Source organism: Eucalyptus grandis, chromosome 7 (genome assembly GCF_016545825.1).
Source record: "Eucalyptus grandis isolate ANBG69807.140 chromosome 7, ASM1654582v1, whole genome shotgun sequence".
NCBI lineage: Eukaryota > Viridiplantae > Streptophyta > Magnoliopsida > Myrtales > Myrtaceae > Eucalyptus > Eucalyptus grandis.
Window position 1 is genome coordinate 38,520,210 of NC_052618.1, and position 144,179 is coordinate 38,664,388.

The following is a 144,179-nucleotide window of genomic DNA, read 5'->3' on the forward strand; positions in this document are numbered from 1 at the left end:
TAGCCTATTGGGGTCGGCTAGAAACTAAGTGAGGCATGGGAGTGTGCCTCACTTCCTACGCAACCAGAGAATCTAGGATCGGGGACTTGATTACACTAATTAACCAATTAGTGCCCTTTCGGTACCTAATCTTGTTCGTTTTAACAAAATGATGTTTGACAAGCAGTTTATATTGATTTTATACCATGTGAGGTGATCATGCAGATACGTAATCATTAAAGTAACAATCATAACTACCAAAATCCTAATTGTAGTAAAATTAAACACGCACGATTAAACATAATTAGATACGTAAATCAAACATACAACATAATTAATATGCGAGCAAATAAATGCCTAATTATACTAACATGGCAAGATATAGCAATTCCTAACCAAATCCCATCATTTTTTTATTTTCGAAATTTTTAATTTTTTTAAATTTTTTTTTTAAATTTTTTAAAGAAAAATAATTATTTTTATTTTTAATCTTTTAATTTTTTAAAATTTTAAAATTTTTAATATTTTTTTGAATTTTCGAAATTGTTTTTTTTTTTTAAATGTTAAAATATATATATTTTTGAACCGCACCGGACCGGTCCAGTTCAACCCGACCCGCGTTCGGCCCGGTTGGCGCGGATCGGGTCCGGTTAGGAGCAGTTCGGCCCGAATCACGGGCCCAACCCAAGAGATGCCCCTCCTCCCTTTTTAAAAGAAAGCAGGCCCACAAGCCTATACTAAACCAGCCCAAGCCCAAAAGCCCACAAGCAAAAACAACAGCCCAAACCCAGCCCGATTCACCTAAAACCCTACCCATTTCTTTGACCCGGTTTGTACCTCCTCTTTAGGGTTCTGTGTTGACGGCGGCGGCGGCGACGCGGCGGGCAGCGGGCGGTGGCGGCGACGCGGTGAGCGGCAGCGGCGACGCGGCGTCTGCGAAGACGAGCGGCACTCGGGCTGAGGAGGGCGTCACGGACGTGTGGGCAACAGGCAAGGGCCGGTGTGGGGCTCGCTCGGTGGTGACTGGCGAGGCATCTCGGACGGCGTCGGGTTAAGGGCGGTGATGGGTGAGCGACGGCACCGGCCACGGCTGCAAAGGGGTTCGGACGGCGACTAGAGCGGGACGGCGGCGGCGGTCGGCCCGGTGGTGCGGCGGAGTTCGATCAACTCCCGGATCCGGTTCGTCTCCCGGCTAGTTCGGCGTCGGGAACGCCGTGTGGGCGGCGAACGCAGCGGCAGCAGCAGAGGAGGTGGTGTTTCGGCGAGGGGCGGTGACGATGTCAAGGTTGGCGAACAGGAGCTCGGCTGCTGCAGTGCGTGGCGAGGGGACGCAGCGATCGGCTTGGGTGAAGCGGCGGTGGCGCGAGGATCAGTGAGCAGGAGCAGAGGTAGTGTCGTGGGGGCTCGGGATCTGGTGTTCGGGCAGGAGGGGCGACCGGAGGCGTCAAGTTGCAAGGTCGACGGCAGCAATGGTGGCAAGCAGGGGCGGCAAATAGCAACAGCTCGTCAGGGCCGGCGGAAAAGCGTCCGTTGGTCGTCGTGGGTCACTGCGGGAGCGGTAGAGATCGGCGAGAGGGCGAGGTTGCTCGTGGAGACGCAACCCGCCGCCACCCTTCCTTCCAGTTTTCCCTCTCTTTTTCTCCTCTCTCTCTTTCTGCGTTTTTTTTTTGTTCCGGATCCTCTCCCTCTCCCTGTTTGGTCTCCCCTCTCTTTGTTTTCGAACCCCCCTCTCTCGCAGGTCTCCCCACCCCCCTTTTGGTTGCTAGGGTTTCGGCGAAGATGGAGGCGAAGCGGCATGGGCCTGGGCCAAGGCGAGATCCGGCCCAGCCCTTTCCATGTCTTCTTTTTTTCTTTTTCTTTTTGTTTTTTTTGTTTTCTTCTTTTTTTTTTGTTTGTTTGTTTCGTTGTTTTGTTTTTTTTTTTTTTTTAAAACGACTAATTCCTAATTTCGTAAACAATTAAATCCTAAATGAAAAATTGGAAAATTTAGGTGTCAACAACTAATAAATTAAAAATCTTAGTCATAAAATAGAAGTTTGGACTAATGATACACTCATTATCAAATATCATGGAATACTACATGATCGCACGAAGATATAGGCTAAGAAAAAAAAAAATCTTACTCATATTTTAGGACTCATCGAAACGAGTTTATTTATCTAGTTTGTTCTTCTCTTAGACCAACCGTGCCACTTCATATTTTTATTTGAAATAATATCTATGTTAAGCTATTTTTTGAGAAAAATAATATCAATTCAGGGTTAAGTATGAAATTTTTCTAAATGATAATGACTAAAATTCATTTGTGATTATTAAGGCACGTTGTATAAAAGGAATGGGAAGAGAGGAAGAAAAGTGGGGAAAGGTAAGGAAAAATCTAACCACGGCTCCTTGACCGCAAAAGAGGGGAAAGGTGAGAAAACAGGAAGCCCCGGACGAACAACGGGTCTCAGTTGATCTCTCTCTCAGAAAAAGCACGCCTCACAGAGAGAGAGAGAGAGAGAGAGAAAGGGCGAGAAGACAGTGGAAAGTAGAGAGGATTGTGGATCGCAGCCCGCCGAAAGGATCGAGCTACTAGGTAAGAGATTGTAGCTCTATTCCGCACGAATTTGGTAGTCTTGTTCAAAGTCAAATTTTCGGACCCATTTAGGGTTTTGCTTCGCCGGCAACGATTAGCCCAAAATGGCCACTAACACACCTCAGTGATGTTTTGATTCCCCAAATCTCTACATAGAATTTTACAGACGTCGAGTTGGAGTCACGGTTCGAGAGAAACGAGCCCTCGAAATCCGCTCTGGACTGCGGGTGAACAGTTCGCGCCGCCACACTTCTTGACCAGACATCGGCCACCTCCGGCCACTTTTTTGGCCGACGAACTGTCGACTGTTGTAATTCGATTCGAGATCTTTCCAATGATGTATACAGCTGTAGGCACTTGCTAGTATGATAAATAAGAAGTCATACATCTTCATTTGAGAAGGTACTCTGCAAATTCCAGGTTGTCTAATTCTCATATCATTCCGTGATTCATTCCCTTTTTAGATCCGTTTGAAAATCTCACCAAGTCATCTGATTCGTGTGGGTTCTTGAATATCAATCTGCCACTTGGCTTTCCCATCTTTGAACAGGTTTCGTACTTGTCAGAATAATGCAATGCTTGAGCTAATAGAATATACAAAAAATTTATATACTGTATAAGATGGATGGGATGTGCTCTGTTTACGTGTAGGTTGATAACCAAGACGACAGGATGCCACGAGATGAAGATAAAGCTTGGAAATTCGTGGACGAACTGAAGGGCGGAAGATGGCGTTGTCATCACTGTACGAAAGAAAGCAGTGGACAGGTTACAAGAGTGAAATGTCACTTGCTGGGAATCAAAGGCAAAGGGATTGGCATTTGCCCCAAAGTCCCTAATGATGTAAGAGATCAGTTGCTGTCCTTACTAAAGAATGAGGGAGATCCATTGCTGTCCTTACTCAAGGAGGAGGCGTCATGTAGCGGAGAAGCCAATCGTCACTCCACTGGCGGGCCGGCCGGAAGAGCAAACTTCACCGATGCGATTCAATTAACCTCTGGTCAACAATCACTGGGAGAGCAGCATCAGTTTCATCAGGGTTCGACTGTGCTGTCATTCACACAAGGTAACCGCTTCATTGCAAATGGTATGTCCATTTGATGTTTCTAGGCAATATGGGAAAACACATCTTTAATTTTTCAGAGCAAGGTCATCGTCCTTTTTCACCAAGGCCATCTAATTCAATAGTGAGCTAGGGAGAAAAATTACACTTAACTTGTCAATTTATCTCCAACACAAAGAACGAAGTCATGATCATTGTCATTTGTTGCCAAATTTCTCGCGATTCGCACAAAAACAAAAAGCAATTTTATTTTTGGTCGAGATTAATGTGGCTCATAGTGCACATCAATATGATGAGTCATGTTGGATGAAGCGTGGCATTTAATAGTAAGAATGGACAAAATTTGTAAAATGTGTCATTTTTTACTGCAACTGAAAGGTTGAGCTTTTTCCTGAAATGTTTGTGTTATTTTTGTCCCATCCAAAGTGCAAAAGGTAGACTTTCTATTTTTGGATTTGGCCTGCTTGGTGTGGTTGCAAAAAATTGATTTATCTTCAAGTTTGAGATTTATTCATTATACTGTTGATTGGTCCTAGTGTTAAGTCTGGCTTAGCTCTTATGTTGGAAATGGGAATGTCTAAACATCTGTTCAATTGATGTGCCAGAGCTACCAGCTTCAGTACACTCCCCATTTCCTTGATGTGTCTTCTGACAAATTACTTGCAGATTCCAACCCACAGGAAGCAAGTGCGGTCGACATGGCAAACCATCTATCACGGGGTGTATATACGTCCCATGGCATATTGCCACTGCAACAAGACACTTCAATGGCTCCTCAACTTCAGATAATTTCCCAGTCCAGCAACACTATATTTGATCAATCAATTAATTTCGAGACAGGGGACCAGCAACAGAATCAAAGAATGTCATCTTCATTACAAAACGATCAGTTCCTCGCCAACGGTGCATCAGATGGGTTGCAGGAGTCGAATCAACCTGGTGTTTTTGCAACAGATCCTCTACTCGACGACATGGCTATGACTGACATTTGGCAGGATTTCAATCGACCAAACCACACCTTCTGTGGACAAGATGGAGGTGAAAGCTTGTCATCTATACCGATATATTCAACAAGCTGTTTGTTTCTCGATGAGGATATCCAAACTCATGACAGGACGGATCCGGCAGAGATATCATCGCTAGGAAATGAAAAATCCCTTCAGACGGGTATGTCAAGTTTTTTGCAGGACTGCTGTGAGCCTTGTGCTTTGGAAGTGGTTAACACTGCCCAGCACTCTAATCAACCCCATCCAAGATGTGATGGAGAAAGTGGAATTGAAACCAATTTGTTTCCTTCGCAAGATTCGGTGGGAGTAGATCCCCGGAGTGCATTGCAGCATTCTAGTGATCCACACGTTTCTGAGAAATCAAATGTCAATTTGCAGGGCCCAACGGATGGAATAAATACGGCAGCCCAATCAATACCATCTCTGGGTATGGTTTGATCTATCTAACCGATGCTGTTGTACCAATTGAACCGCAAATAACCCCATTTGCCTTATTTGAGGGAGCACGATGCTTTTGTGTATGACTAACTCATGAATTTCTTGTTTTTTTTTTTTTTTTTTTTTTTATGTTAGATATGAACAGAGGCTCACCAATGTTGAACCAGATAAGCATTCGCACCAGCCATGAGAAGATGCAAAATCTAAAAAGAAAAATTGAACGACTTGAAGGCAGAGGAGCTGACATAAAGAAGAAGATGAAGCTAGAATCTGCCAAGTCATTGCCTCAGATGAAGCCGAAGACAATGGTTACGAAATGGTTGGAGAAAATAAAAACAGCAAAAAATAAATTCAAAAGCATTAACGAAGCGAGTGGGGAAAATATGCCATTGAAGGAACAGGTGGAGAGATTGACAAGAGAAGTGGAAGAGCTTAGAGGAAAAAAATTTCCACAAACGCTATTCACTCATGCAAAACCTGCCAAAAGACCAGCACTATTAGAACCGGCACTATCAGAACATAAGCTAATAGGTAAGGCAATTCAGAGGAACATAGAGTTGATCTGGGGCTGTCTAATGGAGAATCGTGCTTCAAATTTGGGTATTTCTGGCATGGGAGGGGTCGGGAAAACGACAATAGTGGAGCACATACGTGATAGACTCCTGGAAAATGGGAACTTTGACGCTGTAATTTTTTGCACTGTGTCCCAAAATTTTAGCATTCATAAGTTGCAGAGTGATATTTGGAAGGAACTAAAAGAAAGGGAAATGGAGGAGGAGTATGTGAAGAAACGAGCAGCGAAGTTGTCCAAAGACTTATCAATGAAGAAGAATTTTGTACTGATTCTTGATGACGTGTGGGAGCATTTCGAACTCCGGGATGTGGGAATTCCCAATAGAGCTGATGGATACAAGCTGGTCTTAACAACTCGATCTTCTACAGTATGTGCTCGAATGGGTTGTAAAGAAATTGAAATTAGACCTTTATGTGAAAAAGATGCATGGAACTTATTTGTGGAGTATGATGGGTATAAAGGGGTACTTGGTATGGAGAAAATTGAAAAGGTTGCAAAGGCAATCGTGGAGAAATGTGCAGGTTTGCCACTTGCTATCATCACAATGGCAAGAAGCATGAGGGGGGAGGAGAGAGGACACGTCTGGGAGGACACTTTGGAAAAACTGAATGACCCCAAAAAGGATCATACAGAGATGGGAGACAGGGTTTTGCCGGTACTTAGACATAGTTACACACGCCTGTCCCCTCAACTTCAACAATGTTTCTTACGCTGTGCACTTTATCCTGAAGATGCATCAATTGGGAAAATGGAGTTGATTGAATTTTTTATTGATGAGGGATTGATTGATGAACTGCATACTAGGGAGAAACAACATAACAGGGGTCTTACCATAATAAGCAGACTTCAAGATGCTTTCTTGTTGGAATATTCTTATAGGGGGATCAAGATGCATGATTTGCTCAGAGATATGGCGCTACACATAATGAGTACAACGTCTATTGTAAAAGTACGCATGCCCGATGAGGAATGTTGGACAAGTGATTTAGAGAGAGTTTCTTTGATGAGTAGAATCGAAGAAGTTCCTCCAGATTTGTCACCAAATTGTCCTAAACTGTCGACTTTGTTATTAAAAGTTAGCCTTTTGGAGCATATCCCGGATTCTTTCTTCAAGCAACTGCAGGGGCTGAAGGTTCTAAACCTAAGTGGAAGTAAAATCACAGAACTTCCTAGTTCCATGTCGGACTTGGTAAACTTGAGAGCTTTAGTTCTTTGTAAGTGTTATCGATTGTGCCACATTCCTTATTTAGGAAAGTTGAAATCATTAAGGAAGTTGGATGCCTCGGGATGTATGATGCTGGAAGCAGTTGAAGGTTTGCAAATGTTGGTGAACTTGAGATACCTTGACCTATTTGGCACGCGTGTAAAAAAATTACGGGAAGGAACATTAAGGAGATTGGTAAAATTGCAACATCTTAAGATTCAGGGAAGGGTGAATGCAGAAGAGATGACTGAGTTGAAGGCACTTGAATTATTTGAATGCTATTTTGATACAGTGGACGAGCTCAGCTTGTCTGTGAAAATCCTTGGGGAGATTGGCTACAATGATTTTCAAATCAGAGTGGACCAAGTAAGTTCGTTGGTTTATGTAAAAATGGCTCATTATGATCCCGAAAATCGTATTCGTGAACATTCACGTACTGTAGATGTCCATTACTGCAATGATCCTATTGTGAATGCGGGAAGAAATGATCCTAACTTGAGTGTGGGTAGGCAAAGCAGTTCTATTTTGATTCCAGGAGATGTGCAGCAGTTGAGGGGGAGTAACTGCGGTGGCATGAAAAATCTAATGGATTTGAGCCCACTTCTAAAACTCGAGCGTCTAGAGATTATTGAATGGGAGAACTTGCAGGTGCTCTGTGGAGCAGCAAATGAACAAGAAGTAATCAATGGGCATTCCTACTCTCTCTCCTTCCCCCGTCTTAAGGAGCTAAATATCCAGAGATGTCTGAAACTTAAGTATCTGTTCGGCCACGGGTGTAAAGTCTCCCTTCCAGACCTAACGGCGATTGTCATCGAGGGTTGTGAGGAAATAGAAGGGATAACTGCAGCGGCAGCTGGTTCACTGCTTCCTGCTTTCCCCAGTCTAGAAGAGATCAATGTGAAGTCTTGTGGCAACATGAAGAGGGTAGTTGAATATGAGTGGCTTCTCCATTTCCCTAATCTGGAGAAGATTAAAGTACAGGGATGCAAGAAGATGGTCGAGATAATAGGACGGCCACCTCCATGCATGCCAGTGGATACGGCCGTTTTGGATGTGAGCCCACTTCTAAAACTCGAGCTTCTAGAGATTATTGAAGGGGAGAACTTGCAGGTGCTCTGTGGAGCAGCAGATGAACAAGAAGTAATCAATGGGCATTCGTACTCTCTCCTCTTCCCCTTTCTTAAGAAGATAAATATCCAGAGATGTCTGAAACTTAAGTATCTGTTCGGCCACAGGTGTAAAGTCTCCCTTCCAGACCTACCGGCGATTGTCATCGAGGGTTGTGAGGAATTAGAAGGGATAACTGCAGCGGCAGCTGGTTCACTGCTTCCTGCTTTCCTCAGTCTAGAAAAGATCGATGTGAAGTCTTGTGGCAACATGAAGAGGGTAGTTGAATATGAGTGGCTTCTCCATTTCCCTAATCTGAAGAAGATTAAAGTACAGGGATGCAAGAAGATGGTCGAGATAATAGGACGGCCACCTCCATGCATGCCAGTGGATACGGCCGTTTTGGATGTGAACCCACTTCTAAAACTCGAGCTTCTAGAGATTATGGAAGGGGAGAACTTGCAGGTGCTCTGTGGAGCAGCAGATGAACAAGAAGTAATCAACGGGCATTCCTACTCTCTCCTTTTCCCCTGTCTTAAGAAGATAAATATCCAGAGATGTCTGAAACTTAAGTATCTGTTCGGCCACGGGTGTAAAGTCTTCCTTCCAGGCCTACGGGCGATTGTCATCGAGGGTTGTGAGGAATTAGAAGGGATAACTGCAGCGGCAGCTGGTTCACTGCTTCCTGCTTTCCCCAGTCTAGAAGAGGGTTGTGAGGAAATAGAAGGGATAACTGCAGTGGCAGCTGGTTCACTGCTTCCTGCTTTCCCCATTCTAGAATATATTGATGTGAAGTTTTGTGGCAACATGAAGAGGGTAGTTGAATCTGAGTGGCTTCTCCATTTCCCTAATCTGAAGGAGATTAAAGTACGGGAATGCAAGAATATGGTCGAGATAATAGGACAGCCACCTCCATGCATGCCAGTGGATACGGCCCTTTTGGTAGCGCATCTTCAAGTGGATTGTTGCAACATACAGAAGTTGCTTCCGCTGGAATTGTTGCCACATCTTCGGAATCTTCAATGCATCCATGTAAATGACTGCACAGGAATGGAGGAAATTGTAAGCAGAGGAAGTGCAAGCACTCCTGAGCACATCCCCTCCTCCTCTCCATGTCCATTTCATTCTCTCCCACAGTTAAAGCACTTGCTTCTAGAGAACCTACCTGACCTGAAGAGTGTATGTGAAAGCACCATAAGTTGCCTTTCAATAAGATTGCTTAGTGTTTTGGGTTGTCCAAAACTGGAGAGAATTTCTCTGCAACTGAAACCAGTTTGTCATGGCTTGTACATTCCAAATATTGATTTGGATCGTAAGAAACTGTGGGATACACTGGAGTGGGATGGTCCTGATCAGGATCAATTGGTTCTCAAATATTTAAGAGCTTATAATGCGTGTAAGAATCGTGATCTGAGCCGGCTACATACAAAAAATATGAGATTTTTCTGTGTATACCACAAATAGGGTCTGATGGATCAGACCTTCCACCATTTGAAGATCTTTGCTGCGTGCCTTCTTTTTCTTGCACTGCTGACCATCTTTAGGTTCAGTATCTTCAGCTCTTTTCTTGTTTTCTTCTTCTACTTGCACTGCTGGCCATCTTTAAATTCAGTGTAGGAGAGGAAAGAAAATTATCTGTTGTGGAAGTAATGAGTGAAGTCAAGGGACATAGCCTTCAATTGTTCCAATGAAGTGTTGAACTTGGAAAGATGATGATAAAATTAGACATTTTGTATACGATACTGACTTTATGTGGGTGATTGAGTAATTTTATATGTTAATATGCTTAAGCACGAGTTCATCCTGCGGATCTAGTAAAAATGTGTCGTTCCAAAAGTAGTTCTTTAACATTTGACTCGACTCATAGAACACATAATCAAGCATGGTTAGTGATGCTTACAGGAGTCCCTGAATCTTGAGATGATTGTGCGTTCCTTTGATAAAGTGGTTCAGTTCATCTGAGAACTGGTTTTTGCAGGTAGTTGATTTGAGTTTCATTGGAGTGTGTTCCTCTTGTTCATCACAACTATTTTTACCAACATGGCTAACTTGGAAGTCCACTCTGCATAAGAGTAGTCTCACGAAGAGTTCCATAGACAAGATTTGGCAGATGCTTTTGCAGGACAAGTATCTCAAAAAGTTGTCAAATGTAGTTCTCTCGCATCCGAAAACTGGAGTATGTTGAGGAGGTTGGTCTCCCTTTTCCCCTCTGAACTGGAGTATGGTGATTACTTCGGTGATGTTACAGGTCGCTGGATGAGATCTAGCGGATGAGCTTACACAGGTTTTGAGGCAAGGTCTCTTGTTTCTACAAGTTATGTTAAAGTGAGTGCACACTAATTGGTTGTTCAAATACTCGGTAGAAAGCTGTCTGAGATTTGTGGCTTTGGCGGTGAGGAGTAAGTCTGTTTCTGTGGGTAGTGGATAAGGGGGGCTGGCAAATCTATGCCCCATCGTTGCAATAAATATTATAGCCTCAAACTGTTGAGGCATTGTAGGAAACTCCACAGTGAGAGTTGACGGCTAATTGCTGTTTCTGTGACCCGGATATTGTATTTCTATCAAGACAAAATGTGATATTAGTTGGATAGAGACTCTTACAAGACGTAAATTCCTATGGATAATACACCAGGAGGATTAGCCGTCATTTGGAAAGATCCTGTGGTCTTATCCATTTCCTTTGCGGGGAAAAACCAAATTCATGGAGAGGTCTCTTAATAGTGAAAATCCTGAACAACTGTGGTGGCTTTCTTTGGTGTACTCACCTACTTATTTTAGTCTTAAGCAAGCATTTTATGATGATTGCAATAGGCGGGTGGGTACAGGACTTGGGAGAGGGCTGGGTTGGAATTGGAGATTTCAATGAGACCATCTTTGACTCGGAGGCATCCAGAGGAGGCCCGGGCTCTTCTCGTCACTTCCTAGGACTTTGTGGATCTAGTGGGCTGTGTTGATCTTGGGTTTAGAGGCAAACCTTACACTTGGACAAATGGCAGAGGGGGCTCTGCAAGCGTTCGAAAAAGACTGGATCGAGCAATCTGTTCGACTTCGTGGTGTGAGGAATTCCCTCGGGAAGGGGTTGTCCACTTACCGATCGTCAATTCAGATCATTCTTCTATTTGGCTGAATTCTTCTTCTATTGAGGATAAGTTGCAACACCCTTTTAAATTTGAAGCAATTTGGCTGCGGGACTCGGCTTGTATTAATGTAGTGGAAAAGGCTTGAAAAAATGAGGTGGCAGACAGTTCGAGGGCCTCATGTCATAGGAAACTAAAATTGACAGCCATAGCTCTAAAAAAGTGGAATAAGGAACATTTTGGCTTTGCCAACAACGCCTTAAGGATTTGATTTCATCACTTGATTCCATTTAAAGGGATGATCCCTTGGAAGAGAATAACAGGATAGAAAAGGAAATCAATGAGGCTATTAATGAGCAACATGAGAGATTGAAATGATCTTGAAGCAAAAATCAAGACAATTATTGCTACAAGAGAGTAATCAAAATACCAAATATTTTCATCTCTACTATTATTAGAGGGCGCAAAAATTATATCCTAGCAGTGCAGGATGATGGAGGCCGATGGCTCACGAATATGGATGAGATTAGAGTTTTTCTTTTTTCCTAACAAAGTATATAGAGCTTTTCTGGACACATACTTGATCCACACCCTCTCATAGGGGAGTTATTTCCTAAGGCTATTTCTGAAGAGGAGAACTCTGAACTTTTGGCGATTCCAACGGAGGATGAAATCTATAACATTCTAAAAGCGATGGCCCCTTTAAAATCACCAAGCCTAGATGGATTTCATGCCATCTTCTATGTGAAATGCTGGAAAGTGGTGAAGGCCCAGGTCAATCAATTTGTGAAGCACTTATTCCACACAGGTCAATTGCCCCACCTCCCCAATCAGACTTTCCTTGTACTTATCCCCAAAACACATAATGCACATGCTTTTACCCAGTTTTGCCCCATAAGTCTGTGTAATGCAAGCTATAAACTTATTTCTAAATTGTTAGCTAATACATTGAAGGGGTCTCTCAACCGTATAATTTCACCTCAATAATCCACTTTTGTTTAGGATAAAAGTATACTGGAGAACTCAGTAATGGCACAAGAAATCACAAACTCCATGAGAAAGAAACAAAATGGGAGGGCCTTTGTGGGAATCAAGTTGGATATGTCCAAAGCTTATGATAGAGTTGATTGAAATATTTTCGACACAATACTTCGCAGCATGGGATTTTCATATCACTTTTGTGAATTCATAAACTAGTGTATTTCGACAGGTTGCTATACTCTACTCATCAATTGTGGAGCAGCTAAAGGTTTTACACCTCAAAAGGGTCTTAGACAAGGAGATTCTATCTCACCATACTTGTTTGTAGTCTATGGTGAACTTCTTTCTCGGATACTCAAGTATGTAGTCTATGGTGAACTTCTTTCTCGGATACTCATTGAAGCAGAGGATTTGAAGATGATCATAGGGATAAGAGCAGGACGGGATGGTCCATCTTTAACTTACCTTATGTATGCTGATGACTTGCTGTTATTTCTTTAAGCCACAAAGAAACATTTGAGAGCTCATGCCATAATACCATGTTAAAATGTTCAACTCAAAATCTTTTATGTTGGGCCTTCTAACGTAGTATTAAGGCTAGTTCAGCCTTGATTTATTTCGCCAATGCGATCTACCATTCGGCAAATTCTCCATGTCATTTCTAGTCTAGCTTACATATGATAGGGGTGTCAAAATATTTCATGTCGCTTGTCTGTGAGGCTTGTCTGCAAGTCCCCTAACAAAGCCTTCATTTGGTTTCACTAAAGTTGTTGCTCAAAAGACTAGCAAATAAAGCATTTATTTGCATTTTCTCCGGGGCAACTAGTTTATAATCTCAAGAGCCAGTTCACATATTAACAACGTCAAAGCTCAATGTCTATTTGTTATGTCTTTCATATTACATCACACAATAAACTGAACTAACCGAACGAAGAATGAACACATTTTATATCTAAGTATATTGGTATAACTAATTTTTCGACTATAAGTTACATTATATGATGTAATCATTTAAGTATTTTTGCTGGGCTCATTTTCCTTCTTTAGTCACGGTACTATCATAAATCGAAATCAAAGTGGTTTAAAATAACTGATACAATATCTTCTTTTAAGTCTATTACTTCGTTTAGCCAAACTATCTTAAGTTATTTTCATGTTTAATATCTAAAAATACAACCAGCTTTGAATGGAAAAAAGAAAAAGAAAAAAAAAACCATTTGCCGTGCGAAGAATGACGAGCACTAGGACGACTTCCCAAAATAAAGCAAAAAAGAGTCATTTAAAGCATAACTGAAACACATTTAGAGCTCACTTCTTGGATATTAGTGAGTACACAGCCAAATAGAAAGAAAAAAAAAAAGCACAATCTTTTGCACCTAATGTACCACAACCTTAAAAAAAAAAATGCTAAAAAGCAGCCCAATCTTCTGAATGTGAGATGAAAATAACACAACCCTTCAAACTTCCTATATAAAAGCCTAATGTTTAACTCGTGTGACAAAAGTGACATCCGATGCAAATTATGCCTAATCTCCTATTATATCACCACGAGTCGTACATGACTTCAAACGACTATTTCTAACAAAATGCTAGAAATTTGGTGAGAAAGATTATATAATAAGTTTGGTGACAAAGACTGTAAACATAAAACAACGCCATATTTGTGTCGGTTGACATGGCTAGCTATGTATGTCAACCAGGGAGCCACGTTGGGTAACCGTCATAATTTAGCAATGATAATGGATGGAATTTGTAATGGGTGTCAGTGTTTTATCCCACATTTAAAAAGCGGGGGGTTTTTAACATTTGAAAGATCGTGTTATTTTTGTCCCAAGTACAAAACGTTGGACTTGTTTTTGGGACTTGGCCATAAGTATACTCAAATTCTATCCATCGATTATTGAAGGTGAAAAAGTTACAAACTCGAAAGCATGATGACAGATGGGATTTCTTGATATATTGAGAGGCCGTATATTAGGGAAATGACCAATTAAGAGCATGGTTACTTCTCCTGGAGATGGCTTCCTTTTTATAATTACTTAGGTGTTGAGATCTAATTCCTTCTCCATTAATTACGTCATTCTCCTCTGAATATCGGAGAAATCTTGCGCAACATTGTGAAGTAGGGTCAGAAAGTTTCTGATTCGTGGAAACTGACAAGGATTTGGGAATCCATGGATTTTCTGTAGTACTTCTTAACTACGTAAGTGATTCTTCTTGGTGAAAGCTTGCTTCACATTTGGCTCGTAGGAATAACAATCATATTTCCATTCAATTCTGATTATGCAATTATTCGTTCGTTTGATTCAAAAATAGATTAGAAATAGCTATTTTCTCAAAATAAGGAATAGCTACGCCTGGATGGCCGAGGAATTATTAATGGCTATTCCGTGTAGTTGAGAATAGCTTCAATTTTCATAATTTAGAATTGACTTTGGATGTTTAATAATTAATCATATTTAAATTAAATGAAAGTTATTAAATTCGGACTATGTTTATTATAATTGCATAATTCAATTATTCATATTGTAAATGATTTGTAACATATTAAGTCGTAACCTATAATCAAATTATAATTTAAGCTGAAATAATAAGTTATAGAGAGCTTGAATACAATCGATATTATTATCTTAGTTACTCACAATTAGAAAATTATTATTAATGATATTCGAAGTTGCCATTCGTAAGATAGTAAATCACACAGGATATTATGATAACTACTATCCCAAGTTTAGTTACTTATAATTAGTTATTGCGCAAATGGAAAAAGGCAAAAATTAGTATCCGTTTTTTTTTTAACTGCATAACTAGCATAGTCAAAAAATATACAACACTTATAATTTTGAAATTATCTTTATTTAAAAAGAATTTTTTTTTGTCCAATTGCCACAATTATTACAATGACTACGTCTCCATGTGATTTGAGTTCATTTAGATATCTAATGGGAAAATTACAAAGAGAAAACATATTTCTATTAAAATTGATCAAATTAACTTTTAATTTCGCACTTTGTAATTTAATTAAATCCCGTGGAGAAAAGGACACCAAAACTACCAAAACTCGTGTACGACGTTCATTTTAATACCAAAAGTTCCTTTTGGATCACTTAAGTGCCAATTTTTTTTTTTTTTAAAATGATCTTTTTAATGTCAACTCTAGTAAGTTTGGCTAGAAATCGAACATGGCTCTTTTCTTTTAGTTTCTTAGGCCAACGTGGTTCGTCGGTGAGTTTAGTCAATATTTAACCCTAAAACGACGCCATCTTAATGCCTTTATGTCAAATAAGAATTCTAAATCCCCAAATCGAAAAAGAACCCCCCAATTTCAAACCTTAAATCGGCCATTGAATGCAAATTCACTCCCCATTTCAGTTTGCCCCCAAAACTAACAACTCGATCTTGCAAATAAAGAGCAAGAGCTTTAGTAGCACGACTCACAACCCCAATTTTTCCCTTTATGGCCCTAATTTTCTCTCATGAACACTAATTTCCCCTCTATTGAGTCTGATGCCAGAGAGAGTGTAGAGAAATAGAAGGCAATACAAGTGAGAACTAAAATGGATAAGTCGCTTGCCACTTGTAGGAATCCACCTAAGAGATAAGAGCAAAACAAAAGATCCTTCTTGTTCTTTAGCCAAAGGTTAAATAAATTATCACTCAAAATAAGTCTACATTCTTATTTATTGTAGCATGCTTATATAGATGAACTTGGAAAAACCCTCCAAGCATGAATAATTACTAGGACTCTTTGGAAAGATAAAAGGACTCATAGAGAAGACCAACTAGAAAACAACGCAAATTAAATAGGGACACTAAAAACTTTAAACAACAATTACTAGACATTCAAAATATAAGAAATAAATGTTATTGAATGCATGTATCCAAGATTTGCTTATTCCAATGTTGCTGAGTTAATGGCCTTCAAGGAATGTAGACATCCTCCAAATGCAAAGTGATTAGAGTAGATTCGGAACCGATAATTGCCTTGTCAATCGACGTCTAGGTTGTTGGTCAATAATTAATGCAATCGACGAATTGTCCACTAAACCAACAACTCCCTTCTAGAATCAATGACTTCTAGGAATGTTCCGACATCAAACGCTTTTGCTACGCGTAAGCTCGTCCTAAAGTTTTCATTGTTTTCAGCTTCATGGTAGGGAGAAAGATCGGCTACATTGAATTTCACTGAAACAACATACTCACCAAGGAGTTAAATCTTGTATGCATTGTCTCCAATTCTTTGCAGCACTTTAAAAGGACCATCGACTTTAGGCTTCAACTTCCCATGATGATCTCGAGGAAATCTTTTGTGATATCCTCGTTCTGACCCTAATTTTCAAAATGAAATCACATTGACTACTAATCTTTAGATGAGATTACAACAAAGATCAATATACCACGAAAACATCGAGATAGCCATTTTGGCTTATAAACTCTATTTCTTATTGATGGGATGCGGAAATTCAGAAAGTTGGGAGCATGTCACGAACAAGGACCCAAGTGGGCCCAAGCCCACGGAGCTAGGGCCAAATGGGCCTACGCCCATGTTGGGCGGCCTAAGGGCCATATGCCCAAGAGGTGGGCGGTCTAAGGGAGGGCCATGGGCTCTCTAAGCCCATTAGGTCCATCATTGCTAAATCTTGGCATTTATTATAGTCAATTGTGTGAATAGTGCATGAAGAGTGTGCAATCTTTGAGAATTGATCAAATTGCCCCCTTATTCAACTTAAGACAAAGGGGCAAGATAGGAAATAAGGAAGGGGTGGCCACAAGGGAGAAGGAAGGGAAATGATGTCGACCCCCTCTCCCCCAATCTAGCCTACTCACTTATTTTCCCATGTGCAAATCTTCCACATTAATGATCTTGGATTATTTCCTTCATGAAGCCATCCTTCTAGCTAAGTAGATCATAAGTTGAGTGGATTTTTGAGGGATTATGTGCGCCTTGCATTAATTGGCAAGATTTTCCTCTTCTTCCCTCCCCCCAAAAACTATGGTCTCTCTTTCATTCTCTCTTTCTCATTTTCTCACCTTTTGCTCTCAATCTCATTTTCTCTCTCTCCTTGCCATAGTTGAACCACTCCTTGTCCATTTGCATCTCATTGCAAGCCACTCTCTTCATTTTCCTCACATTTCCCTCACCAGCAATTGTCCACCACTTCGTCACTATTGAACTACCCTTTCGTACCGCCAATCCTGTAATTGTATCGGGTTTTCGGACACACGGAGGCTACTATCCAACCCCTGCCGTAACTCCTTCTCCTTCATTTCCTTCACGGTTTGGTCCCCTATGGAGCTCGGAGACGGTCTACCACCTAGCCAACCACCGTGCTGCCACCATACCACCACCAGAATGCCTCCATAGCCCTCGTCGGGGCCTGATCAGTGCTGGTCCGGCCACCATAGCCACTATCTAGCCTTGCCACTCCTCCCTCGATGCTTGTTGAAGCTTGGATTTGGGTGTGAGTGGCTTTCTAGCCCTTGATTAGGGTTATTGTTGCATTTAAGGATTAGTTTAGGGCTAGATTAAAGTTAAATAATGCTATGATAATGTGATAAGTGGGTCTTATATAATAAGTTATCGTAGGGTACCGATAAATTATCGAGATAGGTTACCACGGCTATCACAATAGGTTATCAAGTTTTACCGATAAGTTATCAATATATGATAAGTAGTTATGTGATAAGTTATTAAGATGTGATAAGTGAAGTATGATATGTTGATATCGTGTGCTATAATAGAGTAATAAATTATTATGTGATGATATGTGGTATGTGATATGATGTTGTGATAGGATATGTCATTAAAATAAGCTATCAGATAGTTTATTATAATGCTTTAGACCCTTATATAATGACTTATCTTAAAGAAGTGTTATATATGCTTGAAGTTCTAATAATGATGCATTATTAGTTGTGAAATTTAATTATGATGCATGTTCATGGCATTAGATGATTTTTAGTCAAGAATTATGCATGTGATGATATGTGGGAAGGATAGCACGTTGGAGTGTTTAAGTGGTGCAATTATACATACTGATATAAGATACGAATTTGGCATGATGGCATGTGACAAACATTGTTGCAATTACATGGGCATCACACTTGATTAATGAAAAAGATACGAAATGAGTTGTGTGAGGGTATGCCCGTGTGATTTATGTGGATTAATGGACCCATCCTAATGCATTTTATATGGGACCCGTCCTAATGCATTTTATATGGGATGATGCCCGATTAAATTCAAATGTCCCCAATAATCGACCCTGGTTTTGGCCCATTATCTTTGAGGATAGTTTCAAAAACAGAAAATTGCAAAGGAGTTGGGGCATCAATCCCATTATCTTTTCGAGGGATCCGTAATCAACCCTGGTTTCGGCCGATGCTTCAAGAAACTGCTGGTGCTCCAGAGCCGACGTCTCTCTCCTCCTTCGCTAAGGTGTTTGTTTCTTTGCCAATTGTTCATGACGTGCCTTTCTAGTTGTTGTTTGCCTTCTTTGGGCATTGCCTTGTGTTTTACATCATCACATCCTTTCACTCATTATGATTGTTCATTTTGAGTGCAAGTTTTTGATGCCATAATCTTATGTACATTTGGCATTTTCTCAATATATTTATTACCTTTTACCAAAAAAAAAAATTCCCATTTTTCTTTTCTTTATTTTTTTTTTGTAATGTCCCCATTTTGAGGGGGCACTCTTTTTTTTTTTTTTTGGGAATTTTGTAGGGCTTGACATCATTAGGCCTAGTTGGCCGAATTGGAGAGACTTAAACATGTAAGCCTTCAGACTGAAGGCTGGGCTTGTTGAAGAAGAAAGAGGCTTCAGTTGGTTTGACATCACTCGCAATGCAAGTGGAAATGGAATTTCGGGAAACTTTTTAGGCATTTTAGAAATATATTTTTTTCATTTTTGCAAAAGAAATCAACAATGAGAAAAATATTTTAACTAAAAGTTTGGAGAGTTCAAAGACAAAAAACCATCCCCTAGATAGGATCCACCTTTAAGCAATTCAAACGCCACATATACTTTTCGCATATTTATCCATAAGACATTGTCATGTGTTACGTGTGATGAAATTGGAGAGCAACTAAGGCTCATACATGGTAACATGGCTTGAAAGTAAGTCTTGTGTCATTGGTTAACCACCACAATAGTGTGGAAATTTGAATCTCTTGACCTCTCATTTTGTTGAGTTTCTCTCTACCAGCCATGGTAGTTTCAGATTTCTATACACTAAACCTAAATTAATCCCTATTCCGACCACATTTCCCACCACCACAAACCCAATTCCGTCCGGCGAGCCCTCCATTTTCCTTGTCCACCTTCGCCATCGACTTTTCCTTACCAATCTCTTCTTCCATCGTCTTCTTCTTCACTTGCTTTCTTTGGGAAGGTACTCCGACGAAATTCCTTCTACGTTTCACTAACGGCTAGATTTCCCCTCGACTTTGGTCAGCTCTCATTCCATTGGCTTCAGAGCGATGCCGGGTCCACCCAATTATGCGCTGACTGTCCCCGGTTAGTTCTGCATGTCTTCAACTCTCATCTATCTTCACTGAAGACATAGAATTGTTTCTTAGTCTCAACTTGTTGTTTTGTTCGTTCTCTGTACTTGCGTATTCTGTTTCTCTGGCGTCATTACCATTACAATGGCCTCGGACAAAATGACACAATCTTCACGTCTTGCCGCTCTCTGCACTAGTTTGGGTCGTCTCACCACTGAACAGATCATTGATGATTGGGATGAAGCTCCGTCATCTGACACAGTCGAGGAATGTCGATTAACCCTGGTTGGAAAAATCCTTGCCGACCCATCTATCAATCTTCCTGCATTTCAAACCACATTAAGGAAAGCCTAGCGCATAGATTTTGTGGACATATCACAAAGTGAGGCAGGGTTCTATATTGCAAAATTTAAAACCAACACAGACATGTAGAGAGTTCTTGAAGGTGGTCATTGGCTTTTTTCAGGGCATTTGGTTATTTTCAAACCTTGGATTTCTAACACCCCCTACACTGTTATGATTTCTCTACTTGTGACTTTTGGATCCAAGTTGTTGGCTTACCTTTAGAATGGTATTCAGAGCGAATGCTTATAAAAGCAGTACAGCATATTGGCGAAATCAAAGAAGTGAAATTGGACTCCAAGGACGATCACCTGTCCAAAGCAGGAAGAGTTCGAGTTCAACTTAATGTGCATGTACCTCTTGTAACAGGGAAACTGATTAGAATACAAGGCAAACCTTTTTGGTTGGATTTCCATTATGAAAGGCTTTCCCACTTTTGCTTCTCTTGTGGCAAGCTTGGACATTATGCGATGTACTGCAAAGACATTCCATATAATGATGATAAGCATGAAGGCAGAGAAAAAATGGCATATGGGCTGTGGCTCAGAGCGAAAGTCAAAATCCATAGTCCTTACTGGAAAATCTTTTATGGCCCACCAGATACATCAGAGCAAACAGAAGATGTGATCCCTGAAACTCCGCCTGCACAGTTACCTACAACTCCCTTATTGCCCCCCCCCTCTCCAATACTGGCAGCAAACCCATCTAGGGATGTTGAGGGTTACCGTGCATCATCCATTGCGCCTTCTCCACTGCTCCAACCACTCTCAGTCATGCATAGTACAGCACTTGTCTCTGCTAATAACAAATTGAAGGGAGTTCAGTATGCACCTATGGATACAAAAGCATCAAAGAAGCTGACTAATCCTAGGTCGAAACCTATTCCAGGATCGGCTAAGAAACAGCGCAGGTATAACCCATATGACTCCAAAAGTATACTCATAGTGGAACCTACTGATTTACACCTGATGGAAACCCCTGTTTTCCAAGCGAACGAAGCTGAAATTAGGGCTTTGGTGGCTAGCCCTAAACAGCCACCTGTTGACAAATGAAGCTGATATGTTGGAACTGTCAGGGTTTGGGCAATCCCTTGACAGTTCGAGCCCTTAGAGCCATAACGGCCAATGAAAAGCCCGATATTATACTTTTAATGGAAACCAAAAACTCTGCAGACAAGTTTCAATAAGTTCTACGAATTCTCAACTTCTCTAATTCCTATATACTTAATCCGGTTGGTCTGGCGGGAGGGTTAGCAGCGTTCTGGAATGATCCTATCCTGTTACAGGTGATTAGCTCCACACAACACCTCTTAGACATGAGCTGTAAGTTTGGTCAGCAAGGCAGGACTACTCGAATTACCTTTCTCCATGCTCTTATGGATTTTCAACAGTGGCAATTGGTCTGGGATGAGCTTCGACAAATTCATTCCCACAACAGCTTCCTTTGGCTTTGTGCTGGCGACTTCAACGAAGTCCTTTACCCTTGGGGAAAGATAGGCAAAAGACCTGCCTTTCTACACAGAATGCAGTCTTTTAGAACTCTGTCAGACGATTGTGCTTTTACTAAGTTAGAAAGCAAAGGTTATAAATTTACCTGGATGAATAATAGGGAAGGGGAGGAGCTTGTGAAGGCCAAACTAGATCGAATGATCTGCTTAATGGATTGGAGGTTACTGTTTCCTGCGGCTGAAGTTTTTGCACTCCCACCTGTGGGTTCTGATCACAGTCCTCTTGTGATTCACACTTCGCCTCATTTACGTAAACAAAGAAAATCTTTCCTCTTTGAAGCATTTTGGAATGAAGATACTGAATGCAGCCACATTATCTCTACCGCATGGAATTCATGAGACTTACTAAATCCTGATTTTATTACGCGAGTGCAGAAAGTCACAGCAGCCCTTATCAGTTGGAGCAGGCAAAAGTTCACCAATGGTCATCAAAAAATTTTGACCCTGCAAGACCAATTACAACACATCATAAACAAGAGGACTTTCCCAAACGATAGTGTACAGGTATCAAGGTTGAAAGAAGAAATTCGTCAAGCTTGGCAACAAGAAGAATAGTATTGGGCCTTACGTTCCAGAATTAAATGGCTCAAATGGGGCGACAAAAATACTCGTTTCTTCCATGCATCAACAATTCAGCGCCGACAACGTAATCGAATTACTATGCTGCAGAATGATAATCAGCAGTGGGTACGTGATATCCCAACTCTCCAAGACATGACACTCTCATTTTTCACTAAGTTATATACTTCTGGAGGTTATCGAAACTATCAACCATTACTTGACCAATGCAAGACAATCGTCACTCCCGAGATGAATACCAACCTGATAGCTTCACTTACTATGGAGGAGGTTCGGCAAGCCACTTTTCAAATGGGAGCTACCAAAGCTCCAGGACCGGATGGCTTAACCGGTTTATTTTATCAAGAACATTGGGAAACAATCAAAGACAGCCTGTTCTTATTAGTGCAGAATTTTATGCTATATGGGGAAATGCCTCCAGGTCTAAATCAGATGGTTCTTACCTTCATTCCCAAAACATCTCAACCTGAAAAACTGGAGCAATTTCGGCCCATCAGTTTGTGCAACTATGCATACAAAGTTATCTCTAAGGTGCTTGCTAATCGTCTCAAATCCTTATTGCCTATTCTGATTTCTAAGGAACAATTAGCATTTGTTAAAGACAGGCAGATTCAAGACAATATCCTTATTGTCCAAGAAGTTCTTCATCAGTTTCGAATACGGCAGCACACTAGCAAGTTTCATGCAATTCTCAAAACAGATATGAAAAAGGCCTATGACAGAGTAGAATGGGATTTCTTACGTGATTACCTCCTAAAACTAGGTTTTCAACCAAGATGGGTAGGGTGGATCATGCTGTGCGTAACAACTTCATCTCTAAGTGTGAAATTTAATGGAGAACAATTACCCTATTTCTATCCCTCTAGAGGACTAAGACAGGGTGATCCCTTATCACCTTATCTTTTTATTCTGTTGGTTGATGTTTTGTCAAATTTAATCACTCATGCAGTCAGTATAGGACATCTTAAAGGTCTTCGGTTGAATAGATGGTATCCTACATTGTCACACTTATTTTTCGCTGACGACGCCATCTTCTTTTTAACGGGAACTATCTCCGAATGTCACAACTTAGCCAATATTTTAAATTTATATTGTGTGGCTACAGGGCAGTTGATTAACCGAAACAAATTAGGCCTCACATTTTCAAAAAACTGTCCTACCTCTTTACAGCAGAATATGGCTACAGAACTTCGGATTCCGATTTTACAAAGGACTGGAAAATATTTAGGCTTGCCATCCGATTGGGGAAGATCAAAGAAGGAGGTGTTCTCTTGGATCATAGGAAGAGCTAATGCCAAACTTGAGGGATGGAAAGAGAAATTCATTTCCAAGGGAGGTAAGGAAATCCTTATTAAATTTGTTATACAGGTTATCCCACAGTATGCGATGACTATATTTCAGTTGCCTATCTCTATTTGTTCATCTCTTGAGAAGTGTATTGCCCGATTTTGGTGGAGAACTAATCAGAATAAGGGAGGAGTGCATTGGAGAACATGGGATGTTTTGAAAAGCAGAAAGAAGGAAGGAGGATTGGGATTTCGTGACATTCTTACTTTGAATACAGCAGTGCTGGGAAAACAGGCTTGGCGACTGCTAAACCATCCTAATTCGTTATGGGGAGCTCTTTTTAAAGGTTTGTATTTTCACTCGACCGATTTCTTATCAGCTGCCAGAGGAACTCGACCATCTTGGGGATGGCAAAGCCTTCTTAGAGGCAAGGATGCTCTTTTACCGAATCTATTCTTGTCTGTTGGGAATGGAAATCATATCCGAATTCGTGGTGATCATTGGTTACCGATGGGAATTATCTATGGACCTCCAGCTAGAGAAGAGCCAGTTAAAGTGGCAGATATTATTGACCCGACTCACCAGAACTGGAATATATCAGTGATTTACAGATTCTTTGAAGATAAGGTTGCTACAGAAATTCTTTCTATCCCAATTAGACCTCTTTACTCGGAGGACAAACTAATTTGGTCAGCCACATCTACTGGTATGTATACTGTCAAAAGTAACTACCATTCAATTATGTAGTCAAAAAGCAAGCCTCAAGTTTCAAGTGCCCCGACATCTTACCGGAATTTGCATCCTCTCTAGCAACACATCTGGTCGATGAAGACTGTCCCCAAACTCCGGATTTTCCTCTGGTCAGTCTGCCAGAAAGCCCTTGCAACCCGAGACAACCTGTTTTAGCTACCACAGCTTCCAGTATCGACTCGTGGTTAACGGAAAAGGTGATTTTACTTGATCACTCACCTAGTGTGGAGGTTGTTGCAAATTTACTTTGGCAGATCTGGTGGAATAGAAATAATTTTGTCTTTAGAAACCAGAATCCAAACCCTTCCCTTGTAGTCGATACGACCATGGCACAAACCAGATCTTACAAGCTCTCTGTTCCTGCCCCCCCAACCACGATCTCGACTGGATCCTCTTACTCCGAATCAACTGTGGCGACCTCCAGAAAAGGGTGCCCTGAAGTGTAATATTGATGGTAGTTATCGACCGGGTAAACCTGAAGGCTCCATGGCCTGTATTTGTAGAGATGATCAAGGTCGTCTCACAGATGTCTTTTTACGAAGTTTCCCAGCGAACTCACCTTTTGAATCAGAACTCCAAGCGCTCAATCTCACCCTCCAACATCTTCACCGACAAGGCCTTCAAGAAGTACCACTAGAACTCGACTCTGACTGCCTTCAGCTTGTTGAGATAGCGCACGGCACAAGTTCGCCGCCATGGGAGCTGCGACCTGTGATAGACGAGCTTTTCTTTTGGCTATCCACCTTCTCTCACCTCCGTCCGCGTCACTGTTGACGCTCTTCTAACCTAGTCGCTGACTGGGCTGCGAAAGCCCAATTAGCTAACCCGGCCCTCAACTAGAACTTCTCCTCCCCGTCTGTACTGCTGGATTTAGTGTATACAGATGCTATAGCTGCAGGGTGTAAAGTCCCTTTATGATCAATATATTAGTTGGTTTCTGTCAAAAAAAAAAAAACTATTGAAAGATAATAGGGTTAAGTTAATATGAAATTAAATCATATGTAGTTAATAGTCATTTTGCTCAATTAAAGCCACTAAATGCATTGGCTCAAGCTCCCCTAGTCCCAATAAACCGAACTGAACCTATCTGAGTCAAATCAATACATTCAATTAAGGGGTCTACCATTTTCATGTTTGATTGGGATAATTTCGGTTAATTGATACCAAACCAGATGAAACCTAACCAAATAGTGATTTTAATAAACAAAACAATACTTATAATAAGTCGAGATTGATCCTACACATGCATTTATCTTATGACATTACAATTACTTATTCCTATTCAAGTTCGTTGTTGCTATTCAAACATTCGTCTTTGTCTATGTCGATAGATTCAAGTCAACATACCATTTTCTCTCATTAATTGATTTCCAAAGTTGCCTTCGCTGCACATTATATTCATTCATTGAGTAACCTTCCGCTTTCTTTCTATGCAAATATAACCCGCTTTTGGCCTGATCTACCACAAGGGCCGATAGGAATTAGGGACAATATCATCATTATTTCCATCTTCAGCATATACTGCTGCATACATACGATGATTCTTATTATATTACTAAAAATATATCATCAATAACTTTAACACATTTAATTTACAATATCATCTAAAAAGTAATTGGACACGCCAAGTGCGTGCACAAGAACTGATTACAGTGCAAGCAGAGGATAGGTCAATTCCGCCAAGCTAAGATCTCTTTAATGGAATTACTTGAGCCTATAACGGGCATACGATCTCGAGTTTAGAATTGAGTTTTATCAATGCCACTTGAGCTCGTCAGCCCAAAATGCTCAAGTTAAAGGACATAAGATGATCTATTGCCCGATGTGGAGTTGAGCTAACGTAGGTCAGCTATACGAAAGAAAGTTCCAAAATAAGACCCTAAAAGAAATGATCGTCATACTAATGACTAGGTTTGGTAAGAGAACTAATTTCATTATTACCAAAGAGATTCATTCATAAAGTTGACCACTAAAAGAAATGACCTTGATACAGCATGAACAACTCATTCATGTTGCCATGTCTCTAATCACCTTTGCAAAGTCCCTTATTTGCACTTAGCGCTGCTTTTTTCGTCACACACAAAGGTTAATCGGATTGAGAAAAAGTTATCGTTCGAAAACTTTCATAATTAAAAAAACAATGATTCATCAGATTTTGACTCGTATATTACATGATCTATGACATTAGTTGGGCTATTTTTTATTATAATCACCCAATGTCTAAATAATAATATCTATTTAAATAATTAAAAAGTTAGTGATTGCCTAAATATTATTTTAGTGAGGGATAGTGATTACCTAAATATAATTTTAGTGAGGGAAACTTTTTACTTCTACTGAAGAATTGAATTTTCTTCTTGGTTCCAACTTTAATACAAAGTGGACTCCATCATAGGTCTAAAACATCTTTTTCCTATTCGATTATTTCTCTCTGTTGAGATGTGGCCCCACTATAGATTGCACACGGGTCCCACTTTTTACCCCCCCTTTTTTCCCATCTCCTCCCTCTATTGGGCCCTCACAACCTCTAATCATCCACTACTTGGGCCTGATCTAGTGGCCCATGACGCAATCTCATGTGAAATTGATTTGGCTTGTCTTCTGATTCGATGCTGATGAGACTCAAAATTTACCAAATAGAAAGGAGAAGATGCACCAATTTTACTCTTTCACGTGAAGTCTTCTGTCCCTAGTGTTTGTCAATCGTGGAAGGTTGACTTGCACGCATTGCCCAAATCACAGATATTCAGCAAAAGACAAAAAGGTTACTCGACCGCAAGCATATGACTTGTAGGTAATCATTGGTTCCTTCCGCATCGTTCTTGAATGAGCAGTTGGTCTCCCCTATTGTACTAGCTGTTGAGCTTCCTTCGGACCAGGACATGGAGTGTTATGCTTCTCTTGGTGCCTCCTTAATAGGCCCGTCCCGCCTCCAGATTCGGCGAATAATTTATTCCCCACTAAATGTGTGCACCATCGGCTTCTTACAATTAGGGAGGACCTTAATTTTGAATGTCTTCCAAATAGTGGATATTCATTGCCGAGAAGTTTACGTGAAAACGTTTGGGATTTGCTCGGTGTCTAGGATAGGGTTTTGCCGAGTAAAGGGGTGTCAACGCCACCTTAGCAAGGGACAACAGCCCATTGTTGCCATTCCAATTCCGCATGGTCATCTGGCTATTGTGAATTGTCATTATAGGCATCATGGGAATTCTTGTTATTGCTCGGGTAAAGTAGCCACGTAGGCAATTCCTCGCGTCATTAGGGCGGTGAAAGAGTGAAGCTGCCACCGTCCATCTAGAGGTATTGGCTCACCATCTAGGAAGCGGTTATAATTTCGATCGTGGTCCTTTGCAAGATCTAAATAAAACGAGGAAATTGTGTATATGAAGTAGCAATTGGTTACAAAATAGAAAAAAAAAATGTGGATTTATGAGAGGGTGAGAATTTGTCTCGGATGTATGAAGCGGAAACCAGAGAAAGAGACCATTATTAGTTCAAACTTCAAAGGGAAAAAGCTTGAATCCTTTTGTAATTGTGGCCGAAGCCCGGACAGTGGACCGGTGACCATTTGGGCCGGGGCCTTTGATGTCCCAAATCACCTTTGTATCTTTGTGGATCGGGCTTAGTCCAAACTACTTGGGCCAGTACACACGTTCGCCAACCAACTCTAACACGTGCGAGAGTTACCAAAAAAAATTCTATTTTTAGGGTCTGTTTATTTTACCAAAAAAACAAATGATTTAGTAAATATTTTTCTTGAAAATGTTCGCTTGAACGTTTTCATGGATGAAAAATCTTTTTTTTTGTTTATTTATTATATAAGCAATATAGTCGATCATCTTAATTATTTATTTCTGCAAAACAAACCTACTCCTACTATATTTAGATATTCATTCTTGGCAAATTTCAATCTCTATCGTTTTATTGGTAAGAAAAGTTAATAGGAAAGTAAATGATTAATATCATAAAAAATCTTAAATCGATACAATTATGACAGATTGTTGATTTTTTTATTTTATTTTATTTTAAAATTGGGCTTTGGGCTCTTTCAACCCAGCTTTGACCAAACCAATTTGGTCTAAAAACGTCAAGGCTCGTTTTGTTCGAAGACCCCTCGAGAACTTGACACACGAATTTCGCCTTGACAAATCAGGGAGGTTCTCACGCACCTCGAGGAGAAAGTATAACTCACTACGGTCGCAATTGTTGGGTGCGAGTGACTGGGGATTCATGCTGTTGCTGCGACCCTCGCGATCTTCTAGTCAAATCCAGACTTCATCCAAAATGTGTTCGAAGAAATGCACATAAGAAGACTCGAGTGTATTCGGCACCCACACATTGTCTCATTCCTCCACCAAAAGGCGTGAAGTTCTGCGATATTGTGCCTGAATCAAGATCCTGATATGCAATGGACATCAAGATATGCCAAGAAGACGGAAAAAATTCAGTCCATGAAGATTTATTGAAGAGAAAGCTCAAGAAATATCTGCTAGCTTTTCAAGTGTCGCATCTTCCAGCGCCAAGGGTTAAATTCAAGAGGATTCTCAAACACATTGTGATTGGTATGAAGAGCGGTCGTGACTACCATGATCGACCACCCTTTTGGGATCGTAAATCCTGCAAGTGCATAGTTTGTGAGAGTATATTGCTAATTGGAGTTTCAAAAGTGCGAACATCCATCGGGACCACTCACCTTTCACTGGGATATCTTGTAATGCTCTTGAAGTACCCCTGGAACGGTATTTGCCAGCCTGAGTGTTTCATTTATTACCTGAAGTGTTTTTTTTTTTTTTTTTTTTCAAAGAGTACTTTTACATGTTGGAACATGATTGCATAGAAGGCGTAATTATAAATATTCTTGTGAAGGGATTCTGTGTCACCTGCATCGTGAAAGTCATCGACTTGTATTCATCCCAACAAAGTGCAGTACTTTGCTGCTCTCTCTTTTCAAGGATCAGTTTGTGCTCGGCCTTACGATGTAATTGTCGCCATTATTGAACAATTTCAATTTTTCACAATATGGCAAGTTCATACTCGTTAAGTAAATCCTCTCACCTTTAATTCTACTAGGACTGCTGGGGTCTCAGACAGTAGCTTGAAGATCATAGCCAGCATTGTTGAAATAGACTCAGAACTTGCGAGGATGCCCACAAACATCATCGAACTATGAAATCCTCTGTCGGGGAACTCCTGATCATGCATTTGTCAATTGCCCGATCAAGAAAATCCACATTGCTTGTTTTCCCTGAATTGAGTCTCTCCCTCGGGATACCTTTGAGCATATCTATCAATTTCCTGTGTTCCGGAGTGAAACGATGAATTGTCAAAAAGATTAAGATTCATGTATTTGGCTCAAAACTTTTTTTGTTTCCAAGGTTTGCCTTAAACTAATTTTCTACTTCATAGCCCATGCTTTCCTACTCCTTGAAGCCTATTCTGTCAGTCCTCTACGGCTAAAGAAAAAACTCAGATATACTATCTTTTTGAACCATTTAGGTGTTGAAGTTGGCACTATGGGCATTTCCTAACTGCAGGGGAAAATGAAATGGCGATTGAGATTTTCTTCCGTCGATAAAAATGTAAGAAAACACGAGAGGTGTTGCAATTTTTAATTACCTTTAGGCACCTACGGTATGCAGTACCAGGGACATTCAAGGGAAATGCCATGAAACCTCTTAAGAACCTGTTGAACCTCTCATTGGTAGCGTCTGCTGAAGCCTCATCAGCATCATAACTAAAAAGTTGCTTCCCCGCAAAATCGAACATCATCTAAAAGAAGGTTAGTTCAACAAACTAAACTTGTAAGCTCATTGAAAAAATTTCAATGCTGTAAATTTTAAAGAAGACATGCCCCAAACGGACAAACTAGAGTTTTACAGCAGAAGCAGCTTGTTTCACTTCGATGCACGGTTGGCTAGACCACATTCTTAGACATCTCTCAACCCCTTCCTCTATTTGCTGAAGCAGCTTTTCTCTGAGGATGTCGGAGCCAAAGTGATTCAGAAAGATTCTTCTTATGTACTTGTGAACAAGACCGACTCTGCTCAGGCGGGATTCGCCCTCCATTGCAAGTATCTTGGCAAAGGTGTCGAAGTACCACATTTCAACGAGCCTCCCTTCTTGCTGAAGGATGTGATTATTAAATTCAGGGTCTACAGAAAAAATTATTGGCCGACCTGCTAAACTGGTTCGGAATATTGGCCCATACCTGAAAACAGAATACATTGATTATCACGTTAATTCTTTCAGGAAGCAAGAGAACCTGTTTCCTTTGCGGCAATCTCTATTAAGCAAACGTCGTTGAAAGAGTTTAAGAATGGACTCAAGCGCTTTCTCATCGTTCAAGCTTCTCAAAATCCATTTATTTTTTTATATTCAACCTTAAAAGAAGTTCGAAAGGTCGTTATGGGTTTGGCCTCAACATAGAAAAATTCCAGTAGTTCAGAAACCAAAGAATGTTACCAGTAGAAAAACCAGACTGAACCCGACAGATTAAAAACATAGAATACTCGATTTGTAATTATAAAGTTGAACAGATAATCTTTTAGTGCAGCACCATACCATTACAACTTGACGCACACGTGATATTCACAATAAGGTTGAAACCCAAGCCAATCTAATCGGGTTTTCAAGAGTCAGGCCACACAAGACCAAATTAATACGGACCCCGCAATCTACAAAACATTGCGTGGAAGGATGTTACCTCTGAACTCTCTTTCTAATGAACGGATGAAGGTCAAGAGAGTAGCTTGGAATCAAGAGCTTAAGAGTCTCCCCAAGGAGAGGCAAACCCATTGAACCTGGAGGCAAAACTCCATTGCATCTGGGTTTTCTCCACTTGTAGACCCAACGAACATAGTACAATAAAGTCGCTACCGCAAGGCACAATGAGACGACCCACACTTTTCTCTTCAAGTTTGCGACTCTTCTAATCCTGCAAAGAGACCATACTTATAGATGGCCGACATGTGCATGAACTTTCGCACCCCGAATCCCAGCAGAAAGGGGGATGAAACGACTATTCTTTTAGCCAAAGGATGCAATCTCTAACCATCCCAATCCAACCTCCAAAAGTCTGTCGATATCACTCTCACTCTATAGGTCACTAACCAAGAGACCTGAAAATATTGGGAATGAGAAGAGTGAGCAACCACAGCTCAGTGAATAATACATCTCTTATAAGTAAATCGAGCAACTTATCAAAACTTTATAATCCAAACTCAAAGTATAAGATACATGGTGAATCGCATATAAGTTGTTTCATTTCAAAAAAACTTTGTCTAAATTAGAAATACTCATTTAAATTCACCATCAAAATTCAAATAACAATGTTAAAATCCATTAGTTAATCTCTATAAAAAAAACAATGTCAATAGTCCATTCTATTGTCCAACTCGTACAACATCACATCTTAAGGCCTTAGAGGTGGCTCTCATGAAGCTCACGACATCATATAGTATTTAGCCCTTGAATAGTACAAGGCTTTGGAAGTGACTTCCACAAAATCCGTATCACCATGTAGCACCTAGCTCTTGACCAACACATATCAATGGTATAAGGCCTAAAGGTAACTCTCACGAAATTACGTGAATTTTGTCCCATAGTCACATGTGAGTCACACGTGCTTGTAAGCATGCGAAGATTTGGCCGGCCAAGAGCTAGGGGTGGTTTGAGATTAAAGTTATCCATTTCCAGCGGTGATGTAAGACTCCACTCCTGAAGTTTATCTAAGAATGCGTCTACTCTAATGACTCTTTCGAGAAAATAGGGCCTATTTGAAAATTTCTCAAACATAGAACACGCGATTCCTATCTTGCTTATGCAGTTGAACAGATTATGTTTTAGTGTGACAACATACTATTACAATTTTATATACAAATCTGAAACCCAAGCCAAGCTAATTGAGTTTTTCAGTGCCAATTCACTTTGGTTTGCTTTCGTTCCCCATAGAAGACCAAATTAATATAGACTATATTTTGTCAACTCATGCACTCACCCGCACAACTACAAAAGAAAATTGGAGGAAGAGATGTTACCTCCATTTGTTTCGTAGAAAATGAGTGATTTTGAATATATTTTTCTAAAAATAATCATTTGTAGCACTAACAAAAATAAATGAAAGAAAAATATTTTTTATCGTCCACAAAAATATTTAGACAATTTTACAACGAAAATATTTTTCATTGATTAATTATTTTGAACAATATAAGTTATCATTTTAAAGAAAATATTTTCCAAATCATTCATTTTTCGCGAAACAAACGGGCCCTATAATGGCCTTTTCTTTGGGCCGAGTTTGGAATCTAGATGGACAGTATCCCAAAAAACCGAACCAAACTACTCATACTTTAAAAAAAAAACATTAATCTTAAGCAATTCACCACTTCTATAGGCAATTCTTTTTTATTTTTGTATTAATATGTATTTTATTTGGATACTTAAAAGAATGACATCAATTGAGTTTCGGATTCCCAATAACTTCTTCGGGCCGGTTTTAGCACTTCCTCTCAAAAAGCAAATGGGTTAGCAACAATGTCATACATCACGTCATACATCCCAAACCCGCCCGCTGCCATCCCAACTTGCCCCAGTATAAGCTCATTTGAACGTATGATAGGACTTCCTCTCAAAAAGCAAACAGGTTACCAACAATGTCATACATCACGTCATACATCCCAAACCCGCCCGCTGCCATCCCAACCTCCCCTAGTATAAGCTCATTTGAACGTATGATAGGACTATCGAAATCCAAAAGACAAATGGAAGACTGATGTGGAGAAACGGCATACTGGTTGGGGAGCGTTTATCTATGAACCTTAGCTTCTATTACAATTGTTTTTAAAAACATATTGGTGCAAGAACCAGCGCATCTGGTGGTACAATGGTTCAACCGGTCTATATAGTTAGACCAGGTGAACTGTCCAATTTAAGTTTAAAATGGCATTCTAGAATAAAGGGCTGATACATAGAAAAACAATGCACGTTTTTTAATCACAAATCTGCACAAAGCTGCATTGGTTATGTGCACCTTTTTTTTTTTATATATATAGGGTTGTTGATTTGAGTCTCCATCATCACATGTTGGCCCTAATTTTATAAGAAGTCATTTAGATGCTTTGCTATCAGAGGACGAAAGAGTTGGTTCTAAAAGCAAAAAAAAAAAAAAAAAAAAAAAAAAAAAAAAAAAAAAAGTGTATGAACGATGAAACAAACACCCACTCGTGATAGCGTGCTTCTGTTTTGACCGTTTGAACTACTCCACCCACATCCGAAGTTCCCCAATTGAATTTCTTTTGGTTCAGCAAAAGCGATGCTAGCGTCAACTTCTAATTGAGCAATGGACTTTTCTTGTTCCTAATTTTTTGCTAAATAGCAAGCTTTGCACCAAAAAAGTAATTTGCATTTAACATCGTAAGTGTTCCAAAATGGTGTTTGCGTGAGCATAAGATTTAGCACTAAGTAGTTGGAATTATAAAATATTGCCAAAAAAGTAAACACGAATGGACAATTTTTTGGGATTATTGTCTGTCAAATATTATTTTTAAACAAACTAAATTTGACATATATATAATTGATTTATATTTATAACTATTCCTCAATTTTTTTTTTTCCACCAACTATTCCTCAATTGAAGTACCAAATAAAATACCAAATGGAGTTATCGCCGTTTCCGAAATATCTTGTAGAATTAAACTTTTTGCATTCCTGTGCCATTTTATATATAACAAAAGATACAGTCCGGCCCAAAAAACAAACAAGAAAGATTTAAGTCCTCGTTAATCCGCATTCAGACCTTCCATGAGCCAAGCCTTATATCAAAATTAGACAAATAATTTTGTTTTTCTCCTGTTTCAAAGAGGGAGTTCCTTTGGCAGCGGCAGCAGCAACAAAATAATCAGCATCTTTAAAGACAATTTTCCAACTGCGACTATGAAAATTCAAGGTCAGACTGGAAATTCAATGATAAAATTGCCCTCGTGACAAGATTCCAAATTCGAGAATGGCTGACAAGATGCTAAGGGTGATAAACGTTACATCCTCAGCACTCTTGTCTGATTTGAAAGGAAAATTGCATCTTAAACCCATGAAGTTAAACATGTGTTGGTCGAAAGTTAAACATAACTTTCGAAGGAAAAAAAATTTGCCACATTCAACAGATGATGAAGTTGTAAACCTTCGTAAGGTATCAAAACTGGAGAAACATGTAAAGGCCAACTCACAAACAACGAAAGGTGTTTGATAAGCGCAAATCACGTGAGTACCTAAGGGACAGCAGAATGTCTCTTTTTTCAACAATAAATGCCTGCATATCGAGTAAAACAACCTACACAGAGAAAACGATATACAAGTATCTTGAGAAGCACCAGGAGGCAGAACTCTGGGATTGCTCAAGAAGGTTTTTTGTGCCCACCCACTCTTTCCTGGATGAGTTTCATGCAGAAGATATGCCGTAAATCTGCTTGTCCAGTTGCCAATCTTTCATATACATTTTTCGCCTTTGTTTCTGTCGTCGCAGTCATCAGACATCTAAGGTTGCATCAAGGGAGATCCACCATCAAGATGTTGACATTTTCACTGAGCGACACCTGGAAACATACAGGATACAATGTCTGAGTGAAACTGTCAGGAGAAAATGCATTTCGGCTTTCATTTCAGCACGAAGGGACTAATAAGAAAGAAAAATGTTCATTCACAGAACTGATTGAACTAAGATAAACATTGACCGATCTGTCCTCAAAATTTAGAGTGGCTGCACAAACCTTATAGGTAAAGAAGGAATTGCAACTGCATTTCAAGTAGTCAACAAATATTGGATCCTATGTAGCTGAAAACAAGCATACATGAACGATATTCCAGCATCTTGTTATAGTGATGGCAGTCATTTTAGAATGACACCATCTCCACCCAGAAATTTTCCACTATTTCCAGAACTTACTTTCATTGGGAAAACATATGTAAACCCTGTGTTTATCAAACGATATCAAGCTCAAAATAAAGAACCAGGCAGCCACTCTCCTTCCCCAGTCTGTCATCTCGCACGACACAAATACCCCAAAATCCAGCCTGGCAGGTGCGACGTCCACTCTGGTCCTCCGGAGCGGAGGCGTGGAGGAGAAGTTGGTCGAGAAGGCCTCTTGGTGCGTGAGCAAGTCCTCGAAGAAGACCCCAAAATCGTCCGCTTTGTGCGGTAAAGAATTGGAGGCCTTGGACGGTGTTTCAGGATGGCGGTGTTTGGATTCCTTCACGAGGAAGGTATCAGATTTTTTTTTCTCCTTAGTTTCCTTTTTCCCAACACTCTTTTTTTTTTTTTTTTGATTGAGAAATACGATATACTATTGATTACTTAGTCACTGTTTGAGACGATTACATCAAGAGCATCGGTGCATAATAAGTCTAGAAAAGCAGGCGGGGGGTGGAACAACCAATTGGGGGGAAGAAAATTACACCGGCAGGCCTTTGCAAGCCAATCATCGGGCCGGTTTGTTGTTCGACCATAGTGGGCCAGAGAGATGTCCCTGAATGTCTGCATTTTCGCTCGGGCCCGGTCCAGGAGAGGTTGGATTAGCCAGTTCACTTCCGTCGAAGTTGTAAGTCCTTGCACGAGTGAAGTGCAGTCAGTTTGTACTTCCAGAGAGAGTTCCACATGGGTTGCAAGTAGATCTAGGGTTTCAAGCAGAGCCAAAGCTTCTCCCTGTTCCGGCAATGTCGCCTCCACCACTTTCGCGAATCCATCCACCAAACATCCTCAGTAATCCCTGCAAATGCACGCAACAGCAGCTCTGTTTTGTGATTTTCCTCCGGTCTCTATTTCCGCGGCGTTGGGCTCAGCGAAGGAGGCGTTTATGTTAACTTTCAGCATATGAGGGGGCGGTGGTAGCCATCGATCAGGTTTGTCGGTGAGCCTCCTTTCTTTCTCCTGTTGTTGGGTCACGGAATTGAGAGTGTCGTGGAGGATTTGCGCCTGAAACACAACCTGCTGCGGGTGCAGGGGACGCCGCTCGAAGAGGAACATATTTCGCCCCTTCCAAATGCTCCAAAGGATAGCCACTACTTGTTCGAACTTCTTCGCATGGTGAGGGTTGGTTTTAAGTTTAATGAGCCAATCATCAAAGCGAGTTAACCCATATCTTGATATCTTGATCTGCAGAGGTGTGGAACTCCAAATCAGGGTTGTCCATGGACAGAGTAGAAGAAGATGTTCAATGGTTTCAGCCTCTTTGCTACAGATGGGGCAGATGGGATTCGGTACGATCTTTCTTCTATATAAGTTTTCCCGTGTAGGAAGAGCCTTATGAGAAGCTTGCCAGAGAAAAAATCTGATTTTTGGGAGGGTTTTTACTTGCCAAATTTGTTTCCATAGATCTGGATTAATGTGATGCGATGAGGTTGTTGTTTGGCTTATACTTGCTGGATGTTTTCTGACTGTGTGATAGCCACTTTTCGCTGAGTAGATACCGGATTTGCTATGCATCCAGACTAGTTTGTCTGTTGAATCTGGCCCTCCAATAGGTGTAGCAAGTATTTCCTTAGCGATTCTATCATCGAACATCGACTCCACCAGCCGGGTTTTCCATTTGCTATTTCCGGGTTCAATTAGAGCCGCCACATGTTTCGATTCGTTTTTGTTGCTTTGAACCTCCAATTGGACCACTTGTTATCCATTTATCTTCTCTGATTGATAGATTTTTGCCGTTCCCAACTGAGTACATAATGTGTGGCCTGATAGAATCCCTACCCCGAGTTATACTTTGCCAACCCCATGAAGGTCGGGATCCATGTCCAGCTTTCCGTAAGTCTCCATGAGGGTAATAGAGGCCTTTCATCACTCGCTCAATAAGGACCGAGGATTTTGTGAGATGCGCCACGCTTGTTTGCCCAACATAGCTGTGTTGAAAGCGATTAGGTCTTTAAAACCTAGGCCTCCCTCCTTCTTTCTGATTTTCAAAGCTTCCCAACTCTTCCAGTGAATTCTAGCGTTTTTACTGTTTGTTTTCCACCAAAAGCTTGCAATCCTCCTCTCAATAGCTTTGCATATAGAAACAGGGATCTTGAATATGGCCATGGCATATTGAGGGATGGCCTGTACAACTGATTTTATCAAAATTTCCTTCCCTGCTTTTGATAACAAATGTTCCTTCCAGCTTTCTAACTTTCTATTTATCCTTGCAAGTATCCACGCAAACATGTATTTTTTTTAGCAGCCCCAATCCGTTGGGATCCCTAGATATTTCCCTGTTTTTTCAATTTCTGAAACTCTCAGTTCATTGGTCATATTGCGCCTCAAGGTTGGTGGACAGCATTTACTGAAGTATATACCATATTTGTTTAGATTGATGGCCTGACCAGAAGCATAACAATATTCATGTAGAATAGTAGCCAAGTTTTGACACTCTAGGATTGAACCATGGAGGAAAAAAATTAAGTCATCCGCAAAGAGTAAATGTGAGAGGATGGGACATCTACTATTCAGCTAGATTCCTCTAATAGTGCCATCTTCAACTGCTTTACCCATCATATAGGATAGAACATTGGCTACTAATATGAATAGATATGGGGAGAGAGGATCACCTTGTCGGATTCCACGTGTAGGCTTGAAAGATGGTAGAGATTCCCCATTAAAATTCACACTGAAAGTAACAGTTGAGACGCATTGCATCACCCAATGTACCCACTGTGCGCAGAAGCCCATTTTGGTTAGGCATGCACTAAGAAAATCCCATTCGATCCTATCGTACGCCTTCTACATATCTAGCTTTAAGAGTGCTTGAAACTTCTTTTTTCTCTCCCGGGTTCATAATCTGTGAAGAACTTCCTGTACCAGCAATATATTATCTTGTATCAGCCTTCCTTCCACAAATGCACTCGCTCTTCAGCAATTAGAGTTGGTAGCGGGGTTTTAATCTATTTGTCAACACTTTTGAGATAATTTTGTAAACGAAATTACACATGCTAATGGGGCGAAAGAGTTCCAACTTTTCTGGATTTGGAACTTTGGGAATAAGGGTGATAAGCGTGCTGTTCATAGCTGGATTGAGATAGCCCGTGTTAAAAAAACCTTGTATCTCTGTATAAATATCCTAAGAAATGTCTAGCCAGTGAGTTTTGAAGAAGAGACCATGCATACCATCCGGTCCTGGGGCTTTATGGGCTCCTAATTGTTGCATAGCTTGCGTGATCTCTTCCATAGAAACAGGTTCTACTAGTAGTTGGTTCATTCCTGCATTCACCGAGGCTGGTATTTGTTATAGAAGGGGCTGAAAGTTGTGTGGCCCTGCTGATTCATACAACCTTTTGAAATATGTATTTGTCATTTCTTTCAGTTGCTGTTCATTTCGCACCCATTCATCTTCTGAATTTTTCAGTAGCGTAATCTAGTTTCTGGTTCATCTTTGAATGGTTGTAGCATGGAAGAATTTGGTGTTTTTATCTCCCCGAGCTAACCACTTAATTCTAGAACGCATCCCCCAGTACATTTCTTCTTGTTGCCACAACTGTTCAATTTCTTTTGTTAGTTCCTTGGCTGCCTTGCTTTCTTGAGGAACCCCTATACCATTCATTAGTTTTTGTAGTTCACTATTCAGCCAAGTTAGCCTCTTCTTTGCATTAGTAAATTTTCCTTGGCTCCATTTTACCAACTTTTTTGCCACATTTTGCAGTTTCTCAACCACATTGAGCTGATGGGAATCAGGATCAGCCCAGGTGTTCCTGACAAGGCTCTTACATTCCTCCTCCTCTACCCAAAAGGCTTCATACTTAAAAGTCTTCCTCTTCCTTTTTTTTGGTGGACAAGTAGATAGAATAATTGGAGTGTGATCAGAGCCAATTGCTGGTATGGCTATACATTCTGCTTTGGGATATTTAATTTGCCAATCTGAGTTGCATAATACTCTGTCAAGACGTTCCTTGATCAGATTTTCTCCTTGTCTCTTGTTTGTCCAGGTATATGCGCACCCCTTGCATTCCATATCCAGCAAAGAACAGTGGTTGAGGAAATCCCTGAAAGCTACAATTCTGTAATTTTCAACTCTTTTCTTGCCCACTTTTTCCCATTGATATAGAATTCCGTTGAAGTCCCCCATACACAACCATGGCAGATGATAAAGATTACTCTCTCTATTAATATGCTCCCATAACAGTATTCGCTCCTTAAAATCATTCGGAGCATGTATAAAAGAGATATGCATGCGCTGGTTGCTAGTTGGCAGATGGCATTGGGTGAAAATAACATGTTCTGTGAAGGAATCTATGGTTAGGATTACCTCATCGTCCCAAAATATTGCTAATCCCCCTACTGTTCCCTCTAGATTTACTATAAAACAATGCTGAAAGCGGAGTCTCTGCCTCAAATTTAACACATTCTGCTACTGATTTTTAGTTTCCATAATAAAGATAATATTAGACCTTTCTTGAGTCGTTAAGACCCTTAACACTTGAACTGTCAAGGGGGTGCCCAGCCCTTGACAGTTCCAGCTCAGTATCTTCATGGATGAGTTGGTGGCTTATTAGGGCTAGCCACTAGAGCCCACTGAACAGATTTTTTTGCCACACGAATAAGAGTTTCAATTAGCTGGGGAGTGTCGACCATTACTGATTTTGATGATTGAGCACCATAGGGATAGAATCTTTTTTTCCTTTTTTTGAGGAGGACAGCTTAGTACTTCTTGCTTTCTCCCTTGTTGGCCTTTTTTCCTCAGCTATCTTCTCCACCATTTCTGCTTCAGCTTCTTTTAACTGTTCCTGATATATCACCATGACAGATTCATCATCGGGGCAGCTACTACCTCGCTTCTGGGGGCCCTTCTCTGCAAAGAGTACTAATTCTTGTGAAGAGATAGTGTGGTGGTATTCCTGTAAGTTGAAGGTTTCAATATTGCTCAAATTGCCAAGTGGTTGGGTTCACTGCATTACATTCTGATGTTGATCTGGTTCAAAGGTTGGCTGAATGGGAGTCTCAGGCACACTTTCCTCCTCCTCTGGCTATATTTCTTACTTGCCATAGAAAATTTTGCCATATGGACTCAGCTCGCGTGCCTCTGCGCGAAGCCAGTGTCCAAACCTACCTGGTAAGTTCTTTGCTAACCCTATCTCCTCATATGGAATTTCTGGACAGTTGGTTGCATAGTGCCCGATCTTCCCACATGAATAACAATAATTCGGGAGTCTTTCATACTTAAATTCAACCCACGTCTTTTGCTATCAAAATTCACCAATACACCCGTTTTGAGAAGGGTTTCAGATTCAACTTTACTCTAGCCCCCGCCCACTTTGTAGTTACTATTCCCTTTAGCTACTAATTTGACATCTACTACATCTCCAATTTTTATGCTATTTCTCTCGACGATCGCTTCGTTACTCTCCCGATGGGTAGGCCAAATAAGTTTACCTAGAAATCACACTTGTTAAAGTCGTAGCAGATATCAGGGGTATCGGGATCACATTGCTTTAAGACTAGTAGATTGTGCCCAAAAGACCACGGCCCCGAATCAAACACTGTTTTTCATCCTCTCGATTGGAACGAGAATTGGAAATAACCCGGTTCAATAACAGCACAAGTGAACGTTTCATTTCTCCATGCTTTTTGCATTGTGCCCATAAAAGCATGAAGTTTATGTTGGTCTTATTGAAAAACTTCCCAAACGAGTTCTTCGGCAAGTCTCGCAAGTTTTCCTCAGAACATCACCTGTAATTTCTCTCGCATCTTCATCTGACCAAAGATTGCCCAGACTCTTACAAAGGGCAGCTACTCGCCTTTCTTCTTCATATTGATTGGCCATCTCTTGATTACAGGAACAGGGTCACGGTAGGGTTTCAAAACTGACCTAATGGTGTGACGAAGACACCAAGGACGTGACGATGAATCCTTTATGATTGAAGGGAGTTCTGGTTCGATCGACGGGGAGAACTAGAAATCAGCACCAGTTGGAAGAAATTTGCCTGAAGAGTGAAATGACGCGCGTGGAAGAAAACTAAGATGAGATGAGGATGGGTTTTGGTGTAGACGGAAGAGGAATAAAATTAGGGTTTTTCAACCCATCCTCTTATAAATGCGATTATGTGGGACTGGGAAATATGAAGGTGGAATGCAGTAGTGATGGGTAGCAAGGAGTTGATTTAGAACTGGGAAAAACCTACCCGTAAGGTAGGAGGAGACTACTCAGGCGGTAGAGAGAATTCTCCATTGCAGAGAGGTTAATTTGTATGAACTTCGGTTCACTCGAGGTGAGTGAGATTAAGAAGCTTTGAAAGTGTTCTGAAAACATATAAGATAGGTCACCCCTCCCACTTCCCAACACTCTTAGAGTGGGTATGATAATCATTCAATTTTTATTCTAGAACTATTTTTTTTTATTCCAGACTTATTTCTGGAATATAAATTCATTTGGTAAAACTATTTCATTTTTCTATTTCTAAAATAGATTTTTAATCCATAAATAAGTTTGGAATAGAAATCAAAAGTAAAAATATTTTGTTTTTCTCTTTTTGGAACAGAAATGAGAAATAAAAACTTTTATCATTATTTATCTTCGCTATCAGTTGGTTGCTCATCCTTCGTTGCCGATTTTGCCTTCATCGTCCGTTGCAGCCACTCCTCCCGCCATCGCCGTCACCGGCCGCTAGCCATTGGCGATTGCCGATCGCCCGGTATCGTCGCCGGTGCCGATCCCCACCGCTTGCCGCCACCGGTGGATGCCGAAAGAAGAAATTTTGGTCGTTATCAAACAAATTTCTATTTTGAAAATATAAATTTTGAATCGTTATCAAACGCTTATTTTTACTTAGAAACTCATCCAAGAATAGAAGTAGAAAAATATATTTCTCTTCCGAAATTAATTTCTAGCTGAAATCAAAAGTAAAATATATATATATATATATATATATATTATTTCTGGAATAAAAATGAGAAATAAAAACTTTTATCATTATTTATCTTCGCTATCAGTTGGTTGCTCATCCGTCGTTGCCGATTTTGCCTTCGTCGTCCGTTGCAGCCACTCCTCCCGCTGTCGCCGTCACCGGCCGCTAGCCATTGGCAGTTGCCGATCGCCAGCCGTCGCCGCCGGTGCCGATCCCCACTGCTGCCACTGCTTGCGAGTCACTGGTGGATGCCGGAAAGAAGAAATTTTGGTCGTTATCAAACAAATTTCTATTCTAAAAATAGAAATTTTGAATCGTTATCAAATGCTTATTTTTACTTAGAAACTCATCCAAGAATAGAAGTAGAAAAATCTATTTCTCTTCCGAAATTAATTTCAACTGAAATCTTATCGTTCGCGCCTTTAATCGTTAAGAAGGCGGAGACTGGGAACAAGTGGATATGAGTGATGGGAGGAGGACACGATGAGGCCAAGAGAGAGATTGCATATGGTTGGTGGTGGGCGCCACCTCCGAAGACAGTGCTGTTCAAGGTGTGGCCACGGGTTCAATCTCTACAGGCAACGATCCTCGAAGGTGTGGTGGAGATTGGGCGGGTTACCATCCACGGCCGACGTGCCACGGCCGTTGTGCTGACAACCACAACAGCCCGATTGCAAAACGACCTTCGATTGTCAAAGTCGAAGTGGGTCGAGTCAAGAAACTTGGTTCTTAATAGATAATAGAGGTAAAAGGAAGTGCTGTCCTGTTGTGGGTATTTCGATGGGAAGTGAAGGGGCTTGGAGGTGATGGGCCACTCATGATTCCCGGTGAAACCTATAACTTGGAATTTACGGATCTTCATTTTATGATCATGCATACTCTAGAACCCGAAATCTAGGTTGGTTCTAGGATATGTTCCAAGTTCGTTCTAGGTTCCACTTTTAGTGTTTTTTTTGGTAATGTTAAAAAAAAATTTGGTAAGGGATTCCACTTTTAGTGTTAATTTGAACAATTATAAATAATCACCGCTTGCCATTATAATTCACTGAGTATAATTTATATTTGGACACATGAAAAATACGAAATAGTAATAAATTAAAAATCTTAGTCATAAGATAGAAGTTTGGACGAGTGGTTCTAGATTATATATTCATTATCGAATATCTTGGAGTAGTATAGGATCGCGCGAATATATAGACCAAGAAAAAAAAAACTTATTCCATATTTTAAGACCCTTCGAAACAGGTTTATCAATCTGGTATGTCTTTCTCTTAGACCGATCGGGCCATTTCAGGTCTTTATTTGTAATAATATCTATCTTAAGCTCTTTTTTGAGAAAAATAATATCAATTCAGGGTTAAGTATGAAATTTTTTTCTAAATGATAATGACTAAAATTCATTTGTGATTATTAGGGCACCTTGTATAAAAGGAATGGGAAGAGAGGAAGAAAAGTGGGGAAAGGTAAGGAAAAATCTAATCACGGCTTCTTGACCGCAAAAGAGGGGGAAAGGTGAGAAACAGGAAGCCCCGGACGAACAATAGGTCTCATTTGATCTCTCTCTCAGAAAAACACGCCTCAGAGAGAGAGAGAGAGAGAGAGAGAGAGGGCGAGAAGACAGTGGAAAATAGAGAGGGTTGTGGATCGCAGCCCGTTGAAAGGATCGAGCTACTAGGTAAGAGATTGTAGCTCTATTCCGCACGAATTTGGTAGTCTTGTTCTAACAGTCAAAATTTCGGACCCATTTAGGATTTTGCTTGGCCGGCAACGATTAGCCCAAAATGGCCACTAACACCTAAGTGATGTTTTGATTCCCCAAATCTCTACATAGAATTTTACAGACCGTCGAGTTGGAGTCACGGTTCGAGGGAAACGAGCTCTCGAAATCCGCTCTGGACTGCGGGTGAACAGTTCGCCCCGCCAGACTTCTTGACCAGACATCGGCCACTTTTTTGGCCGACAAACTGTCGACTGTTGTAATTCGATTCGAGATCTTTCCAATGATGTATACAGCTGTAGGCACTTGCTAGTATGATAAATAAGAAGTCATACATCTTCATTTGAGAAGGTACTCTGCAAATTCCAGGTTGTCTAATTCTCATATCATTCCGTGATTCATTCCCTTTTTAGATCCGTCTGAAAATCTCACCAAGTCATCTGATTCGTGTGGGTTCTTGCATATCGATCTACCGCTTGGCCTTCCCCATCTTTCAACAGGTTTAGTACTTGTGAGAATATTGCAACGCGAGCTAAGAAAATATACAGAACGTCTGAAAATCTCATGGAGACATCTGATTCGTGGGTTCTTGACTATCAATCTGCCACTTGGCTTTCCCATCTTTGAACAGGTTTCGTTTGTCAGAATAATGCAATGCTCGAGCTAATAGAATATACAAAATATTTATATACTGTATAAGATGGATGGCATGTGCTCTCTTTACGTGTAGGTTGATAACCAAGACGACAAGATGCCACGAGATGAAGATAAAGCTTGGGAATTCGTGGAGAGACTGGAGGGCGGAAAATGGCGTTGTCCTCACTGTCCGAAAGAAAGCAGTGGGCAGGTTACAGGAGTGAAATGTCACTTGCTTGGAATCAAAGGCAGAGGGATTGGCATTTGCACCAAAGTCCCTAACGATAAAAGAGATCAGTTGCTGTCCTTACTAAAGAATGAGGAGATCCATTGCTGTCCTTACTCAAGGAGGAGGCGTGTAGCGGAGAAGCCAATCGTCACTCCTCCACTGGGGGGGCTGCTGGTACATCTTGTCAACAATCACTAGGAGAGCAGCATCAGTTTCATCAGAGTTCAACTTTGCCGTCGGTCGCACAAGATAAACACTTCATTGCAAATGGTATGTCCATTTGATGTTTCTAGACAATGCGGGAAAACACATCTTTAATTTTTCAGAGCAAGGTCATCGTCCTTTTTCACCAAGGCATCTAATTCAATAGTGAACTAGGGAGAAAAGTTACACTTAACTTGTCAATTTATCTCCAACACAAAGAACGAAGTCATGATCATTGCCGTTTGTTACCAAATTTCTCACGTTTCGCACAAAAACGAAAAGGAATTTTATTTTTGGTCGAGATTAATGTGGCTCATAGTGCACATCAGTATGATGAGCCGCGTAGGATGAAGCGTGGCATTGAATAGTGAGAATGGACAAAATTTGTAACGTGTGTCATTTTTTACTGCGACTGAAAGGTTGAACTTTTTCTTGAAATGTTTATGTTATTTTTGTCCCATCTCAAGTGCTGAAGGTAGACTTTCTGTTTTTGGATTTGGCCTGCTTGTTGTGGTTGCAAAAATTGATTTATATTCAAGTTTGAGGTTTATTCATTATACTGTTGATTGATCCTAGTGTCAAGTCTGGCTTAGCTCTTATGTTGGAAATGGGAATGTCTAAACATCTGTTCAATTGATGTGCCAGAGCAACCAGCTTCAGTACACGCTCCCCATTACCAGGATGTGTCTTCTGACAAATTACTTGCACATTCGGACCCACAGCAAGCGAGTGCAGTCAACATGGCAAACCATCCATCATGGATGCCTCCTCAACTTCAGATAATTTCCCAGTCCAGCCACACCGTACCTAATCAATCAATTAATTTCGAGGCAGGGGACCAGCAACAGAATCAAAGAATGTCATCTTCATTACAAAATGATCAGTTCCTCACCAACGGTGCATCAGATGGGTTGCAGGAGTCAATTCAAACTGGTGTTTTAGCAACAGATCCTCTCAACGACATACCTACGACCAACATTCGGAAGGATTCCTATCAACCAAACCACACCTTCTGTGGACAACATGGAGGTGAAAGCTTGTCATCTTCGCCAATGTATTCAACAAGCTGGCCATTTTCCATTGAGGATATCCCAACTAATGATGCAATGGATCCGGCAGAGATATCATCGTTAGGAAATGAAAAATCCCTTCAGACGGGTACTTCAAGTTTTTTGCAGGATTGCCGTGAGCCTTGTGCTTTGGAAGTGGTTAACACTGCCCAGCACTCTAATCAACCCCATCCAAGATGTGATGGAGAAAGTGGAATTGAAACCAATTTGTTTCCTTCGCAAGATTCGGTGGGAGTAGATCCCCAGAGTGCATTGCAGCATTCTAGTGATCCACACGTTTCTGAGAAATCAAATGTCAATTTGCAGGGCCCAACGGATGGAATAAATACGGCAGCCCAATCAATACCATCTCTGGGTATGGTTTGATCTATCTAACTGATGCTGTTGTACCAATTGAACCGCAAATAACCCCATTTGCCTTATTTGAGGGAGCACGATGCTTTTGTGTGTGACTAACTCATGAATTTCTTGTTGTTTTTATTTTTATTTTTATTTTTATTTTAGTTATGAACAGAGGCTCACCAATGTTGAACCAGATAAGCATTTGCGCCAACCATGAGAAGATGCAAAATCTAAAAAGAAAAATTGAACCACTTGAAGGCAGAGGAGCTGACATAAAGAAGAAGATGAAGCTAGAATCTGCCAAGTCATTGCCTCAGATGAAGCCGAAGACAATGGTTACGAAATGGTTGAAGAAAATAAAAACAGCAAAAAATAAATTCAAAAGCATTAACGAAGCGAGTGGGGAAAATATGCCATTGAAGGAACAGGTGGGGAGATTGACAAGAGAAGTGGAAGAGCTTAGAGAGGAAAAACTTCCACGAACGCTATTCACTCAGGCAGAACCTGCCAAAAAGACCAGCACTATTAGAACATAAGCTAATAGGTGAGGCAATTCAGAGGAACATAGAGTTGATCTGGGGCTGTCTAATGGAGAATCGTTCTTCAAATTTGGGTATTTCTGGCATAGGAGGGGTCGGGAAAACGACAATAGTGGAGCGCATACATAATAGACTCCTGAAAAATGGGAACTTTGACGCTGTAATTTTTTGCACTGTGTCCCAAAATTTTAGCATTCATAAGTTGCAGAGTGATATTTGGAAGGAACTAAAAGAAAGTGACATGGAGGAGGAGCGCGTGATGAAACGAGCAGCGAAGTTGTCCACAGACTTATCAAAGAAGAAGAATTTTGTACTGATTCTTGATGATGTGTGGGAGCATTTCGAAGTCCGGGATGTGGGAATTCCCAATAGAGCTGATGGATGCAAGCTGGTCTTAACAACTCGATCTTCTAAAGTATGTGCTCAAATGGGTTGTAAGGAAATTGAAATTAGACCTTTATGTGAAGAAGAAGCATGGAACTTATTTGTGGAGCATCTTGGGTATAATGGGGTACTGGAGGAAATTGAAAAGGTGGCAAAGGCAATCGTGGAGAAATGTGCAGGTTTGCCACTTGCCATCATCACAATAGCAAGAAGCATGAGGGGGGAGGTGAGAAGATTTGTCTGGAAGGACACTTTGGAAAAACTGAATGACCCCAAAAGGGATCATACAGAGATGGGAGACAGGGTTTTGCCAGTACTTAGACATAGTTACACACGCCTGTCTGACCCTCAACTTCAACAATGTTTCTTACGCTGTGCACTTTATCCTGAAGATGCATCAATTAGGAAAATGGAGTTGATTGAATTTTTTATTGATGAGGGATTGATTGACGAACTGCATACTAGGGAGAAACAACATAACAGGGGTCTTACCATAATAAGCAGACTTCAAGATGCTTTCTTGTTGGAAGACCCTAATGGGTGGATGGAAGACTCTAATGGGTGGATCAAGATGCATGATTTGCTCAGAGAAATGGCACTACACATAATGAGTACAACGTCTGTTATAGAAGTAAGCAAGAGTTCGCAAAAGATGCCTGATGAGGAACGTTGGACAAGTGATTTAGAGAAAGTTTCTTTGATGAATAGAATCAACGAAATTCCTCCAGATATGTCACCAAATTGTCCTAAACTGTCGACTTTGTTATTAAAAGATAGCCTTTTGAAGCATATCCCGGATTCTTTCTTCAAGCAACTGCAGGGGCTGAAGGTTCTAAACCTAAGTGGAAGTAAAATCACAGAACTTCCTAGTTCCGTGTCGGACTTGGTAAACTTGAGAGCTTTAGTTCTTTGTCGGTGTTATCAATTGTGCCACATTCCTTATTTAGGAAAGTTGAAATCATTAAGGAAGTTGGATGCCTCGGGATGTATAAAGCTGGAAGCAGTTGAAGGTTTGCAAATGTTGGCGAACTTGAGATACCTTGACCTATTTCACACGGGTGTAAAAAAATTACGGGAAGGAACATTAAGGAAATTGGTAAAATTGCAACATCTTAAGATTCAGGGAAGGGTGAATGCAGAAGAGATGACTGAGTTGAAGGCACTTGAATTATTTCAATGCCATTTTGATACGGTGGACGAGCTCAGCTTGTCTGTGAAAATCCTTGGGGAGATTGACTACAATGATTTTGAAATCAAAGTGGACCAAGCAAAGTCATTGTTTTATGTAAAAATGGCTCATTATGATCCCAAAAATTGTATTCGTGAACATTCAAGTACTGTAGAAGTCCGTTACTGCAGTGATCCTATTGTGAATGCGGGAAGAAATGATCCTAACTTGAGTGTGGGTAGGCAAAGCAGTTCTATTTTGATTCCAGGAGATGTGCAGCAGTTGAAGGGGAGTAACTGCGGTGGCATGAAAAATCTAATGGATTTGAGCCCACTTCTAAAACTCGAGCTTCTAGAGATTTTTGAATGGGAGAACTTGCAGGTGCTCTGTGGAGCAGCAGATGAACAAGAAGTAATCAACGGGCATTCCTACTCTCTCTCCTTCCCCTGTCTTAAGAAGCTAAATATCCAGAGATGTCTGAAACTTAAGTATCTGTTCGGCCACGGGTGTGAACACTCCTTTCCAGACCTACAGGCGATTGTCATCCAGGGTTGTGAGGAAATAGAAGGGATAACTGCAGCGGCAGCTGGTTCACCGGTTCCTGCTTTCCCCAGTCTAGAAGAGATCGATGTGAAGTCTTGTGGCAACATGAAGAGGGTAGTTGAATCTGAGTGGCTTCTCCATTTCCCTAATCTGAAGAAGGTTAAAGTACGGGGATGCAAGAAGATGGTCGAGATAATAGGACGGCCACCTCCATGCATGCCAGTGGATACGGCCCTTTTGGATGTGAGCTCATTTCAAAACTCGAGCTTCTAGAGATTATTGAAGGGGAGAACTTGCAGGTGCTCTGTGGAGCAGCAGATGAACAAGAAGTAATCAACGGGCATTCCTACTCTCTCTACTTCCCCTGTCTTAAGAAGCTAAATATCCAGAGATGTCTGAAACTTAAGTATCTGTTCGGGCACGGGTGTAAACTCTCCCTTCCAGACCTACGGGTGATTATCATCTACGGTTGTGAGGAAATAGAAGGGATAACTGCAGCGGCAGCTGGTTCACCGGTTCCTGCTTTCCCCAGTCTAGAAGAGATCGATGTGAAGTCTTGTGGCAACATGAAGAGGGTAGTTGAATATGAGTGGCTTCTCCATTTCCCTAATCTGAAGAAGATTAAAGTATGGGGATGCAAGAAGATGGTCGAGATAATAGGACGGCCACCTCCATGCATGCCAGTGGATACGGCTGTTTTGGATGTGAGCCCACTTCCAAAACTCGAGCTTCTAGAGATTGTTGAAGGGGAGAACTTTCAGGTGCTCTTTGGAGCAGCAGATGAACAAGAAGTAATCAACGGGCATTCCTACTCTCTCCCCTTCCCCTGTCTTAAGAAGCTATATATCACGAGATGTCTGAAACTTAAGTATCTGTTCGGGCACGGGTGTAAACTCTCCCTTCCAGACCTACAGGCGATTGTCATCGATGGTTGTGCGGAAATAGAAGGGATAACTGCAGCAGATGAACAAGAAGTAATCAACGAGCATTCCTACTCTCTCCTCTTCCCCTGTCTTAAGAAGCTAAATATCCAGAGATGTCTGAAACTTAAGTATCTGTTCGGCCACGGGTGTAAACTCTTCTTTCCAGACCTACAGGCGATTGTCATCAAGGGTTGTGAGGAAATAGAAGGGATAACTGCAGCGGCAGCTGGTTCACTGCTTCCTGCTTTCCCCAGTCTAGAAACGATCAATGTGGAGTCTTGTGGCAACATGAAGGGGGTAGTTGAATCTGAGTGGCTTCTCCATTTCCCTAATCTGAAGGAGATTAAAGTACAGAGATGCAAGAAGATGGTCGAGATTATAGGACGGCCACCTCCATGCATGCCAGTGGATACGGCCCTTTTGGTAAGGCATCTTCAAGTGGAACATTGCAACATACAGAAGTTGCTTCCGCTGGAATTGTTGCCACATCTTCAGAATCTTCAACGCATCCATGTAAATGACTGCACAGGAATGGAGGAAATTGTAAGCAGAGGAAGTGCAAGCACTCCTGAGCACATCCCCTCCTCCTCCTCTCCATGTCCATTTCATTCTCTCCCACAGTTAGAGCACTTGCATCTAGAGAACCTACCTGACCTGAAGAGAGTATGTGAAAGCACCATAAGTTGCCATTCAATAACATTGCTTCGTGCGTTGGGTTGTCCAAAACTGGAGAGAATATCTCTGCAACTGAAACTCGCTCATCGTCACGGGCTCCTTCCAGAGATTAATTTGGGTCACGAGGAACTGTGGGATACACTGGAGTGGGACGGTCCCAATCAGGATCAATTGGTTTTGAAATTTGTAAAAGCTTATAGTCTGGGTAAGAATCGTAATCCACCGTCCTTTGATGGAGCCGGCTAGCCACAGAGGAGAATTCTCCATAAGAATCGTGATCTACTGTCCTTTGATGGAGCCGGCTAACCACAAAGAAGGAGAATTCTCTGTGTCGACCACAAATAGCATCGACTCTTCACTATCTTCAGCTCTTTTCTTGTTTTCTTCTTCTACTTGCACTGCTGACCATCTTTAGGTTCATTATCTTCAGCTCTCTTCTTGTTTTCTTCTTCTACTTGCACTGCTGGCCATCTTTGAATTCAGTGTAGGAGAGGAAAGAAAATTATCTGTTGTAGAAGTAATGAATGAAGTCAAGGGACATAACCCTAAATTGTTCCAATGAAGTGTTGAACTTGGAAAGATGATAAAATTAGACATTTTGTATACGAAACTGACTTTATGTGGGTGATTGAGTATATTCATATGTTAAGATGCTTAAGCACGAGTTCATCCTGCGGATCTAGTAAAAATGTGTCGTTGCAAAAGTAATTCTTTAATATTTGACTCGACTCATAGAACACATAATGGTTAGTGATGCTTACAGGAGTCCCTGAATCATGAGATGATTGTGCGTTCCTTTGAAAAAGTGGTTCAGTTCATCTGAGAACTGGTTTTTGCAGGTAGTTGATTTGAGTTTCATTGGAGTGTGTTCCTCTTGTTCATTATAACTATCTTTACCAACATGGCTAACTTGGAAGTCCACTCTGCATAAGAGTAGTCTCACGAAGAGTTCCATAGACAAGATTGGGCAGATGCTTTTACAGGACAAGTATCTCAAAAAGTTGTCAAATGTAGTTCTCTCGCATCCGAAAACTGGAGTATGTTGAGGAGGTTGGTCTCCCTTTTCCCCTCTGAACTGGAGTATGGTGATTACTTCGGTGCTGTTACGGGTCGCTGGATGAGATCTAGCGGATGAGCTTACACAGGTTTTGAGGCAAGGTCTCTTGTTTCTACAAGTTATGTTAAAGTGAGCTCACACTATAGTGATTGTTCAAATACTCGGTAGAAAGCTGTCTGAGATTTGTGGCTTTGGCGGTGAGGAGTAAGTCTGTTTCTGTGGTTAGTGGATAAGGTGGGCTGGCAAATCTATGCCCCATCGTTGCAATAAATATTATAGCCTCAAACTGTTGAGGCATTGTAGGAAACTCCACAGTGAGAGTTGAAGGCTAATTGCTGTTTCTGTGACCCGGATATTGTATTTCTATCAAGACAAAATGTGATATTAGTTGGATAGAGACTTTTACAAGACGTAAATTCCTATGGATAATTCACCAGGAGGATTAGCCGTCATTTGGAAAGATCCTGTGGTCTTATCCATTTCCTTTGCGGAGAAAAACCAAATTCATGGAGAGGTCTCTTAACAGTGAAAATCCTGAACAACTGTGGTGGCTTTCTTTGGTGTACTCACCTACTTATTTTAGTCTTAAGCAAGCATTTTATGATGATTGCATTAGGCGGGTGGGTACAGGACTTGGGAGAGGACTGGGTTGGAATTGGAGATTTCAATGAGACCCATCTTTGACTCGGAGGCGTCCAGAAGAGGCCGGGGCCCATTTCGTTGCTTCCTAGCAGACTTTGTGGATCTAGTGGGCTGTGTTGATCTTGGGTTTAAAGGCAAAACCTTACACTTGGACAAATGGCAGAGGGGGCTCTGCAAGTGTTCGAAAAAGACTGGATCGAGCAATCTGTTTGACTTTGTGGTGAGAAATTCCCTCGGGCAGGGGTTGTCCACTTCTGATCGTCAATTCAGATAATTCTTCTATTTGGCTGAATTCTTCTTCTATTGAGGATAAGTTGCACCACCCTTTTAAATTTGAAGCAATTTGGCTGCAGGACTCGGCTTGTATTAATGTAGTGGGAAAAAGCTTGAAAAAATGAGGTGGCAGACAGTTCGAGGGCCTCATGGCATAGGAAACTAAAATTGACAGCCATAGCTCTGAAAAAGTGGAATAAGGAACATTTTGGCATTTGCCAACAACGCCTTAAGGATTTGATTTCATCACTTGATTCCATTTAAAGGGATGATCCCTTGGACGAGAATAACAGGAGAGAGAAGGAAATCAATGAGGCTATTAATGAGCAACATGAGAGATTGGAAATGATCTTGAAGCAAAAATCAAGACAATTATTGCTGCAAGAGAGTAATCGAAATACCAAATATTTTCATCTCTACTCCTATTAGAGGGCGCAAAAATTATATCCTAGCGGTGCGGAAGATGGAGGCCAATGGATCGCGAATATGGATGAGATTATAGTATTTTTTTTCCTAACAAAGTATATAGAGCTTTTCTCAAGACCCATACTTGATCCACACCCTCTCATAGGGGAGTTATTTCCTAAGGCTATTTCTGAACAGGAGAACTTTAAACTTATGGCGATTCCAACGGAGGATGAAATCTATAGCATTCTAAAAGTGATGGCCCCTATAAAATCACCAGGCCTAGACGGATTTCATGCCATCTTCTATGTGAAATGTTGGAAAGTGGTGAAGGCCCATGTCAATCAATTTGTGCAGCACTTCTTCCACGCAAGTCAATTGCCCCACCTCCCCAATCATACTATGCTAGTACTTATCCCCAAAACACATAATGCACATGCTTTTACCCAGTTTTGCCCCATAAGTCTGTGTAATGCGAGCTACAAACTTATTTCTAAATTGTTAGCTAATACATTGAAGGGGTTTCTCAGCCGTATAATTTCACCTCAATAATCCGCTTTTGTTTAGGGTAAAAGTATCCTAGAGAACTTAGTAATGGCACAAGAAATCACAAACTCCATGAGAAAGAAACAAAATGGGAGGGCCTTTGTGGGAATCAAGTTGGATATGTCCAAAGCTTATGATAGAGTTGATTGAAATATTCTTGACACAATACTTTGCAGCATGGGATTTTCATATCACTTTTGTAAATTCATAAACTAGTGTATTTTGATAGGTCGCTATACTCTACTCATCAATTGTGGACCAACTAAAGGTTTTACACCTCAAAAGGGTCTCAGACAAGGAGATTCTATCTCACCATATTTGTTTGTAATCTATGGTGAACTTCTCTCTCGAATGCTCATTCAAGCAGAGGATTTGAAGATGATTGCAAGGATAAGAGCAGGACGGGATGGTCCATCATTAACATACCTTCTGTATGCTGATGACTTGCTGTTATTTGTTTAAGCCACAAAGAAACATTTGAGAGCTCATGCCATAATATCATTTTAAAATGTTCAACCCAAATTTTTTATATTGGACCATCTAATGTAGTATTAGAGCCCGTTCAGCCTCGATTTATTTCACATATGTGATCTACGATTCGACAAATTCTCCATGCCATTTCTAATATATCTTATAGGGGTGTTAAAATATTTCACGTGGCTTGTCTATGAGGCTTGTCTACAAGTCCCCTGACAAAGCTATCATTTGGTTTGACTAAAGTTGTTGCTCAAAAGACTAGCATTTATTTGCATTTTCTTTGGGGCAACTAGTTTTAATCTCAAGAGCCCGTTCACATATTAACAACTTCAAAGCTCAATGTCTATTTATTATGTCTTTCATGTTACATCATACAATAAACTAAATGGTTAATACCCTAAAAAATTTCAAACTGGTACACATGTGACAAATTTACCAAAAACTATTTTTTGATCATAAAAAACTCAAACTGATATACTTATGACAAATTTAACCCGATTTTGGCCATAAAAAATCATAAACCGGTACATTTATGATAAATTTATCCCAAAATAATTTATTTGATCGCAAAAAACCCAAAAGCGGTAAATTTGTGATAAATATACCCTTCGCTAAATTGAATTAATACCACAAAAAATCAAAAAAATTGTAAACCTGTGACAAACAGAGCGTAAAATTCAAATTGGTATACTAGTCTAATTTGTCACGAATCATTTAACTTAATAATTTGATAATAAAATTTAACGAAAATTAACAGAGGATAAATTTATCACAAGTGTACCAGTTTTGGGTAAATTTGTTTAAGGTATACCAATTTGGGATTTTTGGTAGTCAAAAAAATAGTTTGGGGTAAATTTGTCACATGTACCGACTTAGGATTTTTCAAGGTATTAACCCTAAACTAAACTAACCGAACGAAGAATGAACACATTTTATATCTAAGTATATTGGTATTACTAACTTTTCAACTAAAAGTTACATTATTTGATGTAATCATTTAAGTATTTTTGCTGGGCTCATTTTCCTTCTTTAGTCACGGTACTATCATAAATCGAAATCAAAGTGGTTTAATATAACTGATATAATATATTCTTTTAAGTCTATTCCTTCGTTGTCAAACCATCTTAAGTTATTTTCATGTTTAATATCTAAAAGTACAACCAGCTTTGATTGGAAAAAAAGAAAAAACCATTTGCGGTGCGAAGAATGATGAGCACTAGGACGACTTCCCAATATAAAGTAAAAATGAGTCATTTAAAGCATAACTGAAATACATTTAGAGCCTCACTTCTTTGATATTAGTGAGTATACAGTCAACTAGAAAAAAAAAAAAAAAGCACAATCTTTTGCATCTAATGTACCACAACCTTAAAAATGCTAAAAAGCAGCCCAATCTTTTGAATGTGAGATGAAAATAACACAACCTTTCGAACTTCCTAAATAAAAGCCTAACACGTTTAACTCCCGTGACAAAAATGGTATCCGATGCAAATTATGCCTAATCTCCTATTATATCACCACGAGTCGCACATGACTTCAAACGACTATTTCTAACAAAATGCTAGAAATTTGGTGAGAAAGATTATATACTAAATTTGGTGACAAAGACTGTAAACATAAAACAACGCCATATTTGTGTCGGTTGACATGGCTCGCTATGTATGTCAACAAGGGAGCCATGTAGGGTAGCTGTCGTAATTTAGCAATGATAATGGACGGAATTTGTAATTTGTGTTAGTGTCTTGTCCCACAAGTTAAAAACCTTATCTTCTACCCGCCCAAGTACAAAAGGTTGGCCATAAGTATACTCATTCTATCCATCGATTATTGAAGGTGAAAAAGTTACAAACTTGACAGCATGATGACAGATGGGATTTCTTGATATATTGAGAGGCCGTATGGAAATGACCAACAAAGAGCATGGTTACTTCTCCTGGAGGTGGCTTCCTTTTTATAATTACTTAGGTGTTGAGATCTAATTCCTTCTCCATTAATTACGTCATTCTCCTCTGAGTACCGAGAAATCTTGCGCAACATTGTGAAGTACGGTCAGAAAGTTTCTGATTCGTGGAAACTGACAAGGATTTGGGAATCCATGGATTTTCTGTAGTACTTCTTAACTACGTAAGTGATTCTTCTTGGTAGGAATAACAATCATATTTCCATTCAATTCTGATGATGCACTTAGGGCCTGCATGGTTGCACTATTTTCATTCGAACAAGAAATTTCTGTTTTTTTGTTCCCGGGAACAAAAAAAGGAACAAACGCGTTTGTGTGCGTTTGTTCCTTTTTGTTCTTTTGTTCCCAGGAACAAAAAAAAACAGAAACGAAACACCAATTTTGTGTTTCTCGTTTCGGAACACAAATGAGAAACACTTTTTTTTCTTTTTCTTTTTCTCTTATTTTCTTGTTCTTCTTTCTTTTGGCGGTCGCCGGCCTCGGCCATTCACATTTGGCGAGCTCGCCATGGCGAGCCGAATAACAATCATCTATTTCCAAGGCCTTGGCCCGCGACCAGCCAAGAGAAGAAAAAAAAATGAAAAAGAAAAAAAGAAAAAAAGAAAAAAATAGAAAAAAATAGAAAAAATAGAAAAAATAAAAGAAATAAAAAAATTATCAAAATTTCAAACATGTTTCGTTTATTTTTATTCCCGGAACAAGTTTACCAAACACGATTTTTGATCCCGGAACAATTTTTAAACGAAACACAACCAAACTTATTCGTTCGTTTGATTCAAAAATAGATTAGAAATAGCTATTTTCTCAAAATAAGGAATAGCTACTCCTGGATGGCGGAGGAATTATTAATAGCTATTCCGTGTAGTTGAGAATAGCTTCAATTTTCATAATTTAGAGTTGACTTTGGATGTTTAACAATTAATCGTATTTATATTAAATGAAAGTTATTGAATTGGGACTATGTTTATTATACTTGCATAATTCAATTATTCATATTGTACATAATTTATAACACACCAAATTGTAACCTATAATCAAATTATAATTTATGCTAAAATAGTAAGATATAGAGAGCTTGAATATAATTGATATATCTTAGTTACTCATAATTAGAAAATTATTATTAGTAATATTCAAAGTTGCCATTCATAAGATGATAAATCACACAGGATATTATGATAATTACTATCCCAAGTTTAGTTACTTATAATTAGTTATTGCGCAAATGGAAAAAAGAAGAAGCAAAAACTAGTATATGTTTTTTTTTAATTAACTGCGTAACTAGCGTAGTCAAGGAATATACGACACTCATAATTTTGAAATTATCTTTATTTAAAGAGAAGTTTGTTTTGTCCAATTGCCACAATTATTACAATGACTACGTCTCCATGTGATTTGAGTTCATTTAGATATCTAATGATAAAATTACGGAGAGAAAACATATTTCTATTAAAATTGATCAAATCAACTATTAATTTTGCACTTTGTAATTTAATTGAATCCCGTGGGGAACAGGACACCAGAATTATCAAAACTTGTGTACGGTACTCACTTTTATGCCAAAAGTTTATTTTGAATCACTTAAGTCCCAAGTTTTTAAAGAATGATCTTTTTAGTGTCAACTCCAATTTGTTTGACCGGAAATCCAACGTGGCCTTTTTCATTAGTTTCTTAAGCCGACATGACTCATCGGAGAGTCTAGTCAGCATCTAACCCTAAAATGATGCCGTCTAGTACATTTCTATCAAATAAGAACCATAAATTGTCAAATTGAAAGAGAACCCCAAAATTTCAAACCCTAAACCGGCCATTGAATGCAAATTCACTCCTTATTTTAGTTTGCTCCCAAAATTAATTGCTCAATCTTGCAAATAAAGAGCAAGAGCTTTAGTAGCTGCTCGCAACGCCAATTTTTTCTATTGTGAGTCCTAATTTTCTCTCAAGAAACCTAAAATGATGCCGTCTTGTACATTTCTACCAAATAAGAACCCTAAATTGCCAAATTGAAAGAGAACCCCAAATTTCAAACCTAAATCAGCCATTGAATGCAAATTCACTCCTTATTTTAGTTTGCTCCCAAAATTAATAGCTCAATCTTGCAAATAAAAAGCAGGAGCTTTAGTAGCAGCTCACAACCCCAATTTTTCCTCTTGTGAGTCCTAATTTCCTTTCAAGAACCCTAATTTTTCCCTTCAAGTGAGAACTAAAATGAATAGCTTGCTCACCAATTGTAAGAACCCATCTAAGAGATAAGAGCAAAACAAGAAATTCTTCTTGTTCTTAAGCCAAATGCTAAATGAATTATCACTCAAAACAAGTCTACCTTCTTATTTATCATTGCATGCTTATATAGATGAACTTGGAAAGCATGAATAATTACTAGAACTCTTTGGAAAGATAAAAGGACTCATAGGGAAGACAAGCTAGAAAACAACGAAAATTAAAAAGGGACTTAAAAAACTTTAAATGTCCATTTGACGTTTCTATAAAATGCGGGAAAACACATCTTTAATTTTTCAGAGCAAGGTCATCGTCCGTTTTCACCGAGACCATCTAATTCAATAGTGAGCTAGGGAGGAAAATATACTTCACTTGTCAATTTATTTCCAACACAAAGAATGAAGTCATAATCATTGTCATTCGTTACCAAGGGCGCGCATGTTTTTATTTCTGTTCTTTTTCTGTTCCCGGGAACAGAAATAAAAAAAAGTGTTTATATTCCGGGGAATAATTTTTGAATAAAAAATGTGTTTGGTAAACTTGTTCCGGAAATAAAAAATGAACAGAAACACGTTTGGTAAATTTTATTCTTTTTGTTTCTTTTAATTTTTTAATATTTTTATTTTATTTTTCATTTTTTCCTTTCTTTTTCTTTTTTCGGCCGGTCGCCGACCCGACGGCGTCGCCAGCCCTCGACGGCCGGTCGCTGGCCATGGCCGAGGCCGGCGATTGGAGAAAGAAAAAGAAGAAAAAAGAAAGAAAAGAAGAAGAGAAGAAGAAGAGAGAGAAGAAGAAACGTTTCTTCAAAATTGTTTCGTAACAAGAAGTAAGTTTTTTTTTGTTTCTTTTTTTGTTCTTTTGTGTTCCGGGAACAAAAGAACAAAAAAGAACAAAACGCAACCAAACGCGTTTCTGTTTCTATTTTTTTTTTTGTCCCAAGAACAAAAAAACAAAAGGGAATTTTATTTTTGGTCGAGATTAATGTGGTTCATAGTGTACATCAATATGATGAGTCGTGTAGGATGAAGCGTGGCATTTAATAGTGAGAATGGACAAAATTTGTAAAGTGTGTCATTTTTTACTGCGACTGAAAGGTTGAGCTTTTTCTTGAAAGGTTTATGTTATTTTTGTCCCATCCCAAGTGCTGAAGGTAGACTTTCTATTTTTGGATTTGGCCTGCTTGGTGTGGTTGCAAAAAATGATTTATATTCAAGTTTGAGATGTATTCATTATACTGTTGATTGATCCTAGTGTCAGATCTGGCTTAGCTCTGGGTATGGTTTGAATTTGATCTATCTAAACTGATGCTGTTGTACCAATTAAACCGCAAATAACCCCATTTGTCTTATTTGAGGGAGCACAATGCTTTTGTGTATGACTAACTCATGAATTTCCTCTCTCTTTTTTTTTTTTTTTTTTATTTTTATGTTAGATATGAATAGAGGCTTACCAATGTTGAACCAGATAAGCATTTAGTCCAACCATGAGAAGATGAAAAATCTGAAAAGAAAAATTGAACAATTAGAAGACAGAGAAGCTGACCTAAAGAAGAAGATGAAGCTAGAATCTGCCAAGCCGTTGTCTCAGATGAAGCTGAAGACAATGGTTACAAAATGGTTAGCCAAAACAAAAACAGCAAAAAATGAATTCAAAAGCATTGAGGAAGCGACTGGGGAAAATATGCCATTGAAGGAAGTTGTGGAGAGATTGACAAGAGAAGTGGAACAGATGTGGGGAAAAAACTTCCACAAACACTATTCATTCAGGCAGAACCTGTCAAAACACAACCACTATTACAACATAAGCTAGTAGTTGAGGCAATTCAGAGGAACATAGAGTTGGTCTGGGGATGTCTAATGGAGAATCGTGCTTCAAATTTGGGTATTTCTGGCATGGGAGGGGTTGGGAAAACGACTACGGTGGAGCACCTACATGATAGACTCCTGAAAAAACGGGAACTTCGACATTGTAATTTTTAGCACTGTGTCCCAAAATTTTAGCATTTATAAGTAGCAGAGTGATATTTGGAAGGAACAGAAAAAAAGTGACATGGAGGAGGAGCGTGTGAGGAAACGAGCAGCGAAGTTGTCCAAACACTTATCAAAGAAGAGTTTTGTACTGATTCTTGACGACGTGTGGGAGCATTTCAAACTCCAGGATGTGGGAATTCCCAATAGAGCTGATGGATGCAAGCTTGTCTTAACAACTCGATCTTCTAAAGTATGTGCTCGAATGGGTTGTATAGAGATTAAAATTAGACCTTTATGTGAAGAAGAAGCATGGAACTTATTTGTGGAGCATCTTGGGTCTAAAGGGGTACTTGGTATGAACAAAATTGAAAAGGTTGCAAAGGCAATCGTGGAGAAATGTGCAGGTTTTCCACTTGCTATCATCGCAATGGTAAGAAGCATGAGGGGGGAGGAGAGAGGATTTGTCTGGGAGGACACTTTGGAAAAGCTGAAGGACCCAAATAAGGATCATACAGAAATGGGAGAGAGGGTTTTGCCAGTACTTAGACATAGCTACACACGCCTGTCTGACCCTCAACTTCAACAACGTTTCTTACGCCGTGCACTTTATCCTGAAAATGCATTAATTGGGAAAATGGAGTTGATTGAATTTTCTATTGATGAGGGATTGATTGACGAACTGCATGCTAGGGAGAAACAATATACGAGGGGTCTTAACATAATAAGCAAACTTCAAGATGCTTTCTTGTTGGAAGTTTCTTATAGGATCAAGATGCATGATTTGCTCAGAGAAATGGCACTACACATAATGAGTACAACGTCTATTATACAAGTAAGCATGAGTTCGCAAGGGATGCCTGATGAGGAACGTTGGACAAGTGATTTAGAGAGAGTTTCTTTGATGAATAGAATCGACGAAATTCCTCAACATATGTCACCAAATTGTCCTAAACCTCGACTTTGTTATTAGAATATAGCCTTTTGGAGCATACCCCGGATTCTTTCTTCAAGCAACTGCAGGGGCTGAAGGTTCTAAACCTAAGTGGAAGTAAAATCACAGAACTTCCTAGTTCCGTGTCGGACTTGGTAAACTTGAGAGCTTTGGTTCTTTGTGAGTCTTATCAATTGTGCCACATTCCTTATTTAGGAAAGTTGAAATCCTTAAGGAAGTTGGATGCCTTGGGATGTATAAAGCTGGAAGCAGTTGAAGGTTTGCAAATGTTGGCGAACTTGAGATACCTTGACCTATTTCACACGGGTGTAAAAAAATTACGAGAAGGAACATGAAGGAGATTGGTAAATTGCAACATCTTAAGATTCAGGGAAGGGTGAATGCGGAAGAGATGACTGAGTTGAAGGCACTTAAATTCTTTAAATGCTGTTTCGATACTGTGGACGAGTTCAGCATGTCTGTGAAAATTCCTTGGGGAGATTGGCTGCAATGATTACCAAATTAATCATAGCCGTCGTGTTATGTAGAACTGAGTCATTATTATGATCCTAAAAATTGTATTCATGAACATACAAGTAGTGTAGATATCCATTGTTGCAATGATCCTATCGTGAATGTGGGAAGACATGGTCCTAACTTGAGTGCGGGCGGGCAAAGCAGTTCTATTTTGATTTTAGGAGATGTGCAGCGGTCGATGGGGAGTTACTGCGATGGTATGAAAAATATAATGGATGTGAGCCCACTTCTAAAACTCGAGCTTCTAGAGATTAATGAACGGAGAATTTGCAGGTGCTCTGTGGAGCAGCAGATGAACGAGAAGTAATCGACGAGCCTTCCTACTCACTCCTCTTCCCCTGTCTTAAGAAGCTAAATATCCAGAGATGTCCGAAACTTAAGTATCTGTTTGGCCATGGGTGTAAACTCTCCCTTCCACGCCTATGAGCGATTGTCATAGATGGTTGTGAGGAAAGAGAAGGGATAACTGCAGCAGCAGCTAGGTCACCGCTTCCTGCTTTCCCCAGTCTAGAAACGATTGATGGGAAGTGTTGTGGCAACACGAAGAGGGTAGTCGAATCTGAATGGATTCCCCATTTCCCTAATCTGAAGGAGATTAATGTATGGGGATGCAAGAAGATGGTTGAGATAGTAGGATGGCCATCCCCATGTATGGGGATTAATGAATGGGAGAACGTGCAGGTGCTCTGTGGAGCAGCAGATAAATGGGAAGTAATCAACGAGCATTCCTACTCTCTCCTCTTCCCCTGTCTTAAGAAGCTAAATATCCAGATATCTCTGAAACTTAAGTATCTGTTTGGCCACGGGTGTAAACTCTCCCTTCCATGCCTGCGAGCGATTGTCATAGATGATTGTGAGGAAATAGAAGGGATAACTGCAGCGGCAGCTAGGTCACCGCCTCCTGCTTTCCCCAGTCTAGAAAAGATCGATGTGAAGTTTTGTGGCAACATGAAGAGGGTAGTCGAATCCGAGTGGCTTCTCCATTTCCCTAGTCTGAAGGAGATTAATGTATGGGGATGCAAGAAGATGGTTGAGATAATAGGACGGCCACCCCCATGCATGCCAGTGGATACGGCCTTTTCTGTAGCGCATCTTCAAGTGGAACGTTTCAACATACAGAAGTTGCTTCTGCAGGAATTGTTGCCGCATCTTTGGAATCTTCAACACATCCATGTAAATGACTTCACAGGAATGGAGGAAATTGTAAGCAGAGGAAGTGCAAGCACTTCTGAGCACATCCCCTCCTCCTCCTCTCCATGTCCATTTCGTTCTCTCCCACGGTTGGAGCACTTGCTTCTAGAGAACCTGCCCCACCTGAAGAGCATATGTGAAAGCACCATAAGTTGCCCTTCAATAAAACAGCTTCATCTGTTGGGCTATCCAAAACTGGAGAGAATTTCTCTGCAACTGAAAGTAGTTTGTGTCGGCTATTGCCTTCCGGATATTATTTTGGATCATGAGAAACTGTGGGGTATGCTGGAGTGGAACGATCCCAATCAGGCTCAATCGTCTCTCAGCTATGTAGAAGCATATAATGTGTCTAAGATTCGCAAGAAACAGTCCAATAATGGAGCTGTGTAATGACAGTTCATGGAGCCAGCTACATACGAAACTGAAGAGAATTCTCTGTGTCAACCGCAAATAGCATCTGATGGATCATAGACTCTTCGCTATCTTCAGCATTTTTCTTGTTTTCTTCTTTTACTTGCACTGCTGACCATCTTTAGGTTCAGTATCTTCAGCTCTTTTCTTGTTTTCTTCTTCTACTTGCCCTGCTGGCCATCTTTAGGTTCGGTGTAGGAGAGCAAAAAAAAGTATCTATTGTAGAAGTAACGAATGAAGTCAAGGGACACAGCCTTCAATTGTTCCAATGAAGTGTTGAACTTGGAAAGATGAGAAAATTAGACATTTTGTATATGAAACTGACTTTATGTGGGTGATTGAGTATATTCATATGATAATATGCTTATGCACGAGTTCATCCTGTGGATGATCTAGTAAAAATGTATTGTTGCAAAAGTAATTCTTTTTATGTTTGACTGGACTCATAGAACACATAATCAAGCATGGTTAGTGATACTTGCAGGGGTCTCTGAATCATGAGATGATTGTGCGCTCCTTTGATAAGGTGGTTTAGTTCATTTGAACTGGTTTTTGCAGGTAGTTAATTTGAGTTTCATTGGCGTGTGTTCCTCTTGTTCATCCCAACTATTTTTACCACATGGCTAACTTGGAAGTTTACTATGCATAAGAGTGGTCTCACTAAGAGTTCCATAGACATGATTGGGCAGATCCTTTTACAGGACAAGTATCTCGAAAAGCTGGCAAATGTAGTTCTCTCGCATCTGAACTGGAGTATGGTGAGGAGGTTAGTCCTTGTTTTCCCCTCTGAACTGGAGTGTGGTGATTACTTCGGTCCTATTACCGGATTGCTGGATGAGTTTTAGTGGATGAGTTTACCCAAGGGTTTTGAGGCGAGGGTTGTTTCTACATGTTAAAGTGACTGCACACCAAGTGGTTGTTCAAATGCTCGGTAGAAAGCTGTCTGAGATTTGTGGCTTTGGCGGTGTTATGCTTGAGGAGTAAGTCTGTTTCTCTGCTTAGTGGATAAGGGAGGCAGGCAAATCTATGCCCCATCGTTGCAATGAATATTATAGCCTCGAACTGTTGAGGCATCGTAGGAAACTCCACAGTGAGAGAGTTGAAGGCTAATTGCTTTTTCTATGACTTGGAAATTGAATTTTTTTGAAGACAAAATGTGATTTTAGTTTGATAGAGACTCTTACAAGATGTAAATTCCTATGGATAATACAGCAGGAGGATTAGCCATCATTTGGAAAGATCCTGTGGTCTTATCCATTTCCTTTGCAGAGAAAAACTGAATTCATGGAGGTCTCTAACATTGAAAATTCCGAACAACTGTGGTGGTTGTCTTTGGTGTACTCACCTACTAATTTTAGTCTTAACCAAGATGATTGCAATAGGTGGGTTCAGGACTTGGCAGAGGACTGGACTGGAATTGGAGATTTCGATGAGGCATTTGACTCGGAGGTGTCCAACAGAAGAGGCCCGGGCCCATCTCGTCGCTTCCTAGCAGACTTAGTCGGAATTCAAGGCCTCCATAGGTAGGTGTTATTAGAAGAGCTATATATTTATGGGTGCACTTCAACTCAAAGGTTAGACGGGCCAAAGAAATTATATTTTGTAAATTACAAAAACTTAGTCGAAATTCAAGGCCTTGATAGATTGGACTTCTTGAAAGTACTAAAAATCTCTATGTGTGCTTCAATTAAATGGTTGGACCTTTGAAAATTCAAGGCTTTGAAGATACTGGACACTCCAGATTGCGGAAATTTAGTTGAAATTCAAGGTCTCGAAAAATTGGAGTTCTTGGAAGAGGTGAATATCTTTGGGTGCACATCAATTGAAAGGCTACACCTCTCAAAATCCAAGGGTTGAAGATATTTGATGCTGGATCTTATAGAAGCTTAGTTGAAATTCAAGGCCTCGATAGGTTGGAATTTTTGGAAAAATTATATATCATTGTGTGTGCCTCAATTGAAAGGCTGGACCTCTGAAAATCTATTTGTTTGAAGGTATTACATGTTGGAAATTATGAAAAATTAGTCGAAATTTAAGGCCTTAATAGGTGGGGGTTCTTAGAAGAGCTATATATCTAGGAGTGTACTTCAATTCAAATATTTAACCTTCCAAAATCTAAGGGTCTAAAGAAATTATATCTTGAAAATTGCAAAACCTTAATCGAAATTCAATAACTCGATAAATTGGAGTTCCTTGAAGTGCTATGTATCTATGGGTATGTCTCAATTTTAAGGCTTGATCTTCTCAAATCCGAGCATGTGAAGATATTAGATGCCCAAAATTGTGAAAGCTCAGTGGAAATGAAAGGCCTCAATAGATTGGTGCTCTTGGAAGTATTGAACATCTCTTGGTGTTCTTCAATCGAAAGGTTGGACCTTCCAAAATCCAAGTGTCTTAAGATGTTACTTGTTGAAAATTGCAAAACCCTACTCGAAATTCAAGATCTTGATAAGTTAGAGTTCTTCAAAGATCATGCTAGACCTTCCAAAATCCATGTGTCTAAAGAAATTAGCTGTTGGAAATCATGCAAACTTAATTTAAGGTCTCGGTAGGCAAGAGTTCTTGGAAGTGTTGAGTGTCTCTGGATGCACCTTAGTTAAAAGGATGGACCTCCGAAAATCCAAGGGTCTAAAGATGTTATTTGTCGAAAACTGCATATACCTAGTTGATGTTGATGATCTCAATAGATTTGGCACTTTTGAAAGAGCTATATATCTCTGGGTGCGCTTTAGTTCAAGAGTTGGATGACGGCAAGCGAGGCGGGCGTGCGACGACAAAGGGAGAGATGTGACGAGGCTAGCCTTTTTACTCAAGTTCAAATGACGTTGCTTTTGCCCTTGACGGCATGCGACATCGTTTTCTTCTTACCCAACCATGTTGGACTAAACAACATTGTTTCGCATGTTTGTGTGGACTAGGTTTTTAAAAATATAAGATATGGCACTTAAAATTTTTATTTACAAATGTCACGTAATCAATTTGGCTAGAAGTTCTCACCATTGGCACTTAAGTGATTGTTTTTTTCCCCTAATTTGATACTTAAGTGAGCTGGCGAAAACTTTTGACACTAAACTGTGTATTGTATGCAAGTTTTGGCATTTCTAGTGTTTTTCACTCGAATCCCCAGCATTACTTGTGCATCCCAACTATAATAGTAACAAAGCTACATCACAAGAAAGAAGAGGATATACAAGTTGCAAAATTTACCCTATGTGAGCCAAAGCAAGTTTATAATATGTATGAGAAACTATAAATAATTACATAAAATAATATAAAACAAAAAAAGAAAAAGAAAAGAGAGCATCATAACTCATTTTAGGATTCGATACTTATGTACAAATTTCAAAATCAAAGTTGACATCCATAACTTTGTAAGCCTTTTGGTCCTGAGCAAATCCTTAAAAGGTTCAAGAGGAACAAACAGGTGGGAGATTCGTTCTGGGATGGGAGACCTTGCAATTTTATGCCCCCATTCCCTCCTTGGTCAGGAAGACAAAATTAGATTTGACCTTGATATGGCACGAACAGCTCATTCCTATTGCCATTACCATTATCACCTTTACAGAGTCCCTTATTTGCACATTGGTGTGGCTCATTTTGTCACACACAAAAATTAATCTAAATGAGAAAAAGTCATTGTTCGAAAACTTTCATAAAAAAAAGAAATTCATCAAATTTTGATTCGTATTACACGATCTATGACGTTAGTTGGGCTATTTTTATTATAATCACCAATGGCTAAATAATAATATCTATTTAAATAATTAAAAAGTTAGTGATTACCTAAATGTTATTTTAGTGAGGGAAACTTTTTATTTCTAGTGAAGAATTGAATTTTCTTCTTGGTTCCGACTTTAATACAATGTAGACTCCATAATAGGTCTAAAACATATTTTTCCTATTCAATTATTTCTCTTTGTTGAGATGTGGCCCCACTATAAATTGCACATGGGTCCCACTTTTTTTCCCTTTTCCCAATCTCCTCCCCCGTCCCCCCTCCTTGGGTCCTCACAATCTCTAATCATCCACTACTTGGGCCTGATCTAGTGGCCCATGACATAATATCATGCGAAATTGATTTGACTTGTCTAGTGATTCGATGCCAATGAGACTAAAAGGAGATGATGCACCAATTTTAGTCTTTTTCTCTTTGTGAAGCCTTTTATCCTTGTGTTCGTCAATCGTGGAAGGTTGAATTGCACGCACCTTGCACACATTGCCCAAATTGCATATATTGAGCGAAGACAAAAGGTTGCTTGACAACAAGCATATGATTTGTAAGTAATTGTTGGTTCCTTATTGCATTGTTCTTGAATGAGCAGTTGGTTTGCCCTATTCTACTAGCTGTTGAGCTTCCCTCGGATGGGGACATGGAGCAGTTATGCTTCTCTTGGTGCCTCCTAATAGGCCCATCCCACCTCCAAATTTGGCGACTAGTTTATTCCCCACTAATTGTGTGCACCACCAACTTCTTACAATTAGGGAGGACCTTGATTTCGGATGTCTTCCAAGTAGTGGATATTTATTGCTGAGAAGTTTACGTGAAATCGTTCAGGATTTACTTGTTGTCTAGGATAGGGTTTTGCCGAGTAAAGGGATGTCAATGTCGCCTTAGCAAGGGACATCAGCCCATTGTTGCCATTCCATTTCCGCATGGTCATCTAGCTATTGTATATTTTCATTATAGGCATCATGGAATTCTTGTTATTGCTCGGGTGAAGTGGCCACGTAGGCAATTCCTCGCATCACTGGGGCAATGAAGGAGCGAAACTATCACTGTCCATTTAGAGGTACCGGCTAGCCATCTAGAAAGCCGTTATAATTTCGATCGTGGTCCTTTGCAAGATCTAAATAAAACGAGGAAATTGTGTATATGAAGTAGCAATTGGTTACAAAATAGAAAAAAAATTGTGGATTTATGAGAGGGTGAGAATTTGTCTCGGATGTATGAAGTGGAAACCAGAGAAAGAGACCATTAGGGCCGGGGCCTTTGATGTCCCAAATCACCTTTGTGTCTTTGTGGATCGGGCTTAGTCCAAACTACTTGGGCCAGTACACACGTTCGCCAACTCTAACACGCGCGAGAGTTACCAAAAAAAAAAAAAAATTCTATTTTTAGGGTCTGTTTATTTTACAAAAACAAATGATTTAGTAAATATTTTTCTTGAAAAAATGTTCGATTGAACGTTTTCATGGATGATAACTTTTTTTTTTGTTTATTTATTATATAAGCAATATAGTCGATCATCTTAATTATTTATTTCTGCAAAACAAACTTAGTCCTACTATAATTAGATATTCATTCCTGCCAAATTTCAATCTCTATGGTTTTATTGGTAAGAAAATTTAATAGGAAAGTAAATAATTAACATCATAAAAAAATCTTAAATTGATAAAATTATAATGAATTTATCAAAAATTAATTTTTATCACTAAAAAACCCAAATTAATAAACTCGTGATTTTTCGTTATTATTAAATTATTGAAGTTGGATGACATACAATAATTAATGAATGTATTAACTAAAGGTTTTACTCTCCATTTGTTTTAGGCATGTCGGTTCGTTGTTTTCGTAATATTAATTTAATTCAACAAAAATTAATGAAAGACAAATTCATTATAAATGTACTTGTTTAGAAATTCTTTGTGATAAAAAAATTAATTTAAAATAAATTTATGATAATTATATTGATTCGAGATCTTCTATATATAATAACATCATATTAATTTGTAATTTTGTTGTTGTATTAAGTAGGAAGTAAAGGAGGAGAAAAGAAAGAAAAAGGGGGGGAGAGGAGGAAAACATCGCCATCTGTCCTTTTCTCATTTCCTGCAAAAACCTCTCTCCCTCCGCATCGGACAAAAACTCTCTCTCTCTCTCTCTCTTCCTCTTCCAGCGACAATCGCCCAATCCGTATCGCCCCCATCGCCCCCATCGATCCGGAGCTCCGATCGCCGTCTCGTCGGGCCTAGGGTTTCCGCCGGCCGGATCGCAGCGCGGCCCCGATGGGCTCGGACGGAGGAGATCCCAGCGGCGCCCGGGCGCCCCCGCCGCGGCGGAGGGGAGGGCGGCGGTGGCGCGACCGGGGCGGCGGCGGCGGTCGCGATCAACGTCCGGTGCTCCAACGGCTCCAAAATCGCGGTCCGGGCGAGCCCGGAGTCCACGATCGGGGCCTTCAAGGCGGCCCTGGCCCGGGACTGCGACGTCCCCGCCGATCAGCAGCGGCTGATCTACAAAGGCCGGATTTTGAAGGACGACCAGACCCTGGCCAGCTACGGTACGTTGAATTTCCATCGCGTTCGGTGCTTCGCGTCGGGCCGTTGTCATCGATTTTCGCGAGGCTTCTGTTGGCATGGCGCGTGATTGTTGGGCGCGTTTAGCTGTCTGGGTAAGCTCTTCGGAAGGTTGGTTGCGGTTGGGTTCTGATGGTTTTGCGATGCCCGGTTACTGAATGTGGAGGTTTGGGTTCTGCCGGTAATGATGCGCGATGTTCTCATTCTAAAGCCCCTCCCATATTACTGGATTTGGGTCGGTGGCTGATGATTAGAGTTCAAAGGGTGTCTCGTTCGGGATCATCTTGCTTTTCTTTTTTTGATTTTGCAATAGTGAAGAAACAGCTGCATTGCATGGATCTTTGATATGGCCTCCTAATGAATTGAATGTTGATGATGATGCCTTTTGTTTTCGCCCCCCTGACTGCATAGACCATTGAAGAAAGTGGTTTCCTGAATTCCATGCTCTAATCTTCAAACAATGCATGATGAGTGGGTTCTTTTGGTGCTGCGATATAGAAGAAGTGCGTCTTTGTGCGTACTTTTTCCCTTCTTTTTGTTCCATTGCAGGTATTATGCAAATCATAACTTATATCCCTTCTACGCGGCTAATTAATGAGTTGGCCTAATCCGAGTTAAAGAAGAACAGAAGTACTATCCAGGAAACGGATTACTATATTTTATTGGAATCCTTTGTCCACTAATACAGGCAAGATGAAAAACATCTCTGGCAATTTTTCTCAACAGCTAAGCTCAAACTATCAGTTGAGAGTGATCTGGAACAGTTAATAGATCACGTTCTAAGCATATATTAAGGGTGGAAAAATCAAAACGAACTAAACCAGGGAAGTTCGGTTTAATGTTTTGTTGGGATGGGTTTTTTTTTTCCTTATTAATTTATCGGTTCATCAACATATGAAGCCAATGAAATCAAGGAGTTTTAGAAATGAGGTAATGCTTTTAGTTAGTCGCAAATTGCAGTATGAACCATCCTTTATCTAAGATGTCTAGGAACTATCTAATGAGAGGCTGCATTTATCTGATTGGTAATTCTTTATTGATCTTGAATTATTGAGATAGGCCAGGAAGGAGTTTAGTTGGTAGTTTTATGTTTTTATGTACAATAATTGAACTTTTTTCTGAAGTTTTGGATTATTACATCGATTTGATGGTGATTTACCATTGATCTTTTTCATTTTATGGAGAAAAATGCGTTCACTTTTGTTGATTTCCATCAATAATGAAAGTACGTAGTCTTAAATAAGTTAAAGCTTCTTATCTGTTTCAGCTTTGTGTCATGGGTTTGAAAAATCAAATTTTAATGCTGTAGGTATCAGTTTGGTTGTTTGGTTTGGGTGGAGAATGCTGCAACCGAACAAAACTGAACCATGAACCCCGGTCAATATTGTTTGCTTCCCATATTTTTCACTAATTTTTTGGTCTAGCAGGACTGACAAAGTCGTAACTCTTCTAAAATAACGTGTTGATGAAAACAAAGATGTATTGCACTTGGCCAAAATGATTTAAGAGATTAAGAACAATCCACAACTAGGTCCTCAAGTTGAATGTGGAGATGTAGGTACATATGTGGTTCAAATAAATGACGATGGTATTGCCATACTCCATAGATCTAGAGATAATCATGATATGTACATATTCGAACTCAGTTGTTCAAATAAGCTGATTGAAGAAATTAGCTAATTAGTCCATGGGAAAATTAGTTGAGCAGGACAAGGAAACATGATCCGGTGATCCAAAAAAAGCAAAGGTGAGAGGTATTTGGCCACAATGGTCTCAAAGAAAGGGGTAAAGATAAGATGTAAATGTGAAAACAACTTTGATGTTTTGACTCTGTGAATTATACATCTCTATTCGACCAAAAAAAAAAAAAAAATATACATCTCTATGTTCCATATCTGAAAAGTCATCCTGTTTCACATTTATATTATGATGGCTCAAATGGATGGGAGCTAGTTGATGATATCTGTGTTAATTCATTTGACAGAGTTGGAGTTAGGTGATGTCATGGTAAAAATTAATCTGCAATAGTGCTCTCTTCACTGGAGCGAGGATCATGATATGATGAGTCTTGACAGAATGGTTGACCTTTATTTAGACTGGACAAAAAAATGAGTCAGATGAGTTTTGGAAGGGTTTGTATTTAGTTGAGAACCGGCTAAACAAATTACTTGCTCCTCTTCTGTGGAAGTTTAGACATAAGTTATGGGAGGTTCCTTTAGCAGAAACAAATTTCTTATGTTTCATCATCTTGTTAACACTATGATAAACTATGGACATAAGCATTTGTTTGGGTTATGTGCTATGGATCATTTAATCTGCTTTGGTTGGAGGTACAGAGTTTCTAGCCTTCTGCCCTTCACGGTGCATGTGGATGTATGCTAGTGAAGGGTGTCTTTTAGAATATTTAAATAATAAACCATGCCTTCATCCAACAGCTTAAGCTTTTAGAATAATTGGTGGTGATCTCACAAAATCTGACATTGCCGTTAGTGGGCGATTTGTTTTCTCTAGTGTTTATGCGCATTGTACTTTTATTTTTTCTTATTTATGGAATCCTATGTCTAACTAAAATCTATTCAGGTGGCTTGCTATATCCTTCTATCAAATGCATCACGTTTGAATAGTTTTATGATCTGATGGAATTTTTTTGTTTGCTGCTTTTAAAGGTCTGCAGGCTGATCATACTGTGCATATGGTTCGAGGTTCTCCCCCATCAGCAGGCATGCCTCCTTCTGCTGCTCCTGGTGCTGGAAGCATTAACCCTGGATCAGGTGTTACAAGCGGTGTTGCTTCAGATGAAGGTGTGGGTGCTGGTGTTGGGGCAACTTTTTTTGGAGAACCTAATTTATTAGGAGCTGGTTTTCCGGAAATTGAACAAGTTCATCAGCAGCTTAGTCAAAATCCCGATATGATGAGAGAGATCATGAACACACCTTCCATGCAAAGCCTCATGAATAATCCTGATTTAATGCGCAGCTTAATAATGGGCAACCCTCAAATGCGTGAGATCATTGACCGGAATCCGGAGCTAGCACATATTCTTAATGATCCTGGCATTCTTCGGCAGACTTTAGAAGTTGCAAGGAACCCTGAACTTATGCGTGAGATGATGCGAAACACAGACAGAGCTATGAGCAACATTGAAGCTTCTCCTGAGGGATTTAATATGCTGAGACGCATGTATGAAAATGTTCAGGAACCTTTCCTGAATGCCACAACCATGGGAGGGAACAGTGGAAATGACTCGAGTTCAAACCCATTTGCTGCTCTTTTGAGGAGCCAAGGCAGTTCACAAGTTACAGATGGGACCAATCCTCCTTCAAGTGACTCTTCTGAAACAACTGCAGCGCTTGCCCCAAATACAAGTCCGTTGCCTAATCCTTGGGGCAATACTGGTGGTAAGAAGCTTCATCTTCTTTTTTATTTTCATAATATTTTTGCTCGATGTGGTAAGTTGTCTTTCCCTTGTGTTTTAGATTCCTTTCTTTTGGTTCAAGCTTGAATCCTCTTTCCTCTTTAGAGCGTGGTGCTATTGAAAAAACAGGTTCATCAATGAATAATTGAGTGTTACACTTATGTACAGGCCGATATGTGGGACTAGGATATGCCTTTATTGCAGCCTCCACTGACCACTTATTCAATATGTAATTGTCTAGATGGTGAAGCGATGAAGATGCTGATTTCTTTTGTTCTTTTTATTGCTTTATTGGGTGCTTTTCCTCTGCTGTACTGATCCACCCTATTATGAACTTGGACAATATTGGGTCGGAAAAGCCAAAATATGTAGTTGAAAGATGGTTTTCCAGCTGCAGTTAGGAACAGGAAATAAGTTGACTATTAATTAGGAAACTGTTTTATAGCACAATTTTCCTCTGATTTCTTCAGATGTTCCCATGTATATGAACATGCACTTTAGTTTGGGGAATTGTTTTGCAAAACTTTTAACATAAATTTGCTTGTGTTGCATGACATCAGGAGGGACTCATACAAGCAATACCACTAGGTCAAATACTGCAACCAATACTCAACCACCTAGCATTGCTGGATTGGGAAATCTTAATTTTCCCCAAATGGATGAGATGTTTTCGAGTTCAGCAGATGTTGCTTTATTGAATCAGTTAATGCAAAATCCTGCCCTATCGCAGATGATGCAGTCTTTTTTCTCGAATCCCGAGTATATTAATCAGGTAATGATGGTTTTGTCCAAAACTCCTTAAAAGTGAGTGCTGATGAGATTTTAGATCGATCAACTACTGAAAAAGTCCTCTTAATTTAGATTATCAATCTCAACCCACAGCTGCGCAGCATGGCTGATATGAACCCTCAAGTAAGAGAAATGTTGCAAAATCCAGAACTCCTTCGCCAGCTTACTTCCCCTGAAACAATGCAGGTATGTTGCTGATGTAATGTATGGACACATCTCTCCACATGCTCTGCTGCTCCACAAAACCGACCCAGTGCTCTCTCTCTCTCTCTCTCTCTCTTTTTCTCTAAACCATGCCTCGGTGAATAGGTAAAACAGAAACAAAGCCTTTGGCATGCTTTGCACCCACTTTCCTTGCACAGAATCAATATAGCAACAATGTACCTTTTCATGCATCTAAATGCATCAAGACAATATTTTTTGACATCCAGTGACAGGGTTGCTACTAATGCTGTCTGTCTTTTAGCATGGAGGAAACTTTTCACTCTTGGGTCAGTAGATTTACATTATTCAGAATATGCCTGTGTAGTTTCATTACATTCTTGCTTCCTGTAAAGCATTTTCCCAACCCTCCTCTTGGTTCTGCAGCTACCGTTGATTGGCATAATGATCAATTGAGCAATTTTGGGTGTGCATGAGTTTTTGTGTGGTTTAGATAATACTTTTGCATTAGTGCCATTCCTTTGTCTAGTCATATCAGGGTTGATGCTATTGTGTGCTAGTCAAGCTCGGTAACAGGATGAAGTCTGGCTGGCCTGTGCATGTTGTCATTGGCATTAAAAAAACTGTACCTTGATCCTTATGTTAAGAGGTTAATTTGACTGTATTTTCTCACAGCAAATGCTAGCTCTCCAACAGTCAGTTCAATCAATCAGTCGACCACAATCAAACCAGTAAGTGGAAATGCATGAGAAAGCACTTCTTTTCCTCAATTATAGATGAGCTCATTGAACAAACAGTGAGATCTCTTGATCTCTTAATCTGCTAGTAGTTTTTATGAGTTACCTACCCAGTGCTGGACCAATGCTCTTTGTTGCTAATATTTTGCATCTCCTTGCAGGGGGCAGGGTCAGACTGGTGAAACTGCAGGTAACTTGATGAGTTGTTTTATTCCATCATTCTGAATCTCTTTAAGAATCTCTGTTTCAGTATTGCCTTAATCCTGGTTTGCTGGCTTTTGTGAAAATGCTTGCATACAGCAGGTACTCCAACAAATGCTGGAATGGAGCAGCTGATAAACATGTTTGGTGGTCTTGGAGCTAATACTTTAACTCCAAGTGTGCCTGATGGTTGGTTCTTTTTTTCCTGACTCTTATTTATCCTGTTCATCATCACTATATTGATTTCTTTAACCTGTGTTTTGTAGTGCCGCCAGAAGAACTTTATGCCACTCAGCTGTCGCAGCTTCAAGAAATGGGCTTCTTTGACACCCAAGAGAACATTAGGGCCCTGCGTGCAACATCTGGAAATGTCCATGCTGCTGTTGACCGACTTTTGATGAATCTAGGTCAATAATGTTAAGGGGCACCTTACTTCTCTTTACAACAGAGAAATTCATGATCACATTAAATTAATCAACCGGGATGTGCTAAAAGATGCAATATTGTGCCCTTGGCGTATAGACAAGTGCAAAGTGGTAGAGCTCTGAAGCTGGGGGTCGGCTTGTGCAACAAGCTATATTCACACTTCCTTTACCTCACACATCTGTACATACATATGCACATTGATAAGTATTATGTCTTGAAGTCTCGTCTGCTCATAGAATGTAAGATTCTTCTGCTCGTGGAGGATGGAAGCAGTGCACTTGCCATGATTCAAGTTCCAGCCAATTTTAATGTGTGCTTCTTTTTCCGCTTTCTTAAACTGCTCGGTCCATTTTTAATCACGTTGTCTGTGCAGTTTGTGTTGGATATGTTGGATCTAGATCAAATCTAGAACTTTTTCTTTCTTCCTTTCAACTCCTGGAAACTATTATTTAAGTTGCCAGGCTCGTTAACATATTGAATTGATGGGGCGTAGAGGTGACTGTAACAGACCAGTGCAAACTATCTGGCTGGGTTGATAGCTTTCATGAAGGGAGAGAAATTTCCTGTTAAACACCCTTTTCATTGCCCTTACAGCGCACCATTTGCCTAATACAAGGCTCGTTTTGGCAATTCTACTTAAAGTTGTCACCCTAGTCCAAGGTAGTGCCGCATTGGTATCAAAAGACTTGAGCTACGCAGCCGTTCTTCGAATTTCTGGTTGGTCCAGACTGCAATTGACACAATAGGTATGGCCTGAATTGAACCAACTTTAGTTGATCCTATAATGTTTGTTATTCCCCACGCGGGCTGTTTTGTTATTCATACTTTTAGGTATTTGAACGAAGAACTAATTAACAGAATTGGAGTAGGGATTGGTGTGTGGTTGTGTGCAGTGCCGTAAGGCGCGCTAGCTCTGCAGTGGATAAACTCACTCTACTCACCTCAAGTGTGGGTGGTTACTATACCAGCTACTATACCAGCCTATCTAGTGGTAGCCAAAGCAAGCTCCGAGGTGGGGTCTACCTTCCCTATTGTAGAGCCCTCAAATTCTCTATCTTCTTCGAGAAGACAGAGGGAATACGGATGATATTCTAGGTATTTGAATGAGGAACTAATTAAAATCTAAGTAGGAATTGGTGTTTTCCCTATTTTGTTCAGGTCTAGGACTTTCAATACTTGTAGGTTCAGGTTGGTCTATTTTGGGCTAATGAAATCTCAGTTCACAGTCTGATCTTTTCACTTCAAAACAAAACAGATATGGTTCAAATTGGTCTTCACTCAACAGCTCGATGGTGATTGCGGCTTCCTAATTCTAAAGAAGGTTGCCATAGAAATTAGATGAACGTAAGATCGTTAGTACTTGTACTTGAGTGTTAGCAAACATCATTTCCAGTAACAGAAGTGGATTGAAATACAGCGACATGTCATGATACGGCTTGTAACCGGTCAGTGCAGTAGATGAATGAAGCAATCTCTCATTGATTTCAGTTCACGTGTATTCTGTTTTACACAATTGGAACATCAGGTGAAGTGAGGAATTCTCATTGGCTATCGAATATGACTCGCTCCTTTAAATTTCCTTGTACTCTGCCGACGTTCATTTAACATACAACTTTGCAGACAAATTATAATACCGGACATTGCTCTCACAGTTTCATTTAGGGGTGTGCATTGATCCAATCTAACCTGGAAACGGCACAGGATCAAACCAGCTGGTTCCAGGGGATTCACAGTTGCAATTTGGGAACCGGGAATAACCATTCCGGTTCCTGGATCCACATAAGGAACTGCACCAACTAGACATGCCCGTATTATTTAATTTCTTTATTTCATCTTTTATATTGAAATAAACCCTTAATTGGTAAATTACATTACGTTTTAATTTTCATTGAAATAGAGCAATGAATTCCACACACACACACACAACACACACACATATATGCCTTTGGAACTGAGGTTGGGTTTGAAGATTATTCTTTTGATTCTTATGTTTCTTCACACGTGCTGTTTAAAATTTAAGGCTAGTAGAGTCTAATGTGGAAACGTAACTGAAACCTTCTGTGCTAATTTGTCAAATCTAGTATGCATTGAGACAGTTTAAACGCATAGCCAAATGCATTTTTTCTTTGTAAGCATATATGTTATGTGAAGGAGGAAATAAGCCATGAATAGAGAGGTTCACTGATTAGAAACATCATCAGGGTATAGTATTTCTAATGACTGACGGAAGGCAAAATTCCTTTTGTCCTATCTTTCTTCTGTGTAGAGTAAAATATATGTTGACCAGTATGAAGGGGAATGATCAAAAGTTGGTGCTGAAAAACCAAGCCGCTACTGTAGAAAAGCAGAAAGGGAAGATGGTTGAAGAACAGTTTAAATGCCGGCATCGACTTTGTCTCTTTACTTGCTGAATTGAAGGATTGAATGTTGTCGTCCTAGTACTTGTCAGTCAAGTGAGTTGCTGAAAGATATCGTTTTGAGCTGTCTCTCAATCTCAATAAAGCTGCTTCAATGAGAGACACGAAAACTTATTTCCTTGAGTAATCCTTGTGTGTATCCATGTAGTTCTGGGTCCTAAAAGTCGAACTTCAGTCTGAGATCTGTGAACTCAAAGGTCTTCCATGTAAAGTCAGAAAAATCTCCATTGGTTCGAGCTCTTCCACTGCAACCTCCAACGGAGGTCACATGGTTTTGTCCTTTTGTCAACTAGATAAACTCTGCGATACCATCCCCTGCATCGAGTCGTTGATGCTAAATATTGCCTGAGAAGCGTTACTGTCAATGGGGACTAGAGATGCATGTACTTAGAAACAGACAGCTGGGTATCATGCTAAGAATGAATTCATTCAAACTTCTACTCAACCGTGATGATTCCATATTGTATGGAGAAGAATATCCATTGAAATCTGTATCCAGGATAAAAAGAACAACTACCACATCTAAGATGACATTAGATTCCTTCATTTTTACTTTATGGCATTAGCTGGCCTAGTCATTAGGTTATATGACCAGGTCCCGTGTTAAAGCCATGGATTTTCAATGTGCAATGTGCATTTCTTTGACTTAGACATCTCAGAAAGTTCAATGATCACTTCGTTTCATTGGTCCTTGGATCTGATACAGATGATATTTTCCCGTGTTTTAGAATTCAAGGCCATATGACCTCCTCGCTTCGTAAAATGATGTAGTTTCTGTCAAATTTTCAGCTAACACCATCTCACTAACATATGCATGCGTACTGCTCTTTTTGCACTGCTTATTCAGCTCATCTGAAGATAATATCAAGGGCAAGGATCGATTTCCTCCAACTCGAATCCCTGTTAGCTATCTCTTAATTGATACCAGTCGCCTCCTTTCAACAGCAGCTAAAGATGGCAGTATTGGACTCTCCATGTTTAGTACAGGACACCTTAGAATCTTTCTACTCAATCTGTGCAAATGCTGAATCTTTCTTGCTATTAGAAAAATGAGTTTGTCGGAACCCATCACGAATCCAGTTGGCACACTCGATTCTATTGGCTCGTGTGTTGCAGAGCGACATAGAATATTACTAGAACCAGAATAATTCACTAGATAATTGATTTTTGACTTTATTAGTTAAAGCATTTAACATTCGTCCAGTGTGCTGTATCGTTTACAGGGCATTTACAGATACATTGACAAGTGAAATCTGGCTTGAGAAAGTCAGATTATGTTCCGGTTAATGTGGAACTCTACTGATAAGAATGCAGCAATTCCTTCATATTCTCATGATTAGGATAAATTAATCGACAAGTGAAAATTGGCTTTAGAAAGTCTGATCGTGTTTTTCTGGTTAACGTGGAATTCTACTGACAAAAATTCAGCGATTCCTTCATATTTTCATATTTCGGATAAATCATCCTCAAGGTGGTATTACCTCACAGCTGAAAGGAGCTGAATCTTCTTTGATTATGCATCCGGACGAAATCTGCATGACCTGCGGTGCATTGAACACGGGATGATATCGTGTCAGCTTACGAGATAAAATTTGAGATGATGGATGATGAAAGAAAGATTCAGTCCACATAGAATGCAGTTTTTCTATTATCACGACAGAATCAATCCTTTTCCAACTTGAACGGTTAAAGAGGATTCCAGACCCCACACGCGTGCTCAAGACTACCATTGAAGAACGTAAGCAACTAGATTCTCAAGTTTTTATTTCTAAAACAAAAGAAATGGCTGCATTCAACCTAATAGAACACCGGGTTTGGCTTCCAATGTGTGAATGAGGAGCGACAGTTTCGCATCCTGGCGTGCCGCCGGTGTCCGCGAGAAGCAGCGATTGGTTGAGAATCAGGCTTGGATCGTGCAAGTGGGACATTCAGCCTCAGAATATTCTTCATTGACCAGAGTATAATGCCGGGTGCTAGCACGCAAGGGCCATTTCATTACTCTACTATTGTCAGCTAAAATCTGATTGCATTCCAACCTGTTCTCCCTTATTTAAATAAAAGTTCGCGGTCAACAAGACGTCAGCTGACATATACAGGCGAGAAAAGTAACAAAAGGTCCGATTCTTTTAATCCTTTAACGTAAAATATTATCGGTTGGCTTTTAGCTTTTGATGAATCGGATGCCGTCCAGATTCTCGTGAATATTGAAATCGGATTGTGTAGGCTATTGGAAGTGAATTAGACCTCCCAATCAAGGCGCGTCTTTCTGATACTGATACTGATACCGTCTCTTCGATTTAAGAACAGAGTAGTCAGGTCATGGTCTAATCATCTTATCGGCAAAATTTGTACGAATTATTCATTGACTCTCATTGCTTAGAGCATCAATTGCTCAGCTTAAAATTGTTTCTTAGGGTGTGTTTGTTTCATGAAAAATATAACGTTTTAGGAAAATGTTTTCCCGAAAACCATTTTCTAGGAAAATGGTTAGTTTTTCTTTATTTGGTGATACGTGACCAAAAATAGTTTTTGGTGTTTGGATTGCATTTGAAAAATGATTGAAGGTGTAGAAGACACCAATGAAGAGGAAGAGGAGGGAGCGAAGCTAATGGGAGCGCAGGAGGGGCTAGGGTTGGAGGAGGTGGTAGTGACGAAAGGGAGGGGGCGAAGGAGAAAGAGAGAGGGGAGGAGGAGTTAGGGTTTACGTTCACAGGCAAAGAAAGAAAAGAGAAAATAAGAAAAAAAAAAAAGAAAGAAGAAAGAAAAGAAAAGATATAATAATAATAAATTCAAAATTTTTAATTAGAAATTCTTTTTAATAATAAATTTTTCATTAAGCGATGACCTTAAAATATTTTGGAAAAAGTTTTCCGGTTCTTTCAAAGTGGAATTTTTTTCATGAATTTAAGTTTTAAAAGGAAAACATTTTCCGTTGACTCATTTTCCTGAATAAACCAAACTCTGAAAAATGAGGAAAAATGAGAAAATATTTTCCGAAATTATTTTTCGCAAAACAAACACACCTTGTCTACTTACCAAATGAAACTTTGCTGATGAAACTTTAATGGGGACTGCCAGAATTTGTAGACTATTTTCAGTAACAACTCAAGCAGCATCAATTTTCAGTCTGTTTAGTTTTGGTGCTTCCTCATAAGCAACACCTCATGCTCTGGAACTTATCAAACTTCGGGCGGCCCCACAAGCCAGTATCATCAATCAGGCTCAGCACTCAGGTTTCTCTGAAAACAGGCAACAAGATGATCGACCTCAAGTCATTTCGACTGGAAAGATCCTAATGATCTCAGTATTAATGTGAGATATGGAATATATGAAGCCCCCAGATGCATCCGACCTGCTCTGTCGGACGCTGGGATAGCGGGTGGGTGAGCGAGCAGGCATCACCGAATGACGATGGAACTAGGAACAATTAAAAAGGAAAAAGGGAAATAGAAAAGCCATCTTTTGGTTTGCTGGGGACAAGCAGGACAGATAAAATAATGAGAAGGGTGGTTGATGAGGCCATCTACTTGGAGATGCGGCAAGTCGAGCAAGAGGAGTTCAAGAAGAGGCCCTTGGCCTCCCAAACAATTTGAGAGGCAAACCCCATGTAATGTGGCCAACATGCGCAGCTGCAGGAGTGACCCCAGAAAAAAAAAAAAGTAGAGGTTTCCTGGAGCGTGCGAATTGGTTGAGGCTTTTCAATCTGATGCGATTTGAAAGACGTGTTGAGAATTGATTGCGACAACTAGCGCTTTCATCGGTCGTCATGAAATTTTGACATTGTTGCATCAAAACCATGTTATACTGAAAGCAAATTCTTATCCTTATCGTATTGTCTGTAATTCCTTTTTTTTCTTTTTTTTCTTTTTTGCGTTTTTCACTAGTCAATGCTTGAGTTACAATACATACTCCTCTCATTTGAGAATCCTGCGGTGTCCATCGTAAACATAATTTATCATCGATGGCATGCATGAGAAATAAAATTTCGATTAATTCTCTTTCCTTATAGGAATTCTAATTAATACTAATTTTCCAAGATCGTGACGGGAAAACGGAGAAAATACGTGGGGCATTAGAAAATAGATCATTGATCGTGGGCTTGGTCATCAATAATCCTCTTGCCTCTACCATGGAGAACGTTAACAAACCCAATAGAATAAACAAGAACTGCACAGACCTCTGTTTTAGACAATTCATTTAAAGTAAACTGCTGGGCTCCTGCCAAAACTAAAGCATCTTCCCACCTTCATCTGGACAAGTGATTTCACCTTTTGAGCTAGCCAGTGAAATGGCTTGTCTATGCTGCTGCTTAAGATGGATTTTAGTCTAAAGAGGGAAAAGAGGGCCCGCCCCCGCGGGGGGGGGGGGGGGGGGGAGGCTGGGGTTGGAAGGAAAGAAAAGGAAAAGTAAAAAGCAAAACTTACTCATATGCTGAACTATCCACTTGGAAATACTAAGGAATCTTCCCTTGAACAGCACCAGTTCACCGCACCCGGTCGGAACCGAATTTACCTGGAAATCAACTTCACATGACCGAAAGAAGAAAGAAAAAACGTGAACGGCTGTAGCCCTTGGCACGAGGGGGAAAAAGAGAGCTGTCGTTAGAAACCCTCTCTCTCTCTCTCTCTCTCTCACACGGAGGAAGGGTACACTTCAAACAATCGAAAGCAGAAGAATCTGACGAGGCCGTGTGTTTGTTTGGTGGGTCAAGAAGTCTGGGATATTCCATGGCGATGGAAGATGTCATGACGTCATATTCCAACACTTTCTGAGGGGAGTAATAGCTCTTCTTCTCTTTCTTGCGTGTTCGCGGTTCTCTTCTGGTGACGAAAGCCCTTTGGTCTGAGACTCTCTGACTTAGCATCTGCGGGTGAAGTGTTGCCTCTGAGTTAAGATTTGTCTTGCTGGTGGGAATTGAGATTCTTTTGGGTGGGTGGGTGAGTTGCTTTGCTGGACTCAGCATTCTTTCATTTTGTCTCTTTCTTTTAACCCATTTTCAGAAACTGATTGCACCCTCTCTTTTCTTATTCTTTTCATTTTGTACTCTGGAGTCCCATTTTTGGGAAATCAATTCATTTGAGTTAAATCTGGCATTCGAATTGGTAGCTTATCTTCTGCAATGCATTTCTATCTGCAGTTTCTTAGCCCTTTTAGCTTCCAATGTTTCTTTGAATTAAACAGATTGAGAATCGGGATTCGGGGCTAAATCCTCGGTGGAAGATCATTCTCCATCTCGACTGTAGTTTTCTTTCTTGGATCATAATCGCGCCTGTGACGATTTGAGTGTCTACTTGACTCAAGGGACAAGCTCCGATGGAAGATGGTCCCCCCACTCCCAAGTCTCCCTTTGAGAACATTTCTGATGATAAAATGGACTTGGATTTATTAGATGACTTCTTTCTTGATGGTTGCTGGGTAGAAACAGCTGCTGCCTTCAGCCTCTTCCCACAGAGTCCGACTTTTGCTGCTCCAAATGAAGCCCCGGACCATTCGCTCTCAGAGGAGACTCTTACTGGGATTCCAACTACTGACTCATATCAGAATGCATTTCAAGAAGAAACTAGAGGAAATACTGCGCCAGGAATTCCACCTTCGGCTGATCCCCAAACTAGTGAACTCGCAGAATCTCGGATTCAAGATGTGAATTCTGTTGGAAACGCCACATCTCTGGGCCAAGTTGAAGGCACCGAAGTGAGTCAAAGTCTCTGGGTTGCGCCAAAGAGCAGTCTGGGTTTATCTTCATCTATAAAGCTGAGATTAATGCAGGCTATTAGTCACTTGAGCGAATCCAGCAAAGGCAAAGATATGCTTATCCAGATATGGGTGCCAGTTGGGAGAGAAGGCAGGAAGGTGCTTACTACAGATGACCAGCCCTTTTCTCTCGGTCTCAGCTCAAGAAGCCTTCAGAGATACAGAAGTGTGTCTAAATCCTACCAATTCCAAGCTGATGATGGTTCGAAAGACCACCTTGGATTGCCAGGCCGTGCTTTCCTGGGGAAGCTTCCTGAGTGGACTCCTGATGTCCGTTTATTCAGTACTGAAGAATACCCACGCATTAATTATGCGCGGCAGTACGATGTTCGTGGGTCTCTTGCGGTTCCCGTCTTTGAACGTGGGAGCGGGACATGCCTGGGTGTTGTTGAGATTGTGACCACATCTCAAAAGATCAATTGCCGTTCTGATCTGGAGAATGTTTGTAAAGCTTTGGAGGTCGCTTCCTTTCTCCTAGTCTCGGTTGTCTTGAAGTTCTCAAAGTTCCACCGAGGAAAATTGCAGTAGTGGTATCTTTTCGTCGAAGGTCTAATAGTAGTACAATGAGGACATGGGAAAGCCAAAATCTGCATGGATAAAACTCATCAAATGGTCTTTCCCCCAACATGTGCATTTAACTTTTTGAGTGTTCAATGTTTCATTTATCTGCATTTCATGGTAACTTCGAATTTCTGATGTCAAGGTATATAGTGCTGGGTTATTACATCACACCTTAGCAAATTCATATTTTAGACTTAAAATAATACTTTCTTGTATGTTTCATTTGGCAATTCTCCTTGGAGGACCATACATTATTTTGGTACATCAATTCATTTGAGTGAGTCAGTTATCCCGCATGGTTTCTTTTAAAAAGCAGAAACCTTTCAAAACCACCGAAAGGTCATGCTTAAGTCTACTCATTTATAATATTGAGTTGTCAGTTGTCACCTGTGAACTTAAATAAGAATTTGCCTTCTAGGTCTCTCAAAGCTATACATATTTGCAGGCTGTTGATCTTAGAAGTACCCAAAGCTTCAACCCCTCTATTGTGAAGGTACCACAATATCTCTACCTTCTTAAAGCAGGGAATTTGCGTTTCCATTTCTCACGTATGGTTTACCTTTCAGGTTGATGTGTTGTATGAAGCAGTAATACCACGAATTCTAGAGGCTTTGAAGTCTGTGAGCAAGACATACAATTTACCACTAGCCTTGACTTGGGCCTCCTGCATCAAACAAGGCAAGGAAGGATGCCGGCATTCAGACGAGAATTATTCTCTCTGCCTCTCCACCATGGACTCCGCTTGCTTGGTTGTGGATCTCGAAATGCGTGGGTTTCATGAGGCATGTTCTGAGCATCACCTTCTAAAGGGCCAAGGAATTGTTGGAAAAGCATTCACAACAGATAAACCCTCTTTCTCAAATGACGTAACTGCCATTTCCCACACCGAGTATCCACTCTCCCACCATGCTAGACTGTTCAGGTTACAATCTGCCTTGGCTATTCCTGTGATAAACATTTACACGGGATTGGCTGAATTTGTACTGGAGCTTTTCTTGCCAAAGGATTGTGGAGACATGGAGGAGGGAAAGCGGATGCTGAACTTTCTGTGTGCTGACATACATCAAGCATTTCAGAATTCTCAGTTTTTTACTGAGAAAGATTTAAGTGGGCGCAATTGTTTTGCCTTTTAAAGAGACAGAAATTGCCACTGAGAAGAAACTTCAGAAGAAAGAAACTGAGGTAGCATCCTCTTCAAGGAAACAAACCTCTTCGGATGAGTCATCCTGGATGGCTCACATGGTGGAGACTCAGACGAAGGGCAATGGAGTCTCAATTTCGTCAACTTATGACATGGGAACCAAAGAACCATTCAACATAACAACGCAACATCAGGAGTTTTGGCACCTTCAGCAGGATTCTGAGAACATCACTGGTGTTGAGGGCAGGAGCAATTCTTTATCTTTGAGTCAACACTCAAGAGGTAGTGGAAAAGATGGCCAGAAGAGACAAACTAAGATGGAGAAGACAATTACTGTGGATGTCCTCCGACAATACTTTGCTGGAAGCCTCAAAGATGCTGCAAAAGAACTAGGAGGTAGCTTTTTTCTGTTTCTAAATACTGCAAGATTCAAAATCTTGTTTAGATTCTCTGGAGATGAGTAAGTTTAATCACTCAATTAGGTAGCTTTTTTCTGTTTCTAAATACTGCAAAGATTCAAAATCTTGTTTAGATTCTCTGGAGATGAGTAAGTTTAATCACTCAATTAGGTACTCTTAAACGACTGATTCATAAATTGCGCAAGCATGCATTAGCCTCAGCAGGAAACTGCATTCTTCTTTAGAACCTAAATTGGGGTAAATGGTCTCATATCCATTGAACAGTCCATTTAACTGAGCGCCAGTTCAACTAATCCAAGAAAAATAAATGCTTAGGCAAAGGGATTTCTGGGGTTGTTTCATGTTACGGTTTAACCTTAAATAGTTTATGCCAAGGACATTTAGACATCAACAGAGATTCTCAAGTTCCAGATTTCACTTGACTTTTCTCTTTGAAACTTATGCCCTTGCAACGCTCCAGTATCAATGTTGCAAATGTCACATGACCCTCCAGGCACTCAGAATTGCAAATCAGTTGCTTACCTTCCCATTATCCGCCTCATTCAAATTTAATTTTTCTTCTACCAGTTCTTATAAACAGCAATACTCTTTGCAGCATTCCTCCTTGTCGTGAGCTTAAGGAGAGAATCTTCTGCAAATATTTTCAGAGTTATCTCAATCACCCTAAGTGTCTAGTAAAATGTTGAGCCAATTTTACTGTTCACACCTTTGTGCTCGATCTCCATTTACTTATTAACCGTAAAATTGCTCTTTTGGATCTTTTCTCTTCTACCGGATACAAATCCTCAACAGTTTGCATTTTCAGTTACTGGTGACTTTGGAGCAGCAATAAGATTTCTGGTGACGGCGGATGACCATAAGCAGACTTGTTCATTTCTTTCATAGAGATATGTTCTCTTCCACTGTCACTCCTTAACCGTTTCAGTTTATATCATGCAGTGTGTCCAACGACTCTCAAAAGGATATGCCGGCAGCATGGAATAGCCCGGTGGCCTTCACGAAAGATCAAGAAGGTAAATCATTCCTTAAAGAAACTCCAGCATGTGATTGACTCGGTCCAAGGAGCCAAGGGTACTATCAAGCTTGGGTCCTTTTATGAAAGCTTCCCTGAACTAAGTACAGAGATCTCCGGAGAAGGACCCAGCTCATCAAAGCAGAGTGATCCTCCGAAAAAAACAGATCACCAGCCTGATATTAATATAGATAATTCTGCGGCCACCATTTCGAAATCTCCATCTGCATCATGTAGTCAGTGCTCCACTTCAACCACTTCTGGCTCCAACGAAGCAAATGTGCATTCTACCACCATCCTAGCCTCAAGCGGCAGAAATGATCAGATAATTGAAGCCCTTTTGAATTACTAAAGAGGGCTCGCAGTCATGCAGAATTACATGAACCCCAGATTCTCGCGAGATCCCATAGCCACATGTCATTTGACCAGCATCCCTTACCAAACATTCAGGGGCATCATCTTCAGGATGGACTAATTTTCAGAGTGAAAGCCATGTTTGGGGAAGAAAAAATCCGGTTGGTCTTGCAACCAACATGGGGTTTCGCAGATCTGCGACAAGAGATTGCAAAGCGTTTCAGCATAGATGATGTTGGTGGAATCGACCTAAAATATTTGGATGATGATGGGGAATGGGTTCTTTTGACATGTGATGCTGACCTTGAAGAGTGCATGGATGTGTATAGAACATCCCAAGGCCACACCATCCGTATGTCCGTCCATCCGGCTTCACATCCACATAGAAATTCGCTGGGAAGCAGCGGGCACAAGATAAGCGTTTTCTATGAGCCAAGCGTTCCATGTATTTCTTTGGTAGGATTGCATTGATTTTCTAAGGTCTGGGCAGACCAGTCAATGTACAGTGGAAACAGACGGAACGATCATAAAAACAAGTATTTGTCTCTTCCCCATGGTGACTGGTACAGCAGCAATGAGACTCAACTTTGTAAATCAAAAATGATGTTAGTTGTTGAGAATATTGAGTATTAAGGGTAAAATAGTAACTAAGTTATGAGTAGGGTTAAGCACATATGAGCATATATATATTTGTAACCATATTTTTATTTTGATTATTAGAAAATAATTATCACTTCACATGGTATCAGAGCCACACTTTAAAAAAAATAAAAACCCTAGCAGCTCGAAGATTACCGGAGACCACTGTTCTGTCATCGGAAAAGGTTGTGCCTCTGGCCGGCGACATTGATCCGTCATCGGAAAAGGCCGTGCCTCCGGCCGACGACATTGATCTGTCATCGGAAAAGGCCGCATCTCCAGCCGGCAACCCACGAACTCCTTGATCGATGCTTCTTGATCCATGTTCTGGCGATTATCCTCTCTCCTTCTGGTTTTGTGCTTCAGAGACGATACCCCCAGTTGTAATCGTTCAAATCCTACGTGCTACGACCCACGATGTTGACCCCAGCTATCATCGTTCGAGTCCCACCTTGGGATCGCATCAACCAGCCTTGTGGTTGCTGCCACTTAGCCTTCGCGAACATATCTAACTCGGGAGAATTATCAAAAAAGTCATAAACCTATTGTAATTATGCCAATTTAATCATAAACTTTTTTTTAGTCAATTTAGTCCTAAACTTTTTATAATTGTGCCAGTTTAGTCCATCTGGCCAAAATTGGCCTGCTGGCGCTGACGTAGATACCGGCCATCCGGTGAAAGCTGACATGGCAAATTTTTTTATTATTTTTATTATTTTTTTCGAATTTTTAAATATTTTTTTGAATTTTTGAATTTTTTTTTTCAACTTCTCTTTCCTCTGGCCAGCCTCGCCCATGGACGGCAAGGTCAACCGTCGCCTTGGCTGGGCAAGGCCGACCCTCGCCTTGGATTTGGCGAGGCTCGGCCCCACCTAGCCATGGCGAGGGTCAATCTTGCCAGGTTCGGCGAGCTCGGCCCTCGCCATGGTGGGTGAGGCCAAGCCTTGCCAAATACGGCGGGACCTCGCCCAACGACGGCGAGGCCGGCCTCGCCAACGACTTTGTGAGCGCGACCAGCGCCTTGTTCGCCTGCCTCCATTGTCGGAGCTTGCCGAGGACCCAAGGGTTTTTCGACTCGTTTTGCAAAGGGTGGATTGGAGAAGACAACGACCCAACTCGGCTTCCGCAAAGCAACGAACCTGTGGAAGCCGGAGCCGCCAAAACACGGAGCAGTGGGCGGGATCATCACCTTGGCTGGGCAAGGCCGACCCTGGCCTTGGATCTAGCGAGGCTCGGCCCCTCCTAGCCATGGCGAGGGTCGATCTCACCAGTGTCGGCGAGCTCGGTCCTTGCCATGGCTGGGCGAGGCCGGCCTCACCAGATTCTGGTGGGGCCTCGCCATTGGTTGGCGAGGTCGGCCTCGCTGGCCCTCACCGCGCCGCCGGCCAAAGGAAGGAGAAGCTGAAAAAAAAGAATTAAAAAATTCAAAAAAATACTTAAAAATTGGAAAAAATAATAAATTTTTTTGCCATATCAGCTTTCGCCGAAAAGCCGGTGTCCACGTTAGCGCCAGCCAGTCAATTTTGACCGGATGGACTAAACTGGTACAATTATAAAAGATTTAGGATTAAATTGGCTAAAAGAAAAAACATTACTGAATTGGCACAATTGTAATAGGTTTAGGACTTTTTTTGGTAATTCTCCTATCTAACTCTATGTAACCCATTCCAATGTCGCCAAATCTTGTCAGACCTAATGTAGCTCAAATCTGGCAATGTCCAACCAAGATGGGAGTTGAAAACCCTAAAAATCTTCTAAAATTAGGAGCAATCTTGGCGATGCCAAGGAGAGTGTGCTCGGTCTTGAGGTCTTTCAACAGATCCACCTTTGAATTTTGTTGCGACTTGTGAGCCCTTGCTCAATGTTGACGGTTCTTCGTTTTCTCTGTTTGTGAACGGGTGTTGAGATTTTGCTTCAGGCTTCCTTGGGTCTTGCTCGTGAATCCTTTCTTTTTTTAGAAGGAATCCCAATTAAATTTACTTCAAGGTGGGGAAGATTCAAGGCAGCCATCTAGCGTGACTTCTGAAATTGTGGAACTTGAATAGTGGTGAGTTACTAGACAACTTTGTCGCTTAATAATTAATGTTAAAGTGGTTCTTCCAACTTTGGTGTTGGCTATGGGGTGCTGGAAAGGCTTCTGGAAATGGCGAATGATGGGATACTTTATGGTGGTGGACAGTAACCTAGTAACCCACTTTATTATTTGTACTGCACAAAATTTTAGATCCATTATTGAGGATAGATTTGATGGCTATTATAGAGGATAGAGTTGTTGTTTTGCACTTGAAAGTAATGTTGCATTGAATTAATGGAGATATTGAGAATAAGTATATTGGTGCTTTGGTGATTCGTATGGTGATTCGATTGAGGCCTTTCTATTTAGAATTTTTTGTGTATTTGATTGACTTATTGGAATTAAATATTGGCAACTGTGAATTTATTCTTGGGCTCAATCATTATTCATTATGGCGACCAATTGATCGACTTTTGGATCTCCTTTTGGTCATTTTCAATTAACATCTGTCAAGTTAGATGGAACTAATATCCATCTTGGTCTAAAGCGGTCGAGGTCTATTTTACTGCCATCAAACAACTGGACTATCTCATGTCAACAATACTGTCTGACAAGAGTAAAGCTGTCGATTGGATTGCAGGAGATGCGATGATTCGAACCCTATCGTGGAATAGCATGGACCCTAAGGTCAATCCTCACTTTATTCAATGTGACTTTGCTAAAGCAGTTTGGGATAAGTACACACTACTCTATTCAGGGCAAAATAATATGATGTGAGTATGTGACACATGGGAAAAGTTATTTGATGTTCAGTGTGGAGATCAATCTTTGTTTGATCATTATGCTCGGTTCACCACTCTCTGCCAACGATTGGATACTTATCTTCTTGCCTCAAACAATCCAAATGTTTTGGCTAAACGCCAAGAGGATTTGAGGGTAATATTATACCTCAAGTCATTGGGGCCTAAGTATTCATCTCTTCATCAACATATTACATCTCCGAGTTCTCTTCCTACAGTAGATGAAGTCTTCTCCTAGGCTCTCCATTCTACAATTTCTGAGAAGAGTTCTTCCGCGCTAGCAGTGGAGATTAGTGCTATGCTTTCCCATGGTTCTAATGGATGTGGAGGTCGATGTCGTGGTTATCAAGGTCGTGGATGTGGTGTTGTTCGCAGTGGAAGTCATGGAGGCCATGAACGTGGAGTTGGGACTCATGGTACCATTAATTCTGGAAATAGTTGTGGTTCCCGTTATTGCCATCATTGTCAAAGAGTTGGACATACATAATTTTATTGCTATACACTTCACCCAGAGCTCAAACCCCCTCTTGCTGCATATGTAGAGGTTGAGGATTCTCTTGGTCCTCCCTCAATGGCTCCACCAAGTTCAACTCAAGTTCTGAAGACAGGGGATTCAGTTACATTAACACGGGCTGATTATGATACATTGGTTGGCTCCCAACAAGTGACAAGATCTTTAGCTCCTACTGCAACTCTGGCACAAACCTCTAAAGGTAGTTCATCGTGTTTGTTGTTTGCATGGTCTGATTCTTGGGTTATAAACTTTGGAGTTACCAATCACATGACTAGTAACTCTAACCTACTATCTTCTTTTCACTCTACATCTCATTCATTATCAAATTCAGTTACATTAGCAAATGGTTCACAGTCTCAAGTTACTAGTATGGGAGTTGCTCATTTGAGTCCCTCTCTTTCTTTGTCATCTGTCATTCACCTATCAAAATCTCATTATAATTTGATTTTCATTAGCTAGTTGACCAAAGAACTAAATTGGTCTGTGACATTTTCTTCTTCCCGTTGTGTTTTTCAGGATTTGAGGATTAGACAAATGATTGGTAGGGGACATGAATCAAATGGCCTGTACTATCTTGATAAGAAGGTGTTAGCTGTCGTAGTTGTAAAACAGATATCCGCTGATGTATATCGGATGCATTGTCATGTTGGTCATCCACCACCAAACCTACTTCGACGTCTATTTCTTGAGTCTAAGTTTGTGAGTTCCTTTCAGTGTGAAGCTTGTTAGTTTAGTAAACATGATAGAGCTTCTTTTCCTTCCCATTTTTAGAGTCGTGTGTCTAGTCCATTTGAGTTGGTTCACTCGAATGTATGAGGTCCATGTTGTGTGTCTGATGTCTTTGGACTCATATATTTTATTATATTCATGGATGATTTTCCCCAAATGACTTGGTTATTCTTAATAAAAGATCGTATAGAGATTTTTTGTTGTTTTCAATTGTTCTATTTTGAAGTGTTGAATCAATATAATATCTCTGTCAAACATTTACCATCAAATAATGCTAGAGAATACCTTGCAACAACTTCTGGTTTCCAGCCCTTTTTGGAATCTCATGGTATTATTCATCAGATGTCCTACTCATACACTCCACAACAAAATGGCGTAGCTGAACATAAAAATCACTATCTTCTTGATGTCGCCCATTGCCTCATGTTTCATATGCATCTACCTAAATATTTTTGGGGCCATGTTCTTCTTACGACATGTTATTTAATTAATAGGCTTCCAACTTCTATTCTTCAAGGGAAGACACCATTCTCACTTTTACATCCAAATCATCATCTCTTTTCCTTACCTCTTCAGGTCTTTGGGTCTGTTTGTTTTGTACATAGTCTTATTCCAGGTCTTGATAAACTGGATCCTCATGCTGAAAAATATATCTTTGTGGGATACTCTCAAACTCATAAATGATACAAATGTTATAGTCCTACTTGTTGTCGTATGTTTGTGTCTATAGATGTGACGTTCTTTGAAGAATAGTCATATTTTTCTTCTCAAAATGTTCCATAGACACATGGTGATAGTGATGATCTTGTACTACCAATGCTTCCACTACCTTCCATCTCTCTAGCTACCTCCAAAAAATTTCAGTTTGTTGACCACACTTATCATTGATGAAGTACAGTTCCAACTATGACAGTACAGTCTTCATCAGCACTTGATTCATTTGTTCCCTCATCAGTTGCAGTGCCGGCCTCTGATTTTGATCCGCCCATTGCTTCTCGAAAAGGTACACATTCTTGTGTTGGTCGCCCTGTTGATCGTTATTTCGGTCTTTTTGATTGTGTTAGTACGCATCATCCTATTTCAATTTTTTTGTCCTATGATCATTTATCTCCTACCTTCTCTACCTTTATCTCATCGTTGTCTTCTATTTATGTGCCTAGCAATGTTGCTGAAGCCCTTGCTCATTCGGGTTGGCGTCGTGCCATGGAAGATGAAATGCAGGCACTAATTTGGAATAAAACTTGGCGACTCACTTCCTTACCTACTAATAAGAAACCTGTTGGTTGTCATTGGGTTTTCACTGTTAAAGTTCACTCGGATGATACTCTTGATCGATTGAAGACACGATTAGTTGCGAAGGGGTATACTCAAACTTATGGTGTCGACTATAATGACACCTTCTCTCTTGTGGCCAAAATTCCCTCTGTTCGTGTCTTTATTTCATTGGCTGTGCAATTTGGTTAGATCCTTCATCAATTGGATGTGAAAAATGCCTTTTTACATGGTGATCTAGCTGAGGAGGTCTACATGAAGCAACCACCTGGGTTTATTGCTTAGGGAAAGAATGTGGTATGTCGTTTACACAAAGCTTTATATAGACTTAAACAATCTCCTCGTGCTTGGTTTGGTAGATTTAGTGATGCGGTTATCAAATTTGGATTAAAGCAGTGTCAGGTAGATCATTTAGTTTTCAGCTCTGTGTCTTCAACTGGTTGTATCATTCTAGTTGTATATGTGGATGATATCATCATTATTGGTAGTGATTCAGGTGGTATTAAAAAACTTAAGCAATTTCTGCATAAAGAATTCAGTACTAAAGATCTGGGATGTCTTCAATACTTTCTTAGTATTGAAGTATCCTATTCACATGCCAGTATCAATTTATCGCAATGAAAGTATGTACTAGACATCCTTGGCGAGGTTGGATTTCTTGGAGTAAAGCTAGTCGATACCCCTATGGATCCCAATATGAAACTTAATGCAGAACATGGAGAATTACTACATGATTTAGTAAAGTATCGAAGATTAGTTGGTAAGTTAAACTATCTTACTATTATAAGACCTAATATATCCTTCCGGTTAGTGTAGTAAGTCAGTTCATGAGTTCTCCTCGTACCACTCATTGGGATTCTTTACTTTGAATCATCAAATATTTGAAGGGAGCGCCAAGTAAAGGACTATAGTTTAAGAATTATGGCCATCTAAACACTGCAGGCTTTTTTGATGCCGATTGGGCTGGATGTCCTATGGATAGGAGATCTACTTCAAGCTATTATGTGTTTCTTGGGGGTAATTTAGTTGCTTGGAAAAGCAAGAAACAACATGTAGTTTCTCGATCAAAAACTGAAGTTGAATATTGTGTTATGGCACATGTGACAAGTAAATTACTATGGTTGAGAATATTACTATCAGAGATTGGAATGTCACCATCAAATCCATCAATGATGTATTGTGATAATCAATCCGCTATTCATATTGCATCTAATCCAGTCTTCCACGAGCGAACTAAGCACATTGAGGTTGATTGTCATTTTGTGCAAGAAAAAGTTCAGAAAGGTGATGTTATTCTTCAACACACAAAGTTGGAGGATCAACTTGTAGACATTTTTACGAAATCTCTACGAGGGAATAGAGTGAGCGTCTTATGTAAAAAGTTGGATTATTTGATATCTATATTCCAACTTGAGGGGGAGTGTTGAGAAATATTGTGAGTAATAAGGGTAAAATAATAACTAAATTATGAGCAGAGTTAAGCACCTATGATATATATACATACATATATATTTGTAACCATATTTTTATTTTGATTATTAGAAAATAATTATCTCTTCACATTAGTAAATGAGGAACTACCTGTTATATCAAGTTGCAATATGGAGACATGCCTTCAATCGTTTCAAAAAGTACATTGTCTAACCTTAGTGGAGAAATTTAATCATCATAAATATCATGCTAAGACAAAGTGATTGCTAGACATGAATGAGGATATTCCCACTGTTTGAATCAGGAAGCTTATCTTAAGTCCTTGAGTTTTATTTGCCCACCTCTATTTCTTGTCTCTTGAAACCTTGTCGTGAGATCTGAGAAAAATATTAGTAAGGGTAAAAGCCCAAGCCTCTGATTTAAAATTAACAATGGCAACACGTTTTTTTTTTTTTTTTTTTTTTTTTTTTTTTGTATAAAAGCGGGCCGCCACAACAAATTGTCTTTACATCAAGGTCCCATTTCCTATAGTTCATGTTCAGATTCCCAGACATAAGCCAAGTCAACTAGATTCAAATGCGCCACTCTTTGAAGAAATTCAATAGGAATATGCATAAGCTGGCAATTTTCCATCATGCAAATCAAAAGGTTCCATATTCGTGCTAGTGAGAACTCAATCTTTTCATGGAACTTGAACAAGAAGATGCGCCAAAATGGTCATTCCCGAAGGAACTACCTTAGACACTAAGATATCCTGTGATAAACAGAAAAGGAGAATATGCAGAAAGATTTGAGTATGTAATATTGCCCTTCCATTGGGTTTAAGCAGGAACTGCAGAAGAGCCTCTAAAAATGCACCAAACACAAGGGGGAGGCATTAGTCCACCCACATTCATCTACTAACTGACGGGAGGAGAAGAAAGAACTAAAGGGATGCAACTAAGCATACCAAACGGTGGGACTAAATATCAACCTCCAGACCTTCAGCTATAAGGACCCGGGGCTATCATTGTAACATTGTCCGTTTTGGGCCTCTAACCCTCATAACTTTAAAAGTCGTTATACAGAGTAGAGAACCCAAGCTTTCCTTTGGAGCTACCACTGTCTAATATTGTTGGGCTTCTAAGCTTTCCTTTGAGGCTATCACTGTGTAATATTCTCTCATGACTCTAAAAGTCATTATACAAAGTAGAGAACCCAAGCCTCTAAAAGTCGTTACACAAAGTAGAGAATCCAAGCCTCTAATACCACCTATAAAGACCCAGGGGTACCATTATATAGTATTGTCTGCTTTGGGCCAGTTTTAAAACACATTATATAGAGCACACAACTCAAGTCTTATCAACTAGTTCAGCACTCCCCCCCCCCCCTCTTAGCAATGTGGAACAGGAGATATGCACTTAGGTATTGCTGAGGTTTTGCACTAGACCGTCCCTTCATACTTCCCGAGTCTAGATTGTCACATCAGTGAAGATTCGAGAATCGAGTGTTGTATATTAGCTATCGTAACAAAAGAAAAATGAAGAGGGAAAGATTCTTCATTTTCTGTATATGCACTTTGGACGAAGGTTTCAACATAACAGAGGAAATATAAAAGTATTCCCAATTAAACCAACAACTCGGAAAAAAGGGAGGCAGTGCCTAAAAGCTTTTTTGCAATATTGTGATAATTCATTTTACGTGTCCGCGGAAGCTTCCAAGTCATTCAATGTCGTATATTCCAGCTTCTACGAACCTCCTAATATTATAGAAGGCACGGACTGATCTTTATGTGGTCTCTGGCAGGGAAGCATTCCATTACCAACATCATATGCTTCGGAATAATAACAACAAGCACAAGATATTTGTATTATCCAGACCTTCCAGTTTTGTCTGACTATGAGGCAAAGCTTATTGATTCATGCGTGTACATATTAAACAATTACTCCGGGAACGATGATTTAGCATAGGGGGTCAAAGCGAGAGTAGCTAACCGTGCCCGAGAATGTTAGATGAGTACTCCTTCAAGTGTTCAAAGTGTGTACTAGGCAGTCGATTGAAAACAGGACTTGAAATCTCTCAGATTACCATTTACCACCCCCACCGTAGAAATTACTTGATACGTTCTGCCGCTATCTGAAGAATCTTCTCTGCCCCTGTAGTTATGCACCATAACTGTAACCATCTCCAATGAATTCTAGCAGATCTCCCAGTAATCCATAGGTCGTGGATGTTTTCATTTTGTCCTGTGGAGACATCCACGACATTGCCACACGGGAGAGCCCACACATGGTTCCTACTTAATTATCCTAGGAATGTTGCCTCCGTTCTCCAATATGTAGTCCTCGTGCAATCCTCAAACGAGACCTCTCTCTCTATGTCTCCATAAGTGAGTACGATCTGTTTAATGCATCTTCGAATTCGCCTATCAACAAGCCCTCCGTTTTATCCCAACAGAAACAAAACATGATTCCTTGTTTTCCCCTCCCCAATATTTCGCCTGATAAGATCATGGGAAGAAGAAACAGCAGGAGGAGAACCCATCTCTTTAAACTCGATGATTATGTTGCTGCTTTTTTCCTTCTTTCCTTTTCAAGTTTGTTGGGAAAAACGGATTCCCTAAAACCAATCCGATATTCAATCGAACTCCTAAAATGAATGCGGAAGACGAGCCCATGAAACACATGTATCACTGATCAAAAATATATTATGGAATTGAATGTATCTTATCTTTTACAAATTAAACATCAATGTTGAAGTTCGAGATAAAATCCTGATCCAGTTCTACCGAGAAGCTTACTATTCTTTTTAGGGGGAGAAAATTTTGTTTGGAGGGTACTGTTCTTTTAGGTTAGAGGGAGAGAACGTCTTCAGAAAAACACATGTACGGACGTAAAAGTACGTTCTCTTTTTCTTTCTATTTCTTAAAATGTCTCCTCTAAGAGATGTAACTTCTCAACGTAAAACGTCTCTTTCAAAAGACGCAACCCTTAACGTACATTTTCATATCTCAACCCTTCATTCATGGCCATTAACTTGCAGGCCGAGTTCTTAGGCCCAACACGGGCGGACGGATCTACTTAGGCCCATCAACATATAGAAAAAAACCAACCATCAAAGTTATTCCAGAACCTGAGAATATATTTTATGATTCCTCGGGTAAAAAGAAAGGAGGAATCATGGATAGCTAAAAAGAAACAAGGATTCTTCTCAGCCTCCCAAGCTCTCTGAACTTGCCGAAGACTCCACTTATGAGTAAAATAAGAGACCAACAGCTTGCTTCCTTTTTCGGCTGACGGACATCGAACAAGGCCAGATGATGAATGCTCTTCAGTTAATTGAATTCCATCACTCAAACAATGCTCAATGATGGATCCATATTGTTCACAATTTTTATCTGGATACTGGGGAATTTCGAGCTGCATCATAAGTTGGTTCAACAAGAAGCAGATCACAGCATCTATCTACTCTTCATCAAATCTGAACTTCTCCCCCACTGAACAGACCCTGCTAGCAAAACCAGTGATAGTCGATGCGAAAGTGGGGCAACGAGTAATTTTTCCAGCAACTTAGGTGAAAATTTAAGCCTCCTTCTACATATCCATGAGCTTGAAGAACCCAGCTGAACTGTACACCATGTTCACTCGCCCCATTAAAAATAAGATCCTTTTCAGAAATCCTTCGGTTACTCCAAACCACGCTGAAGTGACTGAACAAACATGTAGCAGGATTATGAAGGACCATAGGGTTGAAAAAACATATCTCGTGATGCCTGTCCACCAGTCCCAAAAAGTTTCTTTAATTATTCACCGTCTTCATCCAGAGTCTTGGTAACTTCAATAGTCACCCTCTGTATCTTCACCCATTGGGTACATTCGACAATCCCCTTCAACTAGTTCAACATTTTAACAGGATCTCCAACAGCAACCGAACTTTTCGTTTAATCAGTTCATACCTTCCAAAACTACAGAAAGAAAAAAGAGAGACAAATCATAAGGTCTACTAGGGGTGTCCAAAAACCAGACCTAACCCGACCCGAACATGACCCAAACACGAACCAAACATGAAACAAGTTGAGTACATGTTTCGGGTCTTAAAATTATTAGGGTAATTATTATGAAACAAGAAAACAAACATGTTTTGGATCGGGTTAGGGTCAAAACATTGTTCAACCCGAACTGGTCTACTGCCATTTGCAAGATACAGCATCTGTCAACAGACTAGACACATGAAATGCAGAAAATCCTGACCGACAAGTCCATGACAAACGTATTACCACACAAACAGGACTTTCGAACGATGAAATATGAATCAAGCACGATTTCCGAGGATTAACCACGAATAAGGAGGATGAAATGACGAGCAATGGTGATCTTGAGACGACGACAATGGACATGCAGGGATCATTCCATTGAATTCGATGGTGAAACTGTATTGTGAAAACGAGACGTTTCCCACCAAATTCACGTTTGATGACCGCTGGAGCTTTGTTTGATACGGGCGAGCGAGACACTCCGGGAAATTTTCAGTTTGGCCTCGGGAAGTTTGATCTTATTCCCATTTTGTCCGCTCTTAAAGTTATTCACTTCATTTCACTCCCTTGTCCTCCCTATTTCAGCAATTTGACTCTAGTGGGCGAACTACGTTTTTTTGCCCAGTCCCCCTCCCATGTTTTGGAGACCGTGGCAAGTTGCCCCTGACGTTTCCACTTTTGAATTTGCCCCATTACTTTAAAACTAGTTGCAATGTGCCCCTAGTGTCGACTCCAGCCAAATTTCTCTAACATATCTAACCACATGACAGCACGTGAATAGTTACGGAAGGTAAGCAAGCAATATATCATTTATGTGAGAAAAAAAATATAGTAATTACTCAAAAATATATTTCACAACTATATATTGATATGCATTTGGTGTTAAGTCTAATCAAATTCTTGATGGAACTTTGTTACATGTTCTCATATTAGATATAATTCTTTTTTTTTTTCATTGTTTCATAAGTATGTACTTTTATAATGAATTTGTCCCCAACAATCAGTCAAGTGCTATCACGTGGTTGGAGCTCCAAGTAATATTTGGTCGAAGTTCCAACACAAGAGGACACATTATGACCAATTACTAAAATTTAAAGGCAAATTAAGAAAATCAAAACGCCATGATGTAAGGATGTGAATTGGATCTGAGGCTTGATGAGTACGGGGTCAAATTGATTGAATTGGTCAATTTTATTTGATTTTTAAATCACTGATGTCGAGCGTTTTCGCCCCATTTGCCTATTCTATTGAATCAAAAAAATTTCAAGTTTTTAATCGATTAGTCACATTTATAATTTATAAATTCTTCTTAATTCAGTTATTTGAGAAGTATTGATAGGACATTAGATAAGATCGCCGTGACATAATTGCTAGGAAATTTCTTCAATGCGTTGCACTTTTGTATTGGGATTGTTTGTAGAGGTGATTCAGATGACAAGGACCCGCTGGCAACTAAGAAAATGTTTTAAAGGATACATGTTAACAGAAAAAAAGTGCACCCGCATCTCTTCCGAAAGATCCTTGCCCTTTTTTCAATGGATGGATCTTGCGCATGCTTGTGCCATTCTTGGCAGTCAGAGAAAGTGACCTTAGCTCATCTCCAACCACCAACAAGGGCATGCGGGCGCATCTCCACCTAAATTACCATGGCATTTGAAGTTGCACGACAATCCCAACTGTTGTCGTGATTAGGGTTTGAAAACCCTCGCCGGCGTCGAATGAGGGCTGGTTTGGGTAGGGCCGGCCAGGTGATGGTGACCCAACTCCTACCTCTGTCCGTTTCACCACTTTTTCTCTTTCTTCACTAATTGTGATTACCTTTTTCGATGTTGACGGCGACCCGATTGCTTTAGTATTTGTGCACCCACTTAGTATTTTGATGAGATAGTTTAATGGAAGGACTAATAGTGGATCTTTCAAATAAGTTACACCTATTGTACGCCAGAGAAGTGCAAGGATAATAGTGCCATGATATACAAGATCTTCAGTTGTGTTTGGTTGAATAGAATACCCACTTTTTATGTTTTTGTTTGGTTTTTGTTTTTTCAGGTGATTTATGATTAATAAAGAATCAATTGTCAAATGATACTTGCTGATCCATGATGAATTAGAAATCATATTGATGTCCTTAATCACATGTGGGCTTCACAAGGTTTACGTATCATTCACACATCGGAATCTTCCATATTTAAATGGTTTATCATCTTCTGAGGTTTAGACTTTAATATATTGCCTATTTAATGAATGAGATGTATTATTTTTTTCCCTTTTTCTTCTTCTACCCCAATCCCCACAGCTCCACACCATTTCTCAGAAGATGGTAAATATAATGTGTAAATTACAATAATTGAATAAGGTTGTAATGTAATTACTATTACATTGTAAATAGATATTACACTACAATGCTATAGAGTTGTGATTTCTATTAAACTATTTGGTTTAAGTAATATAATACCTGATATATTATTCGGTTTTGTTAATGACATATTATAAAAGGGGAATAGAATCATAATTTGCTTAATAGCCCTAAATTAAATTAAAAAATAGTAGGAAGTATATTAAATATCAATTAGAGGACCACACATATAAAATTAGATATATTATTTACCATGTAAAATACTTAATTTGTTTTAATAATCTATCTATGATTATGATAAAGAGTTAAACACATAACATGAGATTATATTTGAATAAATATTATATTGATAGTAAATATCACTTTAATAGCCAATCATGAGTGTAATAATTAATTGATGATTTTGATTTAAACTTAGTCAAATGATATGTGATCATATTAAAATAAATATTATTTCTTATATATGATTGGAATAATAATTATGTAACGATTTGATAATTACGCAATATAAGTAGTAATTAAGATAATCATTATTTTCATTCATGAGCATTTAGATGATATAATGAAAAAGTAATACTATGCTGAATATTTTAGTATGAATAATTACTAATATAACAAATTGTTATGTATTACGGTATCATATTTGTTATAACATCAATCATTTACCTATTATTTGATATTATAATTATTAGTAATAATGTGATTAAGTCAAAATAATTATGAATTGGTGTTATTTATATATATAATGTGATTATGTCAAATTATGTAAATTATAATTATTGACAATAATCAAGCGTTGGAAGAGTGAATTGGGAAAAAAAAGGCAAAGGTTCTTTGAGAATAATTGTAACAATCAGGCTATAAGGGTGATTAATTTCGGTATGTCTAGTTCCGTTGTTGATTCTAGGAACCACATCAAAAGGGACAATTTCCAGTTTGAGGAACTAGGAATCGGTCCACTTAGTTGTAGACCCACCAAGAACCTGAGTGGGTCTAGCAACCAGTTACGTCTCCTTTTCTCTAATCCTTACAAGACTACAAGTGTTATTGCATAGTTTAAACTATCACATGAGTGACAAGCTCATAATAAGCTAAACATGTTGATAATCTCCATGAACAAAGCTATAATGATCATCAAGAGCCAAGTTTGAGAGGCATTGAGCCACAAAGGAGGCATGAGCAGTGCGTAATTGAGATTGAGAAAAGTGAGAGTGAGAGGTATGAGTGACGAGCGTGTGTGACTGAGTTTGAGTGAGAAAAGAATGGAAATTAGATTTTTAGAAATTTGGAATAAAAAAATAAAAATCGGGCCAGCTTAGGTGGGTGAATCCACACCTGGAATCAGGAAGCAAATTGATATTCAATAGTTCCAAATTTTAGGAATTGAGAATCGGCTGACCGACCAATTCTCAGTTCAGTTCATTTCTTTTGCTTACTCCTTGGTCATATTTATTAGTTATTAGTTGGAATAGTAATTACACTATAATATATTATTGCAAACAAACACCGTAGTAGGCAGTCAATTTGTAATAAACCCATCTATAATAACCATTAAAGGGGCCTTGCCAACAAGATTTCGTCATTCTTTATCCATTGTGAGCACTCAATTCGGTTACTTATGTTGACTAATTTGTATGTTAATATAGCCCCAAAATTTAAAGGAGCTCGAACTGTGGTTCCATTGCATCAATGGTCGATGAGCGATGCAAATATGCCTCATTAAGTATAATCGACTTTGATCTTATTTTTATTAACAAGAGAGTAGACAAACACGCATCACCGCGGAGGCCCATGAGACCTCAAATCAGCGTAAGCCGACAAGGGCAAGCTCCGGCGGATCCTTGGTCACCAAAGGAAAAAAACAAAAACAAAAAACGGGTCTTATCTATACTCATTTAAAAGGATCGAGTAATTATCGAGCACGCTCGGATCATGTAAGCTCACCTCACATTCATCGTCAGATCCAGTAGACGTCACGCGGGGTTCATCTTATTCAACGCTGTTCGTGAGCTGAGCTCACATATACTGGGCGCACCTAAATTTTTTTTTATAGCACCAACCTTATGGACCACACACATCATTCCTAGTTGGAGCACCAGCCCAATAGGATTCTTTTCCGTTTTCGGAAAGCAGTAGTTGCGAAGATATTTTTTATCCCAACTTTCTTTGAGATGAATGGCTTCCATCGTCTCTTCCTTCTTTTCTTTTTTTAATCTTTCTTCATCCGTGTCGAGTTTAAAGAATCTGTCAAGACTTAATTCTCGAATAGTAACTCAAATTCAAGTGTCAAGAATGGATATGAATATTGCACATCTACTAGGACTCACGAGTCACATGGACAACCCCGTTAATAGAAAAGCATCGAATTGGAGCGAGTCTTTTCATAGAGTAAATACAAGTCAACTCTCGGTGGTGAGTGACATGAATGGCAATGTCCCTACTTCGAAGCATGAAAATGTCAAACTCTCTTTAGTGCTCTCAAAAGGCCAGACCCCAAGCCCGGAGGCAGAAACAAGTGAGTCCATCACCCCACTTCATTCCTGAAGTTGGAGCGACCACAGGGGGTAAAAAGGACCATGATATGCCCAAATCCAAAGTTCTCAGTGGTTTCCATGGGGGACAGAAAACCATACTTCCCTCGTAATGGTGGATTCACCATCGATCTCGAGCGTTCGTTCTATTCGCCGTGAGATAGAATGTTCTTCGAAAGGACGTCAGCTTCTTGCCATGTGGCCAATTACTTGATTGTGGGATGAGCATTCAGTGGAAGAGCGACTTCCGTGATCATTAAATGTTGCGCGCATTATTGCCCTTAAGAATCACAAATGAGAGCAGTTCCGCTTTCGTTGGCCGGTGATGGAGATGGGAAGACGTATTCTTTCGGCTTCGTGAGGAAACAACACAAGCATCATTCACTTATTCTCTTCTAGGAGCCAAGGCATTGTAAAAAGAAGTAAAGGAATGTACATTTTTCCATCAGGGAATTCAGCACTAGGATTACATTAGTACAGCTCTCAGACTTTTCTTTTTCCCAGGAGACGAAGGGAAAACCTCCACGTCTCCAATGAAGTCTCACTAAAGTGGTACAACAATTCACAAACAAAGCCTTTTCAATGGACTACTCAAGGGGGATGATACGGTCCTGTGCGAAAATTTTCGGTACAAACCTATCTCCATAACATCGAACAATCACTATGCTATTTGACAAATCCACTTGAATAGAGATGAAGATGGTCTTTACCAATCGATGTCATGACCTGTGGGTCCAAAACAGTTTTACCTTCCCAGAGGCGAAAGTTGGCTGCCTCGACCCTTTTCCTGCCCCTGGTGCAGAGGGGACCGGTGGTGCAAGGGCGCTTGGCCGCGCCGATGAGCCATAGGATGAGAGGAACGAGCCCTGGGCTCATTTGCTCTCTCGCTCGAAGCTTCGAGACGTTCTAGCGTCTCCACAACTTCTTTCATCGATGGACGGCATTTCGGCTCAGGCGCAAGGCAACGTAAGGCGAGCTGAGCCACTTGGAATACGGTTTTCGAAGGATATTTTCCCTCAAGGTTAGAGTCCATAAGGGTCTTCAGCTTTCGCCTATCAGCTAAATACGGCTTGACCCAATCCACAAGATTGTGTTTTCCACTTGGGCGATTGAGATCGAGCGCCCGCTGCCCTGTAAGCATCTCTGCCAATACAACGCCAAATCCATACACATCGCTCTTGACATACAGATGCCCTGCCATTTCATCAATCCACACAGGGTAAGATCACGGTGCGCGGACAAAGTCAAGCATATGTATGATCACAACAATGGGAACACAGCTTTAAAAGAAATCATTTATCAATTTACCTGTAGCCACATACTCTGGCGCGGCATACCCGTATGTTCCCATGACACGCGTAGTTACATGAGATTGACTAGCAGAAGGACCCAACTTTGCCAATCCAAAGTCCGATAACTTCGCATTATAGGACTGAAAAGGAGGAACATTTAGTCCAAGTGAAAATGTGTCTGATAAATGTGTCATGGGAAAGTTCTTTATTGTCAATGCATTGTCGAGGGAGTATTTGACTACTCGCTGATGGGTTTCTCGAATCTAGTTCAATATAAAATATCTCTTACCCCGTCAAGGAGTATATTTGACGCCTTAAAGTCTCTGTATATCACATGCTTGTCCGATGTATGTAGAAATGTAAGGCCTCGAGCTGCTCCAAGGGCGATTTTGATCCTTATTTCCATTGGAAGAGGCTGAACAGCCGAACCTCCTACAAAGATGCATTCCCATGGTTAACTAGTACTTGTGGTTCATTTAAATAACATAATCTCCTCATTAAGGCAATTTTGCAGGTAGAAAGCTTTCTACTTTAAAAGGTGCTTACTTCCAAATAGATGGTTCTCTAAGCTGCCCTTCTGCATGAATTCATACACTAGGAGCAGCTCTGTGTCTTCATAGCAGTAACCCAATAATTTCACGAGGTTTGGATGAGAAAGCCGCCCTAAGAAATTTATCTCAGACTGCACAACAGAACAACCAAAAGTCATAAGGAACGATACCAGTTGCACCTATAAGTAGGAACTAAATGAGGGCCACAAAATTTTTCTTGTTTGCTGGATAAACTAGTTTGATCTGCTTGCTCTGCAATAAACATCTTATCCTATTCTGCAACTGAATTGAGTTCGCTAGGTGACCCACAACCAAGAAGGCAGAACCCTCCCACATGTTAGCAATTCCAGTCCCTAAGTCTTTCCCTACTTAATTTTGTTCTGGAGTCAATCAAGAAATGCAATATTTTAGCACATAAACAGCCTTATCTTTGGGGATAAAAGGCCAAAAGGGTGGGAACAACTTCAGATAATTAAAAGGTACGTTCCACCTACCAGGTACATATTATAATAAGCATATGAAGCAACGAAATCGTGCAATGAGACCAAATGACATTAACAAACTATGCGACAAGATAACAAAGAAGCACAATCCAAAAGATTACAGGAAAAATAGCATCAAATCATTACAGAACATAAAGATGCCATATTGTCTTTCTGAGTTTTGGAGATTAACCTGCCATTCCTCAACACCCTGCAGGCTTTCAGAGTTCAATTTCTTAACTGCGATCACAGACCCACTGCCGCTTCTTGTCGATGGCTTCTCTTCGAGCCATCCTTTGTACACTTTGCCGAATCCTCCTTCGCCGAGCACCATATCGGATTTGAAATTCTTGGTTGCTGCCTTCAATTCCGAGAAAGTGTAAATCCTCAGATTTGGGTGCTGCAAGATCTGCCCATTAGGAAAAACCTCGTCCCCACTTGACACGGAGAAGAGGCTGTTCCGAGAAATATTGCTGCCTCCTGAAGATGTCGTGTTACTGGTTGTCTGGGAGATGACCCCTGTAAGCACATAAGTCCGAGCAAGAACCCCGAGGATAATTTGAAGTCAAGAAAGGGTAGTTGCATCATTATGAATTGAGACAATCAAGCATAAGTAAAGACAACCCAATCAGCCAATTGCCGGCTAAGGAAGGACATTTAAGAAACTACAGGGGCAAGAACCACATGCACAGTGAAATTGAACAGACTCTGGCACAAACCGTGCAAGAATAAGTCGCTTGAATAGGACGGATGAACGTGTTCTAACTATAAGGAAAAACAGAGAGAAGGCACAAACCCTCAAATCATAGGGTGAAACAGAAGAAACCCAGATGAACAAATCGGATAGACCAACCAAATTCACACAGAAAACAAAAAGATCAGCGGCAGTAATTCACGGTGGGCACCTGAAGTGAGATGATCAGGAGTCACAGAGGTCGGCTGTTCTGCTGGAGTGCCCCAGCAATTCCCCATCTGAATCTACTTCTTCAATTCCTCCTTCGTGCCTTCCTACCTTCCTTCCTACCCTCCTTCCTTCCCTCCTTCCTCGGGATCCTATGCAGACCGTGAGCTGAAAGGACCCTTCTTGTATCCAGGTTCAAGCAAAAGAGAAAAGGCTACCCAACTCAGAGACACACAGAGAAAGAGCAAAAGCGGCGACCTCCCTCCCCAGAGCAAGGTGGTCTTCTTCAACCAAATTGTGGTGCCTCTCTCCCTCTTTTTCTCACCGGTCTTGTTTCCTTTCCATTATTCAATGTGTTTTATTTATCCTTGACTCTCCAACCCCTCCTCCCTCTTCCCACTCATCTCCGGGTCCATCTCCATTTCACTCTGGTTTTTTATTGCATCCGGTGCACGAACCATTTCACATTCCCCCAGTTTCATCACCCCGCCGTTAAAAAGAAGACCGGGTCTTCGTTTTTTGGGGTTACACGCAAGATGAATTTTAATTCATGGGCAGGAACGCGGACAAAAAGAAGGAAGGAAGGAAGAAAGAAAGGAAAGAGGGGTGGGGCGCGTTCTGTTCTTGCGCGGGCGGGGTGAGGAGGCTTTGAGAGTCAAAGTCAACTTGCCGTGTCAGAGAAATTGCCCGGTCAGACGCGACGAAATTCAAGCCGTAAGAAAGCGACACTGCTGAAATTAAATCGAATCAATTAAATAGATTAATATTTGGCGGGCCAGCTGGAGCATTGAATTGGAAGTTGGAAACCCACCGGGGTATTTCGTTTTCTGTTTTTCTTTTTTTTTTGCCTTTTTTTTTTCTTCTTTGTTCTTTTTTGACTCACCGGCCAAATGAAAAGTCCTGTTGGCTTTCCATTGACTAGCAAAATAATCCAAAATTATTCGGACCATAAAAGAAAAGTACAAAAGAATATTTGCGTGAGTGAGTCTTAAATTAAGGAAGAGAAAGTTATTGACGATGTGAATGCGATAGTCTAAATTGAATTGAAGAGACTCTATAATAAAAGGAGACTTTTTACGGGATTTTATAGTTGCTACCTAATTTATCTTCTTTTTTTTATCCAATGGGAAAAAAAAACGATGTTGTATCTAAATAATCAACGAGATCAAGCATGGAAATTATTAAAGATAAGTACTATGCTTTGTACGATCCTAGTACTCTAACTATTAGTCAACCGCATTTAATTGATCAAGTAGGAATCACATTAAAAAATGCACGAGAAAACATTGACAAAGAAAGATTGCCCATCTTGATTAATTTTCTATATAGCATATAAATATTGCCCGAACTGGACTTTGTCTATCTTCTTTATCAAGCTGTTCTACTATTTTCCCTAAATCCTAAACCCTGAATTGGATAGAAAGCTCAAACAAATGATTTTGAGTATGAATAATTCTGAATATGCTAAAATTTGTGTATGGGGATTATGCACTTAATCGTATGGTAACAATTGAATATAACTCATCTATATGTACTAGGATAGCAAATTGCAAATGGGATGATCTTTCGAGTTTAACGTCATTTCTTGCCATTTGTCTTAGTTGGTAATAACGGAGCCCTTCTCTCCCACAAGATCATTAATTATTGCCCCTCCTCCTTATCCTCTCTCATTTAATTGTAAGTCATTCTATTCAAGTAATATTATTCATTTAAAGAAAATAATGTGATTTTCCATATTTTACTTTATTCGCAAAAGCTTCTAGTGTTGTATGTGCATTTGACAAATAATATATGGTTGAAAGATCTAACGCGTTGCCAACTCAGCGTTTTTAGTCTTTTTCTTAGGCTCAAGTTTGTTGTCATTCAGATTGCTACATTCATGAAGCAATATTCTTATTGTAAATAATGTATTCATCTTTTTGTAGCAATATTCTTATTGTCATAATCTCTCTCTTTGTTGTAACGATAGAAGTGCTGAAACATTAATAATTGAAATTTAAGTGTTGACAAATATAGGCACGGAAAATGGGGAAAAAAAGTTGTTTGATAACGATGACTAGATCTTACTAATTTCTTAGTATATATAGGCTTACGATCATTATTGGTATCTTGACTCTTGAAAGAAGAATTAATGTCTTCAAATTTAAAGAATGTGGAGAATTCGAAGACCATGGAATGTGGCAATCGGAATTTTTGACTTTCAATACTAGCATTTTAGATGGTTTTCTGTGATTGTTATTACCCTGAGTCTGATGAGTTAAGCTTAAAATGATATATGTTGACATGTATGTGGATGGTATTGAGTGACGGTAATAATTTTATCATTATATTAGTTTTAGTCCTCAAATTACATATTTAATGATATTCAAGTTTTAAATTTACTAAATTGGGATTTTTCCTAGCATCCAGTATTTTCACTATTTGGTGGTTCAAAATTTTTTCAGATTTATCAATTTTTAGAACCGACATTGTTTTCCTTGTTTTTGTAATGATTTACTAGATATCTTGGTAACTTAACAAAACATCACCTATTTCAACTTTAACTCATTAATCCCTTAATGACTCGTTCATTTCACTTGGACAAGAAGAACTCTCTCAAAATATCTCCTATTGGCTACTCTCTTTACCACTTGAAGCTTTTGTATTGCTACACCAATCTTTCTACCTACACTTAGCATAAGGCCATCATTACTTCAACCTTGATTATTTGCCCTGGCAAATCATATGCGACCATGTGTAAGATTTTTTTATTATATACCATCCGATCTTCACAATGTGTCTTTTAAACTCAAAGTCATCACTTCATTTGAACTTGGTTACTCGATCTCATCTCTCTTGGCTATATAAATGGGTCTTCGAGCTTTAAAGTAGAAGTCCCCCACCTCACTAACTTCCAATTTCCAGCTTTCTTCGTCTACTTTCGTTTTCAAATCTTGCAAGTAAAAGCGAAGGTCCACACACTTGTGTTATTAAAGTTTTTATCTCAAATCTTTCAAGAATGGAAAAGGTAAATTATTGGATTCCACTACTTTCTACTAATGGTTTTGTCATTTTAAAGACAAAAATCGTTAACTTTCTATTTTACTTAATTTACTCAAAGGCAATTAAGGCTTTGAGATACTCAAGTCTTTACTAAGGTAAGTGAAATCTCTAGAAGTGAGATTACGTTGATCTACTTAGTACTCTTGACTTGGTTAGTTGATGTTTGCTACTTAAGTTTGAATTTGACAAAAAGGATGAGTTAGGGCCTGTTTGTTAAAAAAAAAATTGATGTTCCTTGGAACAAAAATTTCTATCCTTTTGTTCCAAGGAACAAAAAAAAGAATAGGAAGGTGTTTGGTAAAAAATTTGTTCTTGAGAACAAAAATTTATTTTTTTGTTCCCGGGAATAGATTTGGAACAAAAACAAAAAGTAGAAAAAAGTAGCTTCTTGTTCCCAGGAAACAATTTCTAGAATCAATTTTTCTCTCTCTTCTTTTTTCTTCTTCTCTTTCTTTTCTTCTTCTTCTTCTTCCTTTTGGTTGGTCGCCAGCCTTGGCCATGATCGGCGCCGGCAACCGACCAAACAAGGGCTGATGACCTTGCCGGAGCCTTGCCAACCCCTAGAGACGCCAAGCCACAGTAAGGCTCGTTGGCCCAAGCCTCGCTGTGGCTGGCCGAGGCCAAGGCTTGCCGTGGCTAAGCTGGCCTTCAGCGAGCTTGCCGGACCTCGCCCAGCTGGTTGCCACCAAAAAGAAAAAGAAAAAGGAAAAAAAAAGAAAATATAATAAAAAAATTTAAAAAAATTAAAAGAAATAAAAAAAAAAAATCTAAGAATCCTACCAAACATATTTCTATCCCAAGAATAGAAATTTAGCGAAGTTACCAAACCCATTCTTTTGCTTAGAAATTATTCTCAAGAATAGAATCACAAAAAATTATTTCTCATAAAAAATTGTTCCTTGGAACAAATGGTTACCAAACGCGCCCTTAGCCTCCATAATGGCGTGCTGAGATATTATGATGATTTGACTCATCTTAGTGAGTTCTTTTATGTGTAAATGTGATTAGTTGTCTTCTTTGAGATGCGGTATGGGTGAGGTAGCATGATTGGATGGCAAAAATGTGAATTTGGCAAAACTAGGCTTAAAAGGGCTGCTTCTATAAAAATTTTACTTGCCATTGTTGATCATATTCACCTTAGACTCACCAATCGCTGATCATATTTACCTTAATACTCACTATTATATTTACCATATACTACTCACTAGTTTATTCACTTGTTTGATACTGAATATATTCATTTGCTTGAGTGTATTCACTTACTGAGTGTATCCACTTTCTAAGTATGATCACTCACTGTTTATATTCAATTGCTAAGTATCACCACATACTATTCACATCCACTTTCTCAGTATGACCGCTTACTATTTATATTTACTTATTGAGAATCACCACATACTGCTCACATCCACTTTCTAGCTTGCCATTATCATGTGATCATTGAAAGACATGATAATATTTGAAAAGAAGTAAGCATGTGACTATCATTACCTACGTATGTAATCATCAAAAGGATAAGGCAATGATATGTATGAAAAGATATTGTGTATTGGATGTTGATTATTGAAATGAGTGTTGATTTCATTGTTGATGTAAGGAAGATCATACATTTATAATGTTAATATATGCACCATTGTTATGTGATTAAATAAGGAAATTATAACATATATATTTTCGTCGCCTAAATATAATGACGACGACACCCTGTGTATCAAGATGTCTCGGGAGTCAAGATGCCCTATGTGTTGAGATGCCTCGAAATTGAAATGTCCCATGTGTTGGGAAGCCCCAAGAGTATTCGGTAGAAGAAATAAAGAATTTAATACATATATTTGTGCATATACAATTACATATAGGCACACATGAAAGAAGTAGACGTGCATCATAATATGTTATGCCATCCGCTTGTAAATGTGTGAATAATCTTATGTAATGATGCTATTGGTGGTTTCCATCAGTATATCATGATAAAAGAAGATAATGCATATACTTATGCACTTGTCATTCAAGGTTATTTTGTGGTACTTTGAACTAATGTTGTTTGATTATGCTAGGTTGAGTTGTAAGGTGATATCGTATCTTAAATTTAGAGATTTCATTTACTAGATTTTGACTCACCCCTTATTTTTTCAGTTTTGTAGGATGGAACACCCTGCCACTACCGTTGGGAGTTCTTGTATATTTTGATTGTGAATACCTATACTTATACCTAGATTGACAATAGTATGTACCAAGTGTTGTTCCACCTTGTGGGTTGACGGGGAGTTTGTTGGACCACTTTGGGGTTTTCTATGGTCCCCTTGGTTTTGGCAGTGTTTGCTTGTTGATGGGCAAGGCTGTCGATATGTAGTGAATAACTTGATCTCGGGGGTGTTTGGGAGGGGTGGGGGGGGTGTTGGGCATAGGACGATGATGGTGATAGGTGACCCGACCCTTCCCAAAATTTACGTTTTGTAGTTGTGTTTTGCTTAAAGGAGAAGTATATGTAAAACCTCGTGCAATGTCTTGTGTGGGATGTTGTTGAAAATTTTTGTTGTGCTTTCCCATACTATTAATATTTAAATGATAAAATTAGAAAGGACACGTCCCACGTCACATTTTTGGGCGTCACATAGAGATCAAGAAAACCTCGTTGAATCAAGCTTCCAAACCCCATAGTCTTCCTCAACACACATTGAAGTCTCGTCGGATTAAAGTTTCGTCGAATCAAGCTTCCCAAGCCCCAGAGTCTTCATCAATATCATCGAGGTTTCGCCTGATCACGCTCCAAAACTATGTTGTCTTTGTCATTGTTCATCTAGATTCAATCAAATCAAAGCTTCAAAGCCCCCACGATTTCAAGAAATCAAGCTATCTATCATTTTATTCAAGATCAATTGCTTAGAAATTCAATTGTGAAACTGTAGATTCTATCCACTTCATTCAATATTGATAAATTTGGCACCACCTTTTCTTTTATGTAATTTAGCCTCAAAATTTAGTCACTATAACATCATTTTGACTCAATTTTCTTCGTCGGTTTTTTTTCTTTCCCTTTTACACTTTTATATCTTATGGAATTCCATGGATAGTTCGGGTTAACGACCATGAAAACATTATATTCATAAATCATATATATTTGGAACATAATAAAGAATGCATAAAATGGGTCATCGCATTATGTCCATGATTTTATTTGTATTTGGTGCTTCAAAAGTCGTTTTTCTTTTCTTTGGTTAGATATTTGGCCACATGGACCTTATGCCGTAGGTCTATAAATATTTTTGAATTTCATGAATTAGTAAATGAGACAGTTGTGTGATGTACTTGTATTCCACAAGTGAATCTAAATTAGCATCCAAGTTAAAGACTCCATTTGACATGGAAATGAATAATTTTAAAAATATTTTTCTAAAAATGATCGTTTGTACCTTTTACAAAAATGAAAGAAAGAAAAATATTTTTATCATCCACAAAAATATTTAGGTATAAATTATTGTTGATAATGAAAATATTTTTATTAACTAATATTTCTAATGATGTATTTTCATTATCTACAAAAATATTTAGACAAAATTTGTTGTTAATAATGAAAATAAAATTATTAACTAATTATTTCAAGTGATGCATGCAATCATTTTTATGAAAATGTTTTCGAAATTATTCATCTTTCGAAACAAATGGAACCTAAATTAATCATCATTTTCCTATAGATATTGAAATATAATTTTTTTTTTTCCAAGTACTATTGGAATTGACTTAGGTTGCGATCTAATATAATAGGAAAGGTACTGTAAATGGGATGATGTGAGTGGGCAACATTAGAAGCTTCTCCCGGATAAGCCCACTAATATATTGCCCTCCACCTTATCCTCCCTTTTTTTTCAATTTACCATCTAAATGTAACTCATTTATAATTATAAATTGTTTTTATTTACCAAAGTACTTCCATTTAAACTTTTTCCTATACTAGTTAGTAGACAAAAGCTTCTATTGTTTCATGTGCATTCGAGAAATATGAAAGATAATATGTCATAATGGTTGTTTCAGACTTCTATAATTTAGTCTTACGTGTATCCTCTACGATTAACAATTCCTTAAAATATCGTGGAATCTGTACTTATATTTTATTTTAATTCTGTTTGCAATTAAATTGTATTTCAATTCATATATGTCACATTTTTTGTTATATTTTGCATGACAATCTGCGCAATCCGCGGGTAAATGTCGGACTTGTCAAAACTCTATTTACACAAGATGATTTGCTACATTATTTGGAAAGTTAATTTTGTGAACTAATTCTAGAATGCCCTCCTCGAGTATCTGGGCTATCTTGAAGACAGCTTGATGCTAAAAGTAGTTCACTTTCTGGATATTTATGAACATTGCGACGTCATTGATTACACAGAAACATACAAAGTCACACAGTGTAATGACACTTCATAGTCTCTTGACTTGAGCTAAATAGTTGGTGGAGTCCGAAACTTTTTTTTTTTTGCATCATCTACAAATATATTTAAGTATAAATTGTCATTTATAAGGAAAACTTATTTAATTAACTAATTATTTCAAGTAATATAAACGATTATTTTTTAATTTTTGTCAAAATCATTGATTTTCAGCAAAAACAAACGGAGTCTAAAGCTCTAATTCATTGTCAACTCAGCGTTTTTAGTCTTTTTCTTAGGCTCAAGCATGTTGTCATTTAGATTGCTACATTCATGAAGTATTGACCGTTATGTTTATTTCCAATTAATTGCCTCCTTAACCTGTGGTAATTTATTTCATTGGTTTGTTGCCTTCCATATTAATCTCCACTAAGATGCTAATCTATTTATCTTTTTGTAGCAACACCCTTGTTGCAATTATATCTCTCCTCATTTTAATAACTGAAACTCAAGTGTTGACAATTGTAAGCACCGAAAATGGAGGGAAAAAAAAGTTGTTTGATAACGATCACTAGATCTTCTAAGTTTCGTATTATATATCTACTTATGATGATCATTGGTATCTTGACTCTCGAAAATCTCGAAAAGAACAATCAACGTCTTCAAATTTAAAGAAAACTCGAAGACTTTGAAGAACGCGTAGATCAACGAAGCCTTGTCGAATCAAGCTTCCACATCCTCATCTTCCTCAACACCAAAGTCTCGTCTAATCGAACTTCAAAACTCTGTCATTATCGTATATCAAAGTTCGGTCAAGTCAAGCTTCCAAAGCCCAACAATCTCCGTCAACATTATTGAGGTTTTGCTGGGTCACGCTCCAAAACCTTGTTGTCTTTGTCATTGTTGCTCTAAATTCAATCAGATCAAAGCTTCAAAGCCCCCAGGATTTCAAGAAATCAAGCTATCCATCCTTTCATTCATGATCCATTGCTTAGGAATCCAGGTGTGAAGCTAACATTGATTAATTTGGCACCAATTTTTATTTTATGTAATTTAGACTCAAAATTTATTGGTGAACAGTTGTATAAATGTAGTCAATGTAACATCATTTTGACAAAATTTTGTTCCTTGCTTTAAAAAAAAATAAAAATTCTTTCATATAGAATTTCACGGATAGTTTGGGTTAACGACCATAGATACATTATATTCATAAATCATATGTTTTAAAATTAATAAAAGGATACATAAAATGGGTCACCACATTAGGTTCGCGAGTTTATTTTGTATACGGTGCTTCAAAATTTGATAATTTACTTTCATTTTGCAAAATCTTATTTTACCGAGTTGTTTTTCTTTTTTACGTTAGATATTTTGCCATATGGGCCTTATGCCTTTGGTCCTCTATAAATATTTTTAAGTTTCATGAATTAGTAGTTGAGACGGTTGTGTAATGTATTCGTATTTCACAAGTACATCTAAATCAACATCCAAGTTAAGGCACTGTTTCTTTTTCTTAATTTTTTTCACGAATAATAAATCACTTGAAAATATTTACTTAAAAAATTTGCTAGCATCTATTGAAAAATGAGTTAACAAATAATATTCTGATTGTCTACGAAAATATTTAGATATAAAATAATGAAAATATTTTGTAGTGACTAATTATTTCAAGCGATATATTGTTATTGTCCATGAAAATAATTATACATATTTTTTTTTTATCAATAATGAAAATATTTTTCATTAACTAATTATTTCATTCGACACGAGTGACCATTTTCAGAAAAATATTCTCTAAATTATTTATCTTTTACAAAATAAACAGAGCCTAAATCAGTTAATATAATTTTTTTCAAATATAATTGGAATTTACTTAGGTTGCGATCTAATAGGAAAGGTACTGCAAATGGGATGATCTTAGAGTTTTGGAGGTGTCATTTTTTGGCATTGTGCTTAGTTGGCAACATTAGAAGCTTCTCCCCCCTAAAGCCACGAAATTATTGCCTTCTCCTTATCCTCTTTTTTTTTTTTTTTTTTTTTAACATTTAATTGCAACTCATTTATAATTAAAAATTATGTTTTTATTTACCCAAATACTTCAACTTAAACTTGTTCCTATGCTAGTTAGTAGATAAAAGCTTCTATTGCCTTATGTGCATTTGAGAAATATGAAAGATAATATGTCATCATGGTTGCTTCAGACTTTCATAATTTAGTCTTACGTGTACCTTTTATGATTAACGATTCCTTAAAATATCGTGGAATCTCCGCTTATAGTATATTTTAATTCTGTTTGTGATTGAATTGTATTTTAATTCATATACGCCACATGACGACCCCGCGATTCCCGGGCAAACGTTGGACTTGTCAAAGCTCCTATTTACCCAAGACGATTTGCTACATTATTTGGAAAGTCAATTTTGTGAACTAATGCTAGAATACCCTCTTCAAGTTTCTGCACTTTCTGGAAGACAGCTTGATGCTAAAGTAATTCACATTGATGAACATTGGAACGTCATTGATGACGTAGAAACATACGAAGTCACACAATGCAATGACACTTTAAAAGTCCCTTGACTTGAGCAAAGTAGTTGGTGGAGTTTCCGACTAATTCATGTCGGGCTTTCTATCTTATCCATATTGATGGGCGGACTCACCAGCTTCTAGTGTTCTGAAAGATTATCGACGGAAAGACGTTAGCTAGAGACGGCGAAGCTTAGTTTATCTTAAGAACGTCGCCGGAGAAGCTTTTTGCTACACAAGCAACTCAATGATCAAGACACCGGGTATTCACTACGGTGCCGAATAGCACTCGTGTCATGCGTGACCAAAGTTATTCCATCCGCACGTCCAACTCAATGTATGACAATCCAAATTTTGATAGAGCATGTACCAATTAAGTAATGGAGGGTGAGTTCGTGGGCCCTCATGCTTCAAGAGGTGTTTCTAGTGACCAATTGCCTAATTAGCTAAAGCTTTTGCGGCAAATAAATCTTGGCAGGGTCTCTTTCGGCTATAGTTCAGCAAAGGAATAATTGCCAAATCAAATCCTAAATATTTTGTACGGATGCTAATTTAGTCATAAAACTTTTTATGAAATTGCAACGTACTTAATCGGATTAATTTTCACCGGAAATCACGAATGTAGAGGTTAAACTTTTTGCTAGTTGTCTCAACATGGCACATTGCCATGTTAGCTATTTTTGGCAAAAATTAGCTAAATTGACTACATTGGCATTTCACGTAAAGATTTAGGATTGAATTGACAAAATTAAAGACAATAAGTTTAGGACAAATTGAGTAATTTTCCTAGTCCACAAATCCTAGAATATACCACAGAAACACGTGTTGAATGAGGAACATTACATGGCTGTTGTTGTATGTGTGCCGTGGTAAATCTAGAACATCCAAAAGCGATAGGTTCTCGTGTGCGCCCCTCCAGCCCCCTTGGTTTAGAATGGACTTAGTATGCAACACTGAGTTCATTGAATAATTCTCCATGGCAAGTGTGAACATCGCAATTGATTCCACCGACCTTTGTTTTTTTCTTCTTCTTTTTCCGCATTTGAGACGTCTTTGGTGGTAAAAATTTGGTTGATCGGGTTTGGTTGGGGTGATGGAAACCGATGATGAAACGGACCTGAACATGGTCAATTCAAGGAAAGGAGATTATAACAAATTCAGGCACGAAAGTTACATTGGCTTCCGGCCATTTAAATAGATAAAGCCACCATTCAAGGTCGAGAAAAAGTCAAGAGAGAAGCTGCCGAGACATTAAAGAAGAAAGGGCAGGCCAAAGCTGAACCTCGAAAAGAAAAGTCCACGGTCAAATTTGGAACGTAGGGGAGAAACAATGAGTTCAGCCCAACTGATAAGTTTATCGCCTCCAAGAACGAATCAAAACCATAATGAAAGGTTACGTGCATCAATTTAATAATAATTCCCATAATAATCATGATGACGATGAAGATTATGTAAATAAACATTTTGGAGGCATTTGTTAAACAACATTTTAATAAATTGGCCAAAAGCCCCCTAAAACCCTAAACTATGTTTACTATGACACATTTACCCTAATTTTTATTATATAACACCAAAAATCCCTAACTTGCACATGTATGACACATTTACCCTCCATAAAAAATCTGTTAATGAGACTATTAAAAATTTGCCTACATTGATGTTAGAAAGTATACAGTGTGGACATGGTGCCAATAATAAAAATAACCTTTCTTAGGTTGACTAATCATCTAACAGAAAAGTAAATATATCGCATAGGTATAAGTTTGCATTTTTTTTTATGTCACAAAAAAATAGAGTAAATATGTCATGGTGAGCATAGTTTGGGAGTTTTTGATATTATCAATGACCAAAAAAAAAAAAAATACTCAGGATAAAGGTGTCACAATAGGCATAATTTGAGCCTTTTTTTTTTACTTTTTCCCTAAAAAAACTCACAGTTTCTAAAGCTTTATCGTCTGATGCACGATTAGTTTTTGGGTATTGCATCGGTGGAGAGTTGTGAACCCTTGAGTCGGTCAAAGGAGACATTGTTAGTCAATTTGGAGTTTGAAACAAGTTTGTGACCCTGAAATTTCGGATCCTGACGACAGTGTTGCTTCCGCAAACTATTGAGCTCATCCAAGCATAGAGTGAGAACCCTTTTCTATCAGTATCAAAAAGCGCAAAAATGGCCAGGAAAGGTTTTGAAAAATATTATAATTATAAGAAAGATTACGACAAATATATACGCAATTGTTAAAAAAAAGGAGAAAACATTCGCATTTTCCCTTCGGATCCTTTGCCTCATATGGTATTTTCTTTTGATGCAGTGGGTGATTGATTTCAAAACTAATCTATTTCGCATGAGTTGATAGTTGAGATGTTGAATATACCGAAATCGGGGACATGAATCGAGATAGAGAAAGCTAAACTTTAGGTACTATTTGGAAAATAATTTGCATGCGGGGTACTCATTACTTGAGCATCAATTCTTGAATTGGAAATCAAATGTCAGATTCGCTGTGAAATCATGACCTTCGTTCGACCAATGTTTCCATTTCTCTCGGATCTGAACTTTGGCTCACATCTTACTAAGATCATGAAATTGGTAGGGTATTTCAAGGATTAGAGTTTACCTTAAACAAAATATGGATTTATGTCAGTTATGGACCCAAGAGTTAAGGGGGCGTCGCCTTTGGTACTCAAAGCGTTTCATCGGCACGTATGTTCTAATGTTTATGTTTTACTTTTATATCTCACCCTCCTTGGATTAGGTTCTTGCAAATATTTGTCTTGTTCTTTAAGTTAAATTTATGTTTTTTCTCATAATCATCAGCATCATCATCATTATTGTAACAGCCTTCAACACGTCACTTTTTTTTTTTTTTTGGCATAGTCAAGTTCATGAATTCAAAATGATGTTGCACATAATATAGTTTATTGCCTCCAAGATTGAATCAAAACCCCAATGAAAGGTTACGTGCATCAATTTTATAATAATTACAATATTAATCATGACGATGAAGATTTTGTGAATAAATATTTTGGAGGCATTTGTCAAAACCCTATTAAAAAATGGGCAAAAACCCTAAATTATACTAAATGTCATTCATCCTAAACTTTTTCTGTGAAGCTAAAAATTTGAAATTTGTCTCATGCACAAGTAATTTCTTGGTATTTGCATCATTCTAAATTAAGCATACTTACCTAGTTTTTCGGGACACTCGTCAGCGTCACCCTAATAATAATTATAATAATAGCAATAACGAAACAGCTGTTGATATTGCACAGAACTAGACGAGATGGAGACTTGTGAACGCTTGAGTCGGTCAAAGAAGACATTGTTAGTCAATTAGGAGTGTGGAACAAGCTTGTGACTGAGTCTGGAACGAGTCTGTGACCCTGAAATTTCGGATCTTGATGACGGTGTTGCTCACACAAACTAATGAGCTTATCCAAGCATAAAGTGAGAACTTTTCTTATTAGAATTCGTTTGATAATCATTCCTTTCTCGAGAATTATTTTTATTCAAAAATAGTTTCTTCAATTTTGCTCTCTGAGCAAATTTTTAAGCATTTGAACACGTTTGGTAATTGTACAAAATTTTTATTCCTAAAAAATAATGGGAATGCGTTTGTTACAACTCTCAATTTTTTTTTTTACATAAAATTTCTTTTAATTTATAAATAATTTTATAAATAATTTTATAAATTTTTTCTTTTTTTTTTTCTTTTTATCTCTCTTCTGTTCCTCCTCTAACTAGTCACCAACGAGGGTCTAGCGAGGTCGCCAGACCTCATCTTTGGCCGGCCGCTAGCTAGAGGAGGAAGAAGAAGAAAAGAAAAAATAAAACAAAAAAGAAAATGGCTTGATTCTAGAATTGTTGCCAACAACATATGAATAACTTTTTTCTACTTCTTGGTTTTGTTCTACATATATTCCTAGGAACATTGTTCCCAGGAGTAGAAAAATTTGCTAATGTTACCAAATGGATTTCTTTTATTTATTTATTTATTTTTATTTTTGCTCCTGAGACAAAAGAGCAAAAATAATCAACAATTAGCTAGTTATCAAACGGGCCCTTGGTATCAGAATGCACAAAAATGGCCAAGAAAGGAGTTTTGAGAAAATTATAACCAGAATAATGTTTATAGCAAATATATAGGCAATTGTTAATCAAAAGGAAAAGAGAAAACATTCACAAGTCATCTTTAGATCCTTTATCCTAGGAAGCATGGACACTATCTAGGAGTTTGTGTCGTGTCAGACAAATGTGGTCAATAGATGTCAGAAAATCTGATATGTAGTCAACTCTCTTGACATGCTCCGATACAAAAGTTCAAAAATCTGACACCCTATTCTAACACACACAAGTCAATTTTAAATTTTTTTTAATAAACGATGGGTCAAAATTGTGACATCCTAGATTTTTGGTTTTGCTTTCAATTTAATAAATCGGGCCTTTCATCGACGCACCTATAGTGTTATTCTCAAAGCTGATCACTCTTGAGATAACTAGACTATCTAGGGAAGTCATTAAGGAATTTTAATACAATATTGGGAGTTCAACCAAGAATCAATTACTTGACCGTGCTCATCTGTAGAAATTATTATGGCACAATTAAAAGTCGATTAGAGATCAGAGATAGGTCGGTTCAATAAAGATGTGTGGCTAAACGTGGGCGATTCCACTAAATTACAAAATTCTCGTCATCCGGCACTAGATTGATTTTTCTATTATTTTGGTACCCTATGTCCATATTTGAAACCTTGAGATTTTCACGACCATCGAGAGTCGCCAATGTGTTGAAGAGGTTCATTGTGGCTCGAAGAAAATCGACCACAAGTCATTTGCATTAAAAATTTCTAAAAGCTACCCGGTAGACTAGGTCTCGCTAAAATCACGCCTAATTGAAATTAACCGCAAATTTGAATCCGATTTCAAAAATTGAAAGTTATGTCATGTCACGAGTCATTTTAGGAACGTCGACTCACTCTCAAATTTTTTTCTGCAAACCAAGATTTTTGGCGAAAAGTCGAGATAGGATTGTTTTCTACCGGAAATTCAGAAGACCATTTTTTATCACAAATTTGGGATGCAAGTAGGTTCTAATGGCGAGGAAAAACACCAATTTGATTGAGAACTCGACGGTTGAATTTTTAGAAGCCGAATTGAGTTGATCCAAGAGGCAATTGAAGTCCATTTCAGGGAATTCCAATCAAAATTCGTAGCCTCCTTTGGACCCAACATTTGGGCCATTTCAATAGCTTCTAGAGGAAGCTATGGCTACTGGAAAAGAAGATGAGGAAGCCAGCTGCATGGTGGGGCCTTCCAAGGAGACCAAAGAGATGAGATGAGACAAAGTGGTTCCCCTAGTAGCTGGTTCCCCCTTCCCTCTTCTTCTCCCCTGCCCGTTGAGCTCATCCATTTGCCGACCAAGAAGCCTTCAAAAATTTCCAAAACACCGAACGGCATCTCCTCCTCCCTCGTTGATGCTTCTTGCCACTCGCCGGAGCCATCGCATGCCGTCGCTCGCGCCTGCACGCTTGCATGCGTTGCTCCACCCCTGTCGCTTCTAGCCACCTCCTTCTAGCCTGCTCGACATCCCACAAAGCCCCTGGGTCGCCGCTGGAGTTACCCGCTTGAGCTGCTGCAGCCCGACCGTCTCGCTTGGGCCGTTTCCAACTCAACCGCCTGCCGAAGCAATCTCTTCAATCATCGAGCAGAAGCTGAAGCTAGTGGGTCTTATAGCCATTGTTTGGCCTGTTTTCGAGCCCTTCCGGACCTCGCTTGGTGGTCTCGTTTTGGAATTTATCAATCCTCGCTGCGTCCCCGTCGTTGTGGTCCAAGCAGATCATTAATCAAGTGAGTTTAATTCACTAATAATTTCTTAATAAGTTAGTGACGTTTAAAGGTTGATTAATTTAATTTAAGTATGGTTTAGGTAGATAGTTAAAATAGATTAGCAATTTAATCATTCAATATTGCATGTTAGGTGGTTTGAGTAGTGTAATTAGAGCCTAGATAAGCTCTAGTATTTATCTAGAGTGGTTCAGAAATTTTCAGGCCTGTCTCGGCTTTTAATTAGGCTTTTTCGGCCTAAGTGTGCATTATTGGTATTTATTAATTATTTTTCGTAATTAATTAATTTATTATTTTTTCGAAAATTAGACCGGGATAGTCAGTGACCGGAATTTTATGCTTATTGCAATGGTGTGATTAAATTATTTATTTGACTATTATTTTGTGCAAATTGAGTGTGATTTATGATTTTGGGTATTTATCCCAAAATTTATTAATTTTAGTATTTAATTAGAAAATTACCAGGTGTCGGTTTACAGCGCCAAAAATGTTTTGTGAACTACTAAAAATAGTGAGATTTTTATAAAATAGAGATATTATATTTTTGGCTCAGACCGACTTTGTACCCACACACGATTATTTTTATCGGGTATTTTTAACACGAAAAAAATAGGCCAGGACATTATTTTAGTTAAGGAATTCAAGCGGGAAGCTCAATGTCCTTGGCCATGAATGAATAATTGTGTGATGGTTTATAGTCATGGTAAGAGGATTATTGAAGGGTGAGGTGATGTATGTTGTCGTGACGTTATGGAATGGGTTAAGAAAACCGCCAAAACAGGCTGTGCCTATAGGGTCGTGATTAACCACTGAAGCAGGCTATACCTATAAGGCTATGATTTATCGCCTAATTTGGAACAGGCTGTATCCATTGGGTTGTGATTTACCGCTGGACATTTAGTAGGTTGTGCCCGTAAGTGGCTGTGATTAATAATTGAAATGAGTATTTGACTGTGATTTATAATGAGATGTTCCAATCGATGAATGATGTTATCGCATGTATGAGATATGAATTACCGACGTGCAGGAAGGAATTGGGGCAAATGTAAGTCTTCTAACTCGTGCTTGTGTTTAAGCAGCCCTTGGGGTGTATTTTCTTCCTAAACAGGGCTTAGGGGGTTGAACTTGTTGAAACGTCGTCTCACCCCGTCGTGGGATAATAATTTCAGGTCTCTAGATGGCAGCTCCTCCTAAGCATTGGTCACGGAGCAGAAGTGTTTCATTTCGCTTCATGGAAGCCCAAGGGGGTGGGTATATGAGTTGGTGAGGTCCGTGGTCTGGGTCGATGCGGGTCTACCCAAAAAGGTGCCCCATCGATACAGATCATGGTATCGTCAGGAGCGAAATGGAAAAAGAGGGGCCCATACCAGAGTATGGATTCCTCTGTATATACTAGAAGTTGCTTTTGGGCAAAGTACAGTAGATCCCCCTAAAGGTTTGGTGGTAAACCCGGTAGACTCAGATCTTGCAGATCTAAGAACCCCAGTGTACACAGTTGAAGGCTCCAATGTGGATGAGGAGGAGGATGAAGATTTGTAGTTTATGAAACCCCCCCCTCTTTTGCAGACTTTGTTTTTATAAACTAGTATTGTATATGACATGACTTGATATATGTATATATAAGTGTGTTGTAGTTTGAAAATTTATGACCCTACTTCTCTATCCCATTTTGTTTGTTGTCTGGGGAAATTATTTATTTGTTTCCGTATGCGCATTAAAATGAAAGGGTCGGCGATGCGTCATAGGACGTCACTTTTTAACCGACCGTAGATGAATGGGCACGTGCTCGGAGGATCGGGGCATGACAAAAAATAAAATATATAAAAAAATAAATAATAATAAAAATAATAAAGGGTGAAAGATGAAAAACCCTAATTTCTTTCTAACTTCCATTCCACACAATTTTCCGCCCTCTTCTCGTCGGTCTCTCTCTCTCATCGATCGATTCTAGTGGAAAGGAACTCAAATTGATCGATTAATCGATCAAGGTAGGTAGGTGTCCATTCCTTTGTCAATCGCTTCATGAGATTGGGTATTTTTTTATTATTATTATTGAAGTTGAGCTTTGGATTTTTTATATTATTGGAATAGAATGTAGCTAAATTTGTTAAATTGAAACAATTAATGTTATTAACAAATGGTGGATTAATATTTTAAGTGTAAATTCATTCTATGCATTATTTTTATTATTTATTTATTTATGAAATTGAATCTAATTAATTTGATTGAAATAATTATAAAAATGATAATTTATCATGTATATATAAAAATATTCATTTAATATACAACGTGTTTCAAAGTGTCGAAATCCTCTATTTTTTACAAATGACATGTTGATGTGTTATGTCGTTTCATATCGCATGCCGCATGTTAATGTTGGCACTACTTAGCCTCTACCTCATATGGTTTTCGTTTGATGCAGTGACCGATACATTTCAAAACTAATCTCTTTCGCATGAATTGGTGATTGAGATGCTGGAGATACCCGGCAAGTCCAGATAGAAAGGGCTAAACTTTGGGTACTACTTGGAAAATAATTTATGTTCTCGAACTTCAATTCTTAAATTGGAAATCAAACGTCGGATGCGCTGTGAAAGGATGACTTTCATTGGACCAATGTTTCCATTGCTCTCGTGCTTACTTGCTGTAACTATTCAATGCCTGCAAATCGTGGGATGACTTGGAGGTATTCGAAAGCTATTGCTCTTACTGAGTTTACTATAATTTCTACCAAACTTATCTATTTCCCTTCAATTATTCTCTCCTTGTCCAAACATACTGAGAACATTAGTCCTTCCCTTTCTCTTCTTTGGTGATTACTAAAGCGCTCTTGTTTGCAAAAAGTATACATCGATCATTGATAGCGCATCATAATTATCGATTAAAGAGAAGTATATACTGGAAATCTATGTATTTGAACTAACCTGTGGAGTTGCTTAGTGATTAGGGGACAAATTTGAGGGTGGCTCAAGAACACAGCACAGGTTCAATATTTCATACCATCAAGTACAAACCATTTGCAATGGCTTGTGATGCGTGTTTAGGTTCAACTTCCTCATCACCATTGACATGTAAAAACGCAAACATCAATATGTTCAAAGAATACACATCATGTACCTGTGAGGAACTCAGATATAGACCTAAATCTAAATCAAGAGAGTAAAACCTTAAATCTAGACCTAAATCTAAATCGAGAAAGGAGAGCAATCTAATTTCGAAGAGATTGTGGAACCACGTCAGGACCATTCTCCTTGGTGGCTGTCGACCGGACTAATGGCTGAATTGGTCTCTACGTTCACCCAATATCAGCCGCAGAAATTTATTCACACAAATTCCCAAAACAATATGGAGAGAAAAGAAAAGACAATCAAAGAGCAAGTAGGCTCCCAGCTTCGGAAACTAAAGCTGAAAGCCTACAGGAGAGCTTCTAAAAGAGGGACGAGTTTTTAAGAGATGAGGCATTTTTGGGTAACTAATGGTTCCTTCCTTCACAGGTTGAAAAAAAAAGGACCACGGATCAGAGTTTACCCTAACGAGGCGTCGCCTTTGGTATTCAAAGCGTTTCGTCAACAGGTATGTTCTAAAGTTCTTTTTATATTTTTAGGATATTTTAGGGTTAATATTATTTTTAAAAAAACTTAAATTGGTACGTGATAAATTTACCTTAAACTAATTTTTTGACAATAAAAAATCTCAAACTAATATATCTGTAACAAAACTTACCCTCCATTTGCCACGGGTGTTCCATTTGTATTTTTTTTTTTTTTGCGATATTAATCAAATTTAACGGAAACAACTTAGGGTACTTTATTACAAATGTGCTGGTTTAAGATTTTTTATAGTCAAATAATTAGTTTTGGGTAAATCTATTATAAGTGTACTGGTTTTGGATTTTTGTGATCAAAAATTAATTTGGGATAAATTTATTATAAATGTACTAATGTGTGATTTTTGGTAATCAAAAAAATAGTTTGAGATAAATTTGTCATATATGTTCCAATTTGAGATTTTTCGTGGTTTCAACCCTATAATTTTATATCTCACACTTCTTGGATTAGGTTAACCACCTAGAGGGTATTCTCTCCTCCTAGGAAAGAAAAAGATATAGAGGGGAATTTAGGGGAGTTATATGTGCGGGCATTGGCACGTAAAATAAAGAACATAATGCCATTAATCCACCTAAGTTACTAGGTAGGTGGGATGGCCCCAACTCTGAGGTGAAAATGTCCTGAGGATCCAAGGCTACCCCCGGTTATATGGTTTCCAAGTAACCCTAGTAACCTTTGTATCCTTGGTTCTTGGTTAGACGTTACCTCATAAATGAAGGGAGTGTTAACTCCTACAAGGGTCTCCATGGCTTGTTCGTCTGATATATAAGGACAACGGGTTCCAATGATGTGTTCTTTATTTTAACGTGTTGGAGCCTGCATGCCTCACACCTCTAATTCCCTCTATATTTTTTTCTTCCTCAAAGAGTGTGAATACCCTTTTGGTGTTTAGCATCTGAGAGATGCTGAAGTCCACATGAGACCTCAGACAAAGCAATTCTAGGTCATACTCTAGATCAATCTTATAGGGAGGTGCTTGGCCAATATGTTTTTCCTAGCATGGGAGCTGCCAACACCTCAGAAGTTTAAAGTCATTGAAGCACTTTAACATAGGGGTCAGCCATCACAACTTGACTAGTACACCCCCACCATAGAGTGTTCTTTTTATTGTTATGGTAGTTTTCTAAGGACATGCTCAGGTTCATTCTTAAATCAGGTTAATGCAAATATTTGTCTTGTTCTTTAAGTTAAATTTATGTTTCGTCTCATGAGACCATCAGCATCATCATCATTATTCTAACAACTTTCAACACGTCACCTTTCCTTGCATAGTCAAGTTCATGAATTGGAAAAGATGTTGCATATAAAATAGTCGTATTTGAATTTAAACGCCGATGGAATTCTTTGCACATCTCCATTAAACCTGGGACAGTTTTGATATAAGGTAAAATCTACAACTGTTAAAAGATTGCAAATTTTCCATTTCATCCGTATAACCAGTATATTGAGCGAAACCGAATGCATCAAGGTGGTTTTTTTCCCTATAGATCGAAGCTAATGGTGTAGACAAAGGAGGTGGGGGATAACCATCCCCAGAAACACTGCACATTTCCTTCGTGAGATGCCTAGCTGGCAAGTTGGTACGATTATCGGCTTTTTCTGTTAATTAATCAAAACTGGGTACTTCCGAAATCCTTCACTAACTCTAGGATTTCAGTGACTGCGCATTTCCTTTTGATGAACGAGTTGTGGGGCTTTGAATTTGGGCTGCTGCAGCATCGGTTCTCAAATCAGACGTTTTACTGTTCTGGCTATGTTTACAATTGCGCATTCTTATTTGTTTGACGTCCCATTGAACTTGGATTTCGATTCATGGAAGTTGATAGCCCTCAAGTGGTTGCATTCGAAATGCTTGGAAGTTTGACTCTATTAAGCTTGACTCTCGAGAGTGCAGGAAGGATTTTAATGCAAACCATCTCATCATAATAATAAAATTAAAAAAAAAAAAAATCAACCCTTTGTCCATGGAGAAAACAGAGTGAAGAGGAAATTAACGAAAGAAGGTGCGCATGCACTTCCCATTTGTGCTTCTTCAGTGTTGGCTTTGCTCTTAGAACTTGTTATGACGAGCTAGTCGGGCCTCGGGTGCTATCATTGTCGTTTTCTGTCTCTCTAGCTCCAGCTCGAATGACTGCTGTTCCTCTCTATTGTCGTCGCTCTCTAGTTTAGTTCCCTGCAGGCATCATCCTTACCAGAAATGTCTCCCGGATTTACTTCCTTCTCGAATTTCAGCGCCACAGCGGGTAGCAACTGCTCTCGACAATCGCATGATTCAAAAGATTTCGGGACTGGTACGATATATGTGGACTAAAGAGGGACCAAATTGACGTAGAATCATCATTGAAGGCAGCATCTTTTCAGCAAATGCAGAATTTTTTTCAAAGAATGCTGGTACTCAGCGCGTAAAAGATTATATTTCTTGATAAAAAAAGACTAAAAATAAAATTTTAAACTAGCCTCTCTTTTTTTTTTTTTTAAAGTATTTCTTTTGTGCATTTTGCCTCGTGCACATTTTCTAATATATATATTGTCGAGGGAACCTTATTTACGTATATTTCACAATTTCTGTCTCCTTTTTCAAAGGAAATATTCGTCTGTTTGAAGACCGAGTTAGATCGAGTATTATAAGGATAAAGTGTGATCCGATCAGCTACAAGTCGATACAATCACATTACATAAAAATGAGTCGAGGTTAGACCTGATTTCGATCCATCCAAATCCGATCCGATTACATAAAAAATTGGATTCTTTCTCCAACACTCTCTCTCAAGCTGGCGGCCTATAAATGTCAAGAGTGCCAAGCTTGCTCAACAAATATCTATGTTGTCTCTATCATAACGGCTTAGTGAAGTATATACTGGCTATTATATAGTCCTAATTCCTCTAAGTTGTAACAATGCTGTTGGAGAAATATTTCTGGAATATTTTGAAGTTGACAAAACGATTCTATCAGTCTAGTCTGAAGTTTTGCAGACTCTTCTATTAAAGTCTGAAGACCTTCGGACTACCAAACTCAAGACTCAAAGTTTATTCTCATTGACAGTTTCTAATCCGTTGAAGAAAGGCTATCCAAAACTGCTTTATTAAGGATTTGGCCTTATTGACTGGAGAAGATCTCTTGGTTGGATATGACATAACGGATTCCTTTATTCAAATCAAGAATGATTAAAGATTCGATGATTGGCGAAGTATTATTGGAAGGTTCTACTTATGGAAATCAAGATCCTGATTATATGGGCGAGCAGGATTGATGGGCTATCGACATGTTCCTTTAATAGCTCGAATGATCTTCCTAATTGATTCTGTCCAACGGGAGGATTGGAAGAATTCCTTTGGTAGTGCCAACGGGTATGATGGCACAAAGGAGTATAAAAGGAAGACGTTCCAGTTGTTCGAGTGTGTGCACGATAGAAGAATTCCAAAGTACGAAGCTATTTGATTCTTAGTCAATTCACTTGCGAGCGAAATCTTGTACACAAAAAGAGAGTCTATATTTTGAGATACCTTGAGGAAGTGTGGTAGAATATCTACATTGTGGAATCAAGGGAAAGTAGTGCTGTAACATCTCTTTTGTTCATAATGAAATCCAGCCAGTGGGCTGTCAATGCAAAAGAGTGGACGTAGGCTTGGAATAAGCCGAACCATTATAAACCTTGTGTTCAATTTTCTCTTCCCTACTCTATGCTTTACTTTGATCATAGTTTGATTTGTTAACTAAAGGAGAGCTTCCTTTCTGTTGTTTGTCTAGTATTGCTTTCATATCTTGAGAAATTATTTTTACACCTATTCACCCCCCTCTAGGTGCTTATACTAGCTATATCAATTGGTATCAGAGCTTGTGTACTCACTTTGTTTGAAGTGTTGTACTTCAGAGTTAAAGATCCATGGCTAGTATGCTAGCTAGGGCTGGTGGAAGGGCAAAGCAATACAGACCACCTTACTTTGATGGAAAAGATTATAACATCTGGAAAAACAAGATGAAAGCGTTTCTACGATCAAAGGATCCTCCGGAATTGGACTTGTAGAAAAATGAATCACTCCTAAAGCTGCATCTGTCACGAGAGAGAGGAAAAGAAACTGTTGAGTCAAGTGAAATGACTCGGGAAGAGATAATCAAGAGACAAGCTCTTGATGCAAAAGCAATTTATTCTTTATATTGTGCTTTGTCACCTACTGAATATAACAGAATATCTTCTTGTGTTACAGCAAAAGAAGTCTAGAATAGATTACATATCACCTATGAAGAAACTGATAGAGTGAAAGAGACCAGGATCAACATTCCCCTCGGTCAATATGAAGCCTTCAAAATGAAATCAGGAGAATCTATAACTGACATGTTTAGTCATTTTACAGAAATCGTGAATGGTCTTCAAAATCAGGGTCAACTAATTTCTGATCCCATGAAGGTAAACAAGTTACTACGTGGATTCTCCAAGGATTGGAATCACATAAAGACCTCAATTAGAGAGACGCAGAGAATCATGCCACTATCTGTCGATGAGTTGGTTGGAACTCTTCAGTCTTATGAAGTGGAACGAATCAATAAAGACGAAGATCCTAAAGGTAAGAAATCAATTGCATTAAAATCCAATGATGATTTTGATGTCACAGATTCTGAAGACGATATGGATGATGAGGAGCTTGCTCTCATGATAAGAAGATTTAGAAAGCTGAACAGAAAAGGAAGAAGATTCAATCCAAAGAAACAGAGTTTTCAAAACTAACAGACCAAGTCTGTTGATGATAATGAATCAAACAAAGATGTAGTTTGCTTTGAACGTAAGAAAAATGGACACATCAAACCCAACTATCCTCTTCTAAGAAAGAAGAAAGGAAAAGATGAAAAGAATCAAAAAGCTCTTAAAGCATAAACACGAGTGATACGAGTGTGAAGAAAGTGATGATGATTATGCCAATATATGTCTGATGGCACAATCGGATTTAGAATCAAACTCCGAGACAGACTCAGATTCAGATAGTGAATTTGAGGTAAGTAACTTTAAAATCCCTGTTAAAGTTTCCAAATACATTGATGAGCTGTGTTTTAGTCTTAAGACTTCTCTTAAAAGGATTTCTGAACTTAAAAATGAAAACTCGCACTAAAACAACAGGAAAATGTTTTGAAAGAAAAGTTGAAACATTTAGACATGAATGTTTCTACTCTTAAAGAAAGCGAAGATAATCTCTTGAAAGAAAATGCATTTTTAAAAAATGACTTATCAAATATTTCAAAAAGATTTTCAATAGGATCTCAGAAACTTGAAAAAATTCTTTTAGCACAAAGACCTTATTTCAATAAATCTGATTTAGGAATGACAGCAGAAACCATTCCTTTAATTGATTTTCCTAAAGTGAAGGAAAGAATTAAGCAAAGAACTCCAAAGACATTTTACAAAAATCATTTTCAAAAAGTGTTTGTAAAACCGGTTGGTCGAAATGCTCTCGAGATGTTCAAAGTGCAATAGTACAGATCATTTTGAAAAAGAGTGTCCTATGGTTTGGAAACCTGTTAAGAAAGTATGGGCAAAAACCGCATATCATACTAACACCAATGGATCCAAAAAAATATGGGTACCAAAGAAAGCTTAAGTCTCTTTTTTAAATGCAGGTCACTATTAAGAAAAATGTAAAATGGTATCTAGATAGTGGATGCTCAAGACATATGACAGGAGATTCAAATTACTTCATAAAGCTCGTTCAAGTAAATGGTAGAAAAGTCTCATTTGAAGGAAACAACAAAGGAAGAATTGTGGGATTTGGAACTGTAAAGATTGGAAACCTTACAATAAGTAATGTTTCCCTAGTGGAAGAACTCAACTACAATCTGCTCAGTATCAGTCAGCTATGTGATACTGGTTTCAAAATCAACTTTCAAGAGGGAATATGTTTAGGAACCAGTAAAGATTCTACTCAGTCATTCATGGGCCGAAGACATGGAAATATCTACCTCTTGGATGTGAAACCAGATGAATCACAATGTCTAATCTCAATTCAAGATGAAGCGAGCTTATGGCACAGAAAGCTTGGGCACATCAATATGAAGCAGATAGCCAAAATTTCAGCAAAGAAGCTTGTTCGTGATCTACCCAAATTGTCATACCAAAAGTCTGATCTATGTACACCATGCGTATTGGGAAAGCAGGTCAGAAATTCCTTTAAACCAATAAATTAAGTTTCCATTAATCGTATACTACAGCTTCTGCATATGGACCTTTTCGGACCAACCAGAACTTAGAGCATTGGAGGTAAGAAATATTGCCTAGTAATTGTGGATGATTACTCACGATTTACTTGGGTATATTTCCTGGCAAGTAAGTCTGAAACTTTCTCTTACTTTGAAAAGTTTGCTAAAAATGTTCAAAATGAAAAAGGGTATGTTATCTCAAGTATAAGAACAGATCATGGAGGTGAATTTGAAAATCAAGATTTTACAAAATTCTGTGATGAATCTAGTTTTCAGCATGTGTTCTCCTCTCCATATACTCCAGAGCAAAATGGAGTTGTGGAAAGAAAGAATAGATCGCTTCAAAAAATGGCTAGAACTCTTTTAATTGAAAGTAACATCTCTTTACGATTTTGGGCTGAAGCAGTTTCAATAGCATGTTATATTATCAATAGAGTTTTTCTAAGGCCTATTATGGAAAAAACCCCATATGAGTTATTCAAAGGAAATAAGCCTATTGTTGCATATTTTCATGTATTCGGATGCAAATGCTTTATATTGAAAAATGCAAATGATAGAGTTGGTAAGTTTGAAGAAAAATCAGACGTAGGCATCTTCCTTGGATATTCTATCTCAAGCAAAGCCTATAGAGTCTATAACAATAAGAGTCAATCTGTGGAGGAATCAATAAATGTCAAATTCTAGGATTCTATGCAAAATGAATCCGCTCAAACTTATCTTGAAGAATCTGAACCTGCTCCAGACTCTACAAAGTCCAAATCTCAAGAAGCAACTCAGACTTTGAAAAATCAACAACAAATGGTTATTGAAGATTCAAATGAAGGAAGTGATCATCAACCTGATAAATCAACCAGTAACTGGAAGCATAAGTCCAGTCATCCCAAAGACCTCATTATTGGCGACATTAATGAAGGAATTCGCACAAGATCCAAAAGGCGCGAAGAGTCTAGTGATGTGGCTCTTATTTCTGAAATAGAACCAAAAAGCATAGAAGAAGCTTTATCTGATGAAAGCTGGATTGAAGCTATGCAAGAAGAACTCGACAATTCAAGTATTAATGATGTCGGGAGTTGACTCTAAACCAAAAGGTAAATCTATTATTGGAGCTAAATGGGTTTTTAGGAACAAGATGAACGAAAAGATAAAGTCATAAGAAACAAAGCAAGACTCGTGGCCAAGGGATATACGCAAGAAGAAGGGATAGACTATGACAAGACTTACGCACCAGTAGCAAGGTTAGAAGCAATTCGATTATTACTTGCTTTTGCTTCTTATAAGAATTTCAGGTTATTCCAAATGAATGTCAAAAGTGCTTTCCTGAATGGATTTATTCATGAGGAAGTCTATGTGGAACAACCCCCTGGGTTTGAAGACCCAAGGAAGCCAGACTTAGTATTCAGACTGAAAAAGGCATTGCATGGATTAAAGCAAGCACCTCGAGCTTGGTACGATAGGTTGAGTAAGTTTTTAATTCAAAATGGCTTTGAAAAAGGTAAAGTAGACACTACTCTGTTTATCAAAAGAGAAAGCAAAAGTTTTCTTCTTGTTCAAATATATGTTGATGATATCATTTTTGGATCCTGTAATGAAAGTTTGTGCAAGAAATTCTCTAAGTCTATGCAGGATGAATTTGAAATGAGCATGATGGGTGAATTAACCTTCTTTCTTGGACTTCAAGTGAAACAATTGAAGGAATGGACTTTTATTCATCAAGAAAAATATGCTAATGATCTTGTCAAAAAGTTTGGACTGGAAAATTGCAAAAAGACTGATATACCAATGTCAAGTTCCTTGAAGATAGACAAAGATGAAGGAGGAAAGAAAGTTCTCACTTCTTTATCTTACTGCTTCTAGACCTGACATTTTGTTCAGTGTTTGCATTTGTGCCAGATTTCAAGTAGACCCTAAAGAATCTCATCTAAGTGCTGCAAAGCGTATTATCAAATACATTGCTTCAACTTCAAGCATCGGTCTTTGGTATCCTAAAAAGAGAGACTTTACTCTCCTTGAATATTCAGACGCAGATCTAGCTGGTTGTAGAGTTGATAGAAAGAGCACCTCGGGTACCTGTCAGTTACTTGGAAGCAGGACAGTGTCTTGGTTTTCAAGGAAGCAAAATACAGTAGCTCTTTCTATAGCATAAGCAGAGTATGTAGCTCTTGGAAGTTGTTGTTCACAAATTCTGTGGATAAAACAACAGCTAAGAGATTTTGGGATTGAAAATTCATGCACGGAGATTAAATATGACAACACTAGTGCAGTCAATCTTACCAAAAATCCAATTCTTCACTCAAGAGCAAAGCATATAGAGATTCGACATCACTTCATTAGAGATCATGTTCAAAATGGAGAAGTTTCAATTCAATTTATTGACTCAAAGAACCAACTAGCGGATATATTTACAAAGCCTTTGGAGAAAAATCAATTTGAAATCATCCGTTCCAGACTCAACATCTTGAAGCTTGAAGAAGTTAAAGTCGAGAGACTCGTAGTCTCAAACAATCATGGTTCTTGACTGTAAGTTATTTTCTCTTATATTAAATCTCATAAAGGTACGATCATTTATCCATTCATAATTGATTTATGCTATCTTCAATTTCCGTGAAAAGTGCAATTTTTTCCTTTTCAAAAAGAGTTAATGGCAGTTATCTATTTTTGAAAAAGGCAGTTATTTTTTTAAAGGCATCTTTTAACCTTCCTTTACGACGTTTAGCATTCTCCCATTTCGACTAAACGATATACAGTCGATTCCTCTTCACTTAACTCCAAAACCCTAAGAAGCATCGATCCTCCATTCATGTCTTCCTCCCTTGTTTAATCTTCAAAAAAGTTGTCATCTTTCTTGGGAAAGTCAAGCAAGGAATCTTTCGAAGGCGAGAAAGATGTCGTCTTCAAGAAAGTCTTCGAGAATCGCAAGCAGGGGACCACAGCGAATGAGTGAGGGGCCTACTCACTTTGATCTCACCGAGGAAGAGGAGTCACCAAGTCGAGCAGAGCCCACAACATTCTCAGTAGCGTCATTCTCCACCATCTAGTCCACAGGATGCTGGTCATCAACAAGAGGAAGAAATCATTGAAGACGCAGATCTTGTAAGAGTTCAAAAGCCCTCTTTTATTTATAAGCTTTACCGTGCGTTAAAGATCACTGGCACTCCATTGAACTACATCGATGAGTTTCTTAAGGACAAACGATATGGGAATGAGTACATCTTTTTGCGAAAAATGGAGAGTTTGGAAATTGCTCCTCAGGGGTTGGCAGAAAAAACCCTTGCAAATACCCCAAGTGATCCGTGTGTTGGGGGATTTAATCCGATAGATGGGAATGATGATGACAGGTTGTACAGCCAATTTCAACCGAGAATGGGTGTTGTGGCGAAAATTCAAGGAAAAAGAACAGAGTTGTTTAGATCGAAGGAACATAAGGATCTATACTCCAAATTGTTGAAGCGTGGGGTGATAAACCCTAGGAGTGTGGATTTTGATTTCCTTGATGCTGTGAATGTCAATTTGAGGGAAAAGTTCAGTTTTTTTTCAACTTGAACAGTTCTGTTCTGACACCACAGAAGCCTATGCTCAATTAACTGCATATTTCTATTCAAATCTTAGTTTCATGGATGCGAATAGAATCTCTTTCAGTGTCCGAGATCAGGACTTTGTAGTGGATGTGGATATGTTGGCGGATGTTATTGGGGTTGAGAGAGGGAGATATCAATCCATCAGCGTCTCTATAGCTTGTGCCATATGGAAACTTGTTAAAGACAAAAGGACAGAGGGAAGGATTTCCTAATCAAGGATGCGTGCGTTCAACATTCTGCTTCACAAGATTGTGATAAATTGCCTCAGACCGAAATCAACTTCCAAGACTGATGTTTCTAACTTAGAGGCAAAGCTGATGTACGCCATCAATGCTGGGAAAAAGTTTTCTCTTCCTCACACTATTATGTTCCACATGTATAGAGCAGTGGTGAAGGACAAGGGCCAACTTCCTTATCCAGGTCTTGTGTCAAAGATATTCAGACATTTGAATATTCAGCCTCCACAAATTCTCTGTGTTCGACCATGTGACAAAATGGTGGTATGATTGAAAATGGTGTCCAAAATGTGTCTGAAAGAGCTCGACAAGGCATTAGAGAAATTTAAGGAGAAAACCCCTGTCAAATCTCATCAAGTCTCTTCTGCAGCGAAAAGAAAAGGGAAGGAGCCCATTGTTACTCCATCCAAAAAGAGAAAAGCTCTCATTACTGATGAAGATGATGAGGATGACCTCACAATTTCTGCTATAGCATTGAAGAAGCTGAGTCGTTCTGTTCTAGAATCAATGGAATGACAGGAGAAAGAAGCATATTAGAGAGAAGAACAGGAGAAAACAGAAGAAGAAATAGAAGCAGAGGAGAATGAAGAAAATGAGAAAGAAGCTGAAGAAAAAGAAGCGAGAGGAGGAAAGGTTTGAAGAAGAAGAAGAAGAAGAAAGAGAAAATCAAGAGGAATGAGAGCATGAGGAACACTCTTCTCCACCTGAAGTCATGAAAACCAGGGGGAGATGGTGAGAACAGAGGAATGTCCTCATATCCTGTTATCAGTGAAGGAGTCAGCCGTTCTCCAGCAGATCCAGAAGACATTCATGCCTCTCAATTTCCTGAGGAGGGACTTGATGCTTCATCGCCAAGTCTGTGTGATTATCTTTGATATACCATTGTCCGCCTTTACTCCATCGGATCTTGCCGAAGCGACGCGCGGACCGATAACTCAGCAGATTTTGCAGAATCATTGATGTTCTTTTGGAAATGCGGGGTCAGATATATGCTTTGGAAAGCGAAGTTCAGAACTTGAAGAATGCAGGACAAACTTCTTTCGTTTCATTATCTGATCAGATCCAAGCCCTTGCTCTTTAGATTCAAGCCAATGCTAAAAGGTGGATCAGCGAAGGAAAGGTGGATATCAAGGTCCATCACAAGGGAAACGAAAACCAAGATTTGCTTTATCCGGTAGTGGATCAACTGAAGGAAGAATTGAAAAAGCTGGAAGGCATCATCCAGTTCATGGGAGATTTCTAGCTTGTTCGCATTCCCAAGCAAACTTGACTCCATTCTATTCCCATCTCAACCTCTCTCTTTTTTTTTTTATGACAAAAAGGGGGAGAGATGCGAGATTTGAAATCTTTGAACTTAAACTTGTTGAATTTTCAGTTTGTTTTGATGTTTGACTTGTGTGTCTGTGTCTAGATGAGGATTGACTAAACGTGGATTTGGATTTGACTGCTGCTTATATTAAGTACTATTGATATCTTATGAATGGCTTTACTCTCATGCAAGACTAACCTATTTTTTGTGGTTACATATTCTAGTGTTATCATTAAGCCATTAATCTTTATGAGATATCCATATTTGCTTGAGTAATATTTTGCAGGTAAGAGTTATTCAAATCTGCAGGAAAGTTTTGTCACCATCAAAAAGGGAGAGATTGTTGGAGAAATCTTTATGGAATATTTTGAAGCTAACAAAACGTTTCTATCAGTCTAGTCTGAAGTTTTGCAGACTCTTCTATTAAAGTCTGAAGACCTCCGGACTACCAGACTCAAGACTCAAAGTCTATTCTCATTGACAGTTTCTAATCCGTTAAAGAAAGGCTATCCAGAACTGCTTTATTAAGGATTTGGCCTTATCGACTGGAGAATATCTCTTGGCTAGATATGACATAACGGATTCCTTTATTCAAATCAAGAATGATTAAAGATCCGATGATTGGTGAAGTATTCTTAGAAGGTTCTACTTATGGAAACCAAGATCCTGATTATATGGGCGAGCAGGATTGATGGGATATCGACATGTTCCTTTAATAGCTCGAATGATCTTCCTAATTGATTATGTCCAATGGGAGGATTGGAAGAATTCCTTTGGTAAGTGCAAACGGGTATGATGGCACAAAGGAGTATAAAAGGAAGACGTTCCAGTTGTTCGAGTGTGTGCACGATAGAAGAATTCCAAAGTCTGAAGCTCTTTGATTCTTAGTCAATTCACTTACTAAGCAAAATCTTGTATACAAAAGAGAGTCTATATTTTGAGATACCTTGAGGAAGTGTGGTAAAATATTTACACTATGGAATCAAGGGAAAGCAAAGTCTTTGTAACATCTCTTTTGTTCATAATGAAATCCAGCCAGTGGGCTATCAGTGCAGAAGAGTGGACGTAGGCTTGGAATAAGCCGAACCACTATAAACCTTGTGTTCAATTTTCTCTTCCCTACTCTCTGCTTTACTTTGATCATAGTTTGATTTGTTAACTAAAGGAGAGCTTCCTTTCTGTTGTTTGTCTAGTATTGCTTTCATATCTCGAGAAATTATTTTTACACCTATTCACCCCCCTCTAGGTGCTTGTACTAGCTATATCAAATGCCTTCTAGAATTTTTTTCTCGAGTAAAATAGCAATGAACTTCAATATGTTTTGTTCTCTCGTGAAAGATCGGGTTTGCCACTAATTTTAGTGCAGCATCATTATCACAAAATAATTCACTTGCGCCGTTGACTTGCACACCAAGATCTGAAAGTAATTCTTGTATCCAAACTATTTCACAAATAGTTTTGCAATGGCTCAATATTTTGATTCAGTTGATGACAATGAAACTGTTGACCATTTCTTCATTTTCCATAAAATCAAGGACTTTCCTAACTTGATACAAAAACCAATTATGGATCTTCTCGTCATTGGGCAAGTAGCATAATCCGTGTCATAATATGCCATCATCTTCATGTTGCTATCACGGGATGATAAAATTCTAAGTCCTGGACATCCCTTCAGGTACTTTACAACCTTCAACATTTCAGTCATATATGATTGCTTTGGGTAGTGCATAAACCGACTAAGTATTTGTACTACATAACATATATCAAGCTTAGTTATGGTGAGACATTAATTTTCCAACAAGTCACTAATATCCCGATGGGTCCTTGAGTAGTGCCTCTTCATTTGGGGAAGGAGAACTTGCATCATATTCATATATTGTCCACTTGACATTTTGCTCAATAAACACAATAGTTGGTTTACACCCCGACAATCATGCATCTGATATGATTTCTAGGATGAATTTTCACTAATGAGACAAATTCCCTCACTAGATCGAGCTATTTTAATACCAAGAAAATACTTAGGAGGTCCCAAATCTTTACTATGGAAGGTCAAATGCAAGTATCTCTTGAACTTCTGAATTGCAACATCATCATTTCACATAATAAGTGCATCATCGACATAAATCAATAAGTAGATCGATGAAGTACCTTTGATCCATGTGAACAATGCATAATCATGCTTCGAGTGTTGGAAACCTGCATTTACATGCTACAGTAAACTTGTAAGTGCATTTCCATGTGAACAATTCATAATCCATAAGTACATTTGTAAGTGCCGCAATAAACTTTACATGCCACTGTCAAGAGGCCTATTTGAGTCCATACAGGGATTTGCGGAGACGGCACACTCAAGACTCCCCTTATCTACGTAATTCCTATGGAAGTTCCATGTAAATTTCTTTATTAAGGTCGCCATGAAGGAAGGCATTATTGACATCCATAGGATGTAAGTCCCAATTACGTAATACAACAATAGATAGAAAAGAGCGAACAATCACTTCTTTAGCAACAGAAGATAAGTTCTCATGCTAGTCAAAACCTTCACGTTACGTGAATTTTTTAGCGACGAGTCGAGCCTTATAACGCTCAAATGAACCATCTGCTTTATATTTTATTTTGTAAACCCATTTGCAGCCAATAGGCCTTCTGTGGGAGGGCAGAGGAACGATGTCCCAAGTATTATTCAATGTAAGAACAGCTATTTCTTTTCATGGCCCTTTGCCAGCAAATATCACGCGCTACTTCCTCATAGGAAGAAGGTTCCCGTTCTTCAAATATCCAACTGATACAACACTTGTTTCGGCAATAATCGATTGAAGAAAACATAGGAGGACACCGGATATTACGTACGTGGAGTCCCCAAGGTAGGGCAGATTTAGTCCTTAATCCATGTTAGGGGGACAAACCTATTGTCCTAAACATATAGGCCTATCAATAGCTAGTGATAAGGGTCCAGTATGATGTTGCTGTGATGATGGAGAACCATTATTGCTTTGCCATCATGATATCGTTGCAGATTTGTTTATTGCAAAAAAAGAATAAGAAGACCTAGTAAGGGGATCAGGAGACCCAGTAGATAAAGCAGGAGATCCAGGGCATGCCATCACAAGACAATAGTCGATGGATGGTTGATCCGGTCAATCAAAATGTACTCTAGCTGCATAGAAATATCCTCCACTTATAAAATTGTCATTGATTTGATTTTTCCTTTGGCGGCTTATGTGGAGATGCCATTTCTTATAAAGGAAATATATCCTCACGGAAGATAACATCTTAGCTAACATAGAAACAACCTATAGATATCTCCATAACTTGATAACCCTTTTATAGAGTGGGATATCCCATTAAGACACATTGAAGAGCATGAGGATCCAGTTTATGTCAATATCTAACATTTGTCACATAGCTAAAGATAGCCAAATAACCAAAGATGACTAATGTCTGGTTGCATGCAAAAGAACATCTCAAATGGGGTGCAACCCTTTAATATTCTAGTTGGCATGAGATTAATTAAATAGGCTGTTGTGACCACATAATCTCTCCAAAAATATTCAAGAATAGAAGCTTGATATTTTAGTATGCGAGCAACTTCTAGAAGGTATCAATGTTTACGTTCAATGATTCCATTATGTTGGGGAGTATAAGCACAACAACTCTCATGGAGTATACCTTGAGAGGACAGAAGAGACTGGCACTTAGTTGAGAAAAATTCACTCCCGTTGTCTATGTCAATCCTTTGAACATGTTTATCAAATTGATTTTTAATCATGGACAAGAATTTCAATAGACATGAAAAGTCTGACTTTTGGACTGCATGAGAAATACCTAAGTGGCACAAGAATAATCATCTATGATGGTAAGAAAGAACTGGGAACCATCACAATACGGTGTATGATAAAGACCCTAAATGTCCATTTGAACTAGTGAGAAAATACTACTGGCTCAAGACACACTACTTGAAAATGGAGCTCTTGATTGTTTTGCCAAAGGGCATATTATACAATCAAGATAAGGAAAATGAGCAACTATGGCCCAGACGCTTTTGAGAAAGTGAAATTTTATTTCTATTAACAGCATTACAAGAAATGCTTTTATTTTAAGAGGAAAAATCAAAATCTCTAGGGAAGTTGATCTAAAAATGTAGCCTTGTTCCACTCTACCCAAGCCTATCAGTTTTCCCAATCGAAATGTCATGAAAGGAACAATTTTTGCAATGGAAATTGGCTCAACAATAATCACCAATGATATTTTTGACATCAGTGATATATCCATTTGGGAGCCAAATAGATATGGAGGAATCAAGCTTTGTGTAGGTATCAGAAAACAAATATTCATTGCAAATTATGTGGTCATTGGTGCTTGAATCAATAATCCACACATTAACTAAAATTTTATTAGTCTTTCATGATGAAGTACTTGAAAATTTTGTTGTCTTGTCGACTGTCTTTAACTGATTCAATGCCTTCATGATGTGCTAATATTAATCATGGGTAATTGGCTAATGAGCCTTGTCACTTCTTTGTGCTAACATCTAATAAGTAGAAAATTATTTTCCTTTATTTTCTTTGTTAGTGGGCTTACCATGTAATTTCCAACATGTCTCAATGGTATATGATGTGGACGCCGACAATATTCACAATACTTACCCTTAAATTTACAATTTTGGCCTGCCCCCTTCTATGATGACATGGCATTATAATGGCCACTAGATTCAGTCCCACATGAGATTAAACGAGAGCCATCAAATCCGTGACTGGTTCGTTGATCTGTGCTATCGGATCGGTGGAAATGTAGGCCATGAGATCCACACCCATGCTTATCTCCACCATTAGTAAGTTATAGCATTGTCTTCATCTTCTTCATTCTTGTTGGGCAACCGAGGGTTTCTTCCCGAACCTCCTATTCACTACAAGGCGTGAAGGCCACCATGAGAGTGAAACAAAATCCTTGTCGGTGCAGCAAGAACCATACTTTCTCCTCCCCCTTTATGTCCGACAATGGCTAGTCGCTGATTTTCTTCTTGGACGGCTAGTTGGAATACGTGGCCGAGCATCAATACTGGTTCCATGGTGAGGATATGCGAACAAAAAGATATGTAGCTCTCATTTAGGGCTAATAGGAATTAGGTCACATTCTCTCGTTTTTTAATCTCCATGTATTGCTTAAGAGTCAACTCTAACCCTTCAAGTTGCTCCTTAGCTACCTTGAGCTCATTCTAGAGAGCCAATAGACGGTTAAAGCAAATGGTAACTGAGAGGTTCCCTTGCTTTAACTCAGAGAGGGCTTGAGTTTCCCATACATTTCCTTAATGTTGTCCCACATCATTTTCGCATCTTCAGTTGGGGGAAGCTCGGTCGCAACCTCTGGTGTCAAGCAATTCCTAATCCACATGTGCACTAATTGGTTGCATTTGCGCTAATGGCACTGCATGCGTTCGTTAGTCGGGAAAGGGATGGATCCATCAAGGAATCCATCCTTATCCTTGGTAACAAGGATCCATGGGAAATCTCTCACCCAAGTTGAATAATGATATGGTCTAGCGAGTTAAAGAGTGATCAGTGGTAACTCTAGCCCATTAGCTAGTGACATATAAAGAGCTTCACCAAGTTTTGGTTTCTAGTGATGGTCGAAAAAGCCAGCAGTGCGAACTCAGGTGGAAAACTTGGGTAGGGATTCATTCCCGATCAACCTGGCTTCAATTCGGGTTTGTGACCCAGAGTTGGGTCTAGATCTCCATTTGGGCCATAGTTGGCCCACTGTTGATTGGGCTCGGTGGCCCATTGATTTGGTCCAATGGCCCATGGGCCTTGAACTGAAGCCCACGGTACATACGGCCATGATGCTAGAGCAGGGAGCTAGTTCATGACTGAAGCAAAAGTAGATGGGTGTTGAGCAACCTGCTCAACTTGTTCCGAAATTTGATTGGATGATTCTTGTATTGTAGAAGATTAGGTCGTGAATTTCACTGTCGCTTGGATTTTGCATATTGAATGGAAGACTAAATTCCTTTCCAATGTACTAATTTTGTCCTGCAAGTAGTGATTTGCAGTAACAAAACAGAAAACAATTGAAGGCAACTTAGGAAGAAGAGAAATTTTTTTGCAAAAGGTAGATTAGAAACACTGCTCTGATGCCACAAAAAGAAATGTGGAACAATGGAGGAAAAAATTTTCTATATATTTTCATCCTATCAAATGTACAAGTATGCACCGATAATTGTAGCATAGGAAAACAAATCTGAAATAATATACACACAATATTGTTTTTCCTAAAAATATTCCATATCTACGATTTGTTATATCAATCACAAGATTATAATCTAAACAGATCAAATCACATTCTTTCTCCAACAATAATCAAGAGAGATCAACCCTTTGTCCAGGGAGAAAACGGAGCGAACACGAAATCAACAGAATGTGCATGCACTTCCCATTTGTGCTTCTTCTATGTTGGCTTTGCTCTTAGAATTCTTATGACGAGCTAGTATGGCCTCGGGTGCTATCGTTGTCGTTTTTTAGTCTCTCTGTCACACCTCAATCCTTGAGTGCATAGCCATCTCTCTCTAGTCAATAAAATTTTTGCGACTTCCCAAGACTAGTCGCCACCCTTTTATTTTATTGCACATGCGGAAGCGAATAATAAATCCCTTGACAGTAACCATCTCGGGATAGAAAAGCAGGACAACAAATTCACAAACAAACATGCTTTAATATTCACATAAAGTCATGTATAAGGTCTATGACCAAAAGACTACAACGACTGACTTTCCAAAAAGAAACAGTCCTAACTGACCCACACTTCAACCACTAGGATTTGCCCCAGTGGCCACCCTTCCAACATGGAAGGGGGAGGTGAGGGGCTCAAATCCTCACCTTCTCAAGAGGGGATGAGGTGGGGACTCGTGAGTTTCAAGAGTGGGTTTCGACTCCCACGCCCTGCAAGAGGCAAGGCAAAAGTCTGAGAGTGAGTGTAGAGTAAGGATAAAGTAACACTGGCCAAAAAAAAAAAAAAAAAAAACTGACCCACACTTCCGATCACCTCCTCTTGGCTCCAGGTCCTCCACTCGACGACCCTGAAAATTTAACCCACGACGGTGTGAGATATAAATCTCAACGAGTTCACGCTCTAAACCTCGATTAGGAGAGAAATACGCCTAGAAGCGCCCTAATCATACAATCACATAACCATAGAAACTTACCCTATCTCAGATCCACCTAATAGGTCAGCACAATTCATATTATAGGTAGTCACAAAAGCATGAGCAGTAAATAAGCTCCACCGACTGGAATGCCACACTCAATTCTCAAACCAGCACAAGGGTCCTGGTTATAGAGCCAAATTATTATGACACATCACATACCGTGCAACACAATTTTGTCCCATAATCCGGCATATTCA

General features: G+C 39.1%; 7 protein-coding genes and 1 pseudogene across 15 annotated transcripts; 6 read left to right on the top strand and 2 right to left on the bottom strand.

Annotated features, from left to right (window-relative positions):
- The first annotated feature begins 2,362 nt into the window (after window positions 1-2,362).
- On the top strand, window positions 2,363-10,597 carry LOC120296295 (putative disease resistance protein At4g10780). 8 transcript variants are annotated; one of them, XM_039318115.1, is made up of 6 exons: window positions 2,363-2,557; window positions 2,714-2,959; window positions 3,209-3,623; window positions 4,287-5,054; window positions 5,201-8,122; window positions 8,660-10,597. In XM_039318115.1, the coding sequence occupies exons 3-6, from the start codon at window positions 3,230-3,232 to the stop codon at window positions 9,412-9,414; spliced, it is 4,839 nt and encodes a 1,612-aa protein (XP_039174049.1). In that variant the 5' UTR covers window positions 2,363-2,557; window positions 2,714-2,959; window positions 3,209-3,229; the 3' UTR covers window positions 9,415-10,597. The 8 variants fall into 8 exon arrangements, with proteins under 8 accessions (XP_039174049.1, XP_039174048.1, XP_039174046.1 ...); XM_039318114.1 differs by having other exon boundaries at window positions 2,364-2,557; window positions 5,201-7,734; window positions 8,122-10,597; XM_039318112.1 differs by having other exon boundaries at window positions 2,365-2,557; window positions 4,287-4,927; window positions 5,006-5,054; window positions 5,201-10,597.
- Window positions 10,598-28,258: 17,661 nt separating this feature from the next.
- On the bottom strand, window positions 28,259-34,503 carry LOC108953950 (annotated as a pseudogene).
- Window positions 34,504-44,517: 10,014 nt separating this feature from the next.
- On the top strand, window positions 44,518-46,573 carry LOC120296128. The gene is made up of 4 exons (XM_039317790.1): window positions 44,518-44,691; window positions 45,271-45,923; window positions 46,002-46,050; window positions 46,200-46,573. The coding sequence occupies exons 2-4, from the start codon at window positions 45,366-45,368 to the stop codon at window positions 46,571-46,573; spliced, it is 981 nt and encodes a 326-aa protein (XP_039173724.1). The 5' UTR covers window positions 44,518-44,691; window positions 45,271-45,365.
- LOC120296296 (probable disease resistance protein At4g27220) lies at window positions 46,554-50,941 on the top strand. 2 transcript variants are annotated; one of them, XM_039318117.1, is made up of 2 exons: window positions 46,554-48,528; window positions 49,635-50,941. In XM_039318117.1, the coding sequence occupies exons 1-2, from the start codon at window positions 46,626-46,628 to the stop codon at window positions 50,513-50,515; spliced, it is 2,784 nt and encodes a 927-aa protein (XP_039174051.1). In that variant the 5' UTR covers window positions 46,554-46,625; the 3' UTR covers window positions 50,516-50,941. The 2 variants fall into 2 exon arrangements, with proteins under 2 accessions (XP_039174051.1, XP_039174052.1); XM_039318118.1 differs by having other exon boundaries at window positions 46,554-48,989; window positions 49,635-49,754.
- An 8,957-nt stretch (window positions 50,942-59,898) lies between these two features.
- Window positions 59,899-62,868, top strand: LOC104455543 (disease resistance protein RPS5). Its single transcript, XM_039317791.1, has 3 exons — window positions 59,899-60,697; window positions 60,967-61,029; window positions 61,727-62,868. The coding sequence occupies exons 1-3, from the start codon at window positions 59,899-59,901 to the stop codon at window positions 62,866-62,868; spliced, it is 2,004 nt and encodes a 667-aa protein (XP_039173725.1).
- Window positions 62,869-63,566: 698 nt separating this feature from the next.
- On the top strand, window positions 63,567-75,285 carry LOC104453472 (ubiquitin domain-containing protein DSK2a). Its single transcript, XM_039317792.1, has 10 exons — window positions 63,567-63,655; window positions 64,272-64,412; window positions 68,863-69,167; window positions 71,850-72,581; window positions 73,159-73,370; window positions 73,460-73,573; window positions 74,225-74,280; window positions 74,448-74,476; window positions 74,590-74,676; window positions 74,754-75,285. The coding sequence occupies exons 1-10, from the start codon at window positions 63,567-63,569 to the stop codon at window positions 74,900-74,902; spliced, it is 1,914 nt and encodes a 637-aa protein (XP_039173726.1). The 3' UTR covers window positions 74,903-75,285.
- Window positions 75,286-81,814: 6,529 nt separating this feature from the next.
- On the top strand, window positions 81,815-87,209 carry LOC104453473 (protein NLP2). Its single transcript, XM_010068031.3, is given in 7 exon segments — window positions 81,815-82,267; window positions 82,512-83,540; window positions 84,088-84,135; window positions 84,209-84,755; window positions 84,757-85,179; window positions 86,142-86,571; window positions 86,574-87,209. Coding segments are annotated over 6 exon segments (2,811 nt in total). The 5' UTR covers window positions 81,815-82,267; window positions 82,512-82,643; the 3' UTR covers window positions 87,040-87,209.
- A 16,070-nt stretch (window positions 87,210-103,279) lies between these two features.
- On the bottom strand, window positions 103,280-106,706 carry LOC104453475 (probable serine/threonine-protein kinase PIX13). The gene is made up of 6 exons (XM_010068033.3): window positions 106,097-106,706; window positions 105,385-105,710; window positions 104,705-104,840; window positions 104,448-104,590; window positions 104,175-104,298; window positions 103,280-104,060 (listed from the first exon to the last, which is right to left on the bottom strand). Exons 1-6 carry the CDS (start codon window positions 106,161-106,163, stop codon window positions 103,612-103,614), a joined length of 1,245 nt encoding a protein of 414 aa, XP_010066335.1. The 5' UTR covers window positions 106,164-106,706; the 3' UTR covers window positions 103,280-103,611.
- Between the last annotated feature and the right edge of the window lie 37,473 nt (window positions 106,707-144,179).

Coding starts and splice junctions, on each gene's coding strand:
- LOC120296295 (XM_039318110.1), top strand. CDS start 3,230: ATGCCACGAGATGAAGATAAAGCTTGGAAATTCGTGGACGAACTGAAG. Junction 3,624..4,286: donor TGTGCTGTCATTCACACAAG/GTAACCGCTTCA, acceptor AATTACTTGCAG/ATTCCAACCCACAGGAAGCA. Junction 5,055..5,200: donor CCAATCAATACCATCTCTGG/GTATGGTTTGAT, acceptor TTTTTATGTTAG/ATATGAACAGAGGCTCACCA.
- LOC120296128 (XM_039317790.1), top strand. CDS start 45,366: ATGGCAAACCATCCATCATGGATGCCTCCTCAACTTCAGATAATTTCC. Junction 45,924..46,001: donor TGTTTCCTTCGCAAGATTCG/GTGGGAGTAGAT, acceptor GTCAATTTGCAG/GGCCCAACGGATGGAATAAA. Junction 46,051..46,199: donor CCAATCAATACCATCTCTGG/GTATGGTTTGAT, acceptor TTTTTATTTTAG/TTATGAACAGAGGCTCACCA.
- LOC120296296 (XM_039318117.1), top strand. CDS start 46,626: ATGGAGAATCGTTCTTCAAATTTGGGTATTTCTGGCATAGGAGGGGTC. Junction 48,529..49,634: donor GGTGCTCTGTGGAGCAGCAG/ATGAACAAGAAG, acceptor TAACTGCAGCAG/ATGAACAAGAAGTAATCAAC.
- LOC104455543 (XM_039317791.1), top strand. CDS start 59,899: ATGGAGGAGGAGCGTGTGAGGAAACGAGCAGCGAAGTTGTCCAAACAC. Junction 60,698..60,966: donor TGATGAGGAACGTTGGACAA/GTGATTTAGAGA, acceptor TTCCTTATTTAG/GAAAGTTGAAATCCTTAAGG. Junction 61,030..61,726: donor AAAGCTGGAAGCAGTTGAAG/GTTTGCAAATGT, acceptor CGATTGTCATAG/ATGGTTGTGAGGAAAGAGAA.
- LOC104453472 (XM_039317792.1), top strand. CDS start 63,567: ATGATTGGGCAGATCCTTTTACAGGACAAGTATCTCGAAAAGCTGGCA. Junction 63,656..64,271: donor AACTGGAGTATGGTGAGGAG/GTTAGTCCTTGT, acceptor TGATTGCAATAG/GTGGGTTCAGGACTTGGCAG. Junction 74,477..74,589: donor TCAGACTGGTGAAACTGCAG/GTAACTTGATGA, acceptor TGCATACAGCAG/GTACTCCAACAAATGCTGGA.
- LOC104453475 (XM_010068033.3), bottom strand. CDS start 106,163: ATGGGGAATTGCTGGGGCACTCCAGCAGAACAGCCGACCTCTGTGACT. Junction 105,711..106,096: donor TCCTGATCATCTCACTTCAG/GTGCCCACCGTG, acceptor ATGTGCTTACAG/GGGTCATCTCCCAGACAACC. Junction 104,299..104,447: donor CAAATATACTCCTTGACGGG/GTAAGAGATATT, acceptor CCTCCTTTTCAG/TCCTATAATGCGAAGTTATC.